Below are 143,236 nucleotides of genomic sequence, written 5' to 3' on the forward strand. Positions count from 1 at the left end.
CCCAGCACTATCTAGTTCTTATATCTTAAATTAACCCATTTCTATTAATCTATAAGTTGCTATGTGGCTTGTGGCTTACCAGTACTTTTACATCCTGCTTCCTCTGTGTCTGGCTAGTGACTCTGGACTCCACCCTCCTGTTCCCAGAATTCTCCTCTCTCTTTGTCCTGCCTATACTTCCTGCCTGGCTACTGGCCAATCAGCACTTTATTTATTAATCCATCAGAGCAACACATTCACAACATACAGAGCGATATCCACAACAGGCAGGCTTACCTCTGAGTCTGAAGCCAGCCTGGTCTACAAAGACAGTTCTAGGACAGCCAATACTGAATAGAGAGACCCTGACTCAAAAGAATGAAGGCCAAGCATGGTAACACACACCTGTAATCCCAGAAGTTAGGATACTGAAGCAGGAGGATCACAAGTTCCAAGCCAGCCTAGGCTACATAGTAAGACTGTCTCAGAGAACAGGACTTGAGGCTGTGTAAGAGTCAAAGTTATGCTTTTGGTTTTAATCACTGTGCCTAAGAGAAGTGTGAAATAAATGCCTCTGATTTATAAGCTCCTTCCCCAAGGACAGACAGTTCCTGAAATGCTGGAGGTCATTGTTTATGGGAGATAACATGTTTTCACTCCCCTAAACAAGTTTGTTTGACCCAACTACACCTGATGTGCTTGATCACATATGGGTGGGAGGTACGCAGACAGGAAATACATCATGATGTACCCTTGCCCACCCCCCACCCCCATTGGATGTAGATGGGCGGTATGTGGGCAGGAAATATGTCACGATGTATGTTTACCCCTGATTGGACCTGATGGGAAATGTGGTGAATTGTAGGTTTTGCCTTTTTAAGGCCCTGCAAACCATGATATGGGGCCATTTTCTGGAAATTCAAGGCTGGACCTGGCCAGAGTCCATCAACCAGGCCAATATTTAATTAAAACTTGCTTCAAATTTGGCTTTAAACTGTGGTAGTAGTCTTTTTTTTTTTTTTTTTTTTTTTAGTAGTCTTAGTATGACAGGTGGATTAACAGCTGGAGAGATGGCTCAGTGGTTAAGAGCTCTGGCTGTTCTTGCAGAGGATCCAGGTTTGATCTCAGCACCCACAGGGCAGCTCATGACTGTAACTCTAGTTCCTGGGGTTCTGATGCTCTTCAAGCATGTGGTGTATATATATACACATACACATAAAAAATAAAATAAAAATAAAAAGCCAAGGCAACAATAACAAAAAGAATTAAAAAATAGACGTTGTATGAATTAATTGTCCTGCAAAGACTGTTCCCGAAGGCTGTTCCAACCACAGGGCTGTGACAGAGCTCAAGACGGCAGTTCTCAAAGGCTAGTACTTTAATATTTACACTGTTCCCTTCCTTCCTTCAATAAAAAATAACAAATACAAGTCTCTTCTATCAAATACTACAAAATTTGTGTTTAGGACAAACAAAACATTGTTTTGTTTGAGACAAGATCTCTCTATGCAGACCAGGCTGGCCTGAACTCAAAGAACTGCCTGCCTCTACCTCCCAAGGGTTATGATTAAAGGAATTCGAATGTTTTATCTTCCCTATCTTGTAAGATTTTTATTAAAACATTTGCAAACGTTTTAATCCCCCTACACACACATACACACACACAGTAAAAACCTTTGCTTACATAAGGCCCGCCCGCTGCTCTCTTCTAGGAATTTGTTGACCTGGGGCAGTGAACCCGGCTCCCTTCCTCTTTACTTCCTGTACACTAGCTCTTTGCAGACTAGCCAACTGAGTAAGATTGAGAGGTTGAGGCCTGGCCAATGGGGAAAAGACACAGAACCACTTGACTGGGGCTAAAAATCCAATGTTCTTCCCTGTCTTCCAAATGCACCCCCTTGCTCAAGAGGCAAGTTTGCCTTTTCAAGAAACTTCAGCTGGTAGTGGTCTCTTTGCAACACTGAACATATCTCTAACCTCCCTCCCTCCTTCCTTCCTTCATACTGTGGATCAAGGGCAGGTTGCATGCTAAAAACAACCCCCACAAACTGGGCCATGGTGGGGCAGGCCTTTAATCCCAACATTCTAGTAGGGGGCACAGAGGCAGGCAGATCTCTGAGTTCAAAGCCAGCATGGTCCACAGAGTGAGTTCCAGGACAGCCAGGGCCACACAAAAAGAAACACTCCCCCCACACCACTGAACTGCACTCTGGTCAAGTGTTATAGCTGCTGTCTATCTCATCAGTAGAAACTTCCACGTTCATTGGAGTGTCTGTGATTCCTGATGGAGTGGAGCGCACATTTACAAGGTTTTATTACACTTTATTTATTTTGTGTGTGAGGAGGCACACAGACATTTTTCTATTTTTTATTTTTTGTACAGATGTGTATGTGGGTGGCATGTATGCCATGCATACAAGTGGAGGTCAGAGGCTTGGTAGCAAGTGCCCTTGCCTGTATACTTTTTTATATACGTCCAGGGCTGCACAGGGTTATATATAATGTGTATATATTTTGTTTTTTTGGTTTTTTTGAGACAGGGTGTCTCTGTATAACAACAGCCTTGGCTGTCCTGGGACTCACTTGGTAGCCCAGGCTGGCCTTGAACCCACAGAGATCCGCCTGCCTCTGCCTCTTGAGTGCTGGGATTAAGGGCGTGCGCCACCACTGCCCAGCAAGTTTTTTACTTGTTGTTCAGTGTAGACTGCATGGTTGTCATTGCTGCTTGACAAAGTAGCATTTTGACTTTGCAGCTCACAATTCCCCAACGCCCTTTTACCGTCATCTGGAATGATTCTCGATATAATGCCTTTCCCATGGGCTCCAATGGAGGATGTAGACAAAAAGAGCCTCTTTAAACAGAATAATTCCTTGGAAAAAGTCCCCACCACCAGAGAACCATATACTGTGACAACTGTGCCTACTCCCACACAAGTTAACACCAAGCTGCTAGAAAATTTAGCTAAGTAACATATGCTTGATAAGTAAGGTATACTTGATAAAAAAAAAAAAAGATTTGTTTGATAAATAAGGTATATTTGATAGTCAAGATTTATAAACCCCTAAGGTCTTCTCGGGTTCACAATAATATTTGTCTAGCTTTGTCTTTGCTCACTTTAAGCTTTAGCTATCTGGATAAACTAAGCCAAACAAGAAGCGGCAATATTCTATAATCGAGTGTCTGATTCCCCCAAAATGTTCTTTTTCCAAGGTTAGACAGAAGTCCCCATTCCCTCAGGGGCTTGAAGAAAGTTCCTACTCACTAATAAGGGAGACATTCTCATTTCTGGCGAGAAGAACTTGTGGCCCTTCCCCGTTAACACATGACTGCTGCCTGTTGACTTGTCAAGGTCAATGCTGGCTCCCTCAACCCCTCATCTCAATCCACACCCCAGCTCACACACACCCTTTCTCTCATTTAATCCTTCATGTAACTAGAGTATAAAAGATACGTTCTGCAGCCATCCCGACTGCTTCAGATTCACCCTGAGATTGTGTCCCTGTGCCATGTACATGCCCGGTTCCTGAAGATTGGGGCTGGAGAAACAGCTCAGTGGTTAAGAGCTCCGGCTGTTCTTGCAGGGGATTCGGGTTTGATTCCCAGCACCCACAGGGCAGCTCACAACTGTAACTTCAGATCCCCTGTAGGCCAGCCTGGTCTATAGAATGAATTCCATGACAGCCAGGGCTATGCAAAGAAATTCTGTCTTTTGTTTGTTTTGTTTTGTTTTTCGAGACAGTGTTTCTCTGTAGTCTCCTTCTGTAAACCAGGCCAGCCTGGAACTCACTGAGTTCACCTCTGCCTCCCAAGTGCTGGGATTAAAGGTGGACACCACCACCACCACCCAGCTTTCGCCACTACCAAGGGCTCCTTCTGGCCTCTGGCCTTTTTCATGGATTTTTAAATTTTCTTTTCTCCTTCTTCTTCTCCTCCTTCTCCTTCTCCTTCTCCTCCTCCTCCTCCTTCTTCTTCTTCAAGATTTCTTTCCAGAAGGAGGAAACCATTTGTTTGTTGTATATTTTGTATTCTTTGGGGGGAGGATTTTATAGGGACCCTCAGAGTCACCTCATGATACCCCAAGACCAAGTTCTCAGCACAAAGGAGATTTATTTGCCCCAGAGGGACAAAGGGCAGGGACTAAAAGACAAAGACAGGGGATAGAGGATGAGGGAGAAGGGGACAAGAGAAGAGGGTATAGGGTACTGGTCCTTCAGAAGGACAAAGGACTGCCTCTGAATAGAGAGGAGACAGTCATGGCCCACAGGAAAATGGCGGTTTATAAAGGTCAAAAGAGGAGCCTTGTGTTAGGGAGAGGTGTTCAATTTTAATTGGGCATGTAATTGAAATGAATGATTAACGGCACTGGTTACTGGCCCTGGTTACCGAGAGGAAAGGTCACGGTCATGACAGAACCCAGTATCAGTTTCAGAGCTTTATTAGGAGGAGGAAATGTGGAGGGGGTACAAGAGAACCAGGCCTGGGAAGGAGCATGTGGGGAGAGCAGAGAGAAAGATGGTGAGGGTGAGGGGAGAGAGAGCAGAACAGAGAGAGAGAGTGGGGTCTGCATCCGGCATGTGAACATGCACAGGTGGGCTTATGGAGCTACACCACGCATGCGCTGATTTGCATGACATGCCGTGTGCACGCAGTAGCCAGCACACACTGATGACGTAAGATGCAAGACCCTTTGCTTAACTCCTAAATTGGGCATATGTGGCCATGCAGCTGGAGCGCAGCAGAATTCTAACAGTAATTAGGTGAGCCAAAGGAGGCTTTGGATTGCTGGACTTCAACACTTCCATAGCTGGACCTTGGTAGTCAGGCTCCCCGGTGGCTAGTTTAGGAATATAATCTTGCTAAAAATCATTGTTTGGTAGTAAGGAAATGGGGCTTGGGGGGAGGGGGAAGAAAGGCAAGGCCTGACAGAGCTATGTTTATCATGCTCAGGCTGGCTAGAGTCCTCTCAGATTTGTTTTGTTTTGCTTTTGAGAAGAGGTATGCTGTATAGTCCTGGCTGTCCTCAGACTGTGTGAAATTGAGGCTGGCCTCAGACTCACAGAGATCCTCCTGCCTCTGGGAGTGCTGGGATTAAAAGTACGTGCACAATGCCATTCTGCACATGCCATCGCGTGTGCACATGGAGGTTAGAGCACAGCTCTTCAGGCTTTGTTCTTCTACCTCGTGGGTTATAGAGATGGAAATAGATCATCAGCTTGGTGGCAAGCACTCTCTTCGCAGGGTATCTGATCACACTGTGTGCAGATGTGTTGCTGCTTTACCTTGAGTTTCTAAGATGCCTTCTGATTGGTTTAATAAATTATAGATGGTTGTGAGCCGCCATGTAAATGCTGGGCATTGAACCTGGGTCCTCTGGAAGAGCAGCCAGTGCTCTTAACTGCTGAGCCATCTCTCCAGCCTGAACATTGAAACTTTTTTTTTTTTTTTTTTTTTTTTTGGTTTTTCGAGACAGGGTTTCTCTGTGTAGCTTTGCACCTTTCCTAGAACTCACTTTGGAGACCAGGCTGGCCTCGAACTCACAGAGATCCGCCTGGCTCTGTCTCCCAAGTGCTGGGATTAAAGGCGTGCGCCACCACTGCCCGGCACTTTTTTTGTTTTTTAATGTGCATTGTATTTTGCTTGCATATATGTCTGTGTAAGGATGTTGGATCCCCTGGAACTGGAGTTACAAACAGTAGTGAGTTGCATTTGGGTGCTGGGAATTGAACTCAGGTCCTCTGGAAGAGCAGCCAGTGCTCTTAACCTCTGAGCGATCTCTCCAGCCCCCAGACACTGAAACTTTAACGGGCTGTATACTGACGCCTCTCGCTGCTCCCTGACCCTTGGCCACCTTTCTACTTTCTGTTTCAGGATCCAATTGCCTTTGATACTTGGCCCAAGTGTCAGAGGAGGTCGACACCACACCCTTACCCCCACTCTGCAGAGGAGGGTGTCCTCCCCGCCTGCAGCTCTGCCCCTACACCTTGAACACCTGCAGCTGCCTCCTGGCCTCCTTCCAAGTCCAGATATCCTGGGTGGAGCTGACGAAGCCAGGGCTCTTAGGCCAGGAAGTCAGCCCTGGTGTAGGTCAGTGAGCCTTAAATCAGAGTCTAGCCTCTAAGACCCTCCCTGCACCTGAGAGTGGAGACTTGCATCCTGGTACTAATGTGATCCAAGAAGGCCCGCCTCCTTCCAGAGGCCATGACCCTGTCGGCGACCCCAGCGGGGGCTGCTGTTCTAAGCATACTCCCAGAGACAAGGACAGAATTTATTGACTAACAAATCCACCAGCTAGGTCAATTTCTTTGTGGGCTGTAATTCACTAGTTACTACTGACTTTGATAGGTGTGGCCTTGGACATCACAGCTTCTCTTGTTCCAAACTTACTTATTAGTGTCACTTCGCACATTATGCCTCAGAGATAAGTATTTCTTTATGTTACAGAATAGCTACCAAAGGGTTAAGGAGGCCTTGCTGAAGGTAGAGGTGGAAAGCAGATACAAGATATAGCTAGCCAGGCCGTGCAGGTGGGCAGATAAGATCGTAAGGGACCCAGGCGAGAGGAGTTTGGAGTCATGGAGCCCAGAGCAGACTGCAGACAGAGCTGGCTTGAAGCAAGGCACAGGGCCAGACTGAAGGTTCTGGTGGGAATCACGCCTAGCTGGAGCCCCCTCCCCATCCCAAAGAGAGTCAGAAGCTTCCTGCCACTTGTTCTGACTTACGGTCTGAGTCCAGCAGGTGCCACTGTGTCCAGCAGAAGGCGTCACTGCTTTTATAGGGTGTGTGTGAGAGGGTTGTATCTTCTATTGGTCTGGGGCCTTCAGTAAGATCAGAGGTCTGGTTTCCTTTTAATGGTTTTTATTTACCTGTGTTCTCGATACAATTTGATAAGTTTATGTGTGATAAAACTTTGCAGGAACCAATTAGCTATCAGTCCAAGCCATGGCTGTTTCCTGCCCAGTGCAGAGCCGTCTGTCTCAATATTTGCACTGAAAATAAAGTAAAGAGGGAGCTGGAGAGATGGCTCAGCAGTTAAGAGCACAGGCTGCTCTTCCAGAGGACCCTGGTTCCTGGTTCCATTCCCAGCACCCACATGGCAGCTCACAACTGTCTGTAACTCCAGTTCCAGGGGACCTGACACCCTCACACCAAGGCACATAAAATTTAAAATAAATTATTTTTAAAAAATAGAGTGAAAGCCGGGCGGTGGTGGCGCACGCCTTTAATCCCAGCACTCGGGAGGCAGAGGCAGGCGGATCTTTGTGAGTTCGAGGCCAGCCTGGGCTACCAAGTGAGTTCCAGGAAAGGCGCAAAGCTACACAGAGAAACCCTGTCTCGAAAAACCAAAAAAAAAAAAAAAAAAAAAAAAAAAAAAAAAAAAATAGAGTGAAGGGGCTACTTTGTAAAATGAAGTCACCCTGGACACAACACAGTCTGCAAGCTGTTGTCCTAAATAAAATGAAGAAACTTTGGAGCAGAGTAGAGCCGGGTCACCACGTCCACCACCCAGCCTCAGGGTTGTGAAGGGCGCTGAAGTCTGGAGTCTTCCCATAAATGCTGCTAGTGCTGGGCCACATTCTGTCTCCCCGAGTGGTAGAAAGGGACTTTGTTTCACCTTTGTTAAGAGGACTTCTCACCTTTGTGAGAAGAGGAGCCAGTTCCCAGACATTGTGGTTTTCCTTTCCGTAAATACTCTCCTGTTCTCTTCCTCAGGTGTGGCTAGAGGCTGACATTGGTGGCAATAAAATGCAGTTTCACCCTACAAGTTCCACAGGATCCCTCCCCATGAGAGCTCAAAGTCTGTGTGCTCACTCTTGCCCTGTTTCTTCCCGGGAGCTGTCTTAGGTTGGTGAGCCTCTCACTCCTCAAAGTGGGGCACAGGAAAACTTGCTAGAGAGAAAACCAAAAAGGCAAAATCGCAGTGAGACACTCCAGGAATGGTCCCATAATTCTGTTCCACATCCCTACAGAGACCCACATTCCCAGGGAAGGCTGAGACCCACTGACCATTGCTGGGGAATACACTCCGCTGTTGGATCCAGGAAGACCCTCGTGCTCAAGGAGAATAAATTCATCCCCTGAGTGTATTCCCTAATCCTGGCACTCAGGAGGCAGAGGCAGGAATACCATTATCATTTCTAGGCCAGCCTGGTCTACGTAGAGAGTTTTGGATTAGCCTGGGTGGCATAGTAAAACCCTATCTAAAAGGAGGAAAAACGAATTAACTAGTCATAGAAACTATTATGCAAGTGACATTTCTCACCTACGAGGCTGCCAGAGATCAAAAGAGAGTGGCGGTGACAAATGAGGCCTTCCTGAACTGTTTGTCATGGCTGAAAATGACAACAGTTTTAGCAGCAGACAATACACATTCCAATATAGATGGAACCAGGCTGCCCTGAGTGATTTGCTGCACAGTAGAAGATGCCACCCATGCCTCTCCAGAATAGAGACAGCCACAGTGTACTTAGGAAACATTTTGCTGGGCCTCAGGCAAGCGGCCACTCAGCCTGTAGGAAATGTCTTCTCTGGGAGTTAGATGTGATATCCTATCTCAACCTTAGGACTGGAGGCTGGAGGTCTGCTAAGATCCCTGCAACACTCAGTAGTCAGAGGACTTGGGTCAGGTACTGTGGGACACAGTGAAAGGCAATAAACAGGACTACTTTCCGCGCGTGGTGGCTCATGGCTGTAAGAATTTCTGCACTCAGCCACTGGGCAAGAGTGCCTGGAGGCCAAGGGCTATGCAACAAGACCCTGTCTCAAAACAGAAAGGCTACACAGAGAAACCCTGTCTCGGGGAAAAAAAAACAAAGAAAGAAAAAACAAAAACAAAAAGAACTACCAGGCAGTGGTGGTGCAGGCCTTTAATCCCAGCACCTGGGAGGCAGAGGTAGGTGGATCTCTGAGTTCAAGGCCAGACTGCTTTACCGAGCGAGTTCCAAACCAGGCAGAGCCACATTATAAATAAATAAAACCAAAGGGAGAAAAATGATGCCATACTGCCTCAGAGTGTCCCTGTCCCAAGGTAGTGAGTATCCAGAGGGGTGGGGGGGTAAGGGGATGGGGGGATGGGAGGGTCCGAAGAAACATGTAGAGGGAAGGGGGATGCAGACAGAGCAGAGTGGATGCTGCATCTGCAAGTCAAGAGGGACACCAGAGGCGGGGTGGAGAGAGATCTAAGTCCCCTGCAGAGAAACAGCCCTGTGACACCATGATCTTGGGCTCTGGCCTCCAGTCACAGTCAGTTCTGTTTGTTATGTTGAGACAGGGGTCTAAAACTCTCTCTCTCTCTCTCTCTCTCTCTCTCTCTCTCTCCTCTCTCCTCATCTTCTGCCTCAGCCTCCTGGGGACTCACTGAGATTGTAGGTGTGGTCAGTGTGAGGATCCTGTTCTCACTCTTCCAGGTTTAATGCCTTATGTCATCAGTGGGCGACTACATCTCCACCTTAAAAAGCCACACACAGACCCCCATGTTCTCTCTCTCTGCGCCTCTCTTTCTGTTTCCTCTCTGCCAGGCCTGGCTTGTCCATCCTATTCCCTCTTCTTTCTAATAAAGTCCATTTCTAACTCTGGTAGCCATGGCTTGTGATTCCTCCACCGAACAACCAGCGCCATTTATCCTCTCAGTCAGCATGGCCAGCTCATGTCTGTGGCTTTGAATGACCCCTTTCTGAGAACTGTCACCACAGCCCTAGCTGTCACCATCATGTCCATAACTTCTGGGTAAGTGGGAAAACAAGTCCTGGAGTGCCTCAAAATTCCAACACAGTTTACTTAAAACTGTGCAATAGGGTCGGAGCGATGGCTCTTTGGTAAAGAGCAGGTTCTGCTCCTGCAGAGAATGAGAGTTCAGTTCCCAGCAATCACATCAGGCAGCTAACAGTAACTCCTAGGGATGATGCCCTCTTCTGGCCTCTGTAGTAACTGCACTCACATGCATATACCCACACACAGATGATACACACAGTGGTGGTTTGAATGAGAATGGCCCCCATAAGCTCTTATAATTGAACACTTGGTCCCCAGTTGGTGGAACTACTTGGCAAAGATTAGGAAGGGTGGCCTTGTTGAAGGAGGTGTGTCATGGGGGGGGCAGATTTTGAGGTTTTAAAAGCCAGCACCATTCCCAGTTAGCTTTCTCTGCCTTATAAAGTGGTCTTGGTCATGATGTTTTGTCATAGCAACTGAAAAGGAACAAAGACACCCATATATACATATTGGAAAATAAATATTTAATAAATAAAAATATTTTTTAGAACAAAGAATGCAGATATCATGGCTTCTCTAAATGCAGTTTCAGGGCCAAGAAGGACTGTGACTACATTTGAGACGTTGCCACAGAACTATCCTGTGTTCTAGTCTTCTGTCTTTCCTAGAAGCCATTTTCCTCCCTTAGGTACAATAGCATCACTGAAGGAAGTCAGGGCAGGAACTCCAGCTGGAAACCATGGAGGAAAGTTTCCTATTGGTCTATCCATCATCATGTCCTGTGTCCTGTGTCCCCCTCCCCATTATCATGGTTGTCTGTGGGTTAGGACCTCCCACATCAATTGGCAACCAAGAAAATACCCCCACAGACATGCCCACAGGCCAATCAGATGGAGGAGGTCCCCATTCCCAGGGAAGTCAAGTTGACAACCATGATTGGCTCACCTTGCTTCCTTCTGCCTTCGAAGACTCACTCAAATATCAGTCAGTTTATGGGCTTGTTATGCCCAACTTCTGGGGGGCCATCATTGTGCAGGTTCGGTGACAGGACCTGTAAAGTAAACTGGGGACAGCTGGGTTGGCAGGAAAGGAGAGTTTGCAGTAGAGTGTGAGTCTAGGAGACTGCGGGTCCGGGAGGGGAGTATAGAGAAGGGGACATGTATAGACGGGAAGTGACATCTAGGAGAGACGGAAGGCTCTTAGCAGTCCAGAGTGTAGGATAGTTTTATGGCAGATGAACCTTTTCTTCTCCAGGTTGCTTTGGTTGTGATCTTTATCATAGCAACAGCATGCAAACGAGAACACACCCACATTTGTGCTACGCACCCAGGCAGGGAGCAGTGTGCCTGGCAGATGGTGATGGTGTGTTAGCGAGGGTATAATAATGTTCCCTCTTCTTTTGATTATTATTTGAGTTTGGTTTTTTGCAACATTTTTTTTGTGTTGGAGGGGAGTGATTGAGACAGGGTTTCTCTAGGTAGTTCTGGCACTTATTCTGTAGACAGGGCTGGCCTCAAACTCAGAGATCAGCCACTGGAGTGCTGGGATTAAAGACGTGCACCATCACCCCTGGCTATTTTTATTGTTTTTAATTACGAGTCTATGTGGGTGACTGTGTAGGAGTGCAGGTGCCTGCGGAAGCCGGAGGTGTGGCTCTCCCTGGAGCTGGGGTTAGCGGCTCCTGTGAACTCCTCTCACCCTTTTCAAGACAAGGTTTCTCTGGGTCGCCCTGGCTGTCCCGGAACTCACTCTATAGACCAGGCTGGCCTTGAACTCAGATATCTGCCTGCCTCTGCCTACAGGCTACTGGGAGTAAATAGAGGTATGTGCCACCACAGCCAGGCTTTTTTTTTTTTTTGAGACAAGGTCTTGCTATATAGATCAAGCTGGCTTCAAAGTCATAGAGGCTCACCTGCCTCTGCCTCCCAAGTACTGAGATGAAAAACTTGAACACCTAGCCTCACACACTTTTTTTTTTTTTTTTTTTTTTTTTTGGTTTTTCGAGACAGGGTTTCTCTGTGTAGCTTTGCGCCTTTCCTGGAACTCACTTTGGAGACCAGGCTGGCCTCGAACTCACAGAGATCTGTCTGCCTCTGCTTCCCGGGTGCTGGGATTTAAGGCGTGTGTCACCACCACCGGCTTTTAATTGTGTGTGTGTGTGGTGTGTGTGTGTGTAGTGGGGGGGGTGAGGGTGGGGGGTGGGGGTGTGTGCATGTGAATTCAGTGTTCAGAGGCCAGAGGCATTAGATGTCCTGGAGCTGGAGTTACAGGTAGTTGGGAACCACCTGACATTAATGCTGAGAATCAAACTCAGGTTCTTGTCAAAAGCTCTGAGCCAACTCTCCAGCCTCACATCCATCTTTAAACACTGACTGTAACAGAGGCGGATCTCTGTGAGTTCGAGGCCAGCCTGGTCTACAGAGTGAGTTCCGGGACAGGCTCCAAAGCTACAGAGAGAAATCCTATCTTGAAAAACAGGGGGGAAGGGGGGGGAGCTGGAGAGATGGCTCAGGGGTTAAGAATGCTGACTCTTCTTCCAGAGGACCTGAGTTCAATTCCCAGCACCCACATGGCAGTTCACACCTGTCTGAAACTCCAGTTTCTAGGGGACCCCGACACCCATGGCAAAAACACAGATGCACATAAAAATAAAACATATTTAAAAAGAAAAACGGGGGGGGGGGAGCTTGACTATAACAGGAGATGCTGTTCAGTGGTAGGGACACTTGCTTAACTTCATGAGGCCCTGGGTTCTGTCCCCAGCACTGCAAGAAAAGGGAAGGAAAAGTGACAATTCCACGTGAAAGGACACTCATCTTTGGGATGGCACTCTTGAATGAGGGTCAAAGGTGTTCACCTTTGCCAGGCGTGGTTATTCACACCTGGTTATTCACACCGTCTCCCTTAATCCCCAGTCAGCCACAGCGCCTGGTCTGTCCGTTTCCGAACAAACTTCAGTCCCTTTAATGGGCGTATCAGATGAAACGTCTTATCAGATGAAGCTATTATTCCACAGTGGGCTTCTACAACGGGCTCAGCAGACTGACCCAAACCCAATGCAGGGTCCCTGCTGCTGGCCAGGTGCCAGGACAACAGACTCAACTTCGAACCAGGCCAGGTTTCCAAACATCAGAGACGGAACAAGAGATGAGAAGGGACCGGTTTCCAGTCATCGGGATAAGGAAGCACTGGCATCGTATCTCCTTGAGGAGAAAAGTCCCAGTGGAGCCCACAGACCACTCTCTGCTCTGCGCCGCTCACCCAGCACCTTCCTACATCTTCAAATGACAGGAGCCTGGCTGCAGAATCCTTCCAGTCAGTTTCGGGGCTCGGTGTGGCTCAGCACCAGAGCCCTTTGCCCAGCATTCAGGGGACCCTCGGAGGTGCCTCCAGCCTGACCAAAGCAAAACAAGCGGCGGGCATTTGTCCCGCGGCCACTTCTGCGTCCGGAATTGTGGACTGGGGAGATACATGAGGCTGTGCTCCCCGCCCGAGGCTCCAGGAGGGTCTTTCCTGCTCTGCCCGCCAGGGCATCCCACAGTTCTGGGTGTTCTTCAGCCTGCGGCTGCCTAGCTTCAAAGCCCTTCTCTTCTAAGGACGGAGTCACACTGAGGTAGACCTCACACCGCGCCAGGATGACTCTGTTTTTCTGTATCTTCCATGAATCTGTTTCTGAACAGAGGTCACATTCTGAGGTGCTGAGGGTAGGACCCCCACTTACCTTCTGGAGGATACCTTTCAGCCTTTGCTACCAGCCGGAGGAGCTTTCTGAAGATGTCCCCCGCCACCAGACTGGGGAACTTCCAGAAGCTATCTCCTGCTGGTGAGCCTCCCAGACGCTGGCTGGGGGAGGGTTGCTTGACATTCCTGGATACTTGGGTTTAGGCAGAAGGACATGTCTGCAGCTGTTATTCATATAGCTGGGGGCAAGAAGTCCTGTGTAAGCCATCGACTGCCACAGGACCAGAGAGCACTGTGTCACTGTGTCCTTTTACCTGCTTAAGCTAGCAGGTAACTCCCCTAACTCCCCACCCTGGTATGTGTGTGTGTGTGTGTGCCTGGTGTGTGTGTGTGTGTGTGTGTGTGTGTGTGTGTGTGCCTGGTGTGTGTGTGTGCCTGGTGTATGTGTGTGCCTGGTGTATGTGTGTGTGTGGTGTGTGTGTGTGCCTGGTGTGTGTGTATGCCTGGTGTGTGTGTGTGTGCGTGGTATGTGTGTGTGTATGCCTGGTGTGTGTGTGTGTGTGTGTGTGTGTGTGTGTGTGTGTGTATTCTGCTCCATTCACTCCCACGAGCAAATGTTTTCCCACTCCTTCAATCTAGAGGCATGCTTCAGCAGCCATATTTCATGTACCCCTGAGACCTTGCTCCTCAGGTTCAGGCTCTGTCTCATGTTGGCTCATGTTGGGGTTAATGCTGGGACCCTTACTTAGCCCAGCTCCAAACTGCACTGTTTCATCTGCCAGGGGTCCTCAATTGTGGGATGCACCACCATTGCCTGGCCTGCTTATTTATTTGTTTGTTTTTGTTTAGGTTTTTCGAGACAAGGTTTCTGTAGGGGGCCTGCCCCCACCTTTTATAGGGTTTATATGAGAAGAGAGGCATAAGGAATTAATAGAAAGATAACGGAAATGAGACAGACAGAAACACAGGATAGCTTCTAGAGGACCTGGATCAAAATCCACTGGCCCCTTCTGTCTCCTCAAAAGGGCTTTTTATAACAATGCCAAGGGGAGGGGCAAAAGACCTCCCCCTTGCTAGATCAAAGCATACCGCACAGCCCAAGTGCAGACCCTTCCAAACACCTGGTAACCATGCATATGGCCAATCCATCCCCTTATGCAGCCCTACTGGGTAAAACAAACTCAGATCTAACTAGGAAACCTCTGTGGGCTTCCACAGGTTTCTTTGTGTGTCTCTGGCTGTCCTGGAACTAGCTCTGTAGACCAGGCTTGCCTCAATCTCATAGAGATTCCCCTGCCTCTGCCTCCTGAATGCTAGAATTAAAAGCTTACACTGTCACCATCTGGGCTTGCAAGTTTCTTTTTATAATAACATTCATACAATTAAAATTATATATAAAAATATATAATTCAATGAACAGCTCTACAGTTAGAATAATCATTCAGAGTAGAAGCTACGGAGCTACAGATTAAATATATATGTGTGTGTATATATGCATATATGTGTGTGTATATATAGACATATATATATACATATATATACATATATGTGTGTGTGTGTGTGTGTGTGTGTTCTTATCTTATAAACTAGCCAGCACCAGGAACGTAGCTCAGTGATAAAAGTTCTTACTTGTGGGGCTGGAGAGATAGCTCAGAGGATTAAAAGTACTACTGGGTGTTCTTCCAGAGTACCTGAGTTCAAATCCCAGCACCCACATGGCAGCTTACAACTATCTGTAACTCCTGTTCCAGGCGATCTGACCCTGGAAGAAACATGTAAGACCTAGGGTGAACAACCCTGGTCAGGGGTGATAAGCAATAGAATGACGTAAATAAACCACCAATGGAGTAGTGATTAGCTATGTGTGGCAGTAGTGATAAGACTAGAAACCTAGCTAGACAGAAGAGGTATAAAGGAGGAATCCTCAGACACGACCAACAGAGCTCGTCAGACCCTCGAGTGAGCCGACTCCCCTCTGCCAGAGACATGAGATCCTGTCCCCAGCTCAGGTGAAGTTGACCACAGGAAGGCTGACCCGAGATCCAGAGGAACTGGGGAGTCCGGACCTGTACACCCAGAAAGGTATTCCTGCTTCCACTTGGAAGATGGGATAAATATTGTTTGTAAATTTATTGTGTGAATAAGTGAGTATTACACCAAGTCTGAATCAAGAAGTGATTATTCCTTCCCTGTAACTGGGGTATGTGCTTGCCACAGACCCAGTCACACAGACATACATGTGGGTACATAAAATACAAATAAATTAATTTTTTTAAGAAAGAGTTCTTACTTGTATATGCAAGGCCCTGAGTTCAGTCCCCAGGATTTCCAAAGAAAGAAAGGAATAGAAATAATAAACTAGGCAATGTTGCTTCACTCTGCCTGTCCTGAAAACTCTCTTCTGTATCTTAGTCAAGGATCCTGGTTTCTCTGAGTAGAGATCCCTGAGGTGGGAGGGTGGCTCCTGGGCGGTTGTTGGCGGATCTGGGACTGTGTCTTCCCAGTACCCATGGGACATCTATGGATAGAGTCCTCCTCTCTCCTCTTGTCCTCTTTTGAAATACCCAAGGTCCTTTCCAGATGTGTGTAAGAGTCCAGGGCCGCGAAGTGGGAGGGCTGCTCAGCTGTCTGGGAACCCGTCTCTGAAGCAAACCAAGATGTGAACTGAAGTTCCAGAAGAGTCACACTGTGCTGAGCGACCCACAAAGCCACTGGCGGGTGAGAACTTCTATTTGCATGGAGAGTTGGAATGTTCCAGGTTGGGAGCCAAAAGTCTTAGGCTGTCTTTAGCCCACCTTGTAGCTGTTCAGTGGCCACCTCTCTGTGTGGCCTGGCATCCTTACGGAATGCACAAACAAGACCACTAGCTTCCACCAAACCAAAGGCTAAGTGACATCAGCTATGAAGCCTTCGACAGCCTGCTGGCTTTGCTGGGTCTAGCCTACCTGATGTCCCCACACATGCATTTTATTTATTAATTTTTGCTTTTTTTTGAGACAGGGTTTCTTTGCGTAGTCTTGGCTGTCCTGGAACTAGCTCTGTAGACCAGGCTGGCCTCGAACTCAGAGATCTTCCTGCTTTGCCTCCCAAGTGCTGGGATTAAAGGTGTGAGCTACTAACTAACATCCATGCCTTTCAAAGTGTCTTGACTTTTTTCTTCTTCTTCTTCTTCTTCTTTTTTTTTTTTTTTTTTTTGGTTTTTTGAGACAGGGTTTCTCGTTTCTCTGCATAGCTTTGCGCCTTTCCTGGAGCTCACTTGGTAGCCCAGGCTGGCCTCGAACTCACAGAGATCCGCCTGGCTCTGCCTCCCGAGTGCTGGGATTAAAGGCGTGCGCCACCACCGCCCCGCGACTTTTTTCTTCTTTTGTTCTGTTACTATGACAGCATCTTGAAACTGTTACCCCGTCAGAACTTAGTATTTGGGGAAACTGAATCTGTGTTCCTAGGCCACATCCCCTAATTACTTGACTTTAGAATAAGCTGTCTCTTATCCCTTTGAGGAAGCTGTGTTTTTCCGTGTGAGCAAAGAAATCCCTCACCATTTCCCTGTGGGGAGGCAGCCTAGAGATGCTGGCCTCCCTAGAGCAGGAGCTGAGGAGGAGTTGTACCCATAGTGCCCTAAGGAATGGGGAGATCGCTCCTGTTTTGAGTGACGTTTCAACATAAAGCTTATTTATTTGCTTATTTGTGGTGTGTGTGTGTGTGTGTGTGATATGTGTGAACACAGTTCTGAGTGTGCAGGTCAAAGGACAACTTTGGGGAGTTGTTCTATCTTTTCAGGGTGTGACCCAGGGATTGAACTCAGGTTATCAGCTGCAAGTGATTCTCCAGCCCCTAATTTATTTAAAAGTAAACCTGTCTTCCATCGACCTCTCCAGGGTGCCACAACCCTGATACACAACTCTTGGAGAGCTCCACACCTGATCTGGTCCCGCCTGAGCGGCTATGAAAGGCGCCCTGATGGAGGGAAATTTGCACCACTATAAATCTGTGTCCTTGCCTCAAGAAATGCTCCAGGCGATTTTATCACCCGGCAACTTCAATCTGCATGACAAGACATCCTTTATTCACGCCTTAATCCCTTCTCTCCAGCCTCCCTAACTTCTCTCTGCAGCCTCCAGCGGTCTCTAGGCCCCCACTGGAAGGACACTGACCCTCAACCTCCGGCCCTGCTTTGCTGTGGTTTTGGTGGGATTCTGCATATGTGCATACTTATTCTCCTGTTAAATAGGATGTGTCAATTGACCCTGGAGACTAAAACAAAGATGCTGGTGGAGCCAGATGCATTAAGTGAGGTGCGGCTTGGCTTCCTCTCTAGCCAGTGGCCATCGCTGAAGCCTCTTTTTGACTTAATTCTCCCTGGGACTGACTCCAGGACCCTTTCTGTTGTCTGGGTGAGTCAGTGCTGAGCCAGCCAGAGGCAGAGACCCACTCAAGAGCTGAAATTCCCTGAAAAAGACACACCTGGTTAGAAGAGTCTGGAGCCTGGGGACTGAGTGTAGAACTTCCTGACTATGGAGAGTCAAAAATGTTGCAAATCCAGAGCCAAAACTGTTATCTCTGAATAGCCGGTTGTCATCCACCCCCATATCTGACTTGACATCCTAATGATGGTCAGATAAGACTGTGACTGGAGGCTGGATGTGGTGGCGCAGGGCTTTTATCCAGCACTCAGGAGGCAGATCTCTGAGTTCAAGGCCAGCCTGGTCTACATAGTCAGTTCCAGGACAGCCAGGGCTACAAAGAGAGACCCTGTCTCAAAATAAACAAAAAAGATTTGACTGCATTTTTCGGACAAAAGAACAGGCTCAGCAGCCTCTGCAAGCGAGGCTGGCCCTGTCCTATACATCAATTAAAGAGGGAAGCAGTGGTGACATACAGAGATTTGTTCAGTGTGGCCGCAGAAACCAGAGGAGCAGGCAAAGGGGCCGTGGCCTACAAGTCCATCTTCAGGGCACTGACATGGGTTTTAGGTTTAAGTGGAGGAGGAGCTGGAGGGGAAAAGGTCTGCACATTAAGCAGTTCCAGTCACAGACGGTCCTGCCCATCACCGCCTCAGTTCTACAAGGTGGTCCAAAAAAAAAAAAAAAAAAGCTTCTTCCTATCTTCACTTGGGAAGGGCCACGTGATTCCTACAAGATGATCACTTCTGCTCTAGGGTGCAGCCTCACCCTTGTGGGAAAATTGCCCTCATCAAGGTGACCTCAGCTTTAGGTCATGTTTATCTCTGTTTATCTGTGCCTTCAGCCAATGTACAAGGCATGAATATAAAATGAAGCGGTGGCTCACTGTTTTGTTTCAGGTCTAGGCGTGGTCTAGGTGTTGGCACAGGCCTTTAATCCCAGCACTCAGCAGGCAGAGACAGGAGGACACTCTGAGTCCAAGACCAGCTTAGTCCCCTTAGTAAGTCTCAGGACAGTCCTAGCTACCCTGTCTCGCAGAAACAAAGCAAGCAAATATACAGAAAAAAAGACAAAAAACTTTTTGTTTTGTTTTTGTGATACAGGGGGAGGGAGGGGATTTCATTGTGTTGCCTAGGCTGGCCTAGAACTCAATGATCCGCCTGCCTCAGCCTTCCAAGTGCTAGGATTACATACAGGTGTGAGCCACCGCGCCCAGACCTCCTCCATTCATTCGTTCAGGGGCCAAAGTGAGAAATCAACACTTTTCAGTGAAAACAGCTCCTGAGTGTCTGTTTCAAAACCTTTGGGGTACACTAATCTAGACGGTCAGCTCCCACCAACCCAAAGGCCACAGCTGTCATCAGATCCGCTAGCATGAGACTAGAGCAGAGATGTCCCCCTTTGCTGGAATTGTCCAACGTGATGTCCCTGCCTATGCACGCATTTGGTAAATGCATTGATTTATAGTGTTTTGACTGGTCGCTATAAAAGTTCATGCAACTATTTCCACCTGGCACATGACATTCGGGCAAACCGAGTCTGTATTCTAGTTTTTCTTTTTCTTTCTTTTTTTTCTTTTCTTTTTTTTTTTTTTTTTTGAGACATGATTTCTATATGTAGACCTGGCTAGAACTCACTCTGTAGACCAGGCTGGCCTTGAACTCACAGAGATCTGCCTCCTGAGTGCTGGGAATAAAGGGGTGCACCACCACCACCTGGCTAAACTTTAAGTTTTGCTTGTTACACACACACACACACACACACACACACACACACACACACACACACATGCTGTGGATGATTGATTGATGAAGTGCTGATTGCCCAGTAGCCAGGCAGGAAGTATAAGCGGGACAAGGAAAGAGGAGAATGCTGGGAAGTGGAAGGCTGAGGCAGGGAGAGACGCTGCCGCGAGAAACATGATGTAAGATACCCGGTAAGCCACGAGGCAACTTATAGATTAATAGAAATGGGCTAATTTAAGATGTAAGAACTAGATAGCAAGAAGGCCAGCACTCAGGAGGCAGACGCAGGTGGATCTCTGTGAGTTCAAGGCCAGCCTGGTCTACAAAGCGAGTTCCAAGAAAGGCACAAAGCTATATAGAGAAACCTTGTCTCAAAAAAAAAAAAAAAAAAAAAAAAAAGGAGGCTGACACTGCAATGCAGTTTATAAGTAAAATAAGTCTCCGTGTGTTTAATTGGGTTGAGCAGCTTCGGGAGCTGGGTGGACACAGAAATACTTAAGCTACAAAAAAGTTCCGGAAACTCCTAATTATACTACCCCTTCCACCTGGCTTCCTTAGTTTCATGGCTGACAGGGTTTGGCCGCAGGAATGCTGGCCTAAAGCCCTGACCTGAGATTCTATTTCTGAGAATACAATTCCTACCTTATCCTGTCTGCTCTAGAATCCATGACACTCTCCAGTGTAGATGATCTGTGTCATGAACTCCCAAAACCCCACCCCCACCCCACCCCACCCCACAGAAATGTAGCCTGTCCCAGGGGAGCTGGGATCAGGCTCCATCTATCCAGGAAAGCTGGTCTTGCATCCCCACAGACCCTACAGGTCAACACCACCACCACCTCCCATCGCCCCCCACGCCTGTAGAGGCATCGGCAAGTTGTGGATCTCCAGCCCTTTTGGTACCCTCCACTGCCACACCGCAGGCTGGAGTTATGTGCGGTGCACACTGCCCAGTTGATTGACAGTTTGGGGGAGCCTGAGCAGGCAGGGTAAGGCTGGAATGGCGTTGAAGCTCTGTGCTGGTGACCAGGAGAGTCAGTCACATTAGCCTAGCAGGAGCGTCTTGCAATGTAAGTGTTCTTTTCAGGTGCTGGGATCACCTGAGGAGAGGAGGAGAGTCATCGTTGGGCTTTATCACTTGTCACCTTGGCACCCTAACAATGAGACCATTGTGACTTCATTCTCATGAGTGAGCAACACAGTGGCTGTAATTTTCCCACTTTAAAACTATTTTTACTCTGAGGTAAGGAAAAGTACCAAATTAAGGGAAACAGGACCTTCCTGTTCTGAGACTCCTTTTGGACTTTGCTGTCCTCCCATAGAATTCTTCCTTCCTTTCTTTCTTTTTGTCTTTTTCTGTTTGCTTGGTTGTTGTTGTTGTTGTTGTTGTTGTTGTTGTTGTTGTTGTTGTTGTTTTGAGACAAGGTTTCTTTGTGGAGCTCTGGCTGTCCTGAAACTTACTCTCCAGATCAGTAGACCAGGCTGGCCTCAGACTCACAGAGATTCACCAGCCTCTCCCTCCGGAATGCTGGGATTAAAGGCGTGTGCCACCACTGCCTGGCTCTTTCTCTCTCTTGCATTTTATTTTTTTTTTTTTAGCTTTTTCAAGAGAGGGTTTCTCTATATAACAGTCCTGGCTCTCCTGGAACTCACTCTGTAGCCCAGGCTGGCCTCCAACTCACTGAGATCCACTTGCCTCTGCCCCTTGAGTGCTGGGCTTAAAGGCGTGCACCACCACTGTCGCCCGGGTTTCTCTCTCTTTTAAATGATTTATTTTTGTTTTACACGCATTGGTGTTTTGCCTGCATGTCTGTCTGTCTGTGTGAAGGTGTCAGGTCCCCTGGAACTCGAGTTATAGACAGTTGTGAGCTGCCCTGTCGGTGCTAGGAATTGAACCCAGGTGCTCTGGAAGAGCAGCCAGTACTGTTAACCTCTGAGGTAAAATTCTTATGTGCTCAAACAAGCCTGTTTTTAGGATGTCATAATGTCTCATGAATTATCAGCAGACTCCATCTGTTATGTCTGAGTTAACAATGTCTTTGAGGGGCTGGAGAGATGGCTCAGTGGTTAAGAACACTTACTGCTTTTCCAGAGGACACAGGTTCAATTTTCAGCACCCACATGGTGGCTCACAACTGTCTGTAACTCCAGCCTCACAGGATCCTACATCCCCTTAGGCCTCTGAGGGCACCAGGCACAAGTATGTATGCAGGCAAAACACCTATACACATTTTTTTTAAAAAGAGAGAGAGAAAATAAAAGAATGTCTTTGAGCTGGGTGTGGCCCCTACCCCTGGAATCCCAGCACCTGGAGTCAAGAGCTCAGAACCAGAACCGGTCATGGCTATATGAGACCCAATCTCAAGGAAAAAAACAATTAAAATTAAAAACTTTTGGAGGCAGCTGTGGCAGTGACAGTTCTCTGAGGACAACAGTGTCACCCTTACCCAGGGTGGCATAGGTCCCGTCCTTCCTGGAGCCACTTACATCCCGGAAGTTCTCAGCATGTCGTCCTTCCAGTTCACAGGCCTTCTACCAACAGAGGTGATATGAGCAGGGCTCAGGTGACCCCACCTGAAAATCGGGGCTCTGGAGAGAGAAGGCTCAGCAATTAAGAATGCATACTTCTCTCGGGAGGCAGAGGCAGGCGGATCTTTGTGAGTTCGAGGCCAGCCTGGTCTACAGAGCAAGATCCAGGAAAAGGCACAAAGCTATACAGAGAAACCCTGTCTTGAAAATAAAATAAAATAATGTTTTAAAAATGAAAAACCCAGGGGAAAAAAAGAAAGCATACTTGCTGTAGGATGGTCTGTATGTCAAATTGCTGTGATTGGTCAATAAATAAAACACTGATTGTCCAGTGGCCAGGCAGGAAGTAGGTGAGACAAGGAGAGAGGAGAATGCTGGGAAGCAGAAGGATGAGGCAGAGAGACACTGCAGCCACTGCCAGGACAAGCAGCATGTGAAGACGCCTGTAAGCCACCAGCCACGTGGCAAGGTATAGATTTATAAAAATGGGTTAATTTAAGATAAAAGAACAGTTAGCAAGAAGCCTGCCACGGCCATACAGTTTATAAGTGATATAAGCGTCTGAGTGATTATTTTATATGTGGATTGTGGGACTGCGGGGCTTGGGGAACCTGGAGAGAAGCCCTCCAGCAACACATACTTCAGCCGGGCGGCGGTGGCACACACCTTTAATCCTAGCACTCTGGAGGCAGAAGCAGGTGGATCTCTGTGAGTTTGAGGCCAGCCTGGTCTACAGAGCGAGATCCAGGACAGGTAACAAAACTACACGGAGAAACTCTGTCTCGGAAAAAACAAAAAAATAAAATAATGAATACTTCTTTTCCATAGGACCTGAGTTCAATTCTCAGCATACATGTCCAGCGTTCAGCCAGTGCATGAACACAAACCCACACACAATGATACACATAATTTGAAAAGCAGAGAGGGGCTGGAGAGATGGCTCATTGGTTAAGAGCACATATTGCTCTTGCAGAGGAGAAGACCCAGGTTAAATACTCAGCACCCTTGTGATGGCTCATAACTGTCCATGGCTCCAGTTTCAGGGAACCTGACACCATCTCCTGCCTCCTCAGGAGGCACACAGGCATACATGCACCCTGTGGTGAGCACATACCCCGCTTACAGGGGAGGGATAATCACTTCTTGATTCAGACTTGGCATTACACTCATTTATTCACACAGTAAGATTACAAGCAATATTTATCTTGTTTTCCAAGTGGAAGCAGGAATACCTCTCTGGGTGTACAGGTCCGGACTCCCTAGTTCCTCTGGATCTCGGGTCAGCCTTCCTGTGGTCAACCTCACCTGAGCTGAGGACAGGATCTCATGTCTCTGGCAGAGGGGAGTCGGCTCACTCGAGGGTCTGACGAGTTCTGTTGGTTGTGTCTGAGGATTCCTCCTTTATACCCTTTCTGGCTAGCTAGGTTTCTAGTCTTATCACTACTGCCACACATAGCTTATCATTACTTCCACTGGTGGTTTATTTACGTCATTCTATTGCTTATCACCCCTGACCAGGGTTGTTCACCCTAGGTCTTAAATGTTCCTTACACACCCATATACATAATATAAAATAATAAAAGAAACCAGGACTCGGTTTCATCTTATTTTATGCATTGGAGTGTTTTGTCTGCATGCATGTCTGTGCACCACATGTGTGCCTGGTGTACAAACAGACCAGAAGAGGGGTTCAGATCCCCCTGGAACTGGAGTTACAGTAGTTGTTCACTATCATGTTGAGTGGATAACAAATCTAGATCCTCTGGAAGAGTAGTTGTGATGCTCAGATCTCGGGGACCCCCAAAAGACCACCATGGAGACCGAATTCCGCATGTAAAAGCAAAGAGCATTTATTTCAAGCTCCAGAGCTTGGTCCCTCTGTCTGTCCAACACAGTGGTGAGAGCAGAGAGCCCTGAACTCAGGTGGGGCAGAGTTTTTATCATAGCAGAGGTTGGGGTGAGGGGATTTCCAGGGTCCAGGACCCTGATTAGCTGACAATTGTCGAGGGTATCTGTAAAACAAAAAATAGGTGTGTGCCAGACTAAATACATCTGACCACCTTATCTAATGGTTGGAATGTTTGGGATGTCAGGCACATCCTCACCCCGGGGTAGATCCCTGGGTGGTATCAGCTTAAGGCTTTTCCTGGGTCTGGATGTTGCCTGCCAGTAAGCCTGTCACAGAAGCTGTGTTTAGGCCCCTAAGCCTATCATGGCTGCTGTGTGGTCAAGCTATTTTGAGGCCCCTTCACATAATCAGTTTTCTTAATGACTGAGACATCTGCAGCCCCCTTCTCCTTAATTTATTAAAGCTGATGTTATTGCTTGAGCAGACCAGACAGACTTACGCCCCAGCACAGAGGCTGTGAAGACTCCTGTTTCCAGGAGTGGAGAAGAACCTTTAGTCTTGCCCTGCTATCAGCTCTGTGTGGGGTCAGGTGGAGGTCAGCATCCTCATCCTTTCTGCATCTTTCTTTCTTTTTTTTTTTTTTGTGATATATATTTTTTATTTTACAATACCATTCAGTTCTACATATCAGCCATGGGTTCCCCTATTCTCCCCCCTCCCACGCCCTCCCCTTACCCCCAGCCCACCCTCCATTCCCACCTCCTCCAGGACAAGTCCTCCCCCGAGGACTGTGATCAACTTGGTAGACTCAGTCCAGGGAGGTCCAGTCCCTTCCTCCCAGACTAAGCCAAGTGTCCCTGCCTAAGTTCCTGGTTTCAAACAGCCAACTCATGCAATGAGCACAGGACTTGGTCCCACTGCCTAGATGCCTCCCAAACTGATCAAGCCAATCAACTGTCTCACCTATTCAGAGGGCCTGATCCAGCTGGGAGCCCCTCAGCCTTTGGTTCATAGTTCATGTGTTTCCATTCATTTGGCTATTTTTTTTCAATAATTGAGTAAAACTGAAATTTATTATATGCCACAGTCGTCCTAGGGACCTCCATGCTATATATATATAGAATCTATGGTTCTATGGGTTGTGGTCTGATTGTTCATTTTATATCTAGAATCCACCAATGAGTGAGTACATACCATAACTGTCTTTCTGGGTTTGGGTTACCTCACTCAGGATGATTTTTTCTAGTTCCATCCATTTGCCTGCAAATTTCATGCTTTCATTGTTTTTCTCTGCTGAGTAGTACTCCATTGTGTATATGTACCACATTTTTTTCATCCATTCTTCCGTTGATGGGCATCTAGGTTGTTTCCAGGTTCTGGCTATTACAAATAGTGCTGCTATGAACATAGCTGAGCATGTATCTTTATGGTATGTATCAGTATTCTTTGGGTATATGCCCAAGAGTGGGATGGCTGGGTCTTGAGGTAGTTCGATTCCTAATTTTCTGAGAAACCGCCATACTGATTTCCACAGTGGTTGTACAAGTTTACATTCCCACCAACAGTGGAGGAGTGTTCCCTTTGCTCCACATCCTCTCCAACATTGGTTTTCATTGGTGTTTTTGATCTTAGCCATTCTAACTGCATCTTTCTTGAAGTCTGGAACAGGAACCACTCTCTTCATTGAATGATGTTGATTCTCAGGTCTGAAGCAAGTCCTTGTGACTCAAAGATTCTTAAGATTTTATTGCTGACCACAAAAATGTACTTTGTGTGATGCCATGTGAGCCCTTCTAGGTCACACAGAATTGTGAAGGAGTCAGACCCTTCTTATTCAGTCTACTGTGTATGTCACCAAATGTTCAGGTGGGGGATTGGGACAGGACCTTTCCAGCAGTGTGTATGAGACCCACTATAGAAGTCACCTTTTGTCTCTCCCTTCCTTCCTTCCTTCCTTCCTTCCTTCCTTCCTTCCTTCCTTCCTTCCTTCCTTCCTTCCTTCCTTCCTTCTCTTTCTCTCTCTGTCTCTGTCTCTCTTTCTCCCTCTCTCTCTCCCCATCCCCCCTTCCCCGCCTCCCTGAGACAAGGTTTCTCTGTTGCCTTGGCTGTCCTGGAACTCATTCTGTAGACCAGGCTGGCTTTGAACTCAGAGAGATCCAACTGCTTCTGCCTCCCAAGTGTTAGGATTGAAGGCATGTGCCACCAACACTCAGCTAGGAAATTCTTTTTCTTTTTTAAGACGGTGTCTTACTGTTTAGCTCAGGCTGGGCTGAAATTTAGGATCCTCCTGCCTTACCCTCCCCACTGCTAAGATGCAGGTGTGCACCTCCAAGCATCTTTTTATTTGTTTGTTCTGTGTAGCTTTGCGCCTTTCCTGGATTTTGCTCTGTAGACCATGCTGGCCTCGAACTCACAAAGATCCACCTGCCTCTGCCTCCCGAGTGCTGGGATTAAAGGCGTGTGCCACCACCGCCCGGCTTCCAAGCATCTTTTTATTTATTTGTTCTTGGTGTCTTGTTAAAACAATTTTTTTGAATTGCTTGAGAAATAGATGAAATGTACATGAGCAAACTGGGGGTGAGGGGGCTAGTGGAGGGCAAGGTATGGGGAATGAGAACATAGGGGAACAGGAGGTTGGAGCTGGAACAGGGTCAGAATGGGAGAAAAAGGAAAGAGATACCATGATAAATAAAGACATCATGGGAATAGGGAGAAAGAGGGTGCTAGGGAAGTTCCCAGGAATCCACAAGGATTACCCCACCTTAGACTACTGGCAATAGAGGAGAGGGTGCCTGAACTGGCCTACTCCAGGAACCTGATTAGTGAATATCCTAACTGTCATTATAGAGCCTTCATCTAGTGACTTCAGTAACTGATGGAAGCAGATACAGAGATCCACGGCCGGGTGCCAGGCCGAGCTCGAGGAGTCCAATCAATGAGAGAGAGGAAGGATTCTATAAGCAAGAGACATTGAGATCATGATGGGAATACATGCAGAGACGGCCAGCTAAACTAGTGGAAAAGCATAAACTCGGGCTGTGGAGCCCGAGTGGGACTGGACTAGGCCCTCTGCATAGGCGAGACAGTTGTTTAGCTTGAACTGTTTGGGGGGCCTGCAAGCAGTGGGGTTGGGATCCATCCCTGGTGCAGGAGCCGGCTTTTTGGAGCCCAGTGCCTGAGGTGTGACACCTTGTGCGGCCTTGGTGCAGGGGGAGGGGCTTGGACCTGCCTCAACTGAATGTACCAGGCTTGCTGACTCCCCATGGGAGACCTTGACTTGGAGGAGGTGGAAATGGAAGGTGGGTTGAGGGGAAGACTTGGGGGGCAGGAAGAGGGGGGGCATCTATGGTTGGTAGATAAAATGAATAAAAAATTTCTTAATAATAAAACTTTTTAAAAAAATTGAATTGCTGTTTGGGTATGGCAGTATACATCTTTGATTACCAGCATTTAGAGGCATAGGGAGGTGGATCTCTGTGAGTTCAAGGCCAGCCTTGTTTACATTCTAGGGTACATAGTGAGACTCTGTCTCAGTAAAACAAAACAAAAAAAATTAAATTGCACATAGATTTGGAAATGGAGAGGACATTTGAAAAGATTTATTTATTTTTCTATGGCCATACCACCTTGATGCACTGAACCTCATCACAAAGGTTTGTTTTTTCCTTTTTTGTTTTTTTGTTTGTTTTGAAAGTCAGGGTTTCCCTGTATAGCCCTGGCTATCCTGGAACTAGTTCTGTAGACTAGGCCGGCCTTGAACTCGCAGATACCTGCCTGCCTCTGCCTCCCAAGTGCTGGGATTAAAGGCATGCACCACTACCACCCTACTTTTTTTTTTTTTTTCAAATAAAGGTTTATTCTGGCCAGGTAGTGGTGACACACACTTTTAATCCCAGCACTTAGGAGGCAGAGGCAGATGGATCTCTGTAAGTTCAAGGCCAGCCTGGGCTATAGAGTGAGTTCCACGATAGTCAGGACTAGTACTACACAGAGAAATCCTGTCTGGAAAAACCAAATAAATAAATAAATAGATAGATAGATAAAGGTTTTTTGTTGTTGTTATTGTTGTTTGTTTTTGTTTTTGAAACAGGGTTTCTCTGTGTAGTTTTGGTACCTTTCCTAGAACTCACTATGTAGCCCAGGCTGGCCTTGAACTCACAGAGATCTGCCTGCCTCTGCCTCCTGAGTGCTGGGTTAAAGGCGTGCACCACCACCACCACCACCACCACCACCCGGCTAAAGGTCGAGTTTTTAGTAGGGGAGCAAAACACATCCACACACACTCACAATTATAAAACAACAACAACAACAACAAAAATAGCCATGAAGCATACTTAAGGCCACGAAGCATGTGCGAGCCACAAACTTCTATGAATTTCGCAACAAAACTCAAAACTCTGCTTCTTAGTAAAAACACTGCGTCCTGGGCACCCTGCAGGGAATGTCTGCTCAGCTGTCATCCCAGCCAGTGCACTGGGGGGGGGGGGGGGACCCAAGATCTCACTTAAGTTCCTTAGTTTCAAGATGGGACTTCAGGAGCCACCAAAACCAACTACATAAGCACTGCGAAGATCCTGAGGCGCTGGCCCAGCACAGTGCTCTGGGTAAAGGCCAGGAGGTCTCTGTGAGTGCAGCTTGGTTTACATGATTAGTCCCAGGCCAGCCAGGGTTACGTAATGAGACCCTGTGTCCTAACAACAACAACCAAAATACTTGAGGGATAGCTCTGGACAGCCCACACACTCTTTAGGAGAGCGTCTTTCCTCCCCCTACATACCTCTCTCTCTCATAGTCCCTGGTAGATGCTGAATTTTCCTAAAGTGGGGTGAGATCTGAGATCGAAGGCTCAGCATTAAGAACACTTACTGCTTTTTTTTTTTTTTTTTTTTTTTTTTGGTTTTTCGAGACAGGGTTTCTCTGTGTAGCTTTACGCCTCTTCCTGCCTCCTCAAGGAGAGAGGAGGATTTGGTTGTCTTTTTACATCCCTCTTCTTCTTCTTTTTTTTTTTTTTTTTTTTTTTTTTGGTTTTTTTGGTTTTTTTCAAGACAGGGTTTCTCTCTGTGTAGCTTTGGAGCCTGTCCTGGAACTCTCTCTGTATCCCAGGCTGGCCTCGAACTCACAGAGATCCGTCTGCCTCTGCCTCCCAAGTGCTGGGATTAAAGGCGTGCGCCACCACTGCCCGGCTTCACTTACTGCTCTTGAAGAGGACCTGGGTTTGGTTCCCAGCACACACATGGGGCTCACAACCATCTGTAACTCTAGTTCCAGGGGATCCCACACCTTCTTCCGACCTCTACGGGCACATGTACGGGTACCCGGACATGCAGGCGAAACGCTCATACATGTAAAATAAATAAATCTTCAAAAAAAATGTTTTCTTTTACATTTCCTTTTGATAATTCCATGCTGGCTTGTTCTGAAATTCTTTTTGTTCAAAATCAAGAATCCAAGCTGGGCAGTAGTGGCACATGCCTTTAATGTCAGCACTTAGGAGGCAGCGGCAGGAGGCAGATCTCTCTCTGAGTTCCAGGCCAGCCTGGTCTACAGAGTGAGTTCCAGGACAGCTAAGGCTGTAATGTAGAGAAACCCTGTCTCAAAAAACAAACAAACAAACAAGTAAGAATACAACCTTGCTTGAGTAGAGGTCTCTTAAAAGAACAACTCAGGCCATTTCAGGCAGCAGTGTGAAGCCATTCTGGCCTGTGCCCTATCCACTGACAAAAGAAAGGACTCCAAAGGATTAAAGTTTCCCAGGAATTCCATAAGAGAAGGGGAAGGCCGGAGCCCTGGTACATGTGTCGGTCCTGACTCCTGAGCTGAGATAATGATGGGCCAGTGTGGGCGGGACCACATCACACCGACTCTTTAGCTGTGCTCACCTCTTGTCCTGTACTTTAACCCAAACCTCAAGGGGTGTGGCGGCGCACGCCTTCCATCCCAGCACTGGGGAGGCAGAGGAGGGTGGATTTCCGTGAGTGTGAGTCCAGCTTAGCCTATGTAGCAAGTTCCAGGACAGCAAGAGCTATGAGACCCTGTCTCAAACAAACCACCCCCAAACCTTGTTTCAGTACCCTGAAAACAGTTGGGGGGGGTTGTTATGGGACCCTTTTGTGTGTCCCTTTTCCCATTGTGGCCACGCTGAGTTCATCTTTCTCTGCTTCCTGATGTTACTTGCCTGTTTAATTGGGGTGTTGAGGATAAGTGACCAAAACAAGCTTGTGGAAGCTGCTAGGGCCCTGGCTCTGACCTTCACACTTCTGAGAGACAAGACACAGCATCTGAAACAGGAAGTGAATCAGGCCTGGGTGCTGCTCAGAGATAGGTCTCACTTCCTACTTAAAGTGCCAGAGGCCCTGGGCTCCAGCCTCAGCCACAACCCCTCTAATAATAATTAATAATAATATAATACAAAGAGAAAGAAAAAATTGGAAGCAAGTATGTGACTATGTGACATCATATACAAGGGATTGATTGTACATTTTTTCTCCAGTACTCAGAAGCAGAGGCAGGTAGACCCGAGTTCAAGGCCAGTCTGGTCTACATATTGAGTTCTAGGATAGCCAGGACTACACAGAGAGATCCTGTTTCAAAAAACCTACAATAAGCCAGGCAGTGGTGGTACACGCCTTTAATCCCAGCACTCAGGAGGCAGAGCCAGGTGGATCTCTGTGAGTTCGAGGCCAGCCTGGTCTACTGAGCGAGATCCAGGAAAGGCACAAAGCTACACAGTGAAACCCTGTCTCGGAAAAACAAAAACAAAACAAAACCTACAATAAAATAAAATACATTGATGGAAACATCAGAGAACTCTTGGCTACATGCCTCAGCTGCTATCTGGTAGCATTCTTAAGCCTTTGATTAGTGCAGAATAGGTTTTGGTTAAGATATTCCAAAGGGTTTTATCTGTTTATCATAATGTTAGGGATGTGACCAAGGGGTCAAGGAATGGCTATTTAGTGGACTAAAGATAGGCCGCGATAAATTGTAATTAGGCTCTGGACCTGCAGCATCCCACACGCTCCACAGTCATTGAGGTTTTAATTTATCAGCTACTACAGACACAGTTTATTTCCAGGATTCTCTTGCTCCTGCTATAAAGGGACAGGTACCTATTAGGGATGGGGAAACACGCCTCCTCCCAAGTCTCCTCTCATCCCAACTCTAGCAGCAGTCCGAATTCCTGTGGTCTCTGAGGCGGGTTCTCACCAGGGCACAGGCAGCGCAAGCAAACCATCAGGGTTTACTTCCTGTGTGAGAAAGCAAAAGTGCTTTGAGTCTCCAGATTGAGCGCAGACAGGCTGGGCAGGCAGCAGAAGCCTGAACTGAGGCTAGTATCGGAAATGTTAAGTCCTGGTCTACCATGCTCCCTCCCCTTGCCCACGGTGGGGTGGTCTCTGTTAGGTTTCAAACCTGGGACAGTGGCCGAGGTGTCTATTTAACATACCAAAGCGGATGCTGGCCACCAGGTTCTCCCTGCATCCCTCAGACTCCATCTGTTACAGGGCCCTCCTGGCTGGCATATCCACCTTCCTTACCCTGAACTCTCCATCCCATGGACTGGGCTTCCCTTCCCTACATAATCCAACCATTTTTGGATCCCTGCTCTCTCTGTACCTTTGGGCCTCCTAGCAGCTACACCCGGTCCCCCTCTCTCCCCTCTCCTCACGTGACCCAGCTCAGTCCTGTCCTCTCTGGACTCTTGCAGAGGTCCCTGCCTCTGGCTGTGCGTTCCCACATATCTACAATAAATCTTCTCCTTCACCACACCTAGGAGCAGTCACGTTTCCTTTCCTTTTTATTTCTTTTATTTCTTTCAGTCTCCTTCCTTGAACAGGCAGAAGCTTTCCCAGGAGTCATCCACATCCACAGCTCAGTCTGCTATAGTGAGATGAATAATCATGAGAAAGCAGTTGACAGAAGCCGTATGGGGGACATTCCAGAAGGTGACTTGTCTGGACTATCTTAGGATCGAGTCACGTAACACAGTGACTGGGAGCTTGGGAGGACTGGACAGTGAAAACAGATCAGGGAGGGCCAGGGACATGGCTCTGAGCAGGGAAAGGCATTTGTTTGCTGTGCGAGCCTGATGACCTGAGCTGACTCTCTAGAACCCATAAAAAGCTGGATGCCTTGGCATGTCTCTATAATCTCAGTACTCCTATGGAGAGTTGGGAGGTGGAGACCCCAGAATTTCCCAGAAGCTCATGGGCCAGCTATTCTGGAGTACACAGAGTGGCAGTACAGCAAGAGAGACCCTGCTGGGGTGGAGAGATGGCTCAGAGGTTAAGAGCACTGGCTGCTCTTCAACAGGACCTGAGTTCAATTCCCAGCACCCACATGGTGGCTCCCAACCATCTGTAATGAGATCTGGTGCTTTCTTCTGGTGTGCAGACATACATGCAGACAGAGCACTGTATACATAATAAATAAGTAAATGAGAGAGAGAGAGAGAGAGAGAGAGAGAGAGAAAACCTGCTTCTATAAGGTGAAAGAAAACAGACTCTTGAAAGCTGTCTTCCAACCTTCCCAGGAAGGAATGCTGTGGCTCACACAGGCACACACACATATAAAACAAAATCACAGGACAAAACAGTCCAAAAGGACAGCTGGGCATGGTATCCCATGTCTTCAACCTTGAATCCCAAGACTCAGGAGGCAGAAGCAGGTGCATCTCCGTGAATCAAGTCAGCCAAGAGTTCATAATAAGATCCTGTTTCAAAACAACAACAAAACTAAGGATATCCAAGTCAGTGCCAAGTGAATGACGTCATCCTATAGATGAGAGCAAAGTGAAGCCTTTCCAGAAGGCCAGGTAAATACCATGACAGGCCCCTAATAACTCAGTTAAGAACTAGGCCTCAGTTCCTGCCTCTTGAAACAGGGGAGCTGCATACAGCCTGGGCCAACACCCCACCCCCACCCCATGCCACAGGTAATAACCAAATAAGGACAAAGCCTGAGACTTTTCCAGACTTGTCCAAGAATGGAAAAGCTAGAGCCTTAGCCCACCCCTGCTAGCCTCAACCAATTAGGAATGTACTAATATGATTGCCACTTGCTTAAGCCAATCCTAGGTAGAATGATACTACTGCTTTTAAAATTCCTTTAGTTGTGTATAAAAGAGCCTGCAAACTGGTACCTTTATTCTCGAGATAATAAACACTCTTGTTGATTGCATTGTGTATGGTGGTCTTATTGTTGTTGTTGTTTTGATTTTTTGAGACAGGGTTTCTCTGTGTAGCTTTGCACCTATCCTGGAACGCACTCTGTAGCCCAGGCTGGCCTCGAACTCCCAGAGATCTGCCTGACTCTGCCTCCCGAGTGCTGGGATTAAAGGCATGCACCACCACCGCCCGGTTTTTTTTTTTTTTTTTGAGGCAGAGTTTCTCTGTGTAGCTTTGGAGCCTTTCCTAGAATTCACTCTGTAGCCCAGGCTGGCCTCAAACTCACAGACATCCGCCTACCTCTGGTCTGGTGGTCTTTTACAGGACTTCTCTAGGACTCTAGGACCCTAATACCTTTAATCCCAGCACTTGGGAGGCAGGGGCAGGTGAGATTTCTAGGAGTTCAAGGCCAGAGCTGCATAGTGAGACCCTGTCTCAAAAAAAAAAAAAAAAAAAAAAAAAAAAAAAAAAAGAGAGAAAGAAAGAAAAAAGCAAGCTCAGGGTATTGGCTCATGCTTGTTATCTCAACACCTGAGAGGCCTATGCAGGAGGATTGCTGTGAGTCTCAGCAGCACCCTAATCTACAGGGTGAGAGCCTGTCTGGAAAAAAGGCTCCGGTAGCCAAGCATGGTGACACACCTGTCATCTCAGCAATTGGGAATTGAAAGCAGGAATATCAGGAGATGGTCATGGGAGTTTGCAGCTACCTGGGAAAAGTGTAACCTTGATTCACGGGACGGGGCAGAGAGGCAAAAATAGAAGGGGCATTCCATAGGGCAATAGCTCAAGAGGAGCTTTTCGAAATATGTGAACCCTGGGTGGTAGCTTGGGTTCCTCTCTAAGCCTTAGAGCATGGGGATCCCCTATTCACTGGCCCTGGAGCCAAAGCCCTGTTTTCTGGAAGAGCTTGGGACTCCATCATTACAGTTTGACTTTGGGGCATTTCCTATGAGTGATTGATTTATTCTGCTGGTGTCCAATGCAGGAGCTCAGCCCAAAGCATCTCTGCTTTGTCTAAATGGAGAGATAGCACTGAGGTTACAGAGCCCATCTCCCCCTGCCTCCCCTTAACTAAATGCCTGGAGGGAAAATATCACATCTGGATATGTTCAAATAATATCAAAGATGTGTTCATTCCCAGCTGAAGCAAAGACTTCATTGTAGATTTGAAAACTTGGGTTTTTTGAAAGAGAGGAGCTCAGGGAAGGATAAGCCATGTGTATGTGAGGTGAGATGTTAGAAGAGTGGATCACATCCCCTAGAGCTGGAGCCACAGGCACTTTGTGAATCGCCTGATGTGGGTGCTGGGAATTGAACTCAGGTCTTCTGGAAGAGCAACAATGCTCTTAACCACTGAGCCATCTCTTCAGACCTGGTGCTAGAATTCTGTTTGTTTGTTTTTGTCTTGTTTTTAATTTTATGCACATCGGTGTTTTAACTGCGTTCATGTCTGTGTGAACCTTTTCGATCCTCTGGAACTGGAGTTACAGACAGTTGTGAGCTGCCGTGTGTGTGTTGGGAATTGAACCCAGGTCCCCTGGAAGTGCAGCCAGTGCTCCCAACCACTGAGCCGTCTCTCCAGCCCCTGTGCTAGAATTCTTCACCTTCAGCTGGCAAGAGGCTTCCCCAGACTCTGGGGTGAGGGGCTTCTTTTCCTTCTCACTGCCTTATGGCCGGCCTTGTCTGTCTGTGCTGTCTTGGTGGAATGCTTGTGCTGATGGGCACTCAGCAGAACAGTAGGGTGCCCTGCTGTGCCCTGGAGGGTGCAAGAGCACACAGATATTCCGCTTGTCTCTACGTCCAGCTCCCCAGTCACTCCACTGGCGGGGTGGGACGGCAGAAGGAGTCGGAGGGGAGTTAAGGGAAGGGTGGGAACTCTCTCGTCCAGAGGTTTCAGTTCAGCCCTGCACACCCATTTCATAGAGCTGAAAGTCAACTAGAAAACAGAACTGCCCCAATTCCACCTTCCACAAATGGGGAAGTCTAATGTTTGGGAACCCTGGGGGTGAGGGGTCGGAAGAAAAAAGCAAGGAGACAAGGGGCCGTTCTGGAGGGTTCTGCCTGGTGAGGTATATCCTACGCCCGCAGGAGTGGCCCCGGGTCGGTGAATCCAGGGCACAGACCCCTGTCTCCTCTCTGCTTGTACATTCTCAGGGGTTGAGAAGGCGGCCAACCTCTGTTCTGAGAACACTGCCTTCACTTTCATTTTTACTCTCCAGTACAATGTTAGCTGGCCTTTTCAACTCTGCTAGGCAAAACTACTCATCCTTTTGGACCCTGAGCAAATGGGGGTGGGGCGAGGCCGTCCTCACCCACCTCTTCTCACTTCTGAGAACCCAGAACGGCTATGAAGCCGTTGACGTTATCTTGGAGCCTCTTCTCTGGTCTGGACAATGGAGTCTGGCTCTGCCGATCTCCCCGGCCCCTTTTGCTTTAAGTCTGCTGTACTTGGTATCAAAAGAGTGTCACTGTAGAATGGACTCTGCTTAGGGCCTTAGGGGAAAAAATGAAAAGGACTGCTTGGGAACTTCCTACAGTCTCAGCGCTTTAACCAAAACCTGGCCTGTCTAGAATTTTCCCTCAAGAGATATTCAAGTGTGTGTGGTACAAGCCTGAAATCTCAACTTGTGAGGTGGAGGCAGGTCATCAGGAGTTCCAGGTCATCTTCCGCCACACAGTGAGGCAGCGATCAACCTGGGCTGTGGGAGACCCTGTCTCAAAGAAACACGAGTCAGGCTTGGTAGTTCTCCCAGGCTGGGGCTGGAGGAGCCCTAAGAGGCAGTCAGAATACTTTGTCTGACTCAGCATTCTGCTGGGGGCTCTGTGTGGTGAGTCCAAATGTGAGTGTTTTCTGGGAGGCCACAGACAGCTCTGATGGATGACTGCGGGCAATTTTCCCACACGCTTAGAGAGAAGCGAGGACTTCCCTGTGAGCCTCTCTTGTGCCGCTTCAGTTCTGCCGACCCTGTGAGCCTCTTGCACACACAAGTGAGTGTGGGTTGAATGAACGAGTGCACAGATGGCTGAAAGTGAAAGAAACCAAGCTTGATGGGCTCTGGACTTTTGGGACACATTGTTCGCCACAATAATCTTTGCTTGAAATGTAAATTTAACAAGAAGTTGTAGATTTTCAACGCTGTACACAAACTCCTTTGTTACAAATAAATATTCATGCTTCTTAAAAAAATAATCTTAGCCGGGCGGTGGTGGCGGCGGCGGCGGCGGCGGCGGCGGCGGCGGCGGCGGCGGCGGCGGCGGCGGCGCACGCCTTTAATCCCAGCACTCGGGAGGCAGAGGCAGGCGGATCTGTGTGAGTTCGAGGCCAGCCTGGGCTACCAAGTGAGTTCCAGGAAAGGGCACAAAGCTACACAGAGAAACCCTGTCTTGATAAACCAAAAATAAATAATAATAATAATAATAATAATAATAATAATCTTTGTTTGAACACCTCTGGCAACAAACAGGATTCTTATTATTTTCCAGCTCATTTTGAAAATCTTGTTTACCAGAGGTATGTGTATGTGTTGCTGGAGATTGAGTTCAGGGCCTTGAACATGCTAGAACTTGGCCTCAGGGCCTCGGACATGCTGGGACTGGGCTCCAGGGCCTTGGGCATGCAGGGACTGGGCAGGTCAGTACCCTGTTGGAATTCATTACAAACTCTCTCACCTCCTTTATTGAGGTCTCCCAACTCTATTTGCCCTGTTGAGCTTCTAGACAGAGCAGGGAACTGGGGTGTCTGGTAAAACATACTCCAAAGTAGGGTGACTCCAAAGCATACTCCTTGTCCACTGAGAGAAGACCAGGGTGGGCCTGGCTAAGCAGAAAGATCAGGTGAGCACCGAGGGCCATTCACAGGATGACCATAAACAGGGGTCAGTCTCTGGCCATCTCCATTGTCATAACTGTGTTTCTAAAGCCTTGCAGGTAACCCTAGCACTCAGGAAGTGGAGGCAGGAGGATCAGGAGTTCAAGGCCAGTCTTGGTGGCATTGTTTTTTTGAGACAGTGTCTTTTGTAGTTCCAGCTGACAGTGAACTCACTATTATGGCAAAAATAAATGTCACACATTCTGTGGTATTGGTATACATACACAGGCAAACAACAAATAAATATAAAATTTTAAAAAATTAAAGATGGCTGGCACTATAATTCAGTGGTAAAGCTTAGCAGGTCCAGAGCCCTGGGTTCAGTGATTATAGAATAAGTAGGAGACTTTCACAGAGCTGGTCTGGCCTCTGGTTGTTGTTGTTGTTGTTATTATTATTATTATTATTATTATTATTATTTTCCCCAAGACAGGGTTTCTCTGTGTAGCCTTGGCTGCACTGGAACTCAGTATGTAGACCAGGCTAGCCTCAAACTCACAGAGATCTGCCTGCCTCTGCCTCCAGAGTGCTGGGACTAGAGGCCTCTGTTCCTTTGTGAATTCCTTTGTCACTTTATTGCTAACAACTTGAGGCCCTCCTAAGTCTTAGCTGGAGCCTCCTGGACCCAGGGTTCTTTATCTGAGGTACATATGCCTCCATGAACGTGGAATGGGTTGTTTTCCTGCAGACTGGGATGAACTGGTGCCGTGGGTTTGTGGGTGTTTGAACTCTCCCCAGCAGAAGTTTGTTTAATGGCCTTCTGTATTTAAGTTAAGGAAGGCCAGAGAAGCAAAATATCACCTTATTGCCAGCGGGCTCATTTTGCCCCTGGGTACTATGCCAATCACTCAGACAACCAGTTTTCCGCAAGAGAAAAATTTGTTCGTGATTTGGCAAACTAGTGACAGAAGGCCCCAGTCTCAGACCCACGTCCCCAGCACAGAGCTTAGAGCATTGCTGGGGTAAAGAACCATGGGGGTCCGAGGCATTGGCGAGGAGACCAAAGGAGAGGAAATGAAGGAGTCCTTGTGCAGAAAACCCACCTTAGCTGCTTTCAGGGTCCAGTCTGGTCCACTGCTGCCCAAGGTCGGCATCGAACCCTGTGCGGGCCTTAGGACAGCCACTGCGGCCCAAGGTCGGCATTGAACCCTGTGCAGGCCTTAGGACAGCCACTGCTGCCTTCCCTGTCCAAGGAAGCTCTTTTCCTCCCTGTGCGGTCTGTCTCAAAGCCAGGTGTGAATGGCCTTTCCTTCCTCATGCCGCCACCATTTTTTATGGTTTTATAAAAACCACCTGGCGTTTTTATTTCTTACTTTCTATATTTACTTATTTAGAAGCAAGGTTTCACTATATAGCCCTGGCTGGTCTAAAATTTGCTAAGTACACCAGGTTTCCTTTGAACTCATAAAGATCCTCCTGCCACTGTCTCCTGGATGCTGGGACTAAAGGTGTGTGACAATCTCTGGCGTTTTTCTTTCTATTTTATTTATACAGGTTCTCACTATATAGCCCTGACTGGCCTGAATTCACTATGTAGAGCTGGCTGGCCTCAGACTCGCATAGCTTCATCTCCCTCTGCATCCGAAGTGCTGAGATTATGGGTGTGCACCACCAAACCCAGCTGGCCATTTTATTTATTTATTTTTGAGACAAGGTCTCATTATGTAGCTCTGAATGGTCCAGAACTTGCTTTGTAGACCAGACTGGTCCCAGAACCCCAGTGATCCATATACTTCTGCCTCTGGAATGCTGGCATTAGTGTGTGCCACCATACCTGGCCTTCTATTTTTTTTTTTTTAAATTTGAATCAATACTGGGGATCCAACCCAGTAACCCCACACATTAATCAAAGCTCTTCCACTGAGTTACTTGCCTAGTAGAGATACCCAGGAAGGAATTTCCCAACAGGAATTCTGAGAACGTGGGATAGCTGGCTTTAAAAATAGCACACTATCTTTTTTCCTCTCTGCCACGGTAGACACGGTCTCTGCCTCTTGCGCTCTCCATCTCGCTAGTCCTTCCGCTGTCACTCAGCCTGGACAGCCTTTCATGGTGCTGCTGCTGCCTGTGCTGTGACCATGCTCTCCGAGCCACTGTGCTGTGTCTGGAGCCTGTCCCCCACCCTCACAGCCCTGTATCAGAACATGGGATAGGAGTTTTCCTCCAGATCGAAGCTCCATCAGGGCCAGATCCGGTCCTTCTAAGATGTATGGGTTCCTGGGATCGAGAGCTGTGCTGGTAAAAAGTAGGAGTTTAATACATGTTCAGTCAATGGCTAAGTAAAAATGCTGTGCTTAGCCGGGTGGCGGCGGCGCACGCCTTTAATCCCAGCACTCGGGAGACAGAGGCAGGTGGATCTCTGTGAGTTCAAGGCCAGCCTTTTCTACAGAGTGAGATCCAGGACAGGCTCCAAAACTACACAGAGAAACCCTGTCTCAAAAAACAAACAAACAAACATGCTGTGCTCATGCTTAACCTTTGACTTTATTTTAACTACAGGTACAGAGTTCTGAGTCTGCCATTCAGGGTCTTAATTTGGTGATTTTTTTTTTTTCTTAGCTAGACTTGGTATCACAGACCTATAATCCTAGCTGCTTGGGAGGCTGAGGGAGGACAACCATAAGTTTAAGGCCCGCCTGAGCTGCCGAGTGTGTTCAAGGTCAGCCTGGTCAGATGCTGTCTCAAAATAAATAGTAACACTGGCTAGGTGCAGTTCGGTGGTAGAGAAGGTATACACTTAGAGTGTGTAAGGCACTAAACGAACTTTCTTTTGCGTGTGTGTGTTTTGGGATGATCTCACTTTATGGCCCCGACTGGCTTGGAACTCACTATGTAGACCAGTCTGGCCATCAACTCATAGATCTACTTGCCTCTGATGAAAGCCGTGTACCACCACTACTGCCCAGCTTAACCATGGCAACACTTATAAAAGAAAACATTTAGCCGGGCGGTGGTGGTGCACGCCTTTAGTCCCAGCACTCGGGAGGCAGAGGCAGGCGGATCTCTGTGAGTTCGAGGCCAGCCTGGTCTACCAAGTGAGTTCCAGGAAAGGCGCAAAACTGCACAGAGAAATCCTGTCTCGAAAAACCAAAAAAAAAAAAAAAAAAAGAAAAAGAAAAAAGAAAACATTTAGTTAGGGCTAGTTTACAGTTCAGAGGTTTAGTTCATTATCATAATGGCGGGAAGCATGGCAGCATGCGGGCAGACATGGTGCTCGAGAGGCAGCTGAGAGTTCTACATTTGGATCCACAAGCAGCAGGAAGAGAGCCGGCCACTAGGCCTGGCTTGAGCTTCTGAAACCTGAAACCTCAACACCCCCCCCCCCCCCCCCCCCCCCCCCCCCGCCCCTGCACAGTTGCCGGGGGATATTTGTTTGCACTGACACTCCGAGATTACCAATAAAGTTTACCTGTAATCAGAGGGCAGAGTCAGCAATTGGTTGACTGCAATTAGCCATAGAGGTTTTGGAGGACCCAGATTTGGGGGTGGGGGGAGCATAGGAAGATATAGGAAGGGGTTTAAAGAGATTTGCAGTCTTTTTCAACCTGGGAAGTGTGGAGAGTTAGGGTCAGCTGATCGTTCCTCTGCCACTCTTTGGATCTATCAGGTTTTTCTACCCCAATATCTGATTCCAGAGTTTTTATTGATATTAGAATAACTTAGATAAACATATCAATGCACTTCCTCCAACACGGCCACACCTACTCTAACAAGACTACAGCCGGTAAGAGTGTCTCTCTGTGTCTTTGGTGGCTAATTTTCTTCCTTCCTTCCTTCCTTCCTTCCTTCCTTCCTTCCTTCCTTCCTTCCTTCCTTTCTTTTTCTTCCTTTCTTTCTCTCTCCCTCTCTCTCTCTCCTTCCTTCTCTCCCTCTCTCCCTCTCTCTATTTTTTTTTTTTTCTTTTTCCAGATGGAGTTTCTCTGTATAGCTTTGGAGCCTGTCCTGGAACTCACTCTGTAATGCAGGCTGGTCTCAAACTCACAGAGTATGGGGGCTATTTTCATTTAAACAACCACATATGTACTGTCTCTTATGATGCGACCCATATCCTGGGTTGACCATGGTCTCTAAGGTTATGTGGACTTCTCTCTTAGAACAAAGCTAATCTTCTGGAGGATAATTTTGTGTCATCTCTTTTCCTGATCCAAACCATTAACTGCTGTTGGTTTCTCATTAACAGCTAGCATTAGGACCTAAGGTCAAATCCCTGGAACCCATATCAAACCTGGACACAGTAGCTTGATAATCTATAGTCCCTGTGTACCTAAGGAAGCTGGGAGGTGAGCCAGGAGAATCTTTGCAAGGTCTTGGCCAGTTAGCCTGGTATATATCGAAAGGTTTTTTGTGGCACTCTTGCCCCAAAGGAACACACGACAGAATCCACTAACAAGAGTTTTATCAAGACAAAGAGATGCCGGGCGGTGGTGGCATCGGGAGGCAGAGCCCGGCAGATCTCTGTGAGTTCGAGGCCAAGCTGGTTCCAGGAAAGCCGCAAAGCTACACAGAGAAACCCTGTCTCGAAAAACCAAAAAAAAAAAAAAGACAAAGAGAAAGGGATAGATGTGATCAGGCCGTGGAAGGACACGTGCAAGAGAGAGATTGGGGGAACATGGCGCTGCCTTATAAAGGCCAGGACGGACCTGCTCACACAGGCCCACGGACAGAGATCACATGGTCATGTCCTCGCGACTACGTGACCAGGTAACCATGGGCCATGGAGGACATATGACCCGGAAATGACTAGGCGGAGATGACAAAGTGTCCCGCTGGGCACGCAGGACCATGGGGCCTAGTTGGAATTCCTATCATATATAATGGAAACAAAAACAAAACAGAAAACTAAAATAAAGAGACAAGGTGGGAGGCAAGGACCAGCGTTCAGTGTTGCTCTCTGACTGCCACACACATCAATACACACAGAGCGAAAAACAATTTCAAAAACTTAAAGTTGGGCAGTGGTGGTGCACACCTTTAATCCCAGCACTCGGGAGGCAGAGGCAGGCTGATCTCTGTGAGTTCGAGGCCAGCCTTGTCTATAGAGCGAGATCCAGGACAGGCATCAAAATTACACAGAGAAACCCTGTCTCAAAAATAAAATAAAAAAATAAAACAAAACCTCTAAAACCAGCTGGGTGATGGTGGTGCATGTCTTTAATCCCAGCACCCCAGAGAGGCACAGGCTCGCAGATCTTGTGAAGGGGCCCCAAAATAGCCTGACCACACAGCAGCCATGACAGGCTTAGGGGCCTAGACACAGCTTCTGTGACAGGCTTACTGGCAGGCAACACCCAGACCCAGGAAAAGCCTTAAGCTGATACCACCCAGGGATCCACCAGAAAGTACCTGACATCCCAAACACTCTAACCATTAGACAAGTTAGCCAGAGACCCTTGAGTCTAGCACACATCTATTTTTTGTTACACAAGTAACACTGTCTCAAAAACAAACAAACATAAAAACAAAAGAAAAAAACAAAAACAAACAAGCCAAACCAAACCTTAAAGACATAAAAAAATATATCCTGCCTGCATTTCATGTCATTAAATATAGGCATATTTCTCTTATTGACGTTTTTTACCTTTTGCAGTGTTGGAGACCAGACACAGGCCTTCTAGTCGGTAAGAGGTCCTCAACAGTTCTTGTGATGCCTTCCACGCAATTCACAGGAAGGAGGAACTAATTATCTACAAACCCCTGACCTGTGTGTCTGACCTTTTCCTTCCCACTTGTGCACTGGTGCCTTAGGACAACCTTTTCTGTTATTAGGTAGAGCAAAGACAAATTTTACAGTTTGATGAACTATCCAAATTGTCCTTTGGGACCTTCATTCGGGGTCCCTGGATTCAGGGAGGGCTGGGCAGTGTGTGTGGTGGGAGGGAGGAGAGGGCGGACACACATGCATGTTTATCTACAAATCTCCTCTGTCGCTGGCACTGTTTCTCAGGGGATAGCCATCTTTTTCCTGAGTTCGTCAGAGGCCAGAGATACAGAAGGCTTATTAGTACTGGGTGTGAGTAAGTGTCTAGCAATGAGCTAAACACGCAAGTAGCCTTCACCAGAGCCCATTGTCGCTGTTTTACACATGAGGGAAGGGAACTCTAGGGAACAGCTGAGTCCTCCACCGATCCTTCTGGAAACTGCAGCTTGGTTATTGTTTGGCTTTCCTCACTGGGAACCATCCAGAGCTTGGACAACCTGCACCTGGGCTCTGTCCCCTCCGGTCTGCCTCCGGTCACCCCTCTTGGAGCTCTGCTTGTCAAGACAACATGCTGTCTGCTCGAGGGCCTGTGCTTTTGTGTCCTGTCTCTATCTCCTCTGCAAACACTTTCCATACACTCTGAGTCCTTTTTGGTCCATGTGGCAGTCACCTTACTCCATGGCCTGGGTGACAGTAGCCATGGTGTCTTTACTCTCATTGCCTAGCTCTGTGTTGTCTTGTTTTTTAACTGAATTCGCTCATGCACACATTTACTTAGTGTTGAGTCTTCACACCTGTTCTCCCCTAACTGTTGGAGGCTCTTTGTGGAGTCGGTTTTGCACAAAATATCTATTTTATTATTATATTCATTCATTGTGTAGGGGGAAGAGGCAATCTTTGGCTCTCTTGCTATTGTACTATTTAAAATCCATGTGCCTGCCCCTCAAGATTAGCTCACAATGGCTGCAGGGACTTGTTTGAATGTGAACTGTCACATGAGAGTACTGTCAACACCCAGATGGAAATAAAATTCCATCAACCTGCTGGCAGAAAGAGTTACACGGGACTGTGACTGACCGTTGTATATTGGATGAAACCTGGTCTTTGATGAGATGATCTTAGGCTGTATTATGAGATGCCAAATACTCCTGTCAGTTCTTCCTTTTGCTTAGACATTATTTAACCTAATAAAAGAAAACTATGTAGAGCATTGTGTCTGATTTCAATTTTGTTTTGTTTCTGTGGGGTTTTTAGTGGGAGGGACAGGGTCTTATTGTATATTTCAAACTGGCCTCAGATTTACAGAGGTCTGTCTGCTTTTACCTCTCAGTACTGGGATTGAAGACGTGCATGCCTGGTAATTTGTTTTTTTAATAGCTCACTGGTAAAGCACTGGCTTAGCATTCATAAGTCCCTGCTTTCCAGTCCCAGGGAGCACACAAACGCACCGAGTTTGAGACAAGTCTCTGTCTGGTTTTTCTATATGTCAAATGAAGTTAAGAACAGAAATTTGGCAGATGACAGATCACAAACATGTCAGGTTGTAAGTCAGCCTCTCTTTTGACTAATTCAGAAACATGTAACTGTAACACTCCTTTACCATCCTCAGCCTGTCTCTCTTCTAAGTATGTTTTCCCTTTCTCCGTGTAGCTCTGGCTATCCTGGAACTCTCTTTAGATCAGGCTGCTCTTGAACTCAGGGAGATCTGCCTGCCTCCGCCCCCAGAGTGCTGGGATTAAAGGCATGCGTCTGTGCCACCATGTCTGACAATTTACTCTTTCTCTGAAGTTTCCCTCCCTTCCCTATGACTGTTGGCCATATGCCTGACCCCTATGCCAGCTTTTAAATGGCAGGATTTTCCCCCCTTTTCTCCTCCATTCTCTTCTGCTGAGCAGCAGCTAAGGTTTTACTACTTGCTTGCTCTGGGATTTTTTTCAGGAAGAGCAGTTTCTTAGTTAGGGTTACTATTGTTGTGATGAAACATCGTGACAAAGCAACTTGGGCTGTGTGTGGGGGGTTTATTTGGCTTACACTTGCACATCACTGTTCAACATAGAGGAAAATCAGAGCTGGAATCTGGAGGCAGGAGCTGATGCAGAGGCCATGGAGGAGTGCTGCTTCCTGGCTTGCTCAGGGTCCTTTCTTATGGAACACAGGACCAACAGCCTAGAGGTGGCCCTATCTAGAAAGGGCTGGGTCGTCTCACATCAATCACTAATTAAGAAAATGCCTGGGGCCTGAGAGATGACTCAGTGGTTAAGAAATTGGTGTTTTTCTAGAGGACTTATGTTCAATTTCCAGTACCCACATGGCCGCTTGCAACTGTCGGTAACTCCAGTTCCAGAGCATCTGACAGCCTCATATAGACATACTTTCGGGCAAAACACCAATCAATGTTCATAAAATAAAAATAAATAAAAAAATGCCCTACAGGTTTACCTACAGCCAAATTATTTTCTCAGCTGAGGCTCCCTCTTTCTGCTGACTCTAGCTTGTGTCAAGTTGATATAACACTAGCCAGCACAAACAGGTAACAGTTCAGTTTCTGTTTAACTTTTGATCTCAGTGATTCCATTTTGAATTTTAGCCCAGCCTGTTTCCCCAGCGAAAAAGCTTCGTCTATAAAAACAACCTGTTGTAATTTTTATCTAACAAGTCTATTAAGTAGATGGCAGTAGGCACATTAACAAAATAAAAGTATATACAATATTGTGCTCACAAGGGCACTACTTGAACAACATTCAGAACTCTGGTTATCTTTAGAAGCTTATATACCTTCCCCGCAGGTGAGACTGGGAGAGGATGTGGGCAACTGAGAGCAATCAGAGCACTGGGTCCTCAGAGTCAGGGCAGACTGAGTGTGATGTTGACCTTAGTCCCGAAGGTCAGCTGTTTAATTTTGGAGGTTGAGTCGTTAGGCAGATGAGCTGGGCTTGGGAAAGCCCCACTGGAACTACTGTTTCTCATTACTTAGTAGAAGAAATTTTGCAAAATGCCAGAGTGCTCTGTCCAGAGTAAACGGGCCTGGTGGAGATTTGTAATGCAAAACCTGTAACCCCAGTTACTTCGGGAGTCTCGAGCTGTAAAATTCAAGGTCAGAGGTGGAATAAGAAGGCGGGATAGGGCTCTAGTGTGCGATGCTTGTTTAGCATGCGCGGGGTCTTGCAGTCAATGTCTAACAATGGGGAGAAAAAATAATTCTCCAAAAGCCAAAACCAACCAAACAAAAAGAACAAAGAGAAAATAGTCTGTGTGGTGAGACGGTGGTTGAAAATCAAGACACTGAATTCTACTCGGCATTCCATGCTGGTAATGATGGGGCCTCTCCAGCTCCAAATAAGTGATGACGGTTGGGAACGGGGCACAAAGGAGGATCACCTAAGTCGGGACTGCTGGTCGACCTGGCCGACCTCGAGTGTGCTAGCCTTTCTTCCAAACCTCGGGACTACAACTCTCCACGTCCATAGGGCGTGTGAGTCACACTAAGCTATCTGATCGCTGTCTCCGAACTTTATGGGTCAGTTTCCACCATCAGAGGCTTGAGCGTCCTTCCTCCCTGTCTGCTTCCGGGCAACCGCAGGCCCCTAGGTCGGTCAGTCAGGGTCGCCCATAAGTCGCCGCCAGCTTCGGAGGCCTCCAGGCCTAGGGCTAGCGCAGGGTGGCGCTCCCCGCTCTATTCGGCCGCTTTCGCCTATAGAGACGCCACTGAGGCTCACCGGCCAGGCTGGCCGAACCTTCCCAACGCGCAGCCGGCGCTGTCGAATCCACGCGAACCGGAGCGGGCAACTGCTACTGCGCACGCGTGGCTTCAGGGCCGGGCGGAAGTCGCCGCCGCCGCGCCGCCACCGCATGACGCACTTCCTGTTTGTTGTTGGAGAAAAGGAGAGAAAGGAAAGCGCGAGGAGACGCCGCCACCGCCACCAGCGCAGCTGTGCCAGAGCCGCGAGGAGACCGGCCGCCCGACTCCCCCCCCCCCTCGCCGGCCGCCGCGTCCTCGGTGAGGGACTTGCGGACTGGGGCGGAGAGCAGGGGTGGCGGTGGCGGGGGAGGAGGGCCGGCGGCTGGGTGCGGATAGGGTGACCTGCTCGGCGCCCGGGACACGGGCGCAGGGAAGCCGGGCCGACAGTGGGGTCGGGACTGCTCGCCAGGGCCGAGCGGGTTCCAGTCCAAGCTGTGGTCTAGAGTCTGGTCCTGAGGCCTAAGTTGTTCCTGGTCCGGGCCGGCTCTAGACTGGGTCCGTGGAAAGAAAGCGTCTGCCGAGCCGGCTCAGGCCTAGCCCGGGGCTTAGCCGGGCTCCGCTCCCCTGGCTCCCTGGTCTGCAGTGGCGGTTGGGCCCGGCACGCGCGAGGTCCGCCCCAGAGCCACAAGAGTCGGCGAGACCGGTGTCACCCTGTCCTGGCATCCTCAGTGCATTCTGCAAGCAAGGGGTCAGGTGGCATGCGAAGAGCAGGACTCTAGGGGAGGCGCGATCGCCGGGCCAGGCTGCCTAGGGGGCCGGGTAGGGAGGGCCAAGGAGGTTTCCAAGCTTCTCCTGGGACTGTTGGGAAGTTTGCTAGGCAACCTGCCTTGCTCAGTTTACTTCCAAAACCCGTTTGCTGTTTGTTAGCCTTGAAGGGTGCTTTGCTTTGTTTGGGTTTATGTAACTAAAGTTTATGTAACTGAAGTTTACATTAATTCTCTTCGGTCTTAATTCTCTTTGGTCGTGTCGACAAGGGAACTCTAAACTGCAAGCCATAAGATTGTCTTGGAAAAAAATTTTTGGTGATTTTATTTTACCGAATGGGTTGTTTGTCAGGAGTTTAAAAAGCTTGGTTACCGAAGTTGTGTGTGCACTGTCGAAAGGGGATGGAGGGGACGGTCCCGCCTTTTCAGGCACGCCCAAGCCGGTGGGGAGTGTAGGCCCAGGGCACCCACTTTGTTTTTATTAATGTCTTTATTTGAACCATGGATTTGTGGTCAGGTTTTATGGTTAGTAAGTCCCCTGTATCCCCCTTTGTAGGCCCTATAATGTAGGGAATTGAACTCCGGACTTTTCTGCTTGCTAGGGAAGTGATAGCTACATTAAGGCACCTGCTTTAATAGAAAAAGGAGGGAACGGTCCTAAAGAAAATGCATGCTGGATGTTTGAACTTAGTCTGTTGTTGGTAGTGAAGTAAATCTAGACCTAGAGATATCTGAAAGGAATTGAGCGCATCTGTTACCGGACTCCCTTATTCTCTGGGATGTCACCACCACAGGGAGAATTGCCCTCCGGTGTGTGACTACTACGGCTGTCTGTGATCAGTGCAGACACTTGCAGTGAACTGCACGTGGAGCTTTGGAATTGAGGAAAAAAGAAGAGATTTGGGAAGAAATGCTGCCTTCGTGTAGGTATGCGTGATTTGGTAGAAAGGAAAACAAAAAGTTTGTAAAGTAAGTTTCCTCTTCCATTCGCTGTTTGGCACAGGCAGACTTGTGAAAAATTGGCTTCTGTTGTGTCTGTATTTTGAAGGAGAAGTTGGCCTTGTATTTTGAGACAGGAGTTCTGTGTAGCCCTGGCTGTCCTGGAACTCAGCAGTGTATGAATTCTGAGATTTGCCTGCCTCTGCCTCCTCAGTGCTGGAATTAAAGGGGTGCCCCACCACACCCGGCTAAGTTGGCTTTTAAAATACTTTTATTTGTGTGTGCATATGAAAAGTGTGTTCTGGCACACTAATGGGAATCCTCCATCCATCGATCTCTCTTTTGCTAGTACTAACTCTCTGCATTTATATAGCTTACAGTACTGGATCTGAATTTGTTTTTTGGACTTTAGGGTCTTACTGTGTAGCCCTGGAACTCAGTGATCAGTATGATTGCCTTTCAAGTGCTGGGCTTAAGCCACCATACCCTTTTTTCCCATTATTTTCTTTTGGCTACAGGTTTCACTTTTTAGCTGTAGTTGGCTTAGAACTTGCTGTGTAGATGAGGATGGTCTGGCATTCACAGATCCACCTGTCTCTGCTTCCAGAGTGGTGGGGACTACAGTAGTGTTTCACCATGCTTGGCCCAGAGTACAACTTTTGGAGTTACTTCCCTCCTTTCATGGGTTCCTGGGGTGGAACTTAAGTTGTCAGACTTGTGGGACCGATTATTTGGCCAGCAGGCCCAGCTCCATAGCCTGAGAAGTTGGCTTTTTTTTTTTTTTTTTTTTTTTTTGGTTTTTCGAGACAGCGTTTCTCTGTGCAGTTTTGCGCCGTTCCTGGAACTCGCTTTGGAGACCAGGCTGGCCTCGAACTCACAGAGATCCACCTGCCTCTGCCTCCCGAGTGCTGGGACTAAAGGCGTGCGCCACCACCGCCCGGCGAAGTTGGCTTTTTTGTTTGGTTGGTTTGGTGTTTTTTTTTTTTTTTTTGAGAAGGGATTCTTTGTGTAATAGTTCTGGCTGTCCTGGAACTAACTCTGTAGACCAAGGCTAGCCTCAGACTCAGAGATCCCCCTTCCTCTGGGAGAACTTGGCTTTGGAAGTTGGCTTTGTGCAGTGAAAAATGGAATCACATCACTGAGTTTAGAGTGGAACATTTTGGTGGCACACACCTTTCATTGAGCACTGGGTGGCAGAGCCAGGTGGAGCTCAAGTTCAAGGCCTGGTTTACAGATGGAATTTAGGAATGCCAGGGATACACAGAGAAGCCATCTTGGCAAAAAGAAAGAAATCATTGCTTGAGGCAGGGACAGGCCAGTCTCCTGAGTTTGAGATCAGTCAGGCCTACATAGAGTGAGACCTTATCTCAAAAAACAAAAACATAAAAAAACCAAACCCAAAACTGCCTTTAATCATAGCACTCGGGAGGCAGAGTGGAGTGCATCTCTGAGTTCCAAGGCTATCCTGGTCTACAGAGTTGAGTTCTAGGCTAGCCAGAGCCACACAGAGAAACCCTATCTCTAAGAACCAAAACAAACAATTTTTTTCTTATTGATTATCAGCATTAGATGTGTGAGATATTTGGGTTAAGGACAGACAAATAGTATACTGAGGTGGTGAATATTCTTTTATACTTTGAAGACTGAATTAGGAATTTCTCTGAATAGTGGCTCCACTATTCAGTCTTAGCTGTCCTGGAACTCGATTTGTGGACCAGTCTGGCCTCGAACTCACAGAAATCTGCCTGCCTCTGCTTCCCAAGTGCTGGGATTAAAGGCGTGTGCCACCGCGCTACTGTGGCTCCACTTTTTAAGTGGTCCTGTTAGTATTAAGTGGTAGTACTGTTTCCCTGTGTAAACCAGCAGCATTGTGTCCATAACAACTAGCAGAACCCAGATTAGGGCTAGTCTAGTCTAGTCTAGTCTAGCACAGCACATCCTGAGAGTTTTGAAGAAGGTACTTTCGTTATCACTGTCCACTAGATACCTGGTATGACAGAGTGTCTTTTTTTTTTGGGTTTTTCGAGACAGGGTTTCTGAGTAGCTTTGCACCTTTCCTGGAGCTCACTTGGTAGCCCAGGCTGGCCTTGAACTCCCAGAGATCACCTGGCTCTGCCTCCCGAGTGCTGGGAATAAAGGTGCCGCCGCCGCCGCCGCCGCCGCCCGACTTGACAGAGTGTCTTTTACATTAAAAAAAAAAAAAAACTTTAAAATTTATTTATTAAATTTATTTATTCTTATTTTATGTGTGTTGCTGTGAGTGTTGGGCCCCCTGAAACTGGAGTTACAGACAGTTGAGCTGTCATGTGGGTGCTGAGAATTGAACTCAGGTCCTCTTTTACCTTGTTTAATGCTTAAGGATGCTCAAACATTCTTAGACCACTTCTGATGCCTTCCCAAAGAGCAAGTGACTATAACAGAATCAGTCTTTTTACTTGATTTTATTTAACTCCTTTGTTTTAGATAGAGGGTCTCAGGTACTTTAGGCTGGTTTGGAACTCATTCTGTACCCAAGAATGACCTTGAATTCCTCCTGCCTTCACCTCAAAACAGCTGGGATACAGGTATGTGTCACTATGTCCAGCTTTGCAGGATTTTTAAAAACTGACTTTGCAATGGTCCTATCCTATGTTAAGACCTGATTAAATTCACCCAGGACACCATCTGGTGGTGAAGGGCCTGCAATTGCAGATGTTGAGTGTGTAGGAGGGATTAATGGTGAATTAATGTTATACTTCTTTTCTCACATACAGAATTTAAGAGAGAGTTTAACCTTGGGAGTAAAACCAAGGTCCACGGGCTGTGTACTGTGGGTCTGTGATACCAGTATTCGAGAAGGTGTAAGGCAGGAGAATTTTAGGTGAAAGCTATCTTGGTCTGTATAGTGAGATCCTATTTCATTAAGAAGAGAACAAGCAAAATCATGAGGTTAATGAGAAGAAAGAGGAGCTGGTACAAAGAATGTGACAGAAATAATATCATCGTGCTAGTGAGAGGATTCAGCAAGGTGAATTATACACTGCCTGAGGACTAGAGTTTGATCCCTGGGACCCACAGAAGGGTGGAAGGAGAGAATTGATTCCTTAAAGTTTTGTTCTGGACACCATGCGTGCCCCTCCCTCCCTCAGTAAGATCCAGTAGGAGGGAGAAATGGACCGTTTTCTTCTGAGGCCACCGTCACACACAGGGTTGTGTGCTTTGATTTCTGAGTGCTCCCAGGCACTGCTTAAAACTGTCCAAGTCCCTTCATAAACTGCAGCTGTGTTTTAAAAAAAGGGCTTGGGGGAGAACTGAATGCCTGGAGACTGACTTACTAGGTAAGTCAGCAAGCAGGCACGCTTTCTTTGTTTTTACTTTTTTTTTTTCCCCTTTTTTTTTTTTTTCTTTTGGTGTTTTGAAATGGGGTTTCTCTATGTAGCCCTGGCTGTCCTGGAACTCTTTCTGTAGACCAGGCTGGCCTTGAATTCACAGATCCACCTGCCTTTGTCTCCTGAGTGCTGGAATTACAGCCACTGCCTGGCTAGGAGAGACAGGGTCTCTAGTCCTGGCTGTCCTGGTTGAACAGAATAGCCTCAAAGTCATAGACATCCTCCAGTCTCTGCCTCCCATGTGCTAGCAAAGCATTAAAGGAGTGCACCACCATGCCTGGCTTAGGAATTTTGTTTTTATTAGATTATGCTATGAATATAAGGTGTTTTGCCAAACTTTTAGATAGTTAAGGAAGATCACACTTGACTACTTCCATATTACTCTCCTGAGAACGCAAAATGCTAAAAATACTTGTATCTCCTAGGATCACAGTGTTCATCCAAGAGGTTTCAGTTTATATCTATTTCTAAAGCTATTTGGCTATAGCCTGGTTTTCTCTTAAAGTGACTTTCTAATCCAAGTCATAAGGACCCTATAGGCATTCTGAATAAACAAAGACTATAGCTTCTGGCTTCAACACTGCTGAACTGTATTGTATTAAAATGCCTGAGTATTTTAGGAATGTTGAGCCTTCAGAAGGGTGGTTTCCTTAGAGGCATGCCATGTTTATCCCCTGTAAAGTTTTTATTTTTTTGTGGGGGGGAAGGGGAATGATACATTGGGCATTTAAAATGAGGACCTAAAAAAATGGTGCATGTGCTTGTGTAGGCCAGAGGTAGCAAGCTGTTGGGAGTCCCCATTGCTTTCAACTTACTTTCTTTCTATCTTTCTATCTCTCTCTCTCTCTCTTTTTTGATAAAGGTCTCCCACGGAATTTGACTTACCAGTTGGCTATGCTAGCTGGGCATTGTGCCACACAGATTTGCCTGTGTCTATCTCCCGGTCTGCCATACTGGCTAAATAAATGTGTGTGCTAGGGATCTGAACTCGGTTCTAACTGCCTGCTTGGCAGGCACTTTAATGACCTAGCAATCTTCCTCTACCACACCCTACCTCCCAACCCCAGGATTTTTTTCCCAGTGGGAAGTTTTGAGACAGGGTCTCACTAAGTTGTTCAGACTCGTCTCAAAACTTGTTCATTGGGAGGCACCCAGGCAGTGGGACTGGGACCTGTCCTTAGTGCATGAGCTGGCTGTTTGGAACCTGGGGCTTATGCAGGGACAGTTCCCTCAGCTTGGGAGGAGGGGACTGGAAAAAAAAAAAAAAACTTGAGTAGCTGCAATTACACACTTGTCAGGCTGAGAGTTACTGTTTTTGTCAAATGTTTCCGTGGCTTGGAAATCCACCCCTGCCTCAGCCTGCTAGGTGCTAGCTTTTGTAGGCCTGCCTTACCTGGCCTGGGCTTCATATTTGCCTCTTGCTATTATTCTGTCAAGCAAATAGTACTGCATTAAGTTTGTGTGATGCCACAACATAAATTGAACTCTGCTTGTGATTTTTAATTATTTTTTTTCCTGAAAATGTATTGCTGGCTGGCCTGTAGTTGAATGTGCATAGTATACTAGGCTAACTTCGAACACATACTTGCCTGCCAGGTGCCTAGATTAAAGGTGTCTGCCACCATACCTAGTAAAACTTATTAAATATTTTTTTTCTTCTTTTTTGGTTTTGGAAACAGGATTTCTATGAAGCCCTGGCTGGGTTGGGACTTATTATGTAGACTATGGTAGCCTTAAAATTAAAAACACCTCCTTACTTCTGCTTCCAGAATTCTGGGATTAAAGATGTTTACCACCACACCTGGCCTACTTTGATGTTTGTTAAGATAGGGTGGTGGTGCACCCCTTTAGACACAGCACTTGGGAGGCAGAGGCAGACAGATAGATCTTTGTGAGTTGGAGGCCAGCATGGTCTACAGAGGGAGTTCCAGGACAGCCAGGACTATACATCAAAACCCTGTCTGGAAAAACCAGAAACAAGAGAAAGGAAAAAAAGATAGCTGAGAGTCTTTAGTGGCTATGGCCTGGAATTACGATACTCCTTTTCAGTATTGATCTTTGTTGTGGGAAAGGAAGAAAGCTATTTTGTTAAAGGGCCTCCCTCATGTTCAGTAATGAAGTCTGTCCTATATGGTAAAAGCTTAGTAGGTGGATGGCTATAATTTGGGACAGAGTTTATGAAACTATGTACCTTTGAGGCCCTTGACTCCTGAAATTATGTGTATCCTACCAGAAAGGGACATGTATTGCTGACACATTCCTGTTGGGCATTTCCTTAAAGAAAATGAGGCGGGGCTGGAGTGATGGCTCAGCAGTTAAGAGCAGTGACTGCTCTTCCAGAGGACCTGGGTTCAATTCCCAGCATCTAAATGACAGCTCACAACTATCTGTAACTCCAGCTCCAGGGGATCTGGCACCTTTAAACCAGTGTGAATTAAAAAAGAAACAATTGACCTGGGTTCAATTCCCAGCACCCACGTGGTAGCTTACAACCATCTATAACAGGATCTAATTCCATCTTCTAGCATGCAGAGCTCTTAATACATAAAATATAAACAAAATATTTTAAAAAACAGGGTAAGAATGGAGTGTGGTGGTACACACACACTGTGAAGCCCAGCTCTCAGACAGGCAGGTGTATCTGTCAGTTGATTGTAGAGTGCAATACTGTGAGAGTAGAAATAAGGGGCAGCTTTCCTGGAGATTTTCTCTAAAGGAACCTCATGACTTAGCAAAAGTTGCCTTAGATTTGGTTGTTGAATTGGTAGAGTGCTTGCCTACTGTGTTTAAGACATGGTTGCCATCACCAACACTCTTAAATGACTTGAGGCCGGAGCGATGGCACAGTTAACAGCTGGTGCTGCTGTTGCAGAGCATCTGAGTTCAGTTACCCGCACTCACCCCCAGCTCACAAGGACCTGTAACGCAAGCTCCCAGAGATGCAACCTAGGGCCTCCTTAGTCACCTGCATTCATATATAGGTTCAAAATTTAAAAAAAAAAAAAAAAACCTTTGTAATTTACATTACCTGGAGTCCTACCATTAGAATGTACTTTAAAATTAGAACCAGGTGTGGTGGTGCACACTGTAGAAGTTCGAGACCAGCCTGGTCTACACCAGCCTGGTCTACAGAGTGAGTTTCAGGACAGCTAGGGCTGCTCAGAGAAACTCACCACCCCAATTATTACTTTTTAAAATATTCACACACACGGGCAATGGTGGCGCACACCTTTAATCCCAGCACTCTGAATGCGGAGGCAGAGGCAAGCAGATATCTGAGTTCGAGACCACTTTGGGCTACAGAGTGAGTTCCAGGAAAGGTGCAAAGCTACACAGAGAAACCCTGTCTCAAAAAAACAAAAAACAAAACAAAATTCATACACAAAATTATTTTAAAAAATTAAAAACACATCTATATAGCAGTGTCAGCATCAGGAGTTCAAGAACAACCTGGACTACTACCAGATCCTCTAAAATAAGAATCCCCCACCTCCCCTGCAAAAAAAAAAATACCGAATGTGGGTGTGGGAGGTATGGGGAGAGAGAAAAACAGACTCTAAGGTGTTCAGACTTTACACAAGGTTCTAACTCAGACGAGGAAATCAACTTCCCAGTATCTCCTAAGCCACTCCTGGTTTGACTCAAAACATTCTTGGGGCCAGCAAAACCACAAACCATGTAAATGTAAAGGTACCTGCTGCACAAACCTGAAGACTTACCTGCCTTTGATCCCCAGGCACACACCAACACAGAGTGAGACGGTTTCCTCTGCATGCTATGATATACTTGTGCCTGAAATTCATATACTAACATGCATAACAAAAGTTTTATTTAGTTACACTCATGGTATTCATTAATTACACTCATATTAATTACATTTGTGGTATTCATTGATTACATTTGCATTATTCATTCAATAATTATATTTATTTATTGATTACATTAATTGTATTGATTTATTACATTCATGATATGTCCTGATACTATTGTCCGTTTGTGGGGTTTTTCCATCACACAAAATGAGATTCTGTACTTAGGAATCATTGCTCTATATTCCTTTCTTGATTCTCCATCTTTTGGTTTTTCGAGACAGGGTTTCTCTGTGTAGCTTTGTGCCTTTCCTGGAACTCATTCTGTAGCCCAAAGTGGCCTCAAACTCAGATATCTGCCTGCCTCTGCCTCCGCATTCAGAGTGCTGGGATTAAAGGCGTGCGCCACCACTGCCCGGCTCTTTTTTTATTTTTTTAGTTTTCTCCATCTTGAGATAACATCTAATCTTTCTGTCTCTATGAATTTGTATATTCTATATATTTCATGTAATACAATTCTATAGTATTTGTCCTTTTTTTCCAATGTAAAAACATTTTATGTACAACTGCAGGAGAAAAAATATGCAGATAGCTTGAACATAAAAACAGGTTATAATTTAAAAGTCCAGGGTTATTTTATTATTTATTTATTTTTATTATCAGCTTGATACAGTATAAATTCTTATCCTAATAGTGAAATGTTTCACTGAGCCTTGCCCAGTAATTGAGTAAAACCAAAACTTATTATAAGCCACAGTCATCCTATGGTCCCTCCTGCTATGTAGCCTCCCTGTTTCTGTGGGTTGCAGTCTGATTGTTCTTTGCTTTATATCTAGAATCCACTTATGAGTGAGTACATACCATGTTTGTCCTTCTGAGTCTGGGTTACCTCACTCAGGCTGATATTTTTTAGTTCATCCATTTGCCTGCAAATTTCATGCTGTCATTGTTTTTCTCTGCTGAGTAGTACTCCATTGTGTATATGTACCACATTTTTTTCATCCATTCTTCAGTTGAGGGACATCTAGGTTGTTTCCAGGTTCTGGCTATTACAGATAGTACTGCTATGAACATAGTTGAGCATGTTATCTTTGTGGTATGAATCAGCATTCCTTGGGTATATGCCCAAGAGTGGTATGGCTGGGTCTTGAGGTAGTTCAATTCCCAATTTTCTGAGCAACCGCCATACTGATTTCTACAGTGTCTGTACAAGTTTGCACTCCCACCAACAGTGGAGGAGTGTTCCCTTTGCTCCACATCCTCTCCAACATTGACTGTCATTGGTGTTTTTTGATCTTAGACATTCTGGCAGGTGTAAGGTGATAAGTTCAGAGTCGTTTTGATTTGCATTACTCTGATGATTAAGGATGTTGAGCATTTCTTTAAATGTCTTTCAGCCATTTGTGATTCTTTTGAGAATTCTGTTTAGCTCTTTAGCCCATTTTTTTGTTTTTGTTTTTTTGTTTTTGTTTTTCGAGACAGGGTCTCTCTGTGTAGCTTTGCGCCTTTCCTGGAACTCACTTGGTAGCCCAGGCTGGCCTCGAACTCACGGAGATCCACCTGGCTCTGCCTCCCGAGTGCTGGGATTAAAGGCGTGCGCCACCACCGCCCGGCCCTTTAGCCCATTTTTTAATTGGATTGTTCAGTATTTTGATATCTAGTTTCACACACACACACACACACACACACACACACACACACACACACACACACACACTCTCTCTCTCTCTCTCTCTCTCTCTCTCTCTTTGGAGATCAGTCCTCTTTCAGATGTGGGGTTGGTGAAGCTCTTTTCCCATTCTGTAGGCTGTCTTTTTGTCTTATTGACTGTGTCTTTTGCCCTACAAAAGTGTCTCAATTTCAAGAGGTCCCAGGGTTATTTTAAACAGTAAAATGTTTTCTCAGTGGTAGAGTGCTGAGTGCTGTCTAGTATATGGGAGGTCCAAGTTGAATGCCTAGCTAGCACCATCAAATGCCACTCCTCCAACACAATGAGAGTTTGAGGGGACCTTGACCTTTTTCCTTTTTCTTCCCCTCACCCCCCTTTTAATTTTTTGAGACAGGGTTTCTCTTTTTAGCTCTGGATACCCTGGAACTAACACTCTTGAACTCAAGAGATCCACCTGTGTCTGCCTCCATAGTGCTGGGATTAAAGCAGTTTCCCGCCATTAAAGCAGTTTTGATTGTCAGATATCTGGGGGACAGTACATTGGGAATGGGCTTCTGGTGGGTGCTCTGGATTCAAATAGGACAAAAACTTTGTTCCTTGTTAATGTCTAGTGTATATTTGGGTGCTGGATAACATTTTAGTATTTTACTGGTTTGTTGTGGCTAGTCTAAAGTCATCCTAAGTGGCTAAGCAACTTTGAGTTGACATTGTAGAATAATACATATAATAGTATTGGTCATGAGTGCTTGTTTGAAGTGTGTTTTGGCAGGCTGACGTCAGTGTACCTTGGAGAAGTGAACCAGTCTGTGGGTCCTCCTTAGGACAGGTTCCTTGGGCTTTCCCGGCACTCACTCCAGTGGTAGTTTTTTTTCAATAGTTCCGCTCTTCACTTCTGTTTGTTTGCACGTGCTCGCCCTTTATCCATTGTTGCTTGCTTTTCTGATCTTAGTTCAGTATTTTGCTGTATGCAGTCATCTTAGTAGAAGCACTGTCAACTGGAACACCCCCCCCATACTTAGTGGCCCCTGCTGGGCATTCCTGTATTGAAAGAGTAAAAACTGGAAGACAGAGTCAAAGCTTGGTTTTTAGTAATCTCCGCAGAAAAGGCCAACAGTTGGAAAAAGGACAAAGGGTAGATAAGCAGCTCATAGTAATCAAAGCTGTAGGTAGGGTTTTTTCCCCCTTCCAGACTTTATGGACACAAGCTTGTCATACATATATCATGCATGCAAAGCATGTATGCTTGTCCGGGCTTGTGCATTTTGGGCAGGTGCTTTGCCTCAGAGCCATATCCTCTGTAGATGGTACTAGCATGTAAAGGTGCTTAACTACCAGGGCCTTTTCTTTTGTCATTTTGACATAGAGGCCAAAGTAGCACAAGATGAGCTTGAAGTCCTTACCCAGGTTTCCCCTCTGGAGTGGATGAGATTAAAGGCCTGTGTGCCTCTATCACTTCATTTTTGGCAGTACTAGAGATTGAACCCAGGCCCTCTGGTATGCCAGAATAGCCCTCTACTCACTAAGTGACACATGAAAAAAGATGGAGTAGGGACAGAATTGTTTCTGAAGCTGATAGTAAGGTCAAAATGAAAAGTAGTTCCACCTCTGGCTGTTGAGCTAAAATAGTGTTTGGGTAGAACCCAGAATCTTGAATATTTAGCCAAACAACCTTCTTGTCAAGTACTCTGCCACCAGGGCAGTGACACCCCCTCCCCCAGTTTGGAATCATTTGTTTATATGTTCATTTTTATATATTTGATAGCCTTGTTCTTCAGATCCTGTTTCTCTCCCTCAGTGCTGGTCATGAATTGCTGGGAACTGAACCTGGGGCTCTGTTCAAGCATCTGCCATCCAAACTCCATCTTCATCCCAAGGTCTTGAACATCTGCCATAGTCAAGCAAGTAGCTAGGATTATAGGTCTGTACCGCTAGTCCCTGCTGTGATGGAGCAGTCCTACAACCTAACCAAAGACTTTCTTCCTTAGCAGTGCACCTGCCTCAGGCTGCCACCCCACTGTCTCTTGGGGCCACCCTCCCCAACTAAGAAGGCTCTTACTTGGGGTGCTGCTGTCTTTAGGGGACTTTGAGCAATGTCCTTTTATGAGTGTGAGGGGGGAGGAGATGGTCTCACCGTGCACCTCTGGCTGCCACTAGGATCAGAGGTGTGCCCCACCATGCTTAGCTTCTAGCAATGTCTTAAATGGTCATAATTTGGATATGTGGGTGCTTTGTTTGGTACCCGAAGAGTAGAGGTCAGATACCCACTAAACCTAAAAAAGTACAAGGAACAGACAAGACACCTGATCCACATCCACAGAGAGGCTAAGGATGGGAGGGCAATGAATATATATCTTGACTCATTTGTTAGGTATTTCTCAGGAGACCCTTGTTTTGGTTTATTTTTGGTGGTTCCAGGCAAATGTTGGATATCAAGTTGGATATCAAGTTGGATACCTCCAATAGGAATATGACAGGTACCAAGAGAAATTGTTAGATTAGGAAAATGATTAATTGATACATTAAAAGATTAATTTTGATTTAAGATCTCACCATCTAATGCTGGTTAGCTTAGATCTGCCTGCCTCTGCCTCCCCAGTACTGGAGTTAAAGGTGTGTCCCACTATGCCTGCTTTTTTAAAAAACTTGCCTAACTTGTAATTCACAAGCATTTACGGTATGATTTGGTTGTGCTGTCCTAGTAGAAATAATCGCCAGCAGGAAGAAAAATCTCTTTTGGTCATCTCTCCATCACTATTTTTTGAGGCAGACTCACTATCTAGCCTTGGATAGCTTAGAACTTGTTATGTAGACCAGGCTGACTTAAAAACTCAGAGATCCAGCCCGATTGCATGTCTTTAATTCCAGCGCTGGGGGGGGGGGGGGGCAGGGAGATCTCGGATCTCTGAGTTCGAGGCCAGCCTGGGCTACAGTGAGTTTCCAGGACAGGCTCCAAAGCTACACAGAGAAAACAAAAACAGAACAGAACAAAACAAACAAAAAACTCAAGAGATCCCCCGAGGGAAGTTAAAGGTGTGCACCATCACACACCCCAACTACAGTTTGCATTTTTGGTAGGGCAAATGTACATTTGAGTTTTTGTTTGCTAGTACTGATGTTTGTTTAGGATTGGAAGGTAGTTTTAAAGTTAAGTGTTGGCAGGCAGTGGTGGCAAACACCTTTAGTTCTAGCACACAACAGGCAGAGGCAGAGTTTGAGGCCAGCCTGGTCTGCATATCAATTTCCAGTACAGCCAGGGCTACACAGAGAAACTGTGTCTTGAAAAACCAAAACCAAGCCGGGCGTGGTGGCGCACGCCTTTAATCCCAGCACTCGGGAGGCAGAGCCAGGCGGATCTTTGTGAGTTCGAGGCCAGCCTGGGCTACCAAGTGAGTTCCAGGAAAGGCGCAAAGCTACACAGAGAAACCCTGTCTCGAAAAAACCAAAAAAAAAAAAAAAAAAAAAAAAAAAAAGAAAAACCAAAACCAAAACCAACCCAAAAGATGTTTTCCCATTTGTTTGTTTTCTGAGACAGGATCACCACATGTGTCTCTGGTTGGCCACAAACCTATGTTTCAGACCATGCCCTAAGTCCCCGATCCTCTTACCACACCACACTTGCTATAAGCTGGGGGAGAGCTCTTAAACTCTCTTTGGTGATCTTCTCTGGCTTCTTTTTGTAACTCCTTCCTGCTCTTAACTGACACTAGTCAGTACAATTAGTGATTGTTCTCTTAATTTCACCGTTGACTTAGAGTCCCTTGTGGCTGGTATTGCTTAGTACATTACACGTGGGAGTCTCTGTCTTCATTGAGAAGAGGGTGGCCCAGAGGCTCCAGCAGGAGTAAACGTTACAGACCATGCAGAAGAGAGGGGAGCAGGAGGTGTTTGGAAGAATGATTGATAGGTATTACTTGTGAATAATTTCTTTGCTTATATGGTGGGTGTAACAACATTGATGAGTTAATCAAGGTAGAGTTTGCTAAAGAAAGACATGCTGTGTGGTATGGGGAGGCTCAAGAGTTAAGTCTCTTCTTCTTGCTCTATTTGAGACAACCTGCTCAGCGTCCAAGTGTCTATTTTGCACAGTCATGTGCCTGTTTACTGGGGTTAGGCTTCCATTTGGGACTGAGGGTGTTCTGTAAGGAGAGAAAGATGGTGAGAGGAGACTTTGAACTCCCTTCAGTGAGGAAGTTGGCAGACCTGAGAAGACAGGAAAGAGATTTGGAAGCCAGGAGAGCTCTCAAATTACAAGTGGTACTGGGAGGCTTAGGTTCTGAGTTCCTGAGCTTACATTGGGTGATTTCAAATGATAGGTAGAAGTGGAAATAAGTGAATTAAGGCTGTGGAGAAATATAGCAAGGGGTTTGGTGGTTGACAAATTGGCAACTCTAGCAAAGTGTCAGAGTTTTCCAGATTGTTTAACTCAAGGGGTACTCTTTATTTTGGGCAGTGGTGGTGCACGTCTTTAATCATAGCACTTAGGCAGAGGCAGACCCCCGCCCCCCAATGCTGCTTCAAATCCTTTGCAGCTACAACTCTGGATTACTTAACAAGGTAGGGAGGAAGAGGTGTTGGTCTTTGTGCTCCTTTTCTTTACTGATGAGCCCTTTTGGTTTCTGGTAGACACAGTTGTGCGGTTGGGTTGTGTGGGAGTTGATTGCCTCTTCAGCCACCAAGTTTGGTTGGCTTGGCAGGACTAGCTGAACTTACTCTGCTGCTTCTATCCTTATGTCTGTGTCAGTGTAAAATTATATAAAATTATTATTTTATTTTTTATTTTTTGGTTTTTCAAGACAGTTTCTCTGTGTAGCTTTGGTGCCTGTCCTGGATCTCTCTGTAGACCAGGCCTCGAACTCACAGAGATCCACCTGGCTCTGCCTCCTGAGTGCTGGGATTAAAGGCCTTCGCCACCACTGCCCAGCTTAATTTTTATATTTTGAAGATTTACTTTATGTGTATGAATGTTTTTGCCTGCATGCATTAATGTATGCAGTGTGTGTGTGCCTGGAATGGGGTTACAGATGGTTGTGAGCTACCATGTGGTTCTGGGAGCTGAACCTGAGTCTTCTTGCAAGAGCAACATGCACTCTTAACTCCTGAGCCTTCACTCCAGCCCCTAAATTTTTAAAAACTTTTTATTATTTTCTTAAGATTTATTTATTATGTACACAGAAGAGGGCACCAGATCTCATTACAGATGGTTGTGAGCCACCATGTGGGTGCTGGGAATTGAACTCAGGACCTCTGGAAGAGCAGTTGGTGCTCTGAGCCATCTCTCCAGTGCAAATTTTTTAATTTTTAATTTTAGTTTTTTTGTTTGTTTGTTTGTTTTTGAGACAGCCTTAGCTGTCCTGGATCTCACTCTGTAGACCAGGCTGACTTCAAACTCACAGAGATCAGCTTGTTTCTGCTGAGTGCTAAGATTAAGGGAGTGTGCCACTGTCAGCAGGGCCAGTTACGGTTTTTTTTCTTTGCCTGGTGCTGGTGACCAAACCCCAGGGCCTTACACTTGGTGGACGGGCTCTCTGCTATGGACACATCTCCTGTCTTTATTTTGATATGGGTTGATAGTTTTGTATGTATGGTGTTGATGCAGTGTCTCATTGTGCAGCCAGGGCACAGACCTCTGACGGGCAGGTAATGGATGCTTGTCACCAGGGGTACTTGCTGTAGGAAAAGATTGTGCTTTTCCATTCTGCCATGTCAAAGCTGTTTTCAGGCCTCAAGGTCTTTAATTTCTTATGAAGATGAGTGGGAGTTTTTCTTGTTTTCCTTCCTGAGGATGATATAATATAATGCCTTTGAGGAATCCCATTTCCTGTAGGGCTCTCAGCAGTAGCTGCTGGTTTCCTCTGCCCAAAAGCAGTAGTTGAATTAGTCTCTATGCCTTGAATGAGAATTGCGCAAGGAGTATATAATCCTCGCACTCCAGAGGAAGAGGCAGGCAGATCTCTGAGCCTGAGGGTAGCATGGTCTACGAAGAGTTCCAGGGCTACACAGAGAAATCCTGTCTAGAAAAAAATAAAAAACCCTCCTGAGGCTGGAGAAATGGCTCAGTTTAAGAGCACTGGCTGCTGTTCCAGAGGACCCTGGTTCAATTCCCAGCACTCACATGGCAGTTCATAGTTGCCTGTAACTCCAGTTCCAGGGGATCTCACACTCCCACACAGACATACATGCAAGTAGAACACCAATGCACATAAGAAATAAGAAGGAATCATTAAAAATTAAGAAAAAGAATGGCACAAGGGAATTGTGGTTTGTTTTCTCAATTGGGAAAGTAGATAGAGACATACAAATGGGATGTTTGGGGTTTGGGAAAATGGCTCAGTTGGTACCCCAGTATGCATGGCACTATGCCATGTTTTATTTTTGTGGGCATGTGCTAATACCCTAGGCAAGAAGAAGTTTCCTTGAGTTGTTGTAGGTCCTGGTAAGCAAACTGTGAAAGAGAAGCAAAAACTCTGATCTCTGGAGAGAGTGATCAAGTTATTTACAGTATTAAGGGAAAGCACATTGTTCAGAGAACAGTGAGACCACCCACTGGAGGGAGTTAGAGCTGAATGGTTTCCATTGTGCTGCTCTGTGGAGACCAGGTGTAATCCACAGGTGAAGGAAGTTGTGCTCAGTTCCTGCTGTCAGCTGAAGGCACAGTGTGTAGGAGGATGGCATTAGAGCAGTGTTGTGTTGGTTTGGTAGTTGGGTCCTGGACAGAGTAATTATATGACTGGTCAAGCATGTTCTCTTCTGGGCAACTGCATGCAAGGACTGCTGCCTTTCCAGTGAGACAGGGCTGAGGAAGGGTGCGTCACAGTGCAGGGATAGTGTGGTTTTCTTGCCTAATGCCAGGTACAGGAACTCATCAGAGGAGGGAAGTAACCAAATCTCCCCAAGTGCATTGTGGTCTAGGAAAGTAGATGTAGCCAGTCCTTTGTCAAGTGGCACCCTGATCTTTGCCTCAGAGTCCAGTGACTTTTTCATAGTTGAGGCTATTATTAGGTCATTTCCAAGCACCCCCCACCCCCAGGGTTTCTCTGTGTAGCTTTGCCCCTTCCCTGGATCTCGCTCTGTAAACCAGGCTGGCCTCAAACTCACAGAGATCTGTCTGCCTCTGCCTCCCGAGTGCTGGGATTAAAGGCGTGCCCCACCATCGCCCGGCTTCTGTATAGATTTTTGAGAATGATACCACCCCCCCAAAAAACCCCAAAACAACAACAAAACAAAAACAAACAAACAAAAAAACAAAAACAAAAAAACAATGTTTCTCTATGTATCCCTGTCCTAGAATTTGCTCTGTAGACCAGGCTGGCATCAAACTGAGCTATCTTATTGCCTTTGCCTTCCAAGTGCTAGAATTAAAGTTGTGCGTCACTAGCCAGCTGGGAATGATCAACCCCCCCCCTCTGTTTAACAGCCTTGGCTGTGCTGGAACTCACCTTGTAGACTAGACTGGCCTCAGACTCACAAGAGATCCGCCTGCTTCTGCCATCTGAGTGCTGGCTGGGCTTAGGTGTGAGCCACCATCGCCCAGCTGGGAATGATTGATTCTTGAACACAGTTTCTGGACAAGGTCCTGCCCTACACATAAGGCTATTGACTGGCTACCAGAAGTTCTTTCTGGGCCAGTAGGTGCTGAGAAGGAACCACCTCTCACCTGTTATCACACCTTTCACTGTGATTGGCCAGTGTTATGGACTGAAATTTATTATTTTTTTTTTTATTTGCAGGATTTGTTCCAACAATCTGTTAAAACATGGTGGATTACTATGAAGTTCTGGGCGTGCAGAGACATGCCTCACCTGAGGACATTAAAAAGGCGTAAGTGATTTCATTTCTGAAATGATACTCTGTACCATGGTTCATTAGTAATTGGATAATGTAACTTGTGTCACCTATTAAACCTTTGATTTTGTTTTCCTTTTTAAAAATTAGTTTTATTTTCTGTGTGAATGTTTTTTTTTTTTTTTTTTAAATGTGGATGGTTCTTAGGTTGACCTCACATGCTTGCACACATATATGTGGGTGAGAAAGGAAAACTTGGTAACTCAGACTGTTAAAATAAGAACATAAGAACATTTGCCATTGTGTGTTAGAGGCCTTGGGTTCCATCCCCAGTTCTATATTTACTAGGTGATACTTTATTATGCCCCCCCCCCCCCCCAACCCAGGGCTGTTGTTTCTACTGAACTGTATCTGTACCTCTTCAGGATTTTTTTTAAAAAGTTGGTGTATTACCAGTTGAGTCTTGGTGTTTATTTGTCTTGGTATTTATAAGTCTTGCTTATTTCTGTTGTTGTGATGAAATATCCTGTAACAAACAGTAGAAAGGGGTTTGTTTCAGGATATAAGTCACATAGTCCAGCTGGGCGGTGGTGCTGGTGCTGGTGGTGCTGGTGCTGGTGGTGCTGGTGGTGGTGGTGCTGGTGGTGGTGGTGCTGGTGGTGGTGGTGCTGGTGGTGGTGGTGGTGGTGGTGGTGGTGGTGGTGGTGGTGGTGGTGGTGCACGCCTTTAATCTTGGGAGGTAGAGACAGGTGGGTCTCTGTAAGTTCGAGGCCAGCCTGGTCTACAGAGTGAGTTCTAGGCCAGTCAAGTCAAGAGAAACCCTGTCTTGAAAACACACACACACACACACACACACACATACACACACACACACACAAAATAAAAAAGCAAACAAACCAACAAAACCCTCCCAAAAAGTCAGAGTACATTATTGTAGGGAAGTCACTGCAGGATCCATAGTTAAGATTAAGATAGATGGATGCATAGATGGCTGTGTTCTTGCCCGTGCTTAGCTTGATTTCTCTGCAGTTTATGACTCTTGCCTAGGAAATGATGCTGTTCGATAAACTATTGCCTTTCCTAGTCAGGAGGTGTCTCCTCTCAAATCTAATTTTTATCAATCTTGATGGTATCCATAGCTTTTCTCCTGTGGAAACAAGCAAAACCTCTTCCCCAACATAACACACATCCTGGTTTCCAAAGTGAGGTCAGCACATCTTTAAAATAGGCAGACTGATTTAATTCAGGTTTTTTCTACTAACCAATGTCTCTCCGCAGCTGTCCTTTCCTTAGTATTTTAAAATTTTAAAGTTAATAAAGCACCATGGAATCTATTTCTGGGAGGCCTTTATTATTCCTTTCTGTTTATTAAGCATATCTTGTAAGTGCGATTAGATCTTTCTATAACTGCTTGTCCTGTAGCATTGTGTGGTATACCTGTAATATGCTTTATGTTGTTATATGCAAAAACCTTTCATTTTACTAGAGACATGCTGGAGCACTGTCAGTCTTAATTTGTGCAGGTATACCCATAATGGCCATAACTTCTAATAAATGTGCAGAATCAGCCTTTTCAGAACTTAAAGCCTTTGCCCATTAAAATCTTGTATATATGGTATGGCACACATACTTTAATTTTCCAAACTCGGTAAATGAAACACATCTATTTTCTAAATTTTATTTCTTTGATTACCCTTTGGGTTACTTCCTGCAGGCAATAGAGTTTGGTTTTATGAAAAACCAATTCCTTTGCTTGTTGCCAAGTAATAGAAAAATCTTTCTTCAAACCTATGGTTTTTTTTTTTTTTTAATGAAATTCTGATGCTTTTAGCTCATTTCCTACCAATAGCTGATCAATTCCATCATTACTGTGTGCTAAAGGGCCATGTACACCTATATCAGATCTGTTATATATATGTTATATACAATGAATGATTTCTGTTTCTGATTGTTGTAGTTGAATAAATAACCAAGTTAATTCTGAATCATCTGGAATAAGTTCAGTGGTTTCAATATGTAAAACAATTCTGCATACTGAGAGTCAGTAACTATGAGGTTCTGGAAATCTAATAATACTATGAGAATAGCATATAATTCTGACTTTTGAACAGAATCATACATAGGGCTTTGAGTCACTTATTTTTTACTGACTTATAACCTGCCTTTCCTGATTTGCATCAGTATAGAATGTAGGGGCTCTAAGATTGGTGTTTTCCCCGCACAATGTGAGGGAGGATCCAATTAGTTCTTCTTATAAACTGAAGTCTCTTGCTTATGGATTATTTGTTGTTAATTTCTCCCAAGAAATTATTGCAAGCTCTTTGCCAGTGTTCATTTTCTGCCTATAATGAAGAAATTATTAAAAGGTACCACAATTTTTGCTGGGTCTATTCCTGCTAATTGGTGACGTCTCAGTTTTCCTTTCAGAATCAATTCATAAACCTTTTCTATATAAATCTTTAGTTATTTACTCTGTGTGGCAGAAATGTGCATTCTAAAATATTACTTCTCTCCGCATAAGAATTCCTGTGGGAGAATGTGTAGAAGGTAAAATAACCAGAATATAATCAAGCTCTGGATCCAAAGTGATCCATATGTCCATCCTTTAATTTCTTTTCTACCAGAGCCAATTAATTCTCTGTCAGCCTTAGCTGATTCAATTTTTCTTGGACTATTTAAGTCCTTATCATCTTGCAAGGTTTGAAATAAATTACTTAGTTCTTGAATTGTTAATCCAGTTGTGGGCCATAGACAGTTAATATCTCCCAGCAATTTTTGAAAATCATTAAGAGTGCTAAGATAGTGTTAATTTCACCTAATGGTGAAAGCCATTTTCTTGCTTAAGGGTAGGTAGTTTTTTTTTCCCCCTCCCCTCCCTCCCTCCCTCCCTCCGTTCCTCTCTCTCTCTTTTTTCATTTTTGAGACATGGTCTCACTGTGTATAACCTTGGCTAGGTTGGAACTCACTATGTAAATCAGGTTGTTCTCAAGGCACAAACCCTTCTGTGCCTGCTCCAATTAGTGGTGTACACTACTACACCCAGCTCCTTATATCAGTTATTAATGTTCTATGGACTTCATATGTGCTCAGTATATACCCATTTCATCTTTCAAGGTATCGGAAACAGGCACTGAAATGGCATCCGGACAAAAATCCTGAAAATAAAGAAGAAGCAGAGCGGAAATTCAAACAAGTAGCTGAGGCCTATGAGGTGTTATCGGATGGTAAGTCCATCTGAGCTTGTGAAGGGCAGATCTTTCCAGAGGTAGCAGAAGACAAAGGATTTGTTTGCCCCCCTTCCCAAAAGGGTTCATTTCCTTGTGGATGTTGCATCTGGTACAGCTAACTACCAGTGCTGAGGAGCTATAGGCTATGGGGAGATTTTCCTGGCTGGAGTTGAGGGAGAGTTGGGTTTAAGAACTTTTGTGTCCACTCCTGATCATCTTGACCTTATCTCCATTGTTCTACTGCAGCAGGACTTTATTAATAGGATAAGAAAGGGATTGAACATTCTGCTCCAATTTAGACTTTGATTCCCTACTTTGGATCTAGAGCATCGGCATTAGGTGCCTTTGTGAAGATGGGTTGTATTTTGCAATTAGGTGAAGGATTAGCTGTCAGCTAGGGACAGCCATCAAGTTTGAGTTTGTGGCAAAGGAAAGATTTGTATCTGTAGGCCTGGGGACAGTGCCAGAGACTGGAAAAGTCCTGTCCACATCGCTAGCTTAGGATGTTGGGTGACTTGGCATGAGTCAAGGCAGAGGGTTGACTTCAAAAGGTTCTGTACTGATTCACTGACCACAGAAAATAACAAATAGGTTCTTATCATTAAGAATCTGTTTCTAGAAGGAACCTGAGGTAAAACTCACTGAGCCAGCTTATTGGCATGCAACTCCTTGCATTATCTATGCTCTGACGTGTCCCCTTCTCCCCACTTTTAAAGGCAAATCTGGAAACTCTACTTCACAAGTTTTTTTTTTTTTTTTTAACTTATGAAAACACTGATAACTGGAATCCTGCAAATGTGACAGTGTCTTCACACTGTTGGGACTTTTGAGCTAGTGGCTGCAGCCTGGGCCTCAGAGCTTGTGTCACTGCTTACAAGGGCTCCTCTTACTCAAAATAGGGTTCTTCGTTATTTTGTTTCCCCAGTTGTAGAAGATGAGATTTTGGGGAGAACAGAATGATGTATGTAAGAGGCAGCTGTGCTTTTCTGCGCTAGTCCAGAATGCAGAGGCAGCAGGGACTGTGTGGGTACCAGCACAGCACCTGTGAGTCCCGTGTGCTGTGCACACAGGCAGTCTCCTTCCTTCTATGGAGTGTGCTTAGCTGCTTTCCACTCTACCCTTAACGGCCCCTGGACTTTGTAGTAAGTAATCTCCAAGCATTTGTAGTAGTAGGTTTTCAACTGGTCTTTTGAGAGAGAGAGTCAACTGTCTCTTTTTTAAAGTCAGGGTCTCCTAACTCTGGACCTAGATTTAAAACTTGGGAAAATACTGATTGAATTTGGAGGATTTGAAAGAACTTGCCCATAATAATTGTTTTTCTCAAATTTAAAGCAAAAAAGCGGGACATCTATGACAAATACGGCAAAGAAGGATTAAATGGTGGAGGAGGAGGAGGTATGTTAATGTACTTTCTCTTTGGAGACATAGGTCTTGACAAGTCATCCATATTTGTTGAGTTCATATGATTTGTACCCGATAGTCAATACAGAGTAGCCTAGAAAGTGGTAAATTTGGGTAGACACAGAGGAATGCTTATAATCTTATCACCTTGGGAGGCTGAGTGATACAGGATAGTGCCTGTGAATTGAGAGCCTGCCTGGTGGGTGTCAGGTCACTTTGTATGATTATAGTTCTTGTGACAGGTCTTGCCTCCTTAAAGGAGTTTAAAAAAAAAAAGAACCAAGAGACTTGGGCTCAGAGTTGAGGGCCAGCCTGCTTCGTTTACATAGACCCGTCAAGTTAGGATGTTTATATTGAGCTGTATAGTGTGATAGATAACCTTACTGTGTTTTCGGCAGTGAACCTATTTAGGTTTAAACAGCACACACTCACTGTCTTGTGAAGGTGGTGTTCAATATATGAGCTGCTTCATCGTGGTCCTTAGAATTCTTGCCGTGACCTAACATGAGCATGTTGTACTTATGGAGAAATTGATGGAATATGTTACCAGCTTCCATAGGCCTTTATTATAACTAGTGACAAAAACAGTGGGAAATCTGTAGACAATGCTAGGCAAGTGCAGTTAGCATCAATAAGGCTTCTGGTTTCTAGAATCCCAGATGTGTGGAATATGTTCTCTCTTTTAGACCACGAAGCATGTAATGTTTTATGACAAACATTATTTAGAAACGCCCGAATTCATAGGCTAAACACTTTACTGTGCTTGTATAGGTGGAAGTCATTTTGACAGTCCGTTTGAGTTTGGCTTCACATTCCGGAATCCAGATGATGTCTTCAGGGAATTTTTTGGTGGAAGGGACCCATTTTCATTTGACCTCTTTGGTAAGTAACTGCTTGGTCCATTCTTTTGTCGGCCTGGTGAGGGCTCGTGGTGCCCTTTGCATTTAACACTGTGCCACATTACTAACCTTTTATCTTTATAGACCAGTGGAATCGTCAGATATTTTCTGCCAGCCTTTTCAGGCCTTTTGAATTTGTGACTGCAATATAAAAGAGTTTAGTGTATTCTTCCTCTCTTCTGTGTGTATTGTTCTAGCCTCGTAAATTTGTCTTCGCCCTCCAGCGAACCCATGGTTGGGACAGGATAGGATGTTGGAAATCTGTTCTTAAATGTTTTATCTTTTTTAACAAGTTTTATTTCTTGCTTTGGTGCTGAGGATTTGAACCCAGGACCTTGGATATACTGTCATTTTTAGCACTGACCTACCACCACTGTAAAAGCTAGTTTATGTATTAATTTGTGAGTTTGTGAAATTCACTAAGCATCATAGATGCTGTTGAGAACATACAGGTTCCATAAACACCCTTTTCTAACTGCAGTCCACTTAAAGAGTTGTGAAGAGAGGATGCGTCTGGAGCCAGGCAGCAGGAATCAGGAGTGTGAGGGTGATGTTAAGGGAGTGGTGCCGGTGACAGCTTTGGATTGTGGGAAATAGATTCTCCCATCTCCTGCCTTTGGTTTGATGCCTGACCCTGGACTCTTAGGGGCTTGTGCACAGGAGCCTTTCCATGCCTTTGCTGGTGTCAGTTACTAGAGATGTTCCATATTGCTGAGACATTTTTGAGTGTTTGACATGGGAGGTCAGGGTCGAACGTGCTGTTGCTGCCTCTTTTTGTCTGGGTGCACTGAAAGGGAAACACATCCTGTGTGGCTGAAGAGACTCCAGCACCACCAGCAACTCCCCAAGAGGAAAAAAGACAGTTGTGTCTACCAGTAATACCAGAGGGAGACAGGTGGGAGCCCCGCATGGCATGATGTTAATGGGTGTGAAGAGGAACAAGTCACCCTGGATCTGGTCTGGTAGGTCTTAGACTTTTCATGGTGTGGGTGTGATCCTGTAGTTGATCTCAGTGTTGATCTGTGTGTGTGTGTGTGTGTGTGTGTGTGTGTGTGTGTGTGTGTGTGTGTGTGAGAGAGAGAGAGAGAGAGAGAGAGAGAGAGAGAGAGAGAGAGAGAGAGAGAGAGAGTGAGTTTCCTTTATCCTGCCTTCCTGAGGGAAGGAAAACTGAATGTTATTACTAGTAAAGGTTGGGATGGACTGTAGTTTGACACTGAAGACCTGCTTGTTTTTTGGTGCTCGCTCCCACCCCCCACCCCCCACGGGGTTTCTCTGTGTAGCTTTGGAGCCTGTCCTGGAACTGTTCTGTATCCCAGGCTGGCCTCAAAGATTTGCCTGCTCTGCCTCCTGAGTATTAGGATTAAATGCGTGCCCCACCACTGCCCAGCAAACTGCTTGGTTAATGAAAAACATACAGAAAGTTCCCTATAAACAAATTAGTAAGAGCGAGGCCTATGACCCAAAGATTGTAGGACATTTAAAATTACAGATTAAGGAATAGCTCCCTAGCAGTATACAATCCGAATATGGCTCAACAGTTAAAGACACTTGTCACCAATTCTGAGGACCTGAATTTGGTGCTTGAGCATTTGCACAGGAACCACTAATAAATAAATGTGTGTTTAAAAAAAATAATTTAAAATCTCTCTTTCTAGCCTTTATGTACATACTTCAAAGCAGTGAGTGATTTATAATAGGCTTAGAAATGAACATTACTGTATCCATTGTTACCTGAATGTTGAGGTGCAGATGTGACTCTAGAAAACTAGAGACAGGTAGTGGGTGGGATCATGCACAGCTGCAGTAGCAGCTCCTGTCCAAGGCAGCCCACCCTGTCGTGCAGTACTCTTGTCTCAAGAAGCAAAGCAGAACAACAAAAATCACTGCTGGTATTTTTTCTTCAAAAACAAGCCTTTAGTAAATACCACCTTGGTTTGTTGTGGGACAGAGGGGTGTTGGACAGAGTCTGTTCTGATGTCCTTTCCGAGTAGAACAGCTTGTGCGGTAATATGATGAAGTAGGCTACTCCTTCTCTGAGAAGGTCATGTATCTGAAGTACTGCTATATCTTCCCCCGACTAAAGAAAAATTGAAGTCTGTTGTATGGTACACATCTTTATAATCCAGAACTTGGGAAACTGAGGCAGAAGGATCATGAGTTTGAGGCCATCAAGGCTACATAGTGAACCTTTTTTTTTTTCCTTTTCTTTTCTTTCTTTCTTTAAATACAGGGTTTTTCTGTAACTGCCTTGGGTGTCTTGGAACTTGCTCTGTAGACCAGGCTAGCCTCCAACTCAGAGAGATGTTCCCTTCTACCTCCCCAAAGTTGTGCACCACCACTCTTGGCTACATAGTAAATCTTAACAACAACAAAAACACTTAAAACAACTCCAAAGTCTCACTTTGGGTGGATGTTGCTCAGTGGTGGATGCTTGCCTAGTGTGTATGAACCCTGGATTGTGTCCCCTAACACTGTCACAGAAAAGTGTGTTTGTGTGTGTGTGTGTGTGTGTGTGTGTGTGTGTGTGTTCGTGTTCGTGTTCCTCTTTAGTGAATCACGTGGTCAGTGCTTGTTTTCCTTGAGAAAAAGAATCGGACACTCTTGCCTTTGGACAATTCTTTCTATGGGAGGTATATACTAGAGCTTTTAATTAGATAAGCTTAAGTTTTTATCAGTAGTGCAAGACTGTACTAGGCTTGTTGAGGTCTGCTCCATCTCAGGTATGGCTCAGGTAGGCACTCCTTCCCTGCATTGCCGTGATGAGTGTGGCAGTGATACTTCTTCAATCCATTCTTGTAGGTCTTCTAGGGGACTTCCATTTTCAGGCAGTAAGGATTTTCGCACAGGAAAAGAAGCTACTCCACGGCTACTACGTGTATGAGGTGACCGTGCAGCCTGCTGGTGGTATGTGGAGTGTAGACTGGGTCCTTCGTGAGGGCTGGGGGACCTAGTGCATGGTCAGCAGCATCCAGAGCCCTTGTAAACCAGTCACAGTGTCTATTGATTGTAGCCAGTGAATCTTCACTTCAATTTTTACACACCAAATTTATTTATTTCTATATTTCTTTTTTGGAGGGGGAGGGGGTTGGTTTTCAGAGTAGCTCAATTTATTATAACTATCCTGGATGCAGTATAATGTAGTGTGCTTGTTTTACCTACTGAGAGACTGAGACAGAAGGTTCCTAAGTTTGAGGCTGTTCTGGCTTTTATAGACCTAATCCTTTCTATCTCTTCAAAAGTCGTTTTTAAGATTTTATTTTAAACATAGTCTAGGCTTTCCCTGTTTTTCTGGTCAGCCTTCCAAGTGCTGGGATCACATAATGTCCTTATGTCCTGTTGTAAGGTATTGTTGAGCTACACTGTGCTCAAAATTTTCAGGTCTCTTACCCTGGTGAATGGGATGGGGTCCTCAGATTCAGAGACTTGGAGCAGGCAGATGCTTTGGGATCCTGCAGGAGCTAAAACACCTCTCCCTGTGATTAGCCACTTTTTCAGAAAAATCCCTGTAGGCAGTTTCCACAAGGAGCTCAGCAGTGGAGGGGATGCATGTGGAATGTTGAGGCCAGCTGGCCTTTACATTTCCCAGTGTGTGGATCTCACCCACAAATGAGTTGAAATGCTGATTGAAAACAGAATTTGCATTAATTTGAATTAGGATGATCTCTTCATATGTTTTACTGACCCAGAACAATATTTTACTTGTGTCCTGATTATGTAAAGTGGTAGTGTAAGACCGACAAGTACCCAGCAGTGGGCTTTTCATTCTTACTAGTTATGGCAGGAAGTATCTATCTCTCAGAGAACTGTGTGGGTTTAATGCCACATTTTAGTTTCGTTCTCACTTTGGAATGCCCAAAACAAACTACCTTTGACACTGTTGGCAGAGGGTCTCTCCTCTCTCTCCCACGCAGTATGCTCGCTCTTCACAAATTCTGGGGAAGGAAGTAGCAGGCCACCGGAAAAGGCCTGTGGTGTGGAGAACCTTGGGGGAGGGTGACTGTATGGAGGGTAATTTTTCTGAGCCGTAATTTTAATGTAGTGAGTCAGTCGTTTTACTCCCCAGGATTCGAGGAAGTGGCCAGTGAGGACTTGGAGCCTAGTGAAGATCTAGACCAGCCCTGTTTTGAGGAGTCAGTAGAAGACGCCCTGAGTGACGAGCACAGTGAGGTTTTGGATGTGATATCCAGTGAGGAGCTGGACCTTAGTGAAGATGAGTCAAGTGAAGGCTGTAGCTGGGGCCAGGGCGGACTTCTCAGTGAGGACCTGGACCTCGTCTCCAGCGAGGAGGAAGCCAGTCTCGGGGATGCGGAGGAGCTCAGCGAGGAGTATGAGGAGCTACTGAGCGAGGAGGAGCACAGTGGGCCGGAACCCGAGGCGCTGCTTGTTCAACAATAAACAGAAGGAATGGCCTGGGTCTCTTTTATAAGAAGGTTTATTTTATTTAAAATTTATCTAGAATAAAAAGAAATTGCTTCTATCACCGCCATGTTGTATGTGGTCAGATTCCCAGAGTTGACCTGGAGACCAGGGAGGGGAGGGGGCCCAGACGCCCCAGGCCAGCCCTCTTTGTAGGATGGCTGGGCTACAGCCCAGGTAACACTGGGCTGCTGAAACCAAGCACTCAGTCCTAGTGGTTTAAACAACAAACTTCCTCCGTGCTGCAGGTCAAGGTAAAAGTATGCCAGGGTCCCTGCTAGCTGAAGCAGATGTGCTGTGGGCAGCTCTTCGGTGTCCAGTTTCTCCTGTGATCAGTGCTGACCCCTGGTCCATGAGTTCATTTGATCTCGATGACTTCAGGGAGCTGCTAGTAGAAAAGCTCAGATCTGTTGAGATGCGATTACAGCTCAGGAAGACTCTCAGCAGTTGCATAGGTTTAAATCCTAGTCTGTACAGTTTAGGAGCTAGTAATAAACTTAGAAGTAGAAAATCATGAAAGCTGGGGATGTTGGAAGAGTTGGAAGTTAGAAACAATGCAGAGATCAGAGTGGAAGTGACAGAAGAGATGGCTTAATATTGCACATGGATTGTGACTCTGCGTCTCCGGCTCGACCACAGATGTCCTTACAAAGTGCTAGTTTTCTCCCCAGTGGGATAAGATTTAAAAGTATATAGAAACGTGTTAGACCAGTTTCCTTCCAGATAGTTAGTAAGATGCCTGTATCTTTCATTAGCTTCCTTGCTTGTTCTTAAAGGAAAATGGACTGTTGAGGTGTAGAGGCTACATTAAATTAGAGACGGATACCTAACCCTAAGGAAGGGGAATGGAGGCTGCTTTGGTGATTTCTTTCTGGAATAAGCTGGGTAGTTCAAAGAATGCTGAAGTAGAGGATGTGCTATTTGAAGTTTTTGTGAGGCTTGTGTTCTTCTTTCCTGTAGGAGCCTGACACCTGGCCATCCCCACAGTATTCTTGAGGTTTTCATGTACCTTTTGAGATTTTCCTGTAGTATTTCCTGTTTAACCTTTCCTCCCCCCTACCTTGTTTGGTTATACCTTTTTTTTTTTTTTTTTTTTTTTTAAATTAAAGACAGGGTCCATCCACTCCACATAGCTCCACCTGGTGGCCTGGAATTTGCTATGTAAACCAGCCTAGTTTCAAACTCATTGGCCTGCCTTTGCCTCTTCCTCCCAAGTGCTAACTAAGATTAAAGGGGTGGGCACCACACCTAGCTTAGTTCACATACTTTCGTGTTGTATTCATGACAGTGGACAGCTCAGAGATGAGTGCGACATCCTCAGTGGGTATCCATGATGTCCTTGACAGGAAGAGTAGTTGAATCAATCCCAAGCTTACTGGTGTGGGTTTAGGGAACAATGGCATTGTCTTCCCCTTTAGCTTACCTTGGGGAAGGTAAACAGCAGGCTCACATTGTATGAGACTACAGTTAGCACCGAAGATAGAACTAAACATTTTAGAGTAGAAAGGAGCCCCCTCACCCCTCAGCAGAGTCACTGTGTGCCCTAGCATGCTTCTTCTAGGAGGGAGTTCTCCGAGGCTCCTCATGAACTAGATTAATTATACACAAAATCACTTAGAGGTTGGAATTTAAACAAACTCAACATCCTTTACTTAGTGCCAGTCTCCATCCTGGGTGCCATGTGGGCTAGTGTAGTCCCTGGCTGTGGTTTTTGTTTCTGTTAATTCCAAGTAGTTATTTTCCACTCTTGAAATGTAAAAGATACCACTTGAAAAATTGTAGTTGTACTGAGTAAGTGCTTTAATTTTAGCTCTTAGGCAGTGGGATTAGTGTTTGCCCTGTACATCTCCTTAGGATGACTCATTGTCTTTTTTTTTCCCCTCTTTTTAAATAATTTATTTTTATTTTATGTGCATTTGTGTTCTGCTTGCATGTATGTCTGTGTGAGTGTGTCAGATTCCCTGGAACTGGAGTTACAGACAGTTGTGAGCTGCCAGGTGGGTGCTGGGAATTGAACCTGGGTCTTCTGGAAGAGCAGCTAGAGCTCTGAACTGCTGAGCCATCTCCCCAACCCTCTATTTTTCTTTTTGTTTTTGCTTGAGAACTGGTTTCACTGTGTGGCTCTGGCTAGCTGAGACTCTATAGCAAGCAGTCCTTTTGTCTCCTTAGCGCTAGGATTAGGGGCCTGTGCTACTGCTTAGCAGTTGGACTGTGAGGTCTGTTCCAGTGAATTGCTGAAAACCCAAGCTCTCAAGTGCTGGCATTATAAGCCTGGGCTGCTGTGTAGTATTGGTAGTTTGATTTTAAAGTTACACATAGAATTTTTAGATGTTAGGAATTCCTATGGTGTATTCTCATTCTCTCTCTCTCTCTCTCTCTCTCTCTCTCTCTCTCTCTCTCTCTCTCTCTCTCTCTCTCTCTCTCTCTCCCCCCTCCCCCCGCGTGCCCGGGGGGGGGGGGGCCGTGTGTGTGTGTGTGTGTGTGTGTGTGTGTGTGTGTGTGTGTGTGGTCGGCTTTTTGTATTTGGGAGTTGATCTGGAAGCACAGGATGGAGTGTTAGGGCTGTGAAAATTAGTCCATTCTCCCTGCTGTCTGTGGGGAGCTGTGTGGTGTGTGTGGTTTTGCTCGTGGGCTTCCCTGGGAAATTGAAAATGTGAGTGTTTCACCAGTCTTACACACTTATTTCCTTTAGGCTTTTTGTTACCTTTTATGCTTCTCAGTGTGTGTGTATGAGTGTGTGTGTGTGTGTGTGTGTGTGTGTGTGTGTGTGTGTGTGTGTGTGTGTGTGTCTCCACTTAGAGTTAAGTCACTATAGAATGCTAGTTTCTTCAGTGTCAGAAAACAGGACCATACAAAGTTTCTCCTTAAAACATTTTAAAATTTAGTGTGTATGGGTGTTTTCCTGCATGTATATGGTACATACCTGGTGCTTGCATAGGCCAGTCTGGTCCCTTGAGGCTGAAGTTGTGAGTGGTTGTGAGCCACCACATGACTGTGGGGGAATTGAACCCCCTGGGTGCTCTGGAAGAACAGTCAATGCTCTAACCTGATGAACCACCCCATCCCCTCTTTAAAAGTGTTGTTATATTACAGTGTGTGTGTGTGGGTGGGTGGGGGGTGCTGCTGGTCAGGACATTTTACAGTTTTCTCTATCCATCTTGATAGATTGCACTCATGTTGGCAGGCGTCTTTTTCCACCGAGGCATCTTAGTAGCCCTTGTTTGTTTCCGTTCTTTGAGACAGGGTCTTACTTTGTAACAGTCCCAGCTGGCTTCAAACTTGTGATCTCATCAGCTTCCTGATTGTTATTAGAGTATAGATAAATGTATTTTTTTTAAGGTTTATTTATTATGTATACAGTGTTCTGCCTGTTTGCCAGAAGAGAGCACCAGATTTCATTATAGATGATTGTGAGCCACCATGTGGTTGCTGGGAATTGATTGAACTCAGGACCTTTAGAAGAACAGTCAGTGCTCTTAACCTCTGAGCCATCTCTCCAGTCCCTAGATAAATGTATTTTAACATTGTAAGTGAAACCATACATTATGGGATGGAGCACATAGCCTAGCACATGTTAAGCAAGTGCTCCACCACTGAGCTAGCTAACTGTACCCCCCAAATAGTCCAGAACAATGATTAAGGGGAAATCGCAGGTTACAACCCTTGAGTTTAGTATAGATGGCCCCTATTATATTGTTTTGTACCCTTAAAAAAATAACAAAATCCAGACCACTAAATAAAACTTAAGCATTTGCAAAATAAAGACATAGTTGGGGCGGGACATAAGATGCCTTAGCTAGTAAAAACACTGTGCAAATCTGATGCCTTGAGTACAACCATGGACAGTAAAGGTAGGAGAGGAGAACTGACTCCAGAGTTGTCCTGGGACTTCGTATGCATGCTCTTAGTATCCCCACTCCAGATTGTGTACACAGACATACTCTTAACGATTTCAGGAAAGACAAAATGCTTGGTTAGTTGAAGATTAGCTGTGGAGAATTCGTTTTTCTTGCTGATGATGTGATTTGACCCCCACTTACTGAATTACCATATAGTGTGCTTTTGATGTGTCAGACAGCTCACATCCTGTGTCCTCTTCTGGTTTCCGGACACTATACCCAAATGAACAAACCCACACAGAGACATACACTTATAAATTTAAAATGTGTTTTCAAAGTAGTTAATAAACGAATTCCATAAAAGATGGTCTCCTTTAGTCCCATCTCAGACAGCAGTTGACTTCAGTTGTTCACCCTTTATTATTAGTAAACTCCTGCTGGTGAACACACCAAGTTCCTTTCATCCACCCACTGCCAGACCTTGGAAGAAGATAGCCAGGGCCATTGGCCAGTGGAGTCCTGTTTTCTTGGACTCAGCTTTAGGCAGTGAATAGGTCAGAATAACCTTGACCGCTTGTGCCTCTGCTCTGGCCCCTGTGATCCTATCCTGATAAAGCCCTTTTGGGGGAATGCCAGCCGGAGACCCCTTTTCTGGAACCAGGGCTCCCTGAGATGTTGTGTTTGTGTTCATCTGACTGCAGGCAGACCAGCCAGTTCTTGTGCTGGTTTCTCATGTCTGTTTGTCGTTATGTGTCTGTGACATCCTTCTTCATGCATTTGTGTTTGAAAGTATGTAGTGTATGATTCTTTACAGATTTCCCACTTTCCTAGGGGAAATAAAAACACTAAGGTAAGTTTAAAAGGTAATTCTAAATACTATATTGTTAGCTGCCATAATGAAAAACTGAATTTGCTGCTCACTTTAGATTGCAGTGTTGATATATGTTAGATGTAGAGTATTCTTGCTGAGTCATTGGTCAGCGGTGCACCACTCCCTTACTCCCCCCCCCCCCCTTTTTTTTTTTTCTCTATCCCTGGCTGTCCTGGAACTCCTGTAGACCAGGCTGGCATCCAAGTCAGAGAACCTCTGGCCTCTGTGCTGTGGCCACCCCCACCCCCACCCCGCGTCCGAAAGAGCTGATATCAAAGGTGTGTACCACCATGCCTGGCTATTGAAAAAGCCTTTTCTTTTCAGGAGCATCATCATGTTTTCAGTTAAAGTGATGATCATTTGTCCCAGGCAGAGTACTTCAGATTCCACTGGTCTTATAAAAATTTAAGATTCTTGTATGTTCCTGTGAGTGTCCTGCCTGCCTATGTTGCCTGTGTATCACATGGGTACTGCCCCTGGAGGTTAGGAGAGGGTGTCGGATCCCCTGGAACTGGAGTTGAGATGGTTGTCAGCCTCCCTGTACGTGTTAGGCACTGAACCTGTAAGAACAGCACATGCCTTTAACCTCTGAGTTTACTCTCCAGCTTTATCTTGTAAAAATTTCTTGGCCATCAAATTGGACAGAAATGAGAAACGCAATTCTTGGGATGACAGCCTCATCAGGCTCACCAGCAATTGACAGCTACCTGTTGCTGCTGCCTTAGAACATTTGTAGATCAGGCTTGTCTGAAATTCAGCTGGAATTAAATGTGTGGGCCACACTGAATTATTTTGGCAAAAGCATCTCCTTCTATCTGGACAAGGTATCTAAGGTTGGAGGCTGGAGAGATGGCTCATTCCTTGCAAGAGATTGGATTCCAGAACTCAAGTTGGGCATTTCACAACTGCCTTTAACTCCAGCTCTACGGTGACCGGATGCTTCTGGCCTTTGCATATACATGCACCTAACCCATCAAAGACACATGTGTGCATAAAATAATGGAGGGGGGGGGGATCCCAGAGATTTGTCCTAAAGTTGAAACCATCTTTTCTAACGAGCCTAACTGTGTACTTTGTTGAATGGCACTCTGAAGGCTTGATAAAGAGCCAGGTGTATATGGTCGCACCGTTCACATTATGAGTCTGGCCATTTGCTTTGTAGCTTTGGGCTTTATTTGAATGATACCAGTAAGTAAAAGTGTTGGGCATGTGCTCCAGACCTGCTAAGAGCTGTTGCTCTTAATAATAGTAAGATATTTGTTCCTAATGGACTAACATGTATCAAGGCATTAACCTATTTTTCTTCTCCTATGGAAAAAATAAACTTGAAATTATTTTTATAACACATTTTCATTTGTTTCTAGAAGACCCATTTGATGACTTCTTTGGGAACCGAAGGGGTCCCCGAGGAAGCAGAAACCGAGGTACAGGCTCGTTTTTCTCTGCCTTCAGTGGATTTCCTCCTTTTGGAGGTGGATTTCCTGCTTTTGATACAGGTATTAAAGCCCTAAACGGATCAGTCTGAACAAGACTTTTAGCTAGCACAGTTTGAAGTTTGTAGGGGGCTGGGCAGGTCGTCTCTATTTGCTTGGAAATCTATTTCCTGTCTTGAGTGTAGGTGTGTAGACTGTCAGGGTCTTGCTATATAGACAGGTGTGACGGTAATGCTTGTAATCCTGGAGTTTGTAATGACACCCTATCTCAAAATATGAAAAACCATGACCACCATTGTGGGACTGTAGGGCATATAGTTTTCCCCTGCCTTAAGGTGCTCATAAGGTGTGTCCCAAAAGTCTGCATATGAGAAAACAAAGGGCATTATTCCCATCTTGAGAAAAATTCTACTGTTGTGTATGAGTACTTGGATACATGGATGCCATTGTGTGTGTTTGGAGGCCAGAGGGAGAGAGCTCTTGGGGGTGATTTTTCTCCTTCCACGTGGGTTCTTGTTATAAAACTAAGGTCACCAGGTTTTTTTTTTTTTTTTCTTTTCTTTTCTTTTTTTTTTTTTTTTTCTTTTTCTTTTTCCGGAGCTGAGGACCAAACCCAGGGCCTTGCGCTATACCACTGAGCTAAATCCCCAACCCCGGTCATCAGGTTTTAATGGCACGCTCTTATCAGCTGATATATCATGCATCTGGTTGCCCCTTAGAGTGGTTCTCAACCTGCTGCTCTTGACCTCTTGAGTGTGTCAAACAACTTTTCATAGGGATCTCCTAAGACCATCAGAAAACATAGATACTTACTTAAATTACAATTAATAACTAGCAAAATTACAGTTAGGAAGTAGCAGTGAAAATAATTTTATGGTTGGGTCACCACAACATGAATATCTATATTAAAGGGTGTCAGCATTATGAAGGTTGAGATTCACTGCTCTAGAGAATCATTAGTAATAATAATATTTTGTGTAAAGTAAACAAGAATAATGAGATTTAATTTCTTTATTTTGGTATGGGCTTCAATAATGTCGATTAGACTTCCAGCGCTCATTTCCTGTGGCTATCACCAGTCCTAGGCAGCAGTAGAGCTTAAATGATTGAGACATGCCTAGGACTGTGAGCTGTTTTAGTTTGAGAAACAGGAAACGTACTGAGGTCTTTAACTGTTTGGTACTAAGTAGATACCCCAGAGTAGGGGCAGTCTTTGGCAAGTTGGAAATACCAGTGAGCCGAAGCAAAGCATTTTGGGAGGAGAGACCACTGACAGAAAGTAGCTATAGCTCTACAGAAGTGATTCTGGAGATGGCCATGCTGTTGACAGACATGTGTCTCCCACCTCAATCTCAATCTATAGATAGACTAAGATGGTCTTGTGCTTAGGGGTAATCACCTGCCTTTTCATCCCACTCGGTTGGATTAATTTGTGCCATCACACTAGGACCTTGGCATATTGCTCTTTGAAGCAGCTTTTGGGTGGTGGGGCTGGGCTAAGCCAGGTTGTGGCAGCTCACTCAGGAGGGTGGCACACTCAAGAGGCAGTTCAAGGCCAGCCTGGTCCACAGAGTGAGTTCCAGGACAGCCAGGGCTACACAGAGAAGACTTTTTTTTGAAACAAAAAAAAGGGGTGTGTGTGTCTTTCAATTCCTTGTATTTGTGTATGTGTGGGCACTTGCTGGGGAGCAAGTGGCATGCATGGAGAGTGCAGTCAGTTCTCTTACTATGTGGGTCGGGGGCAAACCAGGCTTGACAACTGGTGCCTTAACCCACTGAGTCATCTCACTGGCCCTCTTGGACGCTTACTAAGTTTTGAACTTAGTAATTTTTTGCATGAATACTTGAAGTATGCAGCCTTTAACTGTATTTTTTGTTTCTCTCTAGGATTCACTCCATTCGGCTCACTAGGGCATGGGGGCATCACTTCCTTCTCTTCAGCATCATTTGGCGGTAGCGGAATGGGCAACTTCAAATCAATATCAACTTCTACTAAGATAGTTAATGGCAAAAAAATTACTACAAAGAGGTATTTATCAATGAATTTGTTTGCTTTTGAGGTAGTGAACTCACCTAGACCAGGCTGGCCTCAGATTCACAGAGAGCCACTTACCCCCGCCCCTAGGGCATTAAATGCTCAGTCAAGATCTTGACTTTCTTGATTCTTCTGCCTTTCATGATGGCAGTACTGTGGTTAGTGGTTTTCACAGCACTGTTGTGCTATGGCTTGAAATGCAGGGCCTTGCCCACAGTAGGCAAGCATCCTACAAACTGAGCTTTCCCTCCAGCCCTTATTTTTCCACTTAAAAGTTTTTGAGACTTGGTAGACCTGAATGACCTTGAACCCTCTAATCCTGCTCCCGTCTTCCTAGTGATGGGTTATAGTCATGCACATCACATGTAGTTTGTTCTTAGTCATGGGAGTCTGATGGCAGTGTTTCATGTGCTTGCTTTGCACATCCCTGCAAGCTGAGTTTCTAAATCAGCTAAAGTTTTCAAGCCTTTGGCTTTCAATATTTGCTTAATGTTTACTTTGAGGCATGCCAGTGTGTGGTCCTGTGAGATGAGCTTTCCTGGCACTGTCAGTGTCTGTCGCAAAAGGAAAGTGGCTGAGTAGGAGAACCCTATGGTTGAGTTGGGCTGGAACCCAGGGTCCAGGTGCTCTGCCCCTTAGCCACACCTCAGCTCCAGCCTTATTCTCTGTGTTAGTAACATCTTGTGTATTGTTAGCAGACAGATTCACAGTGTTTATAGAGTCCAAACTTAGTTTGGACAGGACAACAATCTTAAAAAAAATTCTTAAGCTGAATTTTGAGCTTAATTTTCATGGGCCTGTTCTATAAATTCTCATATTTAAGAATATTATAAAAACTTTTTTTTTTTTTTGTGCTTCTAAGGAGGAGCCTAGGGTCATAAGTGTGCTAGGCAAACTCTCCATTCCAGTTGAACACTGGTTTCTAAATGAGTCATTTCTTACAGAATTGTGGAGAATGGTCAGGAAAGAGTAGAAGTTGAGGAAGACGGACAGTTAAAGTCCCTGACGATAAATGGTAAGGAGCACCTGCTACGCTTGGATAACAAGTAATTCAACGCACGCGTTTAACAGAAACGGTAAACCATAACAAGCACCAGTTGAGGAATAACAGGAACTTTTTTTTTGAAGATTTCAAACGAACTCGACTTTCTGTATAACTGTACCTAATCTAAAGTATTTATAAAACAGCTCATCGGAGCCCCTATTTGTCATAGACTTTTGAGTTTGTTGTTGGGACCACAAAATAGGACCATTTTTTTGTCTTTAAAATTGTTGTAATCTCTGTATGCACTTTGCTTTAAACAAAAGAAAACAAAACGTAATCTGAGGTGAGCCCTGTGACTCTTGAGTAGTGCTAGGACAAGACTGTTGTTTAACACCAGCATGGATCTGCTTCCTTCCCATTGTGTTGACATGTGAGTGAGTAGTGTCAGCCTGCTGTGAAGTTAACATTGCCAGATGAACCTTCCACAGAAATATTTCAATTTTATTTTCAGTATTTAGTAATGAAAGCTATTACTGCATCAATGGTAATACATTTCTGGTTTAGTGTAAATTAAGGATGTTTTCTAGTTGTGCATGGATGCTGGCAAATTCGTCAGTTCTGACAATTGTTTAAATATGTAATGTTAAGCTTAGGTTTAAAAAAAGCTGGTAATTTGGGTCTATGTCATTTGCTTAAAAAAAAAAAAAGAAAATAAATGCGAATGTGTTTGGTGCATTCTTTCATGAGTGGGGTCTGCAGCCTTCTTGTGTCTGTGTGATTTTGTGCCTGGGCTTCTCATGTCACTGCTGTGCTTCCTTCCATCATTATGGTGGATTCTGAGTGGAAGTCACATAGAGATCTGTCTTCAGCATGTATGTACAGAGAGTATATGAAGACCTGTAAACAATGACCAACCGTGTGTGTGTTGGGGGGGGCGCCCTCAGATTATATGAAGACCTGTATAAATAATGAGCAACAACTTAGTGATTTGTTGGGGATTGAATCCAGGGCTTGATGTATGCTAGACAGGTAGTTACCACTGATACCCTCTCATCCTAGTATTTTTGAAATCTCTTCTAAACAGCTCAGTCTAGTCTTGAACTCTAGATCTCCCTGCCTTCAATCCAAGGGATTATAGGCATGCTCCATCATGCTTTGCTGTTACAAATGTTAGTATAACAGTTTGTGAGGAAAAGGAACTGGTCCAGAAGTTTTCATTGACAACTCTGTTGTAGTTTTCTAAGATAGTTTACAGACTATCACTTCAGGGCAGTGCATGGAACATCATGGTCTGATTCAAGAGCCGACAACAATGAATTTCTCTGGTTTTCAGTCTGTAAAAATAACCTTTGGTTACAGCAATTCTAGCTAAATGTGACATTAAACTCAACTTGCATTTAAGCCCCCGCCCTATCATTTAGGAAGTGAGAAGTGTAGATTCTGATTGTTGTAAAAATTTCTCCTGGGACTGTAAGGACTTTGATACTGCCTGAAATAAGGAATAGCCATTTCACAAATTTTCATAGGAGAGAAGAACACCTTTAAAGTGCATAGCTAAAGTGAATGATCTAAAGATGATGGCCAAGTTTTAAGCATTTGAACATGTCTTAGGAGTGAGCTGGTTGTGACTCCCACACCTTTGGATAAGGTGGGTATGCAAACGCACTGCAGATCTGAAGACATGGGTGCCTATTGCTTTGCTTCCCAAATAGTGTGTGACCAGAAAGCCCTACTTCATTAATGACACCAAGTAGGTACCTGGAAACAGGATGAGATGGAACCTGTGGTGTTGCTAAGGATACAGGAGTGAGACAGTACTTGGCCTCAGTTGTGTATTTGTGCATGTGTGAGAACACGGTGAGGTTGGAACTTGAAGCATTGGAGGTCATGCAGCTGTGCTAGAGCCTAAAGACCAGGGGTGGAGGAGGCGGGTGTATCTGTTGCTGGCTTTGCGGACACACAACCCACTTGTTAAAACTGGTTCCCAGAGACCTGAATCCCCAGGGTGGATGCCACTTGATGCCGCTTTTGGTTTTTCGAGACAGGGTTTCTCTGTGTAGTTTTGCACCTTTCCTGGAACTCGCTTTGGAAACCAGGCTGGCCTCGAACTCACAGAGATCCGCCTGCCTCTGCCTCCCGAGTGCTGGGATTAAAGGTGTGCGCCACCACCGCCCGGCTAGGAAGGTCTCTCTTGAGTGGTTAGTCTTAGAGAATCTGTCTGAAAGCTTGTGAGGGTATGCTCAGTTTCTGTACAGGGCCATTCTCAGAAGCTGGCTGCCGTGTGCAGTCCTTGCATAGGAGGTGCCTGTGTCTGTAAGGCTCTTTTTCCCCACTCATTCTCTTCTCTGTCAATGAAGTGAAGGCTTTATTCCCCACGCCTTTTTTTTTTTTTTTTTTAAAGAAGTTCTAGGATTGGTTCTGGAGCTGAGTCACTGTTAGGATATGCAATGAACATATGTTCGTTGAGTGGCTTGCTTTGTGGAAGTTAAGGCAGTTTTCAATAGCAGTGTGTAATCAATCTGGCCATACAGCAACGTTCTCAGCCTGTGTGCCTACACGGCTAAAAGTGTGTGTGTGTGGGGGGGGGGTGGGTACTTGAAGGTGCTCAGGTGTGAGGGACAGTGGGATGAGCTGCTTGGCACAACTCTAGTTTTTATTCATCATCTATGTGTGTGGCCTCTTAAGGAATATCACTTTCAGAATCCTTTTTTTTTTTTTTGAGGCGTGTTGATGGTAGAGAGAGGGTCTCATTCTCGTGCCCTGACCCCCCCCCCCCCCCCAAGTTCTGGGATGATCTACAGGCATGCACTGTTAGCCTCCCCTTGTTGTGGGTCTCACTATGTATTGTAGACCATGGACAGCCTGGTCTACCTAGATAGTACAGCCTATATAGTTCTGAACTCAGAGATATACCTGTCTGACTCTTAAGTGCTGGGATTAAAAGTGTGCACCATCACTCCCAGCCCTGTGAGATGGTTTCTTTGTGTAGTTCTGGCTTTCCTGGAACTAGCTTTGTAGACCAGGCTGTCCTCAGACTCACAGAGGTACGCCTGTCCTCTGCCTCCCAAGTGCTGGGATTAAAGGTGTGCACCACCACCGCCTGGCTCCCATCCTTTTTTTTAAAAAAAACTTTATTGTGGATAGAACCCAGAGATTTGTTCATGGTGTATCCAAGCTGCATTCCCCAGCCCTCTTCCAGAATATTTTCTCAGATTTTTCTGTTATACTTTTTGTGTTTGTAGTTTGGTTTTTCTGCCTTGTTGGGAGTTGGGGAGATAAGGTCTCACTGTTGATTAGGCTAAACTGGAAGTTCATTGTCTAGCCTACTTCAGCTTCCCAAGTGCTGTGATTATAGGCACAAACTACTACACCTGACTTGCTGCTGCTTGGTTGAATTCATTTGAATTACTTGCATGTACCCTGAGGATGATAGGGCACAGTCCATAGATTGCTCACCCTAGCATATACCAGTACTTGGATTTCATCCATCTGCCAGCACAGATTAAATCATAACCTCAACCTCAGCTTGTAGGGGGTTTGAAGATACTGATGTATGAGACCCTGTTTAGGGTTGGGAAGAAGTGCTGGGGAGTGTTGAAATACATTTCTCAAAGCTTTCCTTTAAAAAAAATCATTTTACATTTGTATTTGGGTGTGCCTGTTTCCCTGTGTGCAGTGTACACGTGTAAAAAGCATTTTGTGCGTGAGTGTTGTATGGATGTGTCTACTTGTGCACCATGTGTATGCAGTGCCTGAGGAGGCCAAAAGAGGCCATTAGATCCCCTGGAATTGGAGTTACAGACAGTTGAGAGTGGCTATATGGTACTGAGAATTGAATTCTGGTCCTGGAAGAGTGGCCAGTGCTCTTAACTGCTGAGATATTTCTCCATCTCCCATTCTTGATTAAAAAGTTATACATAAAATTATAAAACTAATGTCATTCATGTAGGTGTACACTTTTAGGTAACGGTGGGTTTAAAGTAAAAAAACTGGGTATATGTATGTTTGCCTATATGTATGTCTGTGTACATGTATGTTTGTACTGTGCATGTCTAGTGCTTTTGGAAGCCAGAAGAGGATGTTCCCCCGAACTGGAGTTACAGGTAGTTTAAACTGCCACGTGGATGCTGGGAATAGAATCAGATCTCCTAGAAGAGCAAATACTCCTAACTGCTGATCTACATCTGAGGACTTGGTTTTATGTGTCTGTGTGAGTGTGCTCATGTGAGTGGAGTTACTCCTAGAGGCCAAAGGAAGGCACCTGATTCCTTGGAGCTGGAATACTAACCAGTGTTGACAAGGTTGCTGTGGTTGCTGGGAACCAAATTCAGGTCTTCTAGAAAAATGCAAAATGCTGAGCCATCTCTCCAGCCTACTGACAACATTATGTTCTGTTATAGGCTGGTTTTAGAAAGCATAGTATACAAAAAGTCTCCTTTTCCCCAGTTTTGGGGAAATAGATCCTGAAATTTATCCATTGTCTCTGGGAATTTTTGAAATAATAGAACAGTTTTTCCCTTTTTACCCTCTGGTAGCCAGAATCTAGAATGAACTTTCAGGCAGGAGGTGTATTATTATTATTATTATTATTATTATTATTATTACTTTTTTTTTACAGTCTTACTATGCAATCTGTATTGATAGTAAGGAATGGAAACACAGGCTTTTTTTTTTTTTTTCCTCTCCTCTCTTGAGACAGGGTTTCTCTGTGTAGCTTTGCGCCTTTCCTGGAACTCACTTTGTAGACCAGGCCGGCCTCAAACTCACAGAGATCCGCCTGCCTCTGCCTCCTGAGGGCTGGGATTAAAGGCATGCGCCACCACCGCCCGGCCCACAGGCTTCCTCTTAATTGACCAAGAATGAACCCAGATTTGAATCCTCCACTTCTCTCTGTTTTCTTTCTGTGGTCACTGGCTTGTCTGTAGTCAGCATGTGTGTCTGTGTCTGTGTCTGTCCTGTCTCCCTACCCTAAAAGGGCTGTGCTCTCTATTTATTGAACACAGGAAACAGGCATTCTTTAGAGACTTCAACAGTTTCACAAGGGGAGAAGTTATATTACTGCTCCTAATGACTCAGAACCAAACTCTGGAAGAGCAGATTCATATTCATACCTTCTTCTCTCCCCCACCCCACAGGGTTTCTCTGTGTAAGAACCACCTGCCTCTGCCTTCCAAGGCATGTGTCATGACCACCCAACATTATTATTTTGTTTTTTAGGGACAGATTTTTAGCGCTGACCCATTTCTCCAGCTCCAAAATGTTTTCAACTGAAGAACTAAGTGGCATCTGCTTTATGTCCAGCACCTGAGTCCTGTTGGTCCCCTTTTCACTGAGCATATGGCAGAGGGCAGTGGAGTCAGCCTTGGCTTTTCACTGAGCGTATGGCAGAGGGCAGTGGAGTCGGCCTTGGCTGCTTGGGTGCAGGAAGCTGCTTTGCGTGTGTTCCCCGTCAATACTGGCTCTGGTCCTAGAGGGTGCTCCAAGAGGCATTCAGGAGTGGCCACAGCTGTGGGGAGTGGGGAGTTGCTAAGCAGCACTGTCTTGTAACTGACAACATTTGGCCTCAGTCATGGGAACAGTTGGTGTTTTTAAGATTCCTATTAAGTCCAGCCCTGCCTGCCTAAGGACTGACTTGGTTATGACCATCCTTACCCAGGGTTTTTGGTGGGTATGAGCAACACAGTTTTAGGGGCACAGCATCCTATGGGACAGATAACTTTTCCATATAGAGGATACCAACTCAACTGGGACTGCTGGAAGTCATTTGGCCCTTGGTCTTTGTCCACTATGACTCAGGAGCTTCAGGATTCTTGTGACACACACAGCTCCCAACAGAAGTTGGACACCCCTTGTCATCAGCTGTGGTGCTTTTCACAGTTCTTAACCATACAGTTAGGGTCTCTGTCCTCACTTGGTAGCGTGGGCTAGCCTCATACTTGTGGAACTCTGCCTTAGTATCCTAAATACTGGGATTTCAGTGTATGCCGCCACACTCAGCTCACCAGTTATTTTTATAATCTATGTATCTCTTGACTCCAAAGATCATATTTAGTAAGTCTTTAAGGATTCTTCATAAGTTTGAGAATGTGATTCAGTGGTATGGTACTTGTCTAGCCTGTGTTAGAAATAAATTATGTCCTGTTCGAAATGAATGCTTCGGAGATTGCCTCCTGGGTCCCATGATAAAATGCTGTTTCTGCCTGCTTGCATTTCCTAACTTTTCTCCATTTGCTTTAACCCAGGTGAAATCATTGCATTCCCCAAGCTGACCCTGCTGACCCTTTGCACGTCGTTTCCCCTTCCTCCCACCCTCGCTTATCCCAGGCTTGATTGCTTTTCTCCTTTTTTGGCTGCTGCGTACTTACTTTTCTGTTCACACGTGTGTCCTCTCGAAGGTGCTCCCCATTCCGTTCGTTTGAGACTGAAAACACATAGCTCTTGTTCCCCTTATTTGAAACTGTTTACAAGAACAGGGCCGGCCGTGTCCCAGTGCCTGGCCCATGTCAGTCACCAACTGTGGGACTTCATCTTGTGGGCCAGGAGGTGATGCAGGTGCAATCTCAGGTTACGGTGGCATTAATGACTGGAGTGAAATAGACCTTTCTCCCATGTACTGGGAGAGTCAGGAGTGCACCCACATTCAGTGTGACATCTGAAGTCATGCCACACTCATGTGACAGCTGCCGAGTATTTCTGTCACAGCTTCTGGGTGACCTCAGTGTCTTGACTCAGGACACTGGCAGATCATGGGTTTGTTTTAAAATTTCATTTGATTTGTTCAAAAGCAGGATGTTTTCTGGTGTGTTCCCCAAGTGGAAAAGAAGCATGAACTCTTCTAACCAACTCGAGCAATTTGGATATTTCCATAAATTTGATCTGGGATATGGCTCAGTGGTTGACTTGCAGTAGGCCTTGGCTTGGATCCCTCCTGAGCACCAAAACAACCCCATTAAAAAAATGAATGCACGCCGAGCGGTAGTGGTACATGCCTTTAATCCCACCACTTGGGAGGCAGAGGCAGGTGGTTCGAGGCCAGCCTGGTGTATGGAGTGAGATTCAGGATAGGCTCCAAAACTACAGAAACAGAAAAACCCTGTCTCCAAAAAAAAAAAAAAAAAAGAGGACTGTAGAGATGGCTCAGAGGTTAAGAAGAACACTGGCCTAAAGGACCCAGGTTCAGTTCCCAGCACCCATCTGGCACCCTCACACAGATCTACATGAAAACAAAACACCAATGCACATTTAAAAAAAAAAAAAAAAAAAAAAAAGGTAAGCCAGGCAGTGGTGGTGCACGCCTTTAATCCAGCACTCTGGAGGCAGAAGCAGGTGGATCTTTGAGGCCAGCCAGGGCTACACAGAGAAACCCTTTAAACAACAAAACAAAAGGATGTGTCAGTGGCTGATGTGGTGGTACAACCTTTAGTCATAGCAGAGGAACGTGGATCTAAGTTCAAAGCTAGCCTGGTTTACACAGAGTTCCAGACCCTCCCCTCAACTCTTGAATTAAAAAAAAAAAAAAAAGCCCCAGAAATTGTGCCAAAATTTTAAGATGAATTTTTTTTTAATTGTATGCGGGTGTTTTGACTGCATTTATTTCCATGTATCATATGCATGCTTGGTATGAAAGCCAGAAGATAGCAGACTAAACCTGGGTCTTTCTGAAGAGCAAATGGTGCTCCTAACCTCTGAGCCAATCGAGTCACTTTTTCTGCCAACTTTTCTGTGACTAACATGGATCACACTCAGGCTACAGATTGCCAAACTAAAACTGTTAGAGTGGTGAATGGCCAAAGAGGAGTGATGGTGTGTGGGAAGCTTGATATGGCTGTGTGGGAAGCTTGACAGACGTCATGGATTTGATGCCAGGGATGGGAAGAGGTCCAGTGGCAGTTAGCACTTGTTAGGCTGTGCTCAGGGAGAAACTGGTCGCTCTGGGTGAGATGGTGAGCTGAGCCCGTAGTTTTCTGTCCCTGGGCCCAAGCGTTACTGCGGGGTGCTGTGATGGGAGTGGTGCCCAGGTCTGTAGTGGACCATGCCTCTGGCATCCGTGCTGACCCTTCCCTTCCTGTCACATGCTATGCAGAAGCCTGTGTGCCGAGTCCCAGATGGTTTCCCTGGTTTTGAAAGATGGCCAGGAGGACCTGGCATTTGTTTTAGTTGCAGAAAATGTGTACTTTGTACCTTCCAGAAAAGCCTTTGTACATCTTTTATTAAATTACACTTGCTTGTATGTGCATGTGCATTCTATCACACACATGGAGGACAGGGGACAGAGGGCTTCATGCAGGAGTTGGTGGCTTCCAGGAAACTCAAGTCATTAGGCTCTGTGGCAGGCACCCTTGCTCTGAGCTTTCTTGATGGCTCTGCCTTTGCGTGTGAGATGAGTGTAATGTAGCATAGCAAGCTCTGGGGTCCTCTCTGACCCACATGTTTCCTCCTGGACATGTTAAAGCTAGCAGTGGGGAGAACTCTGAGATACGCTGGTTGTGGGCCTGCCTTATCTTCCTTGTATGGCAGTTGACTCAGTGCTGGTTCCTACCTGAGTGACATCAAGGGCACTTCCCACTGGAACTTTTATCTTTTGCAAATCAGCTTCTCAAGTGACTATTAGGAACTTCTAATCAAAATATTCTTTGGTTGGTTCCTTGGATTGGGCCTCCCATGCCTACAGGCCTTCTGAAGTCCTTTATCCACTTTGCTTCCAGGCACATAGCCTGAAAGGTTGGTCCATTGACTTATGTCTATCTGTTGCTGGGATATCTGGGATGGAGCTGGGGTGCAAAGTGTTTGTTTATCCCAGGATGGAGGAGGAAGGCTTCAAACCATGCAGGTTTAGACAAATTGCCTGGGGCCCAGCCACCTTGCAGCTGTATGATCCTATGGATTTTTAGGAACCTGAAAGGTATGACAAAATATCTTGCTTATCGAGGTGAAGGGGAACTCCTGTTTGTGGAGTTGGAATCATGGCCTTCTCTAGGGTTCTGATGGGTCCTGTCAAGGCACTGTGGATTGTTGGATAAGTGAACTCCCTTGGACCTATGTTTTCCTGTCAGTGTAGGTTTTACGGGGTTATTACCCTCATTTCGGTCTGGTCTGTTACATTCTGAAGTTAAACTTTTGTATAATCCATATCCGGTAAGGGAACAGCAGAGCTGTCAGTTGAGGACTGCTCCGGAGTCTTTAAATGTGAATGTTGTCTGATCTCAGACGCTCTGCAGGCTCGGCCTGCTTCGCTGTTAGAGCCGCAGCATACTGCGCATGCCAGGCCCCTCCCTAGCACATGGGTCCCTGGAAGAGCTCAACACAGCAAGCCATAGTGTAGGCTGGGATCCACCTTCCTCATTCCTAAGAAACAAGCGTTGAGGACACCTGCTTTTAGAGTTTATTATAGTGGGCCTCAGCCTTCCTGATGCTGCGTGCGACCCTTTGCTACAGTTCCTCATGTTATTTCATTGCTACTTCCATGATTTTGCAGTTATGAATTGTAACTATCTGGTATGCAGGATACCTGGTAGTTAACCTCTGTGGAAGAGTCATTTGATCACCAGGGGATCGTGACCCACTGGTTGAGAATTGCTGGTTTATGGTGCTGTTTCTTTGATGGGACTTTGTTTACTCTCATGGGCATTATGAAGTTCACCCTTGTTTACAGGATTTCATTCTTTTATTTTTTGGGGTCCTGGGTATGGAATCCATGATGTCATATTGCTAAATTAGCACTCTTCCCCAGAGCTACTGCTGCTAGTCCTTGCTCTACATTTCAAGATTTGGTCTTCCTCCCAGCCACTGGCGCAGCCTAGGGTGTGTTCTGAGGGCCCTGTGGATGAGCTCTGAGCCTACTACCCTCGGTACTGTGGTCCAGCTCTACCCGGTACTCCAGACCTTATTGGGTATTGAGGGAAAAATCGAGGAGGGTGGCAGTGCCACATGTGACTTTGCTTTCAGAAGGAAGCCCACCAACAGCATGCCAGGACACACAGCCACTCACTGACTCTGCCTCTGCAGCGGACCATTCTGTCTCTGCAGGCTGCATGTGAGGGTGCTGAGTAGGACAGAGAATGGAGTCCTTTCTGTGATAGATAGGTGCTGTTCAGGATAAAGCTTTACTTCTGGTTCTGTGACATCTCCCTGGCCACTCTGTTGAGGTAGCAGTGGGTAGTGTGCGTGCACGTGCGCGGGCGTGGGCATGTGTGTGTGTGTGTGTTACCTGTTCAGCTCTGCTAGAGTCTGCCGTGAAGGCTGTGGTTGGAAAGAATCAACTGAGTTAATTGGATGTGCTTTGCCAGGATATGAAGATGGCAAGATGGTTTTCACTCACTCAGCTGTCTGTAAGGCATCTCCACATTAAGGGATAAGTATGAATGGTGTTTCAGCCTAGGTGCTTGCCATCATTTTGAAGGTGGTGGTGTAATGGTTTTCTGCACCTTTGTGGGTTCCCACCATAACAGGACAGAGAAGTCATCAAAACTGTAATACAGCATCGCTTGTGAAAAGCAGTTTAGTTCTCATGGGCTGTTGTCAGACTGGCCGTGTTTCTGGGCCCATAGAGCACTTGTGCAATCCTTGTGCTTGTAGGCAGCCATGAAGACAAAGACCAGAGGGTTCAAGAGAGGAGGTTCTGAAGCAAGACAGGAACACATCATGGGGCAGAGTATGAAAATCACAGCATGGTACTTGAGAGAAGTTGGTGTGCTGTTACTGTAGCCTTTGCTGTCCGGACTCCGCTGTTGGAGCTTGCCCGCTCAGAGCAGCCAGTCCACAGGGCCATCTGTGTTGGGGCTGAGGTCAGCGGCCCTGCCCAGCTTCTGCCGCATAGGAGCCAGGCTTGGTAATGTCCCAGACACCAGTGGTCATGCTGTGTCTGCTCTGGTCCAGACTGCCTCGGAGGCAGCAGTTGCTAAGTGACTAAGAGTTCGTCCCAGCAGCAGGCTGCAAGGAGGGCTTGGACAAACACATGGCGAAGGAGCCCTCCTAGGAAGTACCTAGTGTGGATGTTGGAGGAGAGAATGACCTGTGTCTAGTTATGTCCCACCTTTATCTCCATCGCAGGCACTTCAGTTTGTGGGACCCCGAGGCCCATAGTCCCATGCCCTCCTGTGCTGGGTCAGGGGATTTCCTAATGGGGATTTTTAAGAAAGCTCTGAGAGCTGGAGGGCATTCTAAGCAGGAAGGTGGCAATCATGACAGGGCTTGTGGTGGCTTCTGTCGGCCACCAAGTATTGCCTTTCCAGCACTGGGCCCTGGAGCGGAGACAGAGACCACATGTGCTTGAATCCCGAGCTACAGCTAGTTGCCTGTCATAAGAACGAGGCCCAGGTTCTAGAAGGGCTGTGAGGCACCGTGTGTAGTGTTTTGTTCAGCTTTCTGCCAGTTGTCTTTTTTTTTTTAAAGCTTAGTTCTTTTTCAAAGTATTTCACGTTTATTTCTGTGTGTGTGTGTATGCGCGCGCACTCGAGCACACACACACACACACAGATGCGTGCATACCGGTGTGCAAGTGGAGATCAGAGGACAACTTGAGGATTGGTTCTCTCCAACATGATAAAGTCCCGGGGATAAAGTCCAGGTTCTCAGCCTCGACTTGGCAGCAAAGCGCCATCTTGCCCTTTGCAGGGCCCGAGACAACAAACAGCCAGTTTTCTCTGCATGGTTAGCTTCACTCAGCTCTTTGAAGGTGCTCTGAAAGCAGGTATGCTGTGTATCCCCAGGCCGGGGAAGGTAGGGTTGGAAGTGCAGAGAGCCTGCAGTGAGAAGGAAGCAACCCCCCCACTCCCCCCACCCCCCAGCAATTGCTTCCTGCTGTAGATGTCCTAGCCGAGCTCTGAAAGCCAGAGTGCGGGGACCTGCCCAACACGGGCAGTGAGCTTGTAAGACTGCCCCACTGAGGGCCACTGCCTGTGAAAGTCTGTTGGGGGAACTTTGCTTATTTTGTTGGGGGTTGTACCTTGCGGCGTGTGTCTAGGTGGAGCTTGCAGACCCAGCAGGACTGTTGGGAAGGGTGCTTCTGAAGCAGAATGTGGGGAGCATCCTGTCTCCTCTTGTAGCTGGACGGGAGCCTGGTAAGACCTGGCTCTGGGCGGACCCGAGGACACCCATCTTGGCACTGAGGTAAGTGAGAAGAGCAAGAGGCTGCTGTCCTGGGGCTCTGCCCGATGCCTCCACCCACTCCCCCCCCCCCCAAAAAAAAAGGTTTGTAAGGGGTGGTTATCACATGAAAAAGTGGTTTGAGTTAGAGTCAACATGCTCGCCCTTCTTTTTCCTTCCTGTCATTCTTTCTTCCCTCTCCCTGTTAGTAAATATGGGGTGTTGCTATATATACCTCAAACTACGTATTCTAAATTGGCCTCTAGTTCTCTGTCATTACACCTCAGCTTCCCCTGTTGGGATTATGGGCATGCACAACCATGCCTGTCTCTTGTCCTCCCTCCGTCCCTCCCTCCGTCCCTCCCTCTGTCCCTTCCCTCCCTCCCTCCCTCCCTTTACTTGTATTTTGAGACAAAGTTTCTTTCTGTAGCCTAGGCTGACCTGGTTCTCACTCTGTAGACCGGGCTGGTCTCGAACTCACAGAGATCCACCTGTTTCTGCCTCCTGAGTGTTGCGATTAAAGGCGTGCGTCACCACTGCCTGGCTCTTGTTTAGTTTTTAAACATTGCATGGAATGACTTCACAGGAGAGAATTCTGCTCAGGAGAGAATAGTTTGGCCTGGAGTCTCTCTGGGCTTCCTTCATGTGCTTTTCTGGGCCCTAAGGGCAATGCTGAGTGCTCAGTCTCTCGATAGTGCTGGGGTGACTGGCCAGCTGTGGGGCACCCCGGGGATAATTGGCAATACCCCTAAAGGGATTGGTAAGCATTCACATTGTCCTCCTGCAAGCCATCATTTATGCAGTCAAATTCTGAACCCTGTCACCATGTACCTGCCACTATGGGCCGGGTGGTCAGGAAATGTGTTGTTTGCTGACCATCATGTGTTGGGTGTTCATTTCAGAAACCCCATGGTGTGCTAGCCTCTGTTGCTGCCCAAATTGTGCCTTTTCCTCAGCACCGTCTTTGAAAACAGTACTTCTTCAATGATGTCTTAACATGGGGTGCATGGTAATTTTCCTTCCAGATGGTCCCCAGATCTTAGGTTTTGGTCTCATTCAGACATGTTTCCTATCTGCAGATGAGTTGTCTATGGACTTACAAGCTTGCCCATGCCACATTTTGCCCTCAGCTGAGTGCAGAAAGTGTATGGCTCACCAGGATTTCCAAGCTCTGGGACAGGACATCCCCAGGACATGTAGGATGGGTGTGAATGATGGGGTTGAGACTGGCACCTCTGGACAGGCTATTGCTGCTGGCTTACCTTTGTGCATGGTTGGTTAAATGGATGCAAAATGGGTGCGTAAGGCCTCTTCACTGGATGCCTTGTTGAAGCTTGTTAGCTCAGTGCTTTGAACTTTTTTTCTTCTTTCTGGCTTTTTGAGATGGGGTTTCTCTAATGTAACATTCCTGGCTGTCCTGGAACTTGCTTTGTAGACCAGGTTGGCCTTGAACTCACAGAGATCTACCTGCCTCTGCCAAATGCTAGGATTATAGGCATGTACCACCACTAGGCGTGCATTTGGGGGTTTAATGAACCTTGTGACTGTAGTCCCAGGTGTGATACTTGACCCCAGTTTTAAGATTCCTCAGAAATGTATTCCATTCTGTGCAGGGCTGCCATCTCCACACAGTGGGAAGATGGACAGGTTCTCTGTTATCTATCAGGCATGGCTTCTCCACAGGTCTGGTTCCAGCAGAGCCTGGCTTCATGGGAGGTGTCGAAGTGAGAGCTGGTCTAAAATACTTGGCAGTTTTCTCTGAGCAAGTGCCTCCCAGTGTTGAGAGTGGATGTGCCTGTCCCAGGTTCCTACCCAAGAAAGGAGGCTCCTGCAGGTCTCCTACTGAGGGGACACCCGGACTGGAGGGGGAGTGGCAGGGCAGCTGCTCAGGAGGTCAGCGAAGGTTCACCCTCCTGGAGGACTGAGTGTTGGAGAACACTGCCTTCAGCTTCATGGCCGGTACAAATTAGAATGGTGCTGTCACTCAAAGCTCCAGGGAATCGAAGTCAGCCCTTTAATTGTTGCTCTCTTGTTTTATTTTCAGCCTCCATCCAGAGTGTAAAACCTTCAGAACCTTTTTCTGTTTCTCCAAAGATAATAGTCTTCTGAGGGAGGATGGGAGAGTGTTGAGGGGGGTGTGATGAGCTGGGCTACAGACCTGACTGGGAGCTTACCGGGAGATTGCCTGGGGCCTGGCTCTACCCCGCAGGCATGGTGGGCAGAGTGAGTGCCCTTGGCTCCTGCAGTCCTCCTAAGCCACTTCATGCTTGTGCAGAGGTGATGCCTCCTTGGTGCTGGCCTATGGACATGCCTGGGCTGGGTCTGGTGCCTTTTTGCAGGGCTGCATTATCTGGTTGGCAAGAACCATCTTAAGCAGGATCTGCCAGGCCTGTGCCTTGATTGTATACTCAGACTCTGGATGATGGCATTGCAGCAGAGACACCGTTTCTCTGGGATTGCTTTATAGACCCTCTGGGAAGAGGAGGTTATAAGTGTTAGAAGTGTTCAGGCCCAGGAGTGCAGTGGAGGGCATGGACAGTACCTCCTTTTAATGAGCCATCTTTTGGGAAAGGAGGCGGGTGAAGCCTTCTGCTCCCAAGGGAGGGTTGCAGCTCACAGCTCTCCCTGGTGTGCTGTGCTTTCAGGTGTGCCTGACGAGAACGCCCTTGCAGAAGAATGCCAGCGGAGAGGCCAACACACACCAGTTCTGGCCTCTGGCCCGGCCCCAGCATCAGTCCGGGCCCCCTCCCCGGCCCGGCCCCCGACCCGGCCCCCGGCCCCAGCTCCAGCTCCAGCCCAGACTCCGGCCCCTTCTGTCAGCACCCGCCCACAGAAGCCACCCAAGCCTGCCCTGACGGTCAAACTTGGGTCTAAAAGCAACCGGGAAGATGAAGAGCAGGACAGGCAGCGGGGTTCTGGCAACTTGGATGCCCCCATGACCTCAGCAGGTGTGCAGAAGGGAGCTGGTGTGGAGCACCCCCAAAGTGGTTTGCCCCCAGACCCAGGACAGCGAGAACAGAAGTCAGGCCTGTGTTGCTGCATTCTGACCTGAGCAGGCATGGGGAGCTGGGGGAAGGTGCCAGGCCTACCAAGTATGGGCAGAGGAGACCCTCCACCCAGCTCGCCTCCCACAGCTGCTCTATGTACAGCCTAGCTGCGTGGTTCAAAGCCCCTTGATTAAAACAGGGGTCCCGGTATTCTGATGTGTATGGAGTATGTTGTCTGTGTCGAGTTGACTGCTGAGGAAATGGCTAGGTGCTGCTTCTGTCCCCGATGGCTCCTTTTTCAGTTTTAGTACTAGATCTTGAGGTCTGTCACGTGACCTTACTTGCCCCAAGGCCACTCCCACACTTACAGTAGCTTCACTTTCCAGACACAAAAAGACACAGTCAGGTTCCCAGGAGAGTTCTCTCAGGTGAGCTACAGGTGAAGTTGGAGGCCTGGCTCCTTCCTCCCTCAGTGCTCAGGATCGGATCGTCCACTGTCCAGCTCTACCCTCAGCCAGCAGCTTGTACATCTTCAGGAGTATTTCCTATAGAACATTCTGGGTGGTCAGCATGTACACATAGAATTTTCCCAGTCAGGCCCAAGCCCTATATCAGTGTACTTTCATTGCCCAGAAGTGAAACAAGTTTGTACCATGGCCAAACAGGCCAAACTGTGGAGGAGATGTGCCTTGGTGGTCCGTGTCTGATTGTATTGCAAAGTGCTCGAAGTGGGACACAGGGCAAAGGTCAATTCCATTGCTTCTCAGAACTTTATATTAAAGTCAAACCTCCAAGCCCCTTCTGGATCTCCTCATAGGAGAATGAAGCAGAGAGCTCTCTAGGGTTCTATGAACAAAAGAACACGAAGTCCCCCATGGGTGAGGCATTGCTGGAACTGGGCAGCCGGCGTATAGCATATACCTTGCTATGAGGAAATGCCAGCAAAAACAGATGGGTGACTGGGACATGAGCTTTGGGCAGCCGAGTGGCAGATGGGTAGGTTTGCCTGACTGCACTAGGAAGCTTTCCTGTGCCTCAGTGACTATGGACACCTCCCACGATGCCTTGTTCACCCCCAGTGCTCCCAAGAGGACTGGGAGGGGTGGTGAGCGACAGAGGACAGCAGGCTTGTAGATTTTGGCACCTCCCCATCCCCTTCAGGTGCTGTGCCATTAATCTCCGGGTTTGTAGAAGGGGTACAGGGACAGGCCTGCCTGCAGAACTTGTTTACAGGTGCGCAGGCCTCCCACAGCAGGATCTGGACAGGAAACGGGACTGCAGCAGATGGCCATTCTCTTGGCCCTGGGCCACGCCTGTTAAGCAAAAGGTGATCAGCCAAGGCTGAAGAATCTGGAGACAGTGGAGTTGAGTAGTGAGACCAGCAAATCACTCTCCCCTGTCGCTTTGTCAGTGCTGATCCAGACCTTTTCTGTGTGTGTGTTGAGGGGAGGGAGTGAACTCGTGAGCTTGTGGATTCCTGTAGAAATTCTTGGCCTGAGAGGCTGGAAAAGCTGTGAATGAGCTGTGAATGGTGGTCTCCCTGTATACTCCAAGTCTGGAGTCAGGAGCATCTGCCCACATGGCTCTGAGTGTAGCCAGTGCTTCCTCTGCTCTGTCCCTTTGCTCCTCATGTTTTTAAGGAACCATGCTTTCATATAGAAAAGGTTGTGCACAACCCTTCACTTAACCTCTGTAGAAAAGCATGTGAGCAACCCTTCACATAACTTCTATAGAAAAGCATGTGAGCAACCAACCCTTCACTTAACCGCTATAGAAAAGCATGTGAGCAACCAACCCTTCACGTAACTTCTATAGACAAGCATGTGAGCAACCAACCCTTCACTTACCTTCTCACTCTGAAATGATGACTCGTTTTGAAGTGGGGTTCTCCAAATTGCCACCCGAGCTATATGAGAGCTTGGCTTAACAACAAAGTGAAAACAAAACCCGTTGGGAGGGACATTAGAAACTTAGCTACGATACAGAAGTGGTTTCTGGTTTCTACAGCGACAAAGCTGTAATCTATCTCTGGGCAACATAGCTTGCTCTGTACTGCAAGGCACTGTCCTCCAGGCAACACAGAAGCCTTTGCAGAGTCTGATGCTCTGCTGTTGGGATCGGGGGACCAAGAACAGACCTTTCCTTTTACAACTCTGAGAGCCATGTTGAAGATTGAAGAAGGTCTGGGCCAGGCTTCCTGTACTTCTTGACCCAGTGCAGCCTTCCATGGTTTTGCTGTTATTTATTATTGGTTTTGATTGGATTTACAAGTCTTGGGCAAATTTTCCTAAACAAAAGGAAAAAAAAAAAAACACACACACACACACACAAAGAGAAACTTTGTGCAGACCATCCCAGTTGCAGCCAGAGAGCTGCCAGGCAGCTAGATGCAGCCTGGCCAATTGGCACTGGGAAGGGGAGTTTCCTAGATGAAAACAATTTTCACTAAGGTGTCTTCATAGAGAGAGACTTATTGTGCAGTTCAAGCCACCTGGGGCTTCATGGATTGGATGTGTGTGTCTGTGTGTGTGTGTCTTTAAAGTTTGTTCTGCTGTCCTTGGAGGAGGGATTAGTGGCGTTTTTCTTTTGTGTAGTCCACACACAGCATGGGTCTGCGAACTGTGAAGAACAACACATAGCTATTAAAAACAGAAATTATTCATTAGGAAGATCATGAATGAAGGAATAAACCTTTCTTTCCTTCCTCTTCCTGTTGAACTTGACCCTGCCCAGTAGCTCTGTGGAGTGTGGACCTCTTCACAGAGCATGGCTTGCACTTTGCAGAGATAGAACCTACATCTAACCCTGCTGCTGGCCTGCCTCTTGTACGCCCTGCCCCCCCCCACCAACTAATTCATGTGTTAAGATTTTGGTGGATCTTCATGGGAATGTTGAGGTATCTGTTGGCATGTTCTAGAAGCTAGGGTTCTGAGTTCTCTTTTGTGGCTCCTGTTCAACATGAGGCCCGTATCCCACCTACTTCATTGTGACCAGGATCTGAGAACTTCTGCAGGCCTAAAGGCAGAGCCCTTTGTTTCTGGCTCATTGGCAGCGTCCAAAGGTTGAGCCTCCGTCCTTCTACTGGGGACTTGGTTGGTAAGGTTGTACTTACTAGCTTTAATGACAGGAAAATGGGAGAGGCTTTGTTTTCAAGGAAGAAAAATGATCTGCCAGGGAGAGTGGGCTGTCCACTGCAGAAGGGAACTGTGGAGAGTCTCTGATTGACCTGGCTGTGTAGGTGACAGGGTTGTACGTACATTCTGCAGGTAGGGCCTTGGCAGGGTCTCAGGACTGAGATGGAGCCTGCTCCACAGAGCTGGTTCTGTGGCTGGGCTGCTGGGTAAATGCAGGATGCTTGCTGTGAAGAGCACACTTCCTGTGTGGTGGTGCCGTTCTTTCTGTGAGTAACACGGAAGGTCTTCAGCATGCTATCCAAGCAGGATTTGGTGTTTTCATTTTCGATGTGGACACCATGAATGGCTGTTCTGTTGCTCTCTTTGTACGTGGGGAAGTGTCTAGTGAGTGACCCGCCTCGTGGGGAAGCAGTCGTTGGTGCGCAGTGTTTCACAAGCCATGTTTCCTTAGGGCTCAAGGAAGGTGGCAAGAGGAAGAAGCAGAAGCAGAAAGAGGACTCGAAGAAGAAGAAGTCGACCAAAGGGAACCACTAGGCTGGACTTGGCGGCAGCCGCAGCCGCCGCTCTCGTGTGTGGTGCCCACGTACACGCACACGGCAGCGGCATCCTTTCGGTGCCGCCCAGGGCCACTTCGCTTAGCAGGATTATGGACGTGTGCCCACGGATCGGTAGGATCAGGGGTGTTGGAGATGGAGGTGACAACCCCGGGTGGCCTGTATAGTATAAGCTGGTGACACAGCCTGAGCCTTGTAACTTTGCTTTTACCCAACACTAAGTCTGTAGCCTTTTCCTCTTGTTGTAAGGATCTGCCTTGTGCTTTTTAGCAGTCCAAGCCCTGCTCCAAGCACTGAAGTATTTGTAGCTGTAGGAGTCCAGTAGGGTTCAGTAGGGAGCTGGGTATGTGTTCATGACAGACTGTCTCCTGGCGGTGGTGCAGTGTGCAGTTTTAGTACAGCGGAACTTACAGGTAATGTAAGCTGCGCCTTGAGCCATGGCTGTTAGGGTGCTTTGGATTCAGTACTCTGGCAACAAGAGGCCATCATGAGCCACTTCAGATGTAGAGTCTTTCCTTATATTTATTGTTCAATTCTTAATCTTCTCCAGATGTCAGAATTGACACCAAATATAGTTTAGTTTTTGGGAAATCTCATCTTCTTGGAGAAATATTTGTCCTTCAGTCAAAAGGTTTTGCCTATCAATACCATTTCTAGCTTTCGTAGGTCCATGCCACTGGCTACTTACACAAACACAGGGCACACACAGGTATATGCAGAATAATCAGCTATCAAGCAAGAAGCTTGACCTTAGTTCGTCCTATTGCAAGTACTGGCCCCTTCACAAGCACCATCCTGTCAAATCCATGGCATGCTGCCCCCTAACCTGCCCTTTGCACTGAGCACCAAGTAGTTCTGATGCCGCCTCACTTCTGGGCTGCACGTGCCTCTTGGGGATGTGTTCCTTCCTCCTGGCCACGGGGATCTGTTACTCGGACTTTGTCTCCTTGGAAGGGAGGGCATTATAAAAAGTGTTGGTGGGCTTGAGATGCCAGCAGTTGGGCCCAGCATTGTAGAAAGGGGGAGTTTTGTGAATTATGGGCACTGCCATAGCTAGGAGTCTGGGACAGGGTCACCTTAGGTTTGAGGGCACGGCCATGAAGTGTTTGCTGTGTTTGCTTGGTTTTGATGGGAGGTGGTGTGGGCAGTTACCATGGAGTGTGGACTGGTATTAATGTGTGTTGTGGAAATGTGATCCACAAGGCGTAATGTATTTTAGTGCTACCGACGTAAATAAAATGTAAACGTCACTGAGTCCAGCTCTCTTGTGGTCATTCCTTGCCTGTAAGTTAAACTGTTACTATGAAGAATAAAAGCAGGTCTTGTATTTTTTTAATACAGTTTTATATATTTATTTATTTGGTTTGTGTGTATGTGCAAGGGTGTGCTATGGTGCATGTGTGTAAGTTGGAAGACAGCTTGTGGGAGCTGGTACCCTCTCCCATGTGTGTTCTGGGGGCCGGATGTAGGCGCTCAGACTTGGTGGCCAACACTTGTACCCACCAGCTCCTCCATTCTTGATTATGAAGATAAAGTGTCCATACAAAGAACAGTTGTAGTCCAGTGAGCATGGCTTAATGGACCAGCAGCCTGCTTGAGCATGCTGGGAGCCTTGGGGAGGTCCCTTCTCATCCTGGCTCCATGACTGACAATGTACTGCTCAAGTCTCCAGTACTGAGGAGGAAGGTGCTGGGATGCTTGTACCAGAGACCACTTCAGACGAGGCTCCTTGGACACTTAGCCTGCATCCTACCTGTTGATGTCATGGTCGTAGAGGCTTCAGGGGCAGAGTTACTACTGCTTCTGCTATAGCCACTCCCTCAAGGCGAGTACAGGTGTGTACAGTAGGCGCGCAGTGTTCATGCATGCAGTGAGTCTTGGCATGTCTTCAGGTAGCCTGGCCTCCGATGAACTCAAGTCCAAGGGCAGCTCTTCCCTATGCTGCTGCAATGTGACAGCCAAAGGGGAGGAGCCATCTGTAGGGCCTGCGGGGTGCCAGGCCTGTGCTTAGGTAAGGAGACAGAAAAGCCAGGGCTTCTGGGCCATACCTGCGCTGGGGCGTTACACAGTCAGCCCTAGGTGTTGAGTGGTTTGCAGTGTGCTGGTCGGTCCAGGCTGATCACTGCCTTAGTGTGTGAGTGCAGGATCCTCCCAAGGGGCAGTGAGTGCAGAACAGCATTGCTACTTGGCAAACTCCTGTGCATCTCAAATGACACTGTGTGTGTGCAGCCTTGTCTCCAGCCATCTTTGTGATCTTTTATGTGTTGGCTAGAAGGTGGAACTCTGGCGGCGGAGATGCCCTGTGGGGCTGGGGAGAGGGGACCTGGAGAGATCAGGACCATGCCCAGGGTCAGCCTGGTACTTTCTGGACCTTTCCACCTTTGGTGATGGGCTTCAAAGCACACCTGTGTGAGTGAGTGTAAGCACAGTGAAGGCCCAAGGTCTGCACCACAGTGTCTCACAGCTGTCGGGCAGATAGGGAAACCCAGGAAGTGATGCTGTATTCTGGAAAGGCTCTCTAGATATCACCCAGTGTTTGAGCAAAGTGGCATTAACGTCACAGTTGTAGTCTCCCGTGGTAATGAAGGCCTTTAATTCTAGTACTCAGGAGGCAGAGGCAGGTTGAAATCTGTGAGTCTGAGACCAACCTATGCTACGTAAATCCAGGCCAATTAAGAGCTACTCAGCAAGACACACCCTCCCTGCCCCAGGTCCACCTCACTGCCCCCCAAAGGAAAAGTTGTCATATATGGATTTAACAAGGTTTTACTTTGCAGATCATTTGGGAGGGGACCTACTTTATCCCATTGGCTTCCATATTCAGTCCCTGCCTGCATCCCTACTCAAGGGTCTACACTGTTGTGCATCCTACCTGGCTATTGGGGTTATCTGGTATCCTTGGATCTAGGTCTGGAGCAGCTCCTACCACTGGTGAAGATTTTCCCTTTCCTGTATTCTGCCCTAGAGATGGTGCTGAGAATGTCCTGTGTGAATGTTCTCATGACCATTCCATCCAAAGGTGACGCTGGGTCTGCGACTAGCTGCTGCCCCTGAGATGTCCCTGTCAACTGACTCACCCAGAGTGGTGCCACCCTATCTGAGAGCCATGAGGAGGCAGGTGGGGCTGAGAGCCAGCCCAGGCTTGGTCACATATGTAGCAGGCTCCCTGTGGGCAAGCTGTCTGCTTCCGCAGAGGCCCTAGATTGAGAAGAGGGCCTGGGGCTCTGACAGTGGCTTCCCTATGCTGCCTTGGAAGGTGTCTGCTGTGGAGCTTTCTCTAGGCGGGGGTGTGGCATCACCTTCCTTGGGAGGGCCCGACAATCTTCTTCCATGCTGTCTGCTCCCGGAGCCAGCTGTCCATCTCCGTGAAGAGTGCTGCTCCGTCACTACGCTGCCAGTCAAAGATTAGTGGCGCTAGCTCACAAAGTCAGTGGCCTGCCAGCTGAGCTGAGTACCAGCACTTGGAAGAGCAAAGTCCTCCACCGCAGCACCCTGGCTACCCTTAAAGGTAAAGTAAGATCAGGACACTTCTCACCCCTAGGTGGAGAACAGACGGCAGGCTGAGGGAGGTGGTCTGCCTCTGGGCTCTGGGCGGACATTGCTGAGGGCCAGTTAGGAGAAGCTGGGGGCTGGGAAGGTTCTCGTGCCCGTGGCTTCTGTGTCCAGGTGGGCTGAGGTGCTTTGGGAAGGGCAGGAGTGAGGGTGAGAAGAACCCGCATCTCCAGTTGTGAGGGAAGGACACTCCGCCAGAGAAATCTGAGCATCTGACATGTACTGCTACTTGAACACAGGTGGAAGCCCGTTCCTGGGCCTGCTGTGACCCCGTGGTGGGTAGGACCTGTGTGGGCTAGCTCTGCTGTACGCAGTCTCGGTCCATCTCCAGGTTCTGTAAGTCGAGTAAGCAGCAAAGAGACAAGAGGGCTGACTGTGTCTGCCCCTTCCTCGGCTTCTTTCTCACGGCTGGGGGTCACGATGGACACTCAGGCCTGCACGTCTTCAAACTACAAGCAGAGCCCACAGTCAGATAACCTTGTCTAGAAGTGGCTTTCCTAGAGTGCTGGGGACCATCCAAGGTGGAGGCTCCTTATCACCTGTTTAAAAATGTTGTCTTGTACTGCTTTTCCCCCTCTTTTTTTAACTTAGTTTTTATTTTATTTTCTTATTAATATTTTTTTTTTTTTTTTGCCAGGCTTGGTGGCACATGCCTTTAATTCCAGAGGCAGGATTTCTCTGTGTAGCCCTGGCTGTCCTGGAACTCACTCTGTAGACAAGGCTAGCCTTCAATTTGGAGATCTCCCGGCCTCTGCCTCCCGAGTGCTGAAGGTGTGCCCCATCACTGCCTGGCTAAAATAAGTTTTTTTTTGTTTTTGTTTTTGTTTTTAAATATACAGTATGATTCAGAGGTGGTTAAGAACACTGACTGTTCTTCCAGAGGACTCAGGTTCAGTTCCCAGCACACACATGGCTGCTCAGAACTGTCTAACTCCAGTGTGAAGGGATCCAATGTCACTGTCTGGCCTCCACTGGCACTTTGACAAACATGCACGCAGGCAAATCACACACATAGAATATAAAGGCATGTTAAAAAGAGCAATCTTAATAAAACGTACATAACATAACGTGCCGATTTAAGTGCACAGTGGTCTGTAGCCATTCTCCGCACTCCTCTCCAGAACGGTCCTTTCTAAGCTGAAGCTTTGACCTGGTGACGTACTGACTAGTTCCTGGGACCAGTCATTCACAACCCCCTTCACTTTGTTTGAGACAGGCTCTCTCTGTAGAGCCCTGGCTGGCCAGGAACTCACTCTGTAGAGCATGATGCCAGGCGTTGTTTCTCTGTCTCTCTGTCTCTCTGTCTCTGTCTCTGTCTCTGTCTCTGTCTCTCTCTCTCTCTCTCTCTCTCTCTCTCTCTCTCTCGTGTGTGTGTGTGTGTGTGTGTGTGTGTGTGTGTGTGTGTGTGTGTGTGTGTGTGTTCTAGAGAGCTTATTGCCTATTGCTTGACAGACCCTGTGGGGGCTGGATGCATGGGCTGACTGCTTTACCAGGGCCATCTGCACCAGGCTCTTCGTTTCAGGTCGACTTTGCTGTTTGCCTGGTGTTGGATGGAATTCAGGACCTCGTGCACACTAGGCACACCTCTGTCAGAGAGCTGCGACCCACTACCACAGCCCTGGGTCCTGAAGGAAGAGGAGGGCAAGGAGTGCCTGTAATGGCCATGGAGACCCAGCTGACCATGTCTGCAGGTGTCTGTGCCGAAGACAAAACTATAGTGTGGGGCCGGGCGGTGGTGGCGCATGCCTTTAATCCCAGCACTTGGGAGGCAGAGGCAGGCGGATCTCTGTGAGTTCGAGGCCAGCCTGGTCTACAGAGTGAGTTCCAGGAAAAGGCGCAAAGCTACACAGAGAAAACCATCTCGAAAAACCAAAACCAAATACAAAAACAAAACAACAACAACAAAAACAAACAAACAAAAACCCCTCTGAGGGCCCTGTTCCACACTGAATGCCTATCTGGTGCACCGAGGAAGAGGTTAAGCCCAGATCTTCTAAGGCAGATAGAAGAGTGGTTTCTGCAGCATGAACTTGGAAGGAGGCGGAGAGGATCATAGCAAGGGCCGCATTTCCCACTGCCCCGTGTGTACAGCTCCTGTAGTTAAGAGGACAGGCCGGACTCGAGGTGGGCTGAGGGGGCAGCCTATTTCCATGCATGTTGTAGGGATACCACGTGCACACCTTAAGATGCTCAGCCACTCCTGGGACTCTGGCATCTCCTGCGTGGGGGCCTTAAGTGGTAGATTGGGTGGTGTCTGCAGGGTGCGGACGGGATGAGACTGCTGTCCAGCTGCTGGACTTGTTTTCTCTACCTGCTAGATCAGGGCTGCCCCTGCCCAGACCGCAGACCGTGGATCTTTCTTGGAAAGCAGAGAGCATATATTGTGTGGCCATTGTAGTGGGGTTCAGATCAGAAACTTACTTATGGTGCAGGAGGATGAGTCCAGGGCCAGGGATGGTTCCTCCTGAGGCTTCTCTCCTTGGAGATAGAATCTTTTCCCAATGTCCCTCTGCTTTGTCTGTCCTGACCTTAAGTACCGTTTTTTTTTTTTTTTTTTTTTTTCCCTGATAGTCACATTCTGGGGTTAGGACTTCAACTAGCAGACTCTGGGGCACAGCAGTCCAGCCCAGGACGGAGTGTAAGCCTGAACTACCTACTCTTCCTGTCAGCTGGCTCAGTACCATGCTCACTACACATTCTGCTCGTCTGGAGCCAGACTCATGCTTCCCCAGCCTCTTGCAGGTTCCTCGACTGGTGAGGGGCCTCCAGATGGACAGCCATGCTTCTGGGCCTTGGAGTGGCCAGTGTGTCCGTCTTCATCCTCACCCTTTTGTCATGGGCCTTTGCTCTCTCCCCAATGTGTATTTGTAGTAGACAAGCAGGATTTGGTTTGTATGACATAAGAAATGTCTTTCTGGTGGAGTAGTCTTTGTGCGGTGACACCGGGTGGCATTGGTGGCATGGGACAATGAGTCTTTCTGATACCGAGAAAGTGGCTTTGATTTATGGCATTGGTGCTCAGCTCTGTACATTTAGGCAGATGGGCTAAAATGCCATCCTGGCTTTTCAACTGGTTTGAGCTGGCTGTATGAGGCCAGCTTGCCCGTGAGTACCCCAGGATGGCCAGGTCCAGGGAGGGCCCTCATCCCAGTCCATGCACAGGGCCTTTAGCTCGTGGGTGTGGGTTGTGGAGCTCTTTAGCTTCGTCCCTGGTTGTTGACTGGGTATTAAGGCCGGGGCTGTGTAGCCATTGTCTAGGGAGCCTCCTGTTTAGGGACACTGGAGGCAATTGTTAGAGAAGACGTACGCTCCAAGATGACAGATCCCTGGGTCCACGGACAGGCGTCGGGGGCTAGTTTCATCCCCAGTATATCCCAGCCCTGACCTGTTTGTGGCACCATTCACACTGGGTGGGCAGCAGGCAGCCTGGAACACAACCTAGCTAGTTCTCCCAGCCCAGACACAGTCTATAATTGCCTTAACTAGGGTCTGTCCATAGAGTCCAGTCACAGCTATGTTCCAGAACCTGCAGGTGCCCTGTTGGGGGCTGCGGATCCTGGAATGACCTCTTCGGGGATGGCTAGAGCCTGTGACTTCCTTCCAGGAGACGATACTGTGTGGGGGTCTGCAGCAGGCTGGATCACCAGGCCACAGCGCCTGGGTCCTCCCTATCAGCCCCCTGACTGAGGAAGGCATGGCTGGCTCTGCAGCATGGGCCTCCCTGAGAGGTTTCCTTCTCTGTCCTGCATCCCTGAGCCTTTAGGTTCCCTGGAGCTGGGAGCTGGACCAGGGCAGCCTGCTCCAGCATCCTGTTTGCTGCTGTCTGCTTCCCACCTGACGGTCAGGCCCCACAGACTTGGGAAGTAGGATGGAGCCAGGAGAACAAGACCATCATTTAGGGAAGGAACTCACCAGATAAGGGCAGGCAGGACCTGGACATAATGCCATTGTTGTGTCATGGAGCCCTGCAGCCTGACACTCAGAGAGTACCGTGTATTCATGAGTACTGTCGTTTATGATGGCTGCTCTCCATCTCTGCCGCTCCTTGAGATGTTCTGGTTTTTGCAGATTAAAAATGGCTCTTGAGAAACCGCACACCCTGGGGCCCCTGGATGTGACCTTAAGGGGAGCTCAGTCTTTGCAGACAGTTAAAGGTCTAGACACGCCTTTGTTTGCTTTGGGGTGGACACTGGGGTCAGTGCTAGGTTGCTAGGTGACGGGTGGGGTGGGGTTTGAGACAAACACAGATAGCTTTGTGAAGAGAGCAGCAGAATGTGAGTGTGTGGCAGGAACCAGGCAGGTCACCTGAAACCTGAGACCTGCCACTAGAGTGAAAACTTGGAGAGAATAGGTGTAACCTCCAAGTGTGGGGCCAGTTGTCACTGCAGCCTAAGACACAAGGCACGGACCGGGTGCGCTGGGCATGCTGCTGTCCATTGGAAGCTGGGCGGAGCGTGTGTCTTCTGTGTCCTCGTTCCTAAGGTCACTACATTAAAACATTGGTTATTTAATATTGTGCGTGATGTGTTTATGGGGCACGCTCATGCCACAGTGCACATGTGAAGGCAGAGTGACTACCTTCACGGGCGGTCTGGGGATCACTCAGGTCCTCAGGCTGTGTGGAAAGGGTCTCTAACTGCTGAGCCATCTCACCGTCTCTAGCCCTGGATGGATCTTTCTTCAGATGGGGTTTTGTGTTGCTCGGGCTGGCCTCAAACTTGCTTTATTTTTTTAAAGTGTGTGTGTGTGTGTGTGTGTGTGTGTGTGTGTGTGTGTGTGTGTGATGGAGTGCTTACTAACATGTGTGCTGAGGTCTGTGATAGGACAGTAGCTCTTAACCTCCAAACCTGATATCCAGGCACAAATAAAATATTTTGTGAGAAAGTCTCATAAGTCTTACCAAGAATCTAAGTACTTCTCAGAGAGAAAAAAATAAAAAAATAAAAAAAATAAATAAAAAAAAAAAAACAAGCCTGGGCTACCAAGTGAGTTCCAGGAAAGGCGCAAAGCTACATAGAGAAACTCTGTCTCGAAAAAACAAACAAAACAAACAAACAAACAAACAAAAAAACTCCCAAAAACCTCTGCCCAGTTGTTTCAGGATGCAACATTTTAAGTGGTCACAAGAGGGCGCCTCAACAAAAGAAAACAAGAGCACATGGATCAGCACCTGTTTCTGAAGGTGCACACCAGCATGATCACATGTATGTGTGTGCACACACTAATACCTGTACTCAAAAAGCATGCTCATGTACAGAAATGCATGCATGAACATACAGTTCACATATATTTTCACACAAACATGCAAGTATACACACACAGGGGCACTTGCACGTGCGCACAATGCACATGTGAACACATGCACTCACATATACACTCACACAAAGGCACACACACACTTGTATGCTCATATATATGAACATTTATGTACATGTGTATAGAAGTAAAGACGTGCCAAAGACAGTGGTAAACGTAGTCCTGTTCTCCCACACTCGCGACAAGCAGTGATTTGTGTTTTTTGATTAATAGAGAAAAATAAAAAATAAAACCCATTGTATTTCCAGTTCTTTGTCCGTACAATAATCCTGTCACCTGCTGAGCTTGATACTGCCCCAAGTACACTGACAAGAGACTAACCGTGTCCACAGAGCTGCTGGGTCGGCCCCTGGCTGCAGGCACAGAGGGTGGCGTCCATCTTCCATGTCACAAACCCCTTTCAGCCTTGTTTAGGAAGCACACAGTGGGCCTGCCCTGCCTGCTCAGAACTGTGCTCGCCTGAACATCCTGTTCTCCAGGGCGCAGATAAGGAATGGGGCTGACAAGTTAGATGGGGTCTCTCTCTTCCTGGTTTTCCATCTCTCCCTCCTGGACTGTCCAGTGTGAGCCAAGCGTGTGCCACCTTGTATGCCCGACTTTCTATAAATTGTGTGGCAATTAAGCTGTAGAATAAAAAGAGAGAACCCCCAAATATCCCAGCCCTAGTCATATCCGTAAGAAAAGTCATTGCCCCTCACGTGATGTCCCCTGCTCCCTATCTAAGACACAAGAGTAGGGGGACATGAGGTGGACGAGTCCCAGAGTCAGCAGTGACACAGGAAGTCAGAGCAGCCTGTGTAGACTGGCTGCAGAAACTTTGTTTTTGCATAAGAATCTCTATGTGGCTCAGACTGGCCTTGAAATCTCAGCCCTCTGGTCTTAGCTTTCCCAGGGCTGGGGTTACATGTGTGTATACCACAAGTAGCACCAGGCTTTAATTTTAAATTATATGTTAAATTTCATTTATTTGGGTTTTTTTTTTTTCTTTGACATGGTTTCTCTGTGTAGTCCTGACTGCCTGGAACTCACTGTAACTCACTGTGTAGACCAGGTTGACCTAGAACTCAGGGATCTGAGTGTCTCTGCCTCTCAAGTGCTGGGATTAAAGGTATGAGCCACCATACCCAGCAAAATTTTATTTTATTTTATTTTATTTTATTTTATTTTATTTTATTTTGATACAGGGTTTCACTATTGAGGGGGATCTGCTCCCTCTTATTCCCCCAGGGTACTACTCTTGAGCAGGGAGAAATGAGAATATGTAGATAGAAATATAGAGGAGAGAGACAGACAGAAAGAAACACAGGACAGCTTCGGGAGTGCCAGGGTCCAAACCCACCAGCCCCTTCTGTCTCTTCTAAAGAGCTATTTAAAGGAATGCCTAGGGGTGGAGCAAAAGACCTCTCCCCCCCCCCCCCCAGCACAGCCAAATGCAGACCATTCTAGACACCTGGTGACCAAGCATGTGGTCAAGTCATCCCCTAAAGCAGCCCTACTGTGTAAAGCAAGCTCAGATCTCAATAGGAAACCTTCGTGGGCTCCCACACACTATGTATGTTTCAGTCCCTGGCTGGACTGAAACTCAATGTAGACCAGGCTAGCCTCAGACTTTGAAATCCACCTGCCTCTGCCTCCAAAGTATTAGAATTAAAGATATGTACCACACCTAGACCCAGGTTTTTGTTAAAAGCAAACAAACAAACTTAGAACATTTTAGTTTTGTGTGTGTGTGTGTGTGTGTGTGTGTGTGTGTGTGTGTGTGTGTGTGTGTGTTACGGGTGGGTGCCATGCACGGTGGGCATGTAGAGATCAGAGGACAACGGAATTGTCTCTTCCACCACGTAGGTCCCAGGGAATGAACTCAGTTTGTCAAGCTTGGCAGCTACAACCACTGAGCCATCTTTCCTGTCCTCTGGCTTCAGTTTTGAGGAAGGTCAATGACTTATGATTGACATGAGACTAGTTAGCCAAGGCTCACGTGAAGCATGTTAGAACTGCAAGGAGCATGGCAGTAGCTGTGGGCTCTCCAGCACCTTCCTGTCTAACTCCAGAAGCCCTTGGGAGAGGAGACTCCACTTAGGCACACCCCGGCTACCTTCTAGGCATAGGCTCAACACACAGCAGCTGGTGTGGGACCAGGAAGGGTACAGCTAGAAGGACATTCACTCTCTCCTCTTTCTGTGCTCTTAGACTTTGCTCCTCAGTTTTTAGCTGTATTGAGAAACACTTAGCTCTAAGTGCTGTACACCAAGGAGAAGAGAAATCCAAGACAGACTCGAGGCTGAGATGATGTCACACTAAGCTAGGCAGCTGTTGTATTTCTCTGAAGGTTGGGTAACCATCCAGATGCTAACATGGGGGCAGGCTGAGCCCAGTATTAGGGGACTCTCCTGTGGGTGCCTCACCTCTGGCAGCCTCTGCTGTCTCTCTTCGTTACTGGTTCTGTGCATTACATCCAGTTTAGTCAGATGAACTCGATTAGGTAGCAGCTCAAATGTGAGATCACTAAACAAAACTGTAAAAAATAAATTGTCATAAAGATATGACCACTTGGGGCGCTAGAGAGATGGCTCAGCAGTTAAGAGCACTGACAGATTTTCCAGAGGACCTGAGTTCAATTCCCAGCACCCACATGGCAGCTCACAACTGTAACTCCAGGATCTGACACACTCACACAGACATACATGCAGGCAAAACACCAATGCATATAAAATAAAAATAAATTTAAAAAATGACCACTTGGATGAAACAGTAATTGCTTTAAAATAGATGCTTTTGTTACCACTTTCAAGGACTCGTATTAAACAGAAAGTTTCAAATTTGGTATGAATAGCAGTAGAGATTAGAGCTGTCATAAGAAATCATGGAGACGGGTGGTGGTGGTGGCGGCGGCGGCGGTGGCGCACGCCTTTGACCCCAGAACTTGGGAGGCAGAGCCAGGTGGATCTCTGTGAGTTCAAGGCCAGCCTGGTCTACAGAGTGAGATCCAGGACAGGCACCAAAACTACACAGAGAAACCCTGTCTCGAAAAACAAAAAACAAACAAAACAACAACAACAACAAAAAGATTGATGGTTGCCAAGAAAAAGTTCCAAATACTGTAGATCAGTGGTTCTCAACCTTCCTAATGCTGTAACCTTTTAATACAGTGCTTTGTGTGGTGGCCCCCGGTCATACAATTATTTCATTGCTACCTCATAACTGTAATTTTGCTACTGTTATGAATTGTAAATATCTGATATGCGACCCCTGTGAAAGGGTTGATCCATGCCAAGGGGTCATGACCCACAGGTTGAGAATCACTGCAATAGATAGAGAAAACTAACTTAGGAATTTAGAGCATTTGACTTTGGAAATCTTACGGTATTCAGTTCTTTCATTAGTGGTAGACAGATCTGCTGTTTCTAGAAGGAGCTGCCTGCTTAGTTTTTTCAAAGTCTCCATTCGAGCTGGGCATAGTGACACATGCCTTTAATCCAAGGACTGGGTGGAGGCAGGCAGTCTCTGTCAAATTTGTCAAGGCTAGCCTTTTCTACATAGTTAGTTTCAGGCCAGCCAGGGCTGTATGGTGAGGTCTTCTCTGTCTAAAAAAAGAAAAAGAAAGAAAGAAAGAAAGAAAAACAGAGGGAAGAGGAGAAGAAGAAGAGGAGGCAACCTTTACTTCCTATTGAGTATTTACTTCCTGTTTTGTTTTAATCAAACTTTCACTTCCTGGTCTGAAGAGTCACAGGCTTTAGTGTCCGTCTCCACACCCCAGTCTGTCATGCACACCTGCCCCTTCTGGAACAATGGTTCCCCATTCTCTGCCACCCTTTTCTCTTTGCTTGTGGTTATATCCATGGCTCCAAGCAGTCACAGAGGAAGGAGGACGTGGGAACTTGTGGACAGTCAGCAGAGTCTTGAGAGTCACCCCGACCACACATACATAGCAATGGGCTGTTCTGACATAAAGGTCAGCCACAAGAGCCTGGGAACAGGCAGTCTATTTATGCAACAGCTGGATGTTGCTAACGATAAAATAGCCAATGTAAAAAGGCACCATGAAAACCAGGTTGCACAGCGAAAATCACAGAGTAGTTTTTTTTTTTTTTTTTTTTTTTTTTTTGGTTTTTCAAGACAGGGTTTCTCTGTGTAGCTTTGTGCCTTTCCTGGAACTCACTTGGTAGCCCAGGCTGGCCTCGAACTCACAGAGATCCGCCGGGCTCTGCCTCCCGAGTGCTGGGATTAAAGGCATGCGCCACCACCGCCCGGCAACAGAGTAGTTCTTAAGCAATTGGAACATGAAAAGAAGCCATTTAAACATGTACAAAAAAGAGTATCTGAGAGGTACTCATGAGGCTCGAGCTGGGCGGGAAGCTCATGGACCCCTGCTGCATTCTGGGGCCACAGAGCCTTCTCGCAGGTGGCCTTTGTCCCAGGGCCACAACCCAGACAGAGAGTCACTAGCCCTGTGCCATCAAGCTGCACCGAGCCAACCAATGAGCAGTTAGTGCCACAGGGAACAATTCTTACGATTGTTTTTATTATTATTGTGTGTATTAAAGGGTGGGGTCTGAAGACAACTGTGAGTCAGTTCTCTCCTTCCACCGTGCATTCTGGGACTTGAACTCAGGTCTTCAGGCTTTCAGGTGGGTGCTTTTACCCCCTTGAGAACATCTTGTCAGGCCATGAGCAGCTCCAGTGCCCCGATTGTCTTTGAATGGTTAGAGTTTCTGTATTTCACCCTATGAAGTATGCTGGAGTCCTCTCTGCCAAGATGAGCTTGACAGGTCGGCTGACTAGGGATGGTGCTCCTGTTTGCTCCGTGGCTTCGTTGTTTAGGGGAACACATATCATGGCGTGGAGGAATATGTGGCTCTTTAAAACAGTCGATTTGTTTTGATTTCTGCTGTAGACTTTTTATCCAACCAGGCAGACGGCGAGGATACTGACTGGGTCTGTGGTGTTAGTGGCTCCTGAGCAGCCAGGGGTCGGTGCTTGGGGGCCTCAGAAGAGGATTCAGCTAAGGAAGCATTACAGGTGTGGCCACCTGGACACCCTTCCAGTCAGCGTCCCCATGCCCACATGCGGTCATTGGGTCGTTTTAATGATGCAAGGTCACAGATGATCCTGTTCTCACTTTGCTGATGTTCCGGATCCCCTCCCCACCCCACCATGGACAGTGGTCAGTAGTGTTCACATCTGTGTCTGTGTGCTGAGGCTGGGGTGCTTTGAAGGGTCCACGTGAACTCTGTAGAACATGGACGGGTCCAGAATCAACCTGTTGCTGAAAGTGGCTTTTCCACTTGACCTTAGGGAAGCCATCATTTCTGAGGAAGGCACCAGCAGCTTTTCGGATGACATCATTTTGAGGATGTTGAGGAAGGGGAGGAGGAGTCTCCCCTACACTGGCCTGAGGCTGACTGGGAGTGTTGTGCTGGCCAGAGTGCCTGCTGGCTTTGAGGGTACAGGGTGAGGAAGGATGGCAGGCCTTTACAGGTTTGTCCTAGGTGCTTTCCAAGGTCCTGATAACCTTCAGTTCTGCAGTTCAGCCTAGAGCAGTGAGCTCCAAGAGAATCCCAAGAATTTCTGTCTTTGCTTGGCTGTGGAGGCAGTGTGGAGGCTGCCTGGTGTCCACTCATCATTTGGGCAGACACAGGGCAGACCAATGAGCTCTATGTTCTAGATCAGTGCCACTTTCCCATGAGTCCCAGCGGCTAGCATGCTGCTCAGGAGGGCATGACTGAGTTGTCCCGTGAAGTCTGGGAACATAAGGCACACCAGCTAGCAGGATGGCTTTCTCTTCTCCTGACACAGACACTGTCACTGCTTTGCCTGGAGTCGACAAGAGTCATCGGACCCACCTCACACTAAAGGTGTCAGGAACCCATGTGATGCTTGAAGGCTCTGAGCTGGTCTGAGGCCACTGTGGTGGGGTGGGTGGTTACGCTTCCTAGAGAACTTTACTGGCAGTTTTTTGCCCATCTAGCCCCGGCTCCATCAAGAGGAAGTTGGGGACCATGTGGTGACTGCTGTGACAAGGACCATTTCTTTTTCTTTTTCTTTTTTTTTTAAGATTTATTTATTTATTATGTATACAGTGTTCTGCCTGCATATATGGCTGCAGGCCAGAAGAGGGCACCAGATCTCATTACAGATGGTTGTGAGCCACCATGTTGTTGCTGGTTATTGAACTCAGGACCTTTGGAAGAGCAGCCAGTACTCTTAACCGCTGAGCCATCTCTCCAGCCCGACAAGGACCATTTCTAAGGGGAAAAAAGTGAAGCTTTCAGAAGCAAGGCCCCGGGAGCCTGAGAGATGGCTCAGCAGTTAAGAGCACTGGCTGTTCTTCCAAGGACCTGAGTTTGAGTCCAAGTATCCACATGGCAAGGGTCACACTCTCTATGCCCCCCAAACTGGCAGCTTTGAAGGTTTCTGTGGCTCTGGAGGTGACCTCCACATGGCTCTTCAGGTTTCAGTGGCTCTGACAGTCACTCACACACAGCCTGTGGGTTTCAGTGGCTCCAGTGGTATCCTCCATAACGATCTTCAGTTGTCTTCAGTTGTGTTTCATTGTGAAACATTGCTTTGCAAGTTTCTAATGGTTCTACCAGTGTCCTCAAACTGCCAAACATAGAAGAAACACATTCTCTTCATAGGACCACAGACCCCCAGATCAAGTGGTCAGGGTCAGGTGAACCACGTTTGGTCGTGAGGAGTCAAACTCCAGTGTGGTGGTTTGAAAGAAAATGCCCACCCCTACCCCCACCCCCCGCCAGGGAGCGGCACTATTAGGAGGCTTTTTGGCCTTTTGGAGGAAGTGTGTCACCGTGAGAGCAGGGCTTTGAGGTCTCCTTTTCTCACTCAAGCTTCCCTCAGGGTGACAATCAGTTGGCTTCCCACTGCCTTCTGGTCAAGATGTAGCCAGCTCCATGTCTGCCTGCACGCTGCCATGCTCCCCGTCGTGATGATAATGGACTGAACCTCTGAAACTACCTCTGTAAGCTGCCACCTCAGCTAAATGTTTTTTTTGTAAGAGTTGCTGTAGTCACGGTGTCTCTTCACAGCAATAGAAACCCCAACTCGGAAAACCAGGCCTGTCTAGAGCACCCCTCGAAGTCTCATACCAGATGGTTTCCATGGTGATCCCTCCAGTGCCCTCACTGGAGGATTTCCCTCACACCAGCAGTCAGGCACTCTTCAGAGGTCATGTGATTCTTGGAGCACTTGGCAATGAGATGGCATCGTTTACAAGCCGTGTTGATGAGCGCCAGGCGCTGTGGCAGCTGGCAGGGCTCTTGATAAACGCCACTGGCCTTCTGCGTCAGCTAGAGCTTCTGCAGCCCGAACTCACACGTTCTCCCTTTCATCTCCAAACACCCCTTCCCCGTTCTCCCTCCTCCACCACCAGCCCCGTTTCCTCACCTTCACGCTTTGTGAGGAGCCGCGCGCCTTACCCTTCCCTGTCCTCTCCCTTGGTGGGCGGAGCGGCTCTGCTTCAGCTCCTGTTGCTAGGACTGTTGCTAGGATCCGGCTGTCTCCATCCTCGGCGGGAAACGTGTAATGAATTATGGATGGATGATTCTCTCAGAGGCCTGATCTGTGATGCGGATGAGCTCAAAGCGCCCCCTTTTCTTCTGGTTTCTTAAGGGAAAAAATAATCAGTTTTAAATCTGAAGCAGCGCTGTTCAAACCCCAGTTGGCCCTGGCGGTGGCTTCTGATGAGGTGGGTGATAATTCTCACACAGAGGGCCCGGCCAGGCTCTGCTGTTTGTCCTGGGTGCTTTGCAGGATTTTCTCTGGGCCTGTGGCCCTATGGACCGCTCTCTTTTTTTTTCTCTCTCTCTTCGTGCTGAGAGGTGAAATGGGGTAGAAATACTAGGTGTGACATTTTCTAAGTACATGGCGTTCTCCATCTCTGGGACCTAGTGCAGGCACTGAAGGCCAGGTCTCAGGCCCTCCTCCTTTCTCTTCCCTCAGTTAGTGACTCCTTTTCCAGCCCCTACCCCAGAAGGCCCAGGGCTTTTGTGTGCACAGGTGGAGGCCAGAGAGGTCTGCGCAGGAAGGACCTGCACTGCAGGGTCACTGTCCGCATAGTGGCCCTGGAACTACCCTACTGCCCTGAGCCCGGGGGACAGAGGCTCTGTTCCCTATCCACTTTTCCTTTACAGCATCCAGTGGCTGGGTCCCTGAGAGCGCATGTCAGGAGGAAGTCTCAGGCCTGGGTGACCGGCCCATGTGTCCCCTGGGGCCAGCTCTAGACTCCAGCCTGGGCAGCAGTATTGCTGTGGTAAAGGTTGCTCAGAACCATCGACAGGACCTTGCAGCATGAAGAGGCACCAACCGGATGTGAGAAAGTCTTTGGTTTGCTCTGGAGAGATGTTCAGTGGACGAAATGCTTGCAGTACAGCCTGTGGTCTGCCTGAGTTCAGATCCCTAGCACAGACATACACAGACACTGGGTATGGGGGTGTGTGACTGAGATACCGGTGAAGACAGGTGGGGGCCACCGGCTTCTTGGCCAGCCAGTCCACTGAAACAGTGAGTCCAGGATCGGTGAGAGACCTTGTCTTAGACAGTGAGATACTGTGGGGCAGGGGTAGCACACTCCTTTAAGGCCAGCACTTGGGAGGCAGAGGCAGGCAGGTCTGAGTTTGAGGCCAGCCTGGGCTACAGAGCTAATTCCAAGACAGTCAGGCTACACAGAGAAACCCTGTCTTGAAAGAAACCCCTGCCTCTCCAAAAAAAAAAAAAAAAAAAGTTACTGAGGAAGCCACCTAAAGTCAGTGTCTGAATTCCATTTGTGCACACATGGCCACACCTTAGAGAGGGAGGGGAGAACAGAAAAGCTCAGGAACAGCTTGAGAGATGGCTCAGCAGTTAGAGGCACTGGCTGCTCTCGCAGAGGTTCAATTCCCAGCACCTACACGGCAGCTCCCAACTGTCAGAAACTCCAGTTCTAGAGGATCCAATGCCCTCTTCACCAGGCACGCACAGGTAGTGCACAGACACATGCAGACCAAACACCCACACACATAAAAACAAATGATCTATTAGACAAATCTTTAAAAAAGGAAGGCTTTCCCAATTATTTATGTGACCAGGGATATATCCAGACTGGAGCATAAAGAACTCAAAAAGTTAACCACCAAACTTTCTTCTCCAAATTATCCAGTCAATAAGTAGGCAACTGAATTGAATAGACAATTCTCAGAATAAGAAGTACAAAGGGCCAATAAGCATATGAAATAATAGATGTTCACAGCATGGTTACCCACCAGGGAAATGCAAATCAAAAGAACACGGAGATTCCATCTCTGGGCTGTCGGAATGGTCTTGCTAAATGGAAAGCCAGACTCAGGAATATCCCCTGCGCTCCCCCCCCCCCCCCACACAAGTAGAACAGGGACCATTGGGTAGAGGAAGGGCCTAGAGGGAGGAGGGAGCGCACAGGACAGGGTCAAATGGCCAAAGAGCCTGACAGCCTTGCACAGCGATGTCATATAGAAAAAGGAAGTGTCCATTCTGGCGTTCCGAGTTTACACTAATGAAGAAAAGAACCATGGGCAGGTGAGCTCAGAGAGACTGGGACATTCAAGAGACTGAAGCCACCACCTCAGAACAACCAGGGGCGTGGACACAGGCCTGAGCAAATCATACCAGATGGCCTGGACCCAACCCGCCCGCCCATGCAGGCACCTGGTCAGTTGATTCTGCCAATGAAGCGTGTTACCACACCATCGTAACTGTCAGCAGAGACACCGCGGCTCTCAGCTCAGAGCGAAGAAGCGTTCTTCTGCAGCCATTAGAGTGGCCATTGTCCCAGAACACAGAGTACGTTACCCCAAATTTCATGTTCCTGCTCTGCTGCTTTTATAGCTTGAAGTGAGCCATGGAGAGAGCATCTGAGTCAGAAAGCGACAAAGGCCACAGGTCAGGGCTGTTGTTTTTGTTTTTGTTTTCTTTCCTGAGAGCTGACTTTTAAACACCTGTCAGTGACCCACTAAAACTTCCTAATATGAGATTTCTTTTCATGGGCAAATGCATCCGGGATTAAGAATCTAATATGTGAACCCTGAGGTCTAGGAGTGAACTCGATTTAAGGTTAAGAGCACCAGCTTCCTTCCAGAGGAGCTGGGTTCAATTCCCAGCACCCACATGGTGGCTCACAACTGTCTGTAACAGTTCCAGGGTCCAACACCCTCACATAGACATACACGAAGGCAAAACACAACAATGCAAAAAACAGACAGACAGACAAACAAACAAACAAATAATCCAAAGACTTGACAGTAGATATTTGACCTATGACCTGCTGTTGTGACAAACAGTCACAAAATGACTTAAAATGATATAAATTGAATGTACAGGTCTGGAGACCCGAAGTCCAGAAATGGATCTCATGAAGCTGAATCAAGGTACTGGCAAGATAGCACCCCTTTTTGGCATTCCTAAAGGAAAATTTCTTCCTCCCTCCCTCCCTCCCTCCCTCCCTCCCTCCCTCCCTCAACTTGGGATTTGCAGGTCAAATCAACTGCACCATCAGCAGAATGTTTACATCGCTCTTCGTCTTGTGGAATAAAGCCTTTTATGAAAGGGCCATGTGGCTTCTACCGGGAATCAACTGCTCTGTCAAGAAGGTGAATCAAAAGTAACATCACACCTCTGGGATATCGTCAAGACCATTCATTCCTTCATCACATTTTGAAAGATCCAGGGGCGGGGATTTCCATTATGTCCTCATGGCAAATCTTCATAGGGCTGACACAAAGTTTGTAATGTATGGTTTCTAGTTTGTGGGGGAGGGGACAGGTGCCAGTGCATGCACGCATGCGTGGTGTGCATACGGAGCAAGTAGACCACCTTTGGGGTTGGGCCTCAGGCCCCTTTCACCTTTGGTTTTTAGACAGGGTCTCTCATTGGTCTGGGACTTCCTCTCTCTATTCCTTCCTTCTTGTAGGTCACAGTGAGTCTCCCCTTCCCCCTTTTTTTCACTCCCCAAATCAGGCCATGCCCCTGTTGTAGCTGTCTCTACACAGTGTTGATGAGCAATCCTTCTGTGGCCTTACAGTACTCCACTCCATCCTCTGCCCCAAAGCTGCAGACACAGTCCCACCCCCATACCCAGACTAACGACCATCTTGAACTGTCTTGTGACTCTTGGCATGGTAGGCTGGGTCATGTGGCATGGGACGCCCTTCAGGACCCTGTCACGCTATCGGTGGTGACTGTCTCTCTTAGTGCAGCTCCTAGCTATATCCATTCACAGAGTACTAGGAAGTACCGTGAGGGCCTAGGCAAAAGACTGAAGGCCAGAGTGAGTGACATCTCCTTGAAGGCAGGTGGATAAAGAGGAAGTGCTTTGCATCCCTGAGCTGTTCCAGGTATATTGTGTCATGTCCATAAGGTCACGACCTTATGAAATTAGGGGCAGACAGTCAGAATGTGTCCAGCTGGGTCCTGGGCAGTCGGGTAAAGCTGAGGTGGACACACTTTGCTCGGGAAAATGAAACACACTTTCAGATATATTCTTCTTTGGTTTCTTCCTAATCTAGCAATATCTCATCTGTTGTTAGAACCTTCCATTCCTTCTGGGAGACTCCATGGAAATGTCAGACTATCCCCTCTTATCCAAGCACTGGACCTTCTTGGCCTGTGTAGCTGGAGGTACTTGCTCAGTGCAGAAGCCTGGAAGTTCCTATCTCAGGCTTATCTGGCAGCAAGATTCTATTGTCAGGAGCCAGTAGCCTAGGATGGCCATGTGCTTTGCCCTCAGGTCAGGAAAGGGCAACACCAGACCTTCCTGCCATCTATGTCTTCCGCTTGCTTCAGCCCTTACTCAAGCAGATCTTGCCCTTCTTAGGGGATGTGAAGGGCCAAAGAATATTCTAGTGAACTTTGTTCATAGTCTAGCAAGATTCCTCCGACATCCTGATGGTGGGAACTGAGGCATTACTGAGAAATCTGGGGAATGTTCTCGCAGGCCTGTCTAACCTGAGGGAACTAGAGGAGCTGGTGACTTCCTCCAAGTCTGCATGCTGCTTCTCTTCCTCAGAAAAAGGGAAGAAGCGCTTGTCAGCGCCATGCCAAGCACGCATCTGCTGCACAGCTCAGGGCTGAGATGCCATGCATCATAGTTCCATACTTACCCTCCCCGACCCCGTTGCTGTCCTGGGTTGTGCCGGGGCTTTGTGCTGTGAATGTTTCCTTCCCAGAAGGCCCAGTGTTAAGCCTTGTCAGTAGATGTTGGAGGACCCTACAGGAGGACGGGGCTTCCGCATCTCCCAGGATGCTCCTCATTTGCTCCTCTTCCCCCAGCCCTCAGCTCTGCTTCAGCCTCTCTCCTGCACCAGTTGAAAACAACACAGTTGACCCAAAGACCCATCCCCACCACTGCGTAATCTGGTGAGGTAATCCAGTAATCCCCTCTGCACTGGGGAGGTAAAGGCAGGAGGATCAGAAGTTCAAGGTCATCACAAGCTGCATAGACCAGCTTGGGATACATGAGACATTATTATTTATTTTTGTTTTATTAAGACAGGGTCTCACTATATAGCCTTGGCTCTCCTAGAACTTGCTTTGTAGACTAGGCTGGTTTTGAACTCACAAAGATTCACCTGCCTCTGCCTCCTGAGTGCTGGAATTAAAGGCGTGTGACACCATACCCAGCCTTTATTATTTATTTTTAAATTGTGTTGTTATTGTTGTTTGAGACAGGGTCTAGATAGCCCTGGCTGTCCTATAACTTGCTATGTAGACCAGGCTGGCCTGGGACTCCTTGAAGATTCATCCATGTCTCCCTTCCAAGTTCTGGGATTAAGGTGTGCACCACCATACATGGCTGAGACTATTTCAAAAAAGTAAACTCACATATTAAGCTAGATGTAGTGGGGCAGGATGATAACACTAGCACCTGGGGCCTGGAGGCTGAAGGTCAGGGGTTCAAGGCCAGCCTTGGCTAAACAATAAATTCCAGCCTGGGCTAAGTGAGACCCTGTCTCAAAGCCTACCAACCAACCACCACCACCACCACCAACAAGCAGGAACTAGAGAGCTGGCTCAGTGATTAAGAACAAGTTGCTCTTGCCGGGCGGTGGTGGCGCGCGCCTTTAATCCCAGCACTCGGGAGGCAGAGCCAGGTGGATCTCTGTGAGTTCGAGGCCAGCCTGGACTACCAAGTGAGTCCCAGGAGAGGCGCAAAGCTACACAGAGGAACCCTGTCTCGAAAAACCAAAAAAAAAAAAAAAAAAAAAAAAAAGAACAAGTTGCTCTTACAGAACCTGAGTTCAGTTCCCAGCACCCACATGGCGGGTCACAACCATCATTAACTCCAGTTTCAGGGGATCTTCCGACCTCTGTTCAGAACAGCATAAAATGGATTTATTTACAGCGTTGACCAAAATTGGAGAACCGTTCTCAGTCTGCCTCCTCCTTCTTCCTAACAGTGTTACAGTCTATGAAAGGGATGGACAAACAGACGGGTAGCACACACGTGGGTCAGCTGTGGGTCCCGGTGGCTAGAGCCAGGCGATAAGTAATAAAATCACAAGCCCACCTCTTGGGTTCTTGTTGCACCTTCTGGTGCCAGGGCAAGGGCCCCAGAGAGGTGTCTCTGTCTTTGGTATGATATTTCCTGTATGGAGTTGGGACTGAAAAGGACAATTTTTTTTAAAAAGTCAATTTCTAGGGAGGCCATTGCTACCCCCCTTTTCCTGTCCGTTACTCAGCGAGGGATTTGGTACGCTGTTTCATCTGGTTGGCCATCTACTGCTGTTTGCGCAGAGATTCCATCAAGGCTGCGGAGAAGCATAAGGAAAAGCAGATAGATGCCCGCTGGAGCGGGTGGGGGCAGCAGTGCCGGGACCAGTAGCCAACACAAGGGGGAGCCAACATCAGACGCTAACCTGTAGCGCCCTCTTGTGGCAGAACTTTGGCTTTTAGGCAATGGCACAAAAGACACCCCCACCCCACCCCCCACTTTCCGGGCTAGGTTAAGTCAGTTGGCCGACTCACCAGTGTTAACAGTTAGTTAGTTAGGCTGTCACTATGGCAAGTTACATGACAGAACGTCTCAAGAGGAGAGATTTACTGTGGGCCGTGGTTCAGAGGTTGCAGCCCACAGGTCGTGGCTGTGTTGCGACAGAGCCCCTCTGCGCTGGTGGACACGATGCTGATGCTGCCCATCAGAGGGCAGGGACCTTAGAGAGCACACGCCAATGACCTGGCTCCTCCAGCCAGGTCCTTCCTGCCTCCTGGAACTGCTGCCGCCTCCCCAGATAGAGCCACCTGAGAGGGACCAAGTGTTCGACATGAACCTGTTGGGAACATTTCACATTCAAACCACAACACTTAGGCTTCTATTAGAGAACTGTGACTATTTTGAATACATATTATAAGAATTATTGCCGGGCGGTGGTGGTGCATGCCTTTAATCCCAGCACTCGGGAGGCAGAGGCAGGCAGATCTCTGTGAGTTCAAGGCCAGCCTGGTCTACAGAGCGAGTTCCAGGAAAGGCGCAAAGCTACACAGAGGAACCCTGTCACGAAAAACCAAATTAAAAAAAAAAAGAATTATTGCTTATAATGTCAGTTTAGAACATATATATACAAATGTCCCTCCTGCTATGACTTTGTTTTCAAGCATTTCCAAACAGTACAGTTGAGAACCTCTTTCAAATAGTATTTTTGTTTTTATTTAATTTTTTTGGGGGGGTTGAGACTGGCTGTCCTGCAACTTGCTCTGTGGACCAGGCTGGCCTCACACTCACAGAGATCCACCTGACTCTGCCTCCTGAGTGCTAGGATCAAAGGCGAGGTACCACCATGCCTGGCTCAAATAGTATTTTTTAAAATTATTTATTTGAATTTATTTTATGTGTTTTGGTGTGAGGGTGTCAGTTTCCCTAAAAACTGAAGTTACAGACAGTTGTGAGCTGCCATGTGGGTGCTGGGAATGGAACCCAGGTCCTCTGGAAGAGCAGCCTGTGCTCTTAACCACTGAGCCATCTCTCCAGCCTGTATTAAATTTTTTAATTCCAAATTTGTTTTGAAATAAAGTTGAGCAAAGCAATATGACTCTAGGTGTTGTTTGAGCTGTTTAAAATGACTCTAAACAGTACATACAAATCCAGTAATTTAGCAGCCTGCTTGCTTTTCTTTTCTTTTCTTTCTTTCTTTTTTTTTTTAATTTGGTTTTTCGAGACAGGGTTTCTCTGTGTAGCTTGGTGTCTGTCCTGGATCTCACTCTGTACCCCAGGCTGGCCTCGAACTCACAGAGATCCGCCTGGTTCTGCCTCCCGAGTGCTGGGATTAAAGGCATGTGCCACTGCTGCCCGGTGGTTTTCTTTTTATAGCATTTTAAGAGGATATTCATGACAGACAGCTTTGTATTAGGAACCTCAGGCTTTACAAAGGTTCTAACATTTGTATCAGTGAGACATATCGAATATGATTACTAAGTGAGCTCATCTCATTTAACCAGCACTGTACACCAAAGGTCACCATAAAGTTGTTTTTGTTTTTTTGTTTTTGTTTTTGAGACCGAGTTTCTCTGTGTACCCCTGGCTTAACTCACTCTGTAGACCAGGCTGACCTCGAATTCACAGAGAAACTCACAGATCCACCTTCCTCTGCCTCCAGAGTGCTTGGATTAAAGGCATGTGCCACCACTGCCCAGCCCATTGTAAAGATTTTTAAAAAATATTTATTCACTTTTTATGTACATTGAGGTTTTACCTGCATGCATGTCTGTGTGAGGATGCCAGATCCCCTGGAACTGAAGTTGTCAACTGCCATGTGGGTGCCGGGAATTAAAATTGAACCCGGGTCCTTTGGAAGATCAGCCAGTGCTCTTAACTGCTGAGTCATCTCTTCAGCCTCACAGTTTATTTTTGTTTTATGTGTATGAGTGTTTTGCCTGTGTGTATGTGAGTGTGCCATGTGCTTGCAGGCATGGAGTCTAGAGGAAGGGGTCAGATCCCTTGGAACTGGAGCTTCCATGTTGGGGCTGGGAACCAACCTGGGCCATCTCTCCAGTCCCCCAAAGTAAAGACCTTAAAGCAAACAGATGCTTAAATAAACACCAAGTCTCTTACGACTCCACTCCCTAAAGCAAAAACAAGCAAGGAAACTCTAACAGGAAAATATCTTGGTATATAAGAAAGTTGTTCTTTTGTAAACTTTACGAAGAGCAAACCAATGTTTTAAGGAAGGCTTAAGGAATAAACAGCTCAATTCTTGTCTTATATCTATACATTAAACTTTTACCTTAAACCCCCTAAAAATAACTTTTTTGGCTAACTACATTTTATCTTACTTAAGGTTTCTATTTCAATGATGAAAACATCTTGATTAAAATCCAGTTGGGGAAGAAAGGGTTTATTTCATCTGACAATTTGTAGTCCATCATCCAGGGAAGTCAGGTCAGGGACCTGGAGGTGGGAACTGAAGCAGAGACCATGAAGTGGGGGTGGGGTGGGGTGGGGTGGGGTGAGGTAGGGGGTGGGGAGTGGGGGGGTGTCACTTTTGTTATAAACTTGTCAGCTTAATCTTTTCATTTAAGCTTTGATAAATCTTCTACAGTGGACCAGAATTCTATAACTTATTTAGCTCTTTAGTTACAACAGAAAGAAAATCCTTAAATTGTTATAAAATAATTCAATCCCAGAAATCAGAAACCACATGTATGCTATCGACACTTTTTTTTTTTTTTTTTTGAGACAGGGTTTGTCTGTGTAACAGCCCTGGTTGTCCTGGAACTCACTCTGTAGACCAGGCTGGCCTCAAACTCACAGAGATCCACCTGTCTGTCTCCCTAAGTGTTAGGATTAAAGGCGTGTGCCACTGCCACCTGGCTCAGTACTACTTAAACTTCCTGTTACAGGGAGTGGGCTATATCAGAGTGATGAAGTGTTTGCCCAGCAGAAGACCTGAGGTTTGATCATCAGCATTACATCCCACTCTTACTGCAAAAAATTCTTTTGGCCAACTTTAGGCTTAGGATAAAGAAAGGAAGAATGAACAAAACTATATAAACTGCATTTCTTGAGTGTAAGAGTTCTGCTGAAGGGCTGGGAAAATGGCTTAGTGGTCACATACAACTCTTTTTTCCGAGACAGGGTTTCTCTGTGTAGCTTTGCGCCTTTCCTGGATCTCACTCTGTAGCCCAGGCTGGCCTCGAACTCACAGAGATCCACCTCCCTCTGCCTCCCACCACCGCCTGGCTACAACTCTTGCAGAGAGGCTGAGTTTGAATCCTAGCACCCATGTTGGGCAGCTCACGACTGCCTGTAACTCCAGCTGCAAGGAATTCAACGCGCTCTTCTGGATTCTGCAAGCATCTGTATTTACACATGCATAAACACCACACATGTGCGTGGGCACACACACAATTAAAAATAAAATAAACCTTAAAAATTCCTGTAATGTCATAAATAACAGGTAAGTACAATCATTTTATAATTTAGTCTATACTTACTGTTAGTGTATAGTTTCATTTCTAGACTTCCAAAGAGTTATCAACTGGTTAATATTTATATACTTACAGCTGTACTCCAGACAGCTGTGCATGCCATTACCAACGCAAACATGGCACATTCATCAAAAATACATCAAGCCAGGCGGTGGTGGCGCACGCCTTTAATCCCAGCACTCGGGAGGCAGAGCCAGGTGGATCTCTGTGAGTTCGAGGCCAGCCTGGGCTACCAAGTGAGTTCCAGGAAAGGCGCAAAGCTACACAGAGAAACCCTGTCTCGAAAAACCAAAAACAACAACAACAACAACAACAAAACAAAAACAAAAACAAAAATACATCATCTATGGGGTATGGAAAGCTCAAGATTTTTGTTTTTGAGATTTGCAAGATTTTCCTACAATATCAAAATAATTGCTTTAATTCTGCATCTCAGCCAGGCAGTGGTGGCACACACCTTTAATCCCAGCACGGGAGGCAGAGGCAGGCAGATCTCTGAGTTTGAGACCAACCTAGTCTCCAGAGAGAATTCCAGGACAGACAAGGCTACACAGAGAAACTCTGCCTTGAAGAACCAAAATGAGGGGAAAAAAAAGACTACATCACTAAGAATCTAAGCAAGGATTACCTGGGAAAACAACAGCCACCCACCTTCTGCTGAGAAGCGAGTCCCTATGGCAAGTCTCTCTGGGCTCTATTGACTATTTCCATCAGGAACTTGCTTCGTTAACTGGCCGGCTGAGTCCAGTTATTAACTCTATTAGAATAGTCTTTATTAATGGTCCTTTACAGAAAAACAGAAAGATGTTTTTCCAAAACCAACTGCTACCTAAAATAGACAGTGGCTATTTCACAACCTAAATGGAAATGAATTGCCTTGTATAATTATTAAACTGCAATAGGGTAGTTAAGAACGATGAATACCACTGTATCATTTTTTTCCCTTTTATTGTATTTTACAATACCATTCAGTTCTACATATCAGCCATGGGTTCCCCTGTTCTCCCCCCTCCAATGTCCTCCCCTTCCCCCCAGTCCACCCCCCAATCCCACCTCCTCCAGGGCAAGGCCTCCCCCGAGGACTGTGATCAACCTGGTAGACTCAGTCCAGGCAGGTCCAGTCCCCTCCTCCCCACTGTATCATTTTTAAACGGCAGTGCTTTAGCTTGTATTAGGTGATAGTCATCTTTAAGTGAAGTCTTTATTCCTAGATATACATTTCCCCTCTGGGATCTGGAATAAATAATTGTTCATAAACTATTACCAAGGTCAGAACTGTTTCTTGATGTATTTTGACATACTAGTAACTTGTGTAACACAGTAGATCTGAATGTGTTAACACTTCATAGATTTTAAGATGCCAAGAGACTGGGGCTTATACTTAGCAAATGATGTTTTACTATTTAACATATTTATTAGTGACTCAGAAGCTTTACTTCTATTATATATATTTATGAATATTTATCACATTTTACATTTACCTAATTTACTTTTGACAGGTGTTGAGGTGTCTCTATTTTATTTACGAACAAATTTAAATTGACCCATTTGTCAGAGATTTTCTTAAGTTTAAATTTTAGTCATAAGGCGAAGCAAATTATAATGAATTTATCAGTCTAAAAGGAAGCAGCTAACTCCAAATTGTATCTATGACAAATAGAAACAAGTTAAGGCCACTTGGAGTTATGACTGAACTCAAATACTTAACTAAAATGAAAATTTTATACGACAGTAACTTGGCTTAGAAATAAAACAGACAAAACCCACAACTTTTATCTTCATTTTTCTAGTCCCAAACAGGCTGAGTTAATTCTTTGGATGTTTCCATTCTATCTAGCCTGGGTGAGTAACAGTGACTGAATAACAAATCGTCTTAGCAAAACAAACAAACAAACAAACAAACAAACAAAACACCAAAAACAGACCAGATAGGGAGTCTAAACTTCCAATCACACAAAACAAACACATACATTAAATTACATGTCAGTATAGAGGAGATATGCTAACTACATCTCATATTTATAAAAATAAATTTGAGTGTGCAGACCTAAAAAGATGAATCCATCAGAAACAAAACAAAACAAAACAAAACAAAACCAAACCAAACAAAACAAAAGCTTAAGTTCAGAGAGTTAAAATAAAAAAATCTGTGAGTACCGCAGCCAGTCACTTTAAAAAGCAATCGCACCACATAGGCATATTTTCTCAGACCCACAGCAGGGCTCATCAGGATTTCTCTAGGGAACCCCAAAGTAGAATTAGGGTTTCTCCTCATGCCAACCACAGAGACCTCTCTAAAGCCTCCAGGTTCCCTGTGCCCTGAATGCCTTGGATTGGCCACAAGAGCACAAAGCACAGACAATCCAAACTTCCTTTCCAGACAGCTCAAACAGAACTCCAAGTTGGTTCACTAGAGAATGCCCAAATTGGCTCATGAGAGCACACACACATACGCATGCACGCACGCACGCACGCACGCACGCACGCACGCACGCACGCACGCACGCACTTGCTCATAGGAGAGGGAGCTGGCGTGGCCATCACTGATAAGGAAACAGGCTCTGGGCTCAGAGTTTCCGAAGCACTCCCCCCCCCCCCCCCCATTTTATCACAAACCTCAAAGGACCATCCGTGTTGGCTCAGAGAGAAAGAAGGAAAGTCCCAAACAAAATGACTTCAAAGCTACAGGGATGTCCTCCATTCTCCCCCTTTGTTCAGGAACAGTAAATGAGTGAAAACCCTGTCCTCGTGGTGACCCTTAATGTCTGACAAATTCTGTTGCCCCCAAAGGTCTGGTGCAGTCATTCAGCTGCATCAAGAGAAATCAACATACAACATATAAAGCAGAGAAATGCTTTATTTACAGTTTGGGGTCAGAACCCGGGTTGGGGGTGGGGGGCAGAGGTGGGGCGCTCCCAGCCTACCTCTGCCCTCTCCACAGCAGTGCTGAGGGAAGGGATCACAGGAAGCCAGGACATTTGCGACAGTAGAGCCAGCTGTGGGTCCCAGGGGCCTGAGCTGGGAAATGAGTCACTACTCTGGAGCTTGGGGGGGGGGAGGCGGGGGAGGCTTGTTGCATCTTCTTGGCTCCAGGAATTGGGGCTTAGGGAAGGGGCGAGATCTTGTCTCTACTCCAAGCGTGTTGTTTGCTTTTGGAGGCAGGACTGAGAAAGACAGTTTTTAACACTTCTTAATTTTGAGGGGACACTGTGGCACTGCTTCCGCCTGAGCTAGTCAACAGCGTGAGGGACACCCACAGGTGTTGGCAGTGTGCCTTCGGGAAGCGTCTCATGCAGGACCATTGGCAGCCCAGCACACGCTCCTGGCTTAGATCACCAGCTGCCATCCCAAGCTTCCCTACCATTTCTTGGGTTACATCGCTTTCTCCCCTGAGTTAGCTGCCTCCTAGGCTGCTGTTCTTCTCCTGGAGGAGGGTGGGCGGTGCTGGGAAACCCAGGATCCCGGTGTGCTCTGCTACTGAGCTGCATCCCCCTGTTCTGGTCTGTCCTGTTACTAGCTGTCACTCTTCCTGATCAGTCTTTCCTATTCCAGGTTGCTTTGTAGTTCCTGAAGGACAGACATATCCTCACTAGCTGCCAGGGTGCTACAAGGAAGATTCTGCTGTATTTTCTTCTATTTTAGTTGTGAGCCTAGCCTTTAAGCTGAGCCGTCTCTCCAGCCAGATCAAAGCCTCTTTTTTTAAGTTAATTTAATTTTTAAAAATAATTTATTTTATGAGTATAATTGTTTTGCCTGAAGTATACATGTGTACCACATGCTTGCCTGGTGTCTAAGGCAATTAGAAGAAGGGATAAAATCCCTTGGAACTGGAGTTACAGACAGTTGTGAGCTGCCATGTGTGTGCTGGGAATCGAACCCAGGAAGAGCAGTGACAGGTGCTCATTTGTAGTTAGCATATTCAAAGAAAATAATGCATTGTCTTAGTGACTCCAAAGTTTCACACCTAACTCACTTTCTATCATAACTAAGGGAAACTGCAACTATAACTATCTAGTTTTCAACTCGATCAAAGACCCAGAAGGTTGTAAAATTTCATAATAACAGAGACATTTGGCTACCTGAACAGTCACCCAAAGTTCCTCTGCAACGTTGGGCATCCATCTTCAGCCTATAGGTCCAGAATATCTGGCAGACTTTTCTATGAAGCAGGAATTTTGGACTATCCACCTTGTTTTGGCAAAGTTCATCAGTCACTTTACTCTGTGTCCAAAGCATGTCCGGCAGACTCTTTTTGTGAAGAAGGAATTTTGAAAGATTGTCCTTCCTTGTTTTGTCAAAGTTCGACAGTTCTTTTTCATGTGTGTCCTGCATGTCCAGTCTACTCAGCACATTGTCAGCAGTCAAAGGCAAGAGCAGTTTCTTTGCCCAGTGGCTAACCTTGCCACAAAGAAAGCAAACTCCATAAGGAGTTTCTTCAATGCCCATCTTCTCTGAAGTAAATTGATGCTACCAGGAGCAGATGTGTCTCATTGTCATGAAAACTTTAAATTAACAAAACATTTTAAATACCATATTCTATAGGTCTTTGAAGTATTTGAAGACTAACTATCTAAAATATATCTATTTAACCTAGAAAACATAACTAACATATCTACGAATTTGATTATTATAAATGACTAACTACTGACCTATGTTTCTTGATTGTCCTATAAAGTTTATAATGATAGCTTTCAAAAACTAGAACTTTATTTTACATTTTAAAATGAACTGCATAGGTACAGTACCTTAAATAAGAGTAGAAACATATATACAATGTGGTAACAAAAACAACCTTAAATTTGTATCAATATACAAAAGCTCTTTAGACAAGAGTAGAGACATATATACAGTGTAACAAAAATAACTTAAATTTATATCAATATACAAAAATCTTTTAAACAAAAGTAGAAATATATATATATATAGTGTGTTGTAACAAAAAATTATCTTAAATTTGTATCAATATACAAATGTCCTTACAAATACAAAATACTTGAGATCAATAGTTGTCCCTTAGTTTATAGTAAATTCAATAATCTACCCTATTATTTAAAGTAGATTCAACAACCTACCCTTCCATCCTATCACTCCTATATCCCTCTAAATTATAAGAAATATCCACAACCCACCAAATAACCAAAGACCACCCACCCCATCTCTTGGAAATGTGGACATAGTATTCTCCAAACTGCTTTCTGCTGTCTGTGGATGAAGTATCTTTAGGGTCCCAGAGAGAAAATTTTGAGATAATGACCAAGTCCTGGAAAGACCAGCAGTAACCTTTGCTGATAGATATTACCTGACAAGTTTTAGAAGATCTTACCTGATCAAACCAGATTGGTATTAACCCTGAAGGAATCCACAACCTCTCATCTCCTGTGGGAACAAAACTCCAAAACATTTTTGATTTTCACTTGACAAATATATTTTTTGACTTTTTAAAAGTTAAGGCATTTTAAAATATATAGACTGATTTCTTTCAACAGTTCCTCTTTCAATTCCAGGTCTCTTTGCAGCTGTCCTTTGCTTTTCAACAATCAAAAAATTCAAAATCAACACAATAGCATACAGGATCTAGACTCCCTGTGTATTTCCCATCTGACATGGCTTTTTTTCTTTTATATTACTTTTACTCTCTCTTTAAAGACTTTGTTAAATTTTTTTTTTTGGTTTGGTTTTTCGAGACAGGGTTTCTCTGTGTAGCTTTGCACCTTTCCTGGAACTCACTCTGTAGCCCAGGCTGGCCTCGAACTCACAGAGATCTGCCTCCCGAGTGCTGGGATTAAAGGGTGTGCCACAACTGCCTGGCTTTGTTAATTATTTTTAAACTATTCATTTCTTTCTATGACTATATGCCTACATACACTGTTAAACACACTGTAACCTGTTTAGAGGTTTTCCCATCTGAACCTCTTTTATTATGTATCTTCAGCCTTTTTTGACCATATTAGCAAACTTTAAAACTGCTAACCTACACCTGGATCCTTCACACCCGGCTCTCAGCTGGCTCCACCCACTGCTCAGGTCATGAAAACCAGCATGAAACTTACAGCCAGTTGGAGGTTTGTGACCAAGAACTGCATTCAACCTTCCTAGAGCTCTAGAATGTCAATGCTTGTGCTTCGGAAGACACTTTTACTTTGGTTTTTGTTCCTATTTAAGGTACAGGCTGTTCAAGGCCTTGCCATCAAGCAGACACTCTCAAAGGAGCTGTATCCTATTGGTGAAATTATTAAGGTCACTCCACGTAGTTAAATGGGAGGTTTATTTAGTGGCATAAATTACAAATGAAGGGATAGGTAGGTTGCAGGTTCTGGGAAAGACTGAATGCAGTCCAGAGGTGTTCTCTGGAGAACTCTGCTCGGTCTACCTCCAGCGTCCAGGGTCCAGGAACCAAGAGAGGTGGCGAATCTGGATCTCAGGTCTTCAGGGTCCTCTCTTGGCCCCGCCTTGTAGGCATGACAGTTATCGAAGCCTCAATGGGGGTTGGAATTTCCAGATCAAACCTGGAATGGCTATCCACTACAGTATCTTTTTTTTTTTAAAGCTTTCTCAGCCATTATGGAAATTTGAGCACCATGTTGGTACACTAAAATGTTGTTTGCTTTTTTTATTCTTTTTTTTTTTTTTTTTTTTTTTTTTTTTTTTTCCGAGACAGGGTTTCTCTGTGTAGCTTTGCGCCTTTCCTGGGACTCACTTGGTAGCCCAGGCTGGCCTCGAACTCACAGAGATCCACCTGGCTCTGCCTCCCGAGTGCTGGGATTAAAGGTGTGTGCCACCACCGCCAGGCTGCTTTTTTTTTTTTTATTCTTTTGACTCTTTTGGGGGTCCCTGTCACCCAGCTCCTAAATAAATCACTCACAGAGGCTTATCCTTAATTATAAATGCCTGGCCTTAGCTTGGCTTGTTTCCTGCCAGTTTTCCTTAATTTATCCTCTTTACCTTTTGCCTCTGGGCTTTTCCTTTTCTTACTTTTTCAAATCTTACTCTTACTCTGTGGCTTGCTGTGTAGCTGTGTAGCTGGCCCCTGGAGTCCTCCTCCTTCTCTGGCTACTATTTCTTTCTCCTAGATTTCTCCTTCTATATATTCTCTCTGTCTGCAAACCCTGCCTATCCTTTCTCCTGCCTTGCTATTGGCCATTCAGTGCTTTCAGACCATCAGGTGTTTTAGACAGGCACAGTAACACAGCTTCACTGAGTTAAACAAATGCAACATAAACAAAAGTGACACACCTTAAAATAATACTCTACAACAGGAGATACATTTGTATGCAGGGCTGCTAAAACAAATACTGTAGCCCAGGCAGAGTAAGCAAGGAGCGTTTGTTTTCATACAGCCTGGAGGCTAGAAGTCCAAAGTCAAGGATGTGTGTTTCATCTTCTCACCTCCATGGCATCCTCTCTCTATGTCTGTGCCCAAATTTCCTATTCCCCTAAAGACAAGTCATATTGCATCAGGACCTGTTCTGACCTCATCACATTTAACCTCCCCATATAGTTGCCTTCTGAGGTACTGGCAATGCTTTAGCTCACAGTGTAGGGGGACACAAATCACCCCATAGTGAAAGAGATCTAGAGAAAGGTGTTACTGTGCTCTGTGCCCTCTGAAGACACTTGAGTCAATTTGTACCTCCCAGGAGACCTGAACCTGCCGAGCAGGGTATGATGGAGGGGAAGCTGGAGATGGGAGGGAGGAGAGGGGAGAAGCCTCAGAGCCTCTGTACAGTTTTAAGGATGACATACTGTAGCAGGCTTCCTTGGACTGCCAGCCCCCAAATCATGACATAGAGACTTATTATTAGTTATAAATGCATAGCTTTAGCTTAGGCTTGTTTCTAGCCAGCTCTCTCTCTCTTTTTTTTTTACTTAAATTAACCCATTTCTATTCATCTATGTGCTGCCTTGAGGCTCGTTTAATTCATCTACATACTGTCCATCCTGCTTTCTTGCTCCCTCCATCCTACCTGGCTGGCCCCTGGCTGGCTGGCTGGCTCTCCTTTTCTATCTGCCCACCAGTCCCATCTATCCCTCCAATAACTTTTTATTAGATCAATCATGTGCCTTAGGCAGGCAAGGTAAACCAGCAACACATCTTTTCATAGTTAAACAAATGCAGCATAAACAAATGCAATACACCTTTGCATAGTTAAAGAATTATTCTGCAACACAAATAAATGCAATGCATATTTACATAGTTAAACAAATATTCTGTTCCACAAGAACAGACACTTTTGACACCTGGTCAAGGGACATTTACAAGAACCCGGAGGGTCAGAGAATGCCTGGACTGCTGAGCAGGCCAGTGATGAGCTGGGCCAGCCATGCTGGAGGGGGCCTGCTAAGTGGCCTGGCAGCGAGGCTGTGGTGCCTGAGTGTTGGGTTTGAGTGAGACTGGCCCCATGGACTCATATACTTAAATACTTGGTCTGCAGTTGATGGAACTGCTTGGGAAGGATTAGGAGGTGTGGCCTGGTTGGAGGAGCTGTGTCGTTGGGATTGGGCTTTGAGGTTTCAAAAGCCATTCTTGGTGTGCCTCTCTCTTTCAGCCTCATGTTGGCAGATAAAGATGTGGGCTCTTAGCTGTTCCTTCGGTCCACCATATGGACTTAGGCCTCTGCAACAATATGCCAAATTAAACATTTTTTTAAAAAATAAGCTGCCTTGGTCATAGTGTTTTACCACAGCAAAAGAAAAGTAGCTAAGACAAAAGTCTGGGACACGATGAAACCAAATATGTGAATCTATACAGGGCCAGTGGGCTGCAGAAATCGCCATCTACTAGCCCAGGACCTCGTACTTGTACAAGACCTTTTGTCTACTTGTGATTTCTTTCATCTGAGAAGTTTGCTTTTTTAATTTATTTATTCTTTGAGACTGAGATGCACACAGGGACAGACAGACTGAGATGCACACAGGGACAGACAAACTGAGGGTCACACAGAACAGACAGACTGAGAGGGTCGCACAGGACAGACAGACTGAGGGTCACACAGGACAGACAGACTGAGGGTCACACAGGGACAGACAGATTGAGGGTCACACAGGACAGACAGACTGAGGGTCACACAGGACAGACAGACTGAGGGTCACACAGGACAGACAGACTGAGGGTCACACAGGACAGACAGACTGAGGGTCACACAGGGACAGACAGACAGACTGAGGGTCACACAGGACAGACAGACTGAGGGTCACACAGGGACAGACAGACTGAGGGTCACACAGCACAGACAGACAGACTGAGGGTCACACAGGACAGACAGACTGAGGGTCACACAGGACAGACAGAGTGAGGGTCACACAGGGACAGACAGACTGAGGGTCACACAGGACAGACAGACTAAAAGATAGACCCTCATCTTTTCCAACAATGGGAAAAGAACCCCACTAATTCTTGTTATTTTACTGTACTGCCCAAGCAGTCCAGCTTATCTGCATTATAACCTGGAGATGAATTAAACATCAAAGTGTAAGGGTGAATAAGAGACTTTCAGAGTTGTCATGATCCTCGGTAAATACAATAAACAAAAAGAGGATGTGCACCATGGTAGGACCACACACTCAGTGGTGAAATTTTACTTTTAAATTTGTAACTCTCTGGGTATGTGGCTTAGGGGCACAGTGCTTGCCTGGTATATACAAAGTCCTGGACTGAATTCTCAGCAACACACACACACACACACACACACACACACACACACACACACACACGCACACACACACAGCACACATACACGTGTACACACACACACACACCACATACACACACCACCACACATACCACACATACCACATACATCATAAATACACCACATATATGAACACAAACCACACACACATACACACCACACACACATTATACATACAAGCACACACCACACACATATCACACATATGAGCCCAAACACCACTCACATACACCACACATATGAACACACACACACACACACACACACACACACACACACACACAGAGTCAGTGCTGCAGAGTGAGGCCATATGTAAATAAAACGTACATACCATGCTGCTTCTGTTGAGCGCATGGCGGATGTTCTCTGAGTTCTGGTGAAACACTATGTAAACTCCAGGGAACCCACCACAACCTTACAATTCTTATGTGTGATGTCTTCGTGTGGCAGAAGCCACAGCACATATTGATCACAGAAATGGGCTTGTGCAGAATACAAACCCAACTCCAAATAATAGTGTGCTTTATTTAGAAGACAAATCCCAGAGCTCAATAAGAAAACCACAGATGAAGAATTACAGCAGTTCCTGCCTCATGCACAGGACACTTGTGCTGAGACTCCAAGTGGATGCCTGCCTGGAGCGGGCTGAACCCCCTTTTCGGTAAGAGAGCACCAGGCATGTATGTGGGGTACAGACACACATGCAGCAAAGCACACATAGACGTAAAATTGAAAAAATAATAACAATTAAAACTATAAAGATGGGAACTATTTATATCTGTGGGTTTTTTTATTTAATATTTCAGACCAGTAGACTGTGGCCCCTGAAACAGTGCATAAGAAAGGTCTAGAAGGTCATTTTGCATAAGACAAGAAAGGTTTAAAAGTTCAACACACTCACCAAACCTAAATCTAGAGCAAAGATTGAGTTCAAGGAGCAATATGGAATACTAATTCTGAAACTTGATGATTTTATGGATATAGATTTTAGAAAGTAAGCCTTATGAAAAAAAACTTCGTTTTTACTCAATACCAATTTAAGTGATATAATAAATAAAAAGAACAATATAAGAGAAAATAATACAGCAATAAACCCAATATGTAGAACACTCTTCTGTGTGTGTGTGCACACTTGTGTGCTGCAGGTTTTCTTTGTGTAGCCCTGGCTGTCCTGGAACTCTCTCTGTAGACCAGGCTGGCCTCGAACTCAGTGATCCATCTGCCCCTGCCTCCCCAGGGCTGGGATTAAAGGCGTGCATTACCACTCCCAGCCTGCACTGGGATTAAAGGCGAGCATTACCACTCCCAGCCTGCACCTGACTTTTTGAGACAGGGTCTCTCACTGAACCTGGGGCTTGCCATTTCAGGGAAGCTGGCGGGCCAACAAGACCCTGGATCTGCCTGTCTCTGTCTGTCTGTACCGGGTTACAGGCATGTGCTGCCATCCCGGCATTTTTCTTTTCACGTGGTCCCTGGGTGCGCAGTCTCAGGTCCTCATGCTTGCACAGCGGGCGTGCTACCCACCGAGTCAACTTCCCTGCTTGTCAATGTGCTCAATGATCCTAAAGAATCAAGAGTTAAGAAATTCTCTGAGAAAAACCAGTAGTGACTTATGAAATATCTGCTATCAGTGTTAAACAAATCACAAAACTTAGCCAGGTCGTGGTGTTGCACGCCTTTAATCCCAGCTCTCGGGAAGCAGAGACAGGTGGATCTCTTAGTTTGAGTCCAGCCTGGTCTCCAGAGCAAGATCCAGGACAGCCAGGGCTACACAGAGAAACCCTGTCTCTAAAAACCAAAACAACAACAACAGAAGCCCAAAAAACCAAATCACAAATCTTGTTGTTTTTATATCAACTTCTCCATCATGAAAAAATAAATAAATGAGGGAAAGAGGGCCTCCAGCTGAAAACCTCGCAGTCAGCTTAGCCTGACCCCACATTAGATGTAGTACTTGTAGCACAAGAATCACAGTGCTAAAAGAACATCAGTCATCCCAGTTTTCTCAGAGGTGTATACTATTGGAAATTAAAAGATAAATTACTTCAGCTACAGTTAAACATGAAATTACAGCTTACGAACACATCATGAGATGTGCTACTGACGGTACCTGATGTGTGGGGAAATAAAATCTTTCTCTTTATGTTCTTAGAAATTTTTTTTTTTTTTTAAAGATTTATTTATTATGTATGCAGAAGAGGGCACCAGATCGCATTACAGATGGTTGTGAGCCACCATGTGGTTGCTGGGAATTGAACTCAGGACCTCTGGAAGAACAGTCGGTGCACTTAACCTCTGAGCCATCTCTCCAGCCCAAAGATATATTTTTTTTTTTTTTTTTTTTGGTTTTTCGAGACAGGGTTTCTCTGTGTAGCTTTGCGCCTTTTTCCTGGAACTCACTTGGTAGTCCAGGCTGGCCTCGAACTCACAGAGATCCGCCTGGCTCTGCCTCCCGAGTGCTGGGATTAAAGGCGTGCGCCACCACCGCCCGTTCTTAGAAATTTTTATCCATCCATCTACCCTTCCTTCCTTCCTTCCTTCCTTCCTTCCTTCCTTCCTTCCTTCCTTCCTTCCTCCCTCCCTCCCTCCCTCCCTCCCTCCCTCCCTCCCTTCCTTCCTTCCTTCCATCTATCCATTATCCATCCATCCATCTATCTATCTATTTATCTATCTAGTTAGTTATTTGTTTCCCTGCCTGGCCTGGAACTCCACATGTAAACCAGGCTGGCCCAGAAAGATCAGCTCGCCTCTGCTTTGAGAGTGCTGGAATCAAAGGCATGCACCATGACACACACTTAGAGAAGCAAAATTTTAAAGTGCTTTCCAAATTCTAATATGAGGATCCAGGTCTGGGTGTCTCTTTCAGGAAGCTGAGGCTGGAGAATTGTGACCTTGAGACCAACCTGAGCTACAAAGTAAAATCCTGTTTCCAATAAAAAAAAAAAAATCTAAAATCAATTTTGAGTTTCCTTCAGGCATTGCAATAGGTTTAGGTTTGCAGCAATAATCTACCAGAAATTTCCAAGGACTTTTGTAACTTTAATAGCTATATTAGCCAGTGAGGAACTTAATCAGTAAGAAAGATAGGCTCTCAAAATTGAATGTGAAAAACGACATAAATTTATGCTAGATATAAGGACTGTGCCAACACAGAAAAGATTGTGAAACACAGTAATAATGACTACAGAGGACGAGACTGGAGCCAGCAGGCTTTGGAGGCAAGAGAAGGCTATCACCTCCCAGGGGGACTGAATTCCTCAGTATTCTGAAGAATATTTATTATTTTATCATGAAGAATTTGATTTGCTTAATTCACAGAAAATTAATTTAGTTTTACGGTCACTATCAAAAGATTAAAAGAGGCTAAGATTTTGCAGTGTGATTTTACCGGAGTAAAGAGATTTGTTCTGGGGGCCAGTGAGATGGTTTGTCACTGAGCCTGATGACCGGAGTTTGACCTCCAGCACCCACACTGTGGAAGGAGAGCAGGACCCTTGCAAGCTGTTCCTGCACACGCACGCACGCATGCACGCACGCGCGAGCCACGGCTTGTACTCACATTCACAACATGCTCCCATATAATAAATAAAATGTTGAAAGTTTTTTTTTTTTTCCGAGACAGGGTTTCTCTGTGTAGCTTTGCGCCTTTCCTGGAACTCACTTGGTAGCCCAGGCTGGCCTCGAACTCACAGAGATCCGCCTGCCTCTGCCTCCCAAGTGCTGGGATTAAAGGCGTGCGCCACCACCGCCCGGCCCCAAGGTTTTTTTAATTCCGCAAAACCACAGTGGCTCTAAAAATCCAAGCACATCAAAGCAGGACCTGCCTCTTAAACCAGAGCGAATCTGACACCAGAAAGACATTGTTCCCTTTGCTGGTACCCGTGCTCTTCCCCACATCCGGGCTCATGGCAGGGTCAGGACTAGGAACCATGGCAGCCATGGTTGCCAAAGTTTAGCTGCGTGTGCTCTGGACATTTTCTTTCAAGTGGCGGTGGTGTAGGGTGCTTTCTGCGCAGCTGTGAAATCCGACTCCTAACCCCGCAGCACCCTCATTTAAAGAGGCACCCTCACTCGGGAGGCAGGAGCAGGTAGATCTCTGAGTTGGAGGGCAGCCTGGTCTACAGAGCGAGTTCCAGGCCAGGCAGGGCTGCACAGAGAAACCCTGTCTCAAAAAACAAAAGGGCGGGATGGGGTGAGGTGGGTGGATGGGGGTGGGTGGAGAAAAACCTGGGCATGGTCACGCACAGCTGCAACCTCAGTAAGGGACAGAAGGAATAAGGTCTCCAAGGAATAAGGTGGATAATAATAGAGCAGGACACCGAACACTCTCCCCTGTCACCGGGGACGTGCTCCTGCACACACACCAGATTGTCTACGATGGTCACGGGTTATGCGCTTTAAAAAAGACCAGGAGCCATTATTTCAGGTTGTCGCTGTGGTTTACGACTTCTATCCTGCATTAGAACAGAAAGGGCTTGTGGACACACGAGCAGGATTCTTACAAGGCTCTGGGGCAGGGCCCAGTAATTCACATTTCTAACAGGTTCCAAGGGGTGCTATCGATGCTGGCCCGGGAACCACACATGGAGAACCTCTGCTTAAAACGTCACCAGGGGCTTTATCAACCGGCCCATCGTTTTACACATTACTGGCCTTTCTCTGCAGGCGGGGAGGCCATATTCCTTTCCACAGGTGTCAGTGGTCTCTTCTACCACTAGGTGGCAGCACCTG

The 143,236-nt window shown here is 46.4% G+C and overlaps 1 protein-coding gene and 1 long non-coding RNA gene across 14 annotated transcripts; one reads left to right on the forward strand and one right to left on the reverse strand.

Annotated features, from left to right (window-relative positions):
• Positions 1–46,482: 46,482 nt before the first annotated feature.
• On the forward strand, positions 46,483–103,754 carry Dnajb6 (DnaJ heat shock protein family (Hsp40) member B6). 11 transcript variants are annotated; one of them, XM_076566728.1, is made up of 10 exons: positions 46,483–46,622; positions 64,581–64,671; positions 67,750–67,859; positions 69,195–69,257; positions 70,035–70,145; positions 80,653–80,784; positions 82,609–82,750; positions 83,701–83,771; positions 98,471–98,773; positions 102,398–103,754. In XM_076566728.1, the coding sequence occupies exons 2-10, from the start codon at positions 64,607–64,609 to the stop codon at positions 102,478–102,480; spliced, it is 1,080 nt and encodes a 359-aa protein (XP_076422843.1). In that variant the 5' UTR covers positions 46,483–46,622; positions 64,581–64,606; the 3' UTR covers positions 102,481–103,754. The 11 variants fall into 11 exon arrangements, with proteins under 11 accessions (XP_076422843.1, XP_076422847.1, XP_076422841.1 ...); XM_076566732.1 differs by having other exon boundaries at positions 80,656–80,784; XM_076566731.1 differs by lacking the exon at positions 46,483–46,622 and adding an exon at positions 46,801–47,052.
• Positions 103,755–105,250: 1,496 nt separating this feature from the next.
• Positions 105,251–118,860, reverse strand: LOC143272338 (uncharacterized). 3 transcript variants are annotated; one of them, XR_013049820.1, is made up of 2 exons: positions 118,773–118,860; positions 105,251–106,501 (listed from the first exon to the last, which is right to left on the reverse strand). It is a non-coding gene; the product is annotated as an uncharacterized LOC143272338 (long non-coding RNA). The 3 variants fall into 3 exon arrangements; XR_013049819.1 differs by lacking the exon at positions 118,773–118,860 and adding an exon at positions 109,965–110,181; XR_013049818.1 differs by lacking the exon at positions 118,773–118,860 and adding an exon at positions 108,474–109,205.
• Positions 118,861–143,236: the final 24,376 nt, after the last annotated feature.

Source organism: Peromyscus maniculatus, chromosome 3, assembly GCF_049852395.1.
Source record: "Peromyscus maniculatus bairdii isolate BWxNUB_F1_BW_parent chromosome 3, HU_Pman_BW_mat_3.1, whole genome shotgun sequence".
Classification (NCBI taxonomy): Eukaryota; Metazoa; Chordata; class Mammalia; order Rodentia; family Cricetidae; genus Peromyscus; species Peromyscus maniculatus.

Coding starts and splice junctions, on each gene's coding strand:
- Dnajb6 (XM_076566726.1), top strand. CDS start 64,607: ATGGTGGATTACTATGAAGTTCTGGGCGTGCAGAGACATGCCTCACCT. Junction 70,146..80,652: donor ATTTTCATTTGACCTCTTTG/GTAAGTAACTGC, acceptor ATTTGTTTCTAG/AAGACCCATTTGATGACTTC. Junction 83,772..98,470: donor AAAGTCCCTGACGATAAATG/GTAAGGAGCACC, acceptor CTGTGCTTTCAG/GTGTGCCTGACGAGAACGCC.